The following is a 135979-nucleotide window of genomic DNA, read 5'->3' on the forward strand; positions in this document are numbered from 1 at the left end:
TATGTCTAAGATTTAAAAATATTTTGAAATGTGGTTCCCTTTTGATAACATTTGAATAACCCGAGTTGGTCATCAAAATCCTCTTGTTTCAGAGGAATATAGCATCACATCCAGCACGATAGGACATGATCCTTTATACTCTCGAAAACATGATAAATTTTAACTTCTAAAAATTTATAAGTTGAAAATTACAAAAGGATGCCTGATTATTTAGTTCAATGTAAAAGCGAAACCCAACACAGTAGGGCACGATTCCTAGAATTTCTAAACATGAGTGAAATTCTAAAGGGGATATTCGATTATTTTGAACCAACAGGAAATCGCAAGCCAGCACGATAGGGCACGATTCCCCGAATTGCCAAACATCAAACATCACATTCGTTTTATAGAATCTTTAAAGACATGGGTGAAATTCTAAAAGAATATTCGATTATTTTGAACGAACGGGAAATCGCAACCCAGCACGATAGGGCACGATTCCCGAATTGCCAAACATCGAGTATTACCTTCGTTTTAAAGAGTTTTTAGAAAACATGAATGAAATTCCAAAAGGACATTCGATTATTTTGAGCAAACGAGAAATTGCAACCCAGCACCTTAGGGCACGATTCCGCGAATTGCCAAATATCGAACATCGCCTTCGTTTTAAAGGATTTTTAGAAAACATGAATGATTAAAAAACTAGCTTAAAGCGCATTAATGCGTTTTGAAATAAGACGAAATTAATCATAAAAATTTGGATTTTATAAAACCATATTTCATATACCAAATGGAAAACAATGATAGGGGATAATGTACACACATAAGATACAATCAATTAACGAACTAACAATTAAGTATAACTAACCTAAAAATATAATCCGATTACAATCATGCACGGGAAATAATTGATATCATAATACAATGACGAAAATAATAATATAACAATTCAACACAACCAAAACAATACACACAATAATATGCCACAATAATATACATAGCATGATATAAAATAATCAATGCAAGATGTAGAAAAACAACGTAGCAATTAGAAGCTAATGTGCCATAACGATTTTAAAATAATAACGAATAAATGGACACATAATATATAGGTTGACAAATTTGTATAAAAAACTAGGAATAGATATATAATTTTTGAAATGGATATTATAGAATAAAAGTTTGAATCAAATTGCGTGTAAAATATTTTAGACACAAATTCATTTAAAAGTTGACAAAGTACATGCTAATTTAAATAATATATAATACAAAAGAATAATAAAGATATATGACAAGACATAATACACAAAATAGATTTATAAAACATATGTACATGCAAATTTATTGTAAAAAAATGAGATTAATAATAATACATATATAAATTTTAAGTTAGTCTAAAAATTATACATACCCTTATATCAAAACATTTAAATAATAGGCTATATAAAACACAAGAAGCAATATAATATAAAGATATATTCAAGAATAATAATTTTATAATTACAAAAAAATGAAGTTTCTAAAATTATTTCATATATACATAAAGAAAATACTTGACAAATCATAAAGTAAAAAATGTTTTTAAAATAGAAAAATCTATTAAAGTAATAAATGTATTAATATATATACATATAAATCTAAAAGTAAGTATATGTAAATTAACATAGAAATGATAATATGTATAGGTTTAATGATGTATGTAAATCAAATATATATACTAATATAAGTAAGTATAAAAATAATTTAAATTTTATGCAGAACATGTATACAAAACATGTTAGAATAATAAAAATATATGCTAAAATACATGGATAGAGTCAAAAGGAATTATATGTATGAATATAATATATATGTATATGTATAATAATATAAAGGAAATAAACATTTAAAGTATACATAATGTGATAATAACGTTACAAAAAAACAGACTTACAATAATGAAGAAACAATTACCAAAGTTATTTGAAATGTACAAATAAATAAATAAGAATAAAAAGGGCTATAAAATAAAAAGACTTAATTAAAATTAAACTAAAACAAAAGGGGTAATTTGAAAATAAATCAATAATGGTAAAAGGGACAATAGGTAATACACGTAGCTGTGTAGGGACTCAAACTGGAAATATTCCAGGCCTTCAAAACGCAACACACAAGCGCAGACTAAAATGCAAACGCGCGCAAATTATGGGGGAAATTTAAAAGAAAAAGAAATGCCAATATAAACTGATTTGAAAATGGGGCGAAAAGGGAAAGACTGATATTGCAAATAAACCCTCCCCGCGAAAACGCGCGGGTCCTAGGGGCAGCAAACCGGATCAGGTCGGGGCTCCACCAGAGGACGTCGTTTTTGAGCCATTGAAACAGGCTTAAAACGGTGTCGTATTTGACCCTTTAAAAGGGATAAAAATCAAATCATTCAGCCAAACCCTAGCCTCTCCCCCTTTTTTGTTGCCCAGTCGAGCCCCAAGTGCTCCTCTCGGCGCTAATGCGCTACCACGAACGGCGATTAGTGCTCTCAGACTCCAAAGGGGTGGTTTTTGGCCTTGAGACCCCGTTCAGACTTTGATTTCGACGAAGTGAGAGGAAAACGATGGCCGGCTCGCTAGGTAAACTCTTCTTTTCGTTTTTATTTTCTTATGCTCAAAGGTATATGCACAAAAACTAGGAAGAACGGAGCAGATTCAAAAAGAAGATAAATGAAGCCCTCGAAAATCACTTTTCTTTGCTTTTTTCTTTGTATTCAATGTGCGAATGGTCTGTTTGTGTGCGTATATCGCGTAAAAAAAAGAAGAATACATTTCTTTTAGCTTTATAGCATAAATCTCAAAAAATCAAAATAAAAAATACAGTTTTTCTCCTTCGTATTTGCTGTTGTGGTTTGTCTGTTTCTCTTGCAGGTACGGAGTACATGGCGCGCGTACGGAGGCTTGGGCGTGGCGTGGCTGCTGAGGCGCTGGCAACGTACGGAGGCGTTGTCTGGTTGCGGCGCAAGCATTAGGCTAGGGTTTTTCGCCTATTTGAAATTTTGGGCCACTTGGGCCTATTGCATTTGGGCTCGGGTTTGTTTATAAATGGGCTGATGGACTGTTAAAGGCTGGACTATTATAATGTTTTTTATTGCAATAATTTTGGTATTATGCTTGTACGGGCCCGGGCTAAATTGGCCTATTACAATACGAATGCTTGCTTCTCGAAATCCTGGGTAGAATCGTGCCCAAGAAAACCTGCGTGACAGAAAAAAATTAAAAATAACAGAATTAAAGATTTGATTTGGGAAAAAAACAGAATCTAAAGTTGACTGAAATTGTGATTATGGAAATAATAAAAATAATAAAGAGAGTTGAAGGAAAAGAAATTCTTATTGGTAGATTCCAGCCTCCAGTTATCTCATTTCGCCTTGGGTTCAATCCTCGGCTTTTAAATAACCCTTCTCAACTCAAGTAAGCCAGTTATAGTGGAAGAGGACGCCTGCGACCACCAGCTCCAAAGATTAGACTTACGATTTTTAGGGAACCTGACTCTAGCCAGTAACCTATGCTAGATCAACGCTTCTCAATGGCGAATCCCACGCCATTTTGTCTCTTTGGCTCGCCAACCTCTAACGCAGTAAGTTAACGATCGACTGTGCAATACAAAGCGGCCGCCTTTGCATATGCTGAAAAGCTTACTTCTTAAGGGTCATGGAAGGAAGCTTTAGCCCGTAGTGCGGAGAAACGATGAATACTTGGCGAGAAGGCTAAGTACGGATTCTAGGCCTCAAGAATCCTTTTTGGGGAATATTGACAACTTTCGGCTAGATAGGTTTTAGTGGCTCATGATAATAGTGGAAAAGGAAATAAATATAAAAATGGAAAAGGGAATTTTATGGAAAGAAAATATAAAGAAACAAAAGCCTAGACTTTTAGGGGGAGAGTGTTTACAGAAAAAGATGAACCCCCCAAATAGAGTCACTTCACCCTTTATTTATAGTGCTAGGGAGATAGTCTAATTGAACTTAAATTTTAAAAAGATAAATACATTTAATTAAAGATAATTAAAGATAATTAAAATAAAATCCTAAAATTTAAATAATCCTAATAATTATCTTAATATTAATAATCCTAATAAAAATAAAATGGAGTCTTATAAATAAAATATCTTCTTTTTGCGTTTTTAGTCCTTGTGTCTTCCATGCTCGCACTTTTGGCACAATCTTTTTCCTGTGTCACATATCAGCCTATTCTGTCTCCAAATTCGCGCTTTTGTCCCTTAATCTTACTTTTGCCTCCAAATCAGTCCCTAAAAGATAAAAAGACATAAATAGCTCAAATTAGTAGGATCAAGCTCAGAATAAACACATGATTAATAGATAAAAATACGTTATTCTAGAGCATTATCAATAGCCAATACAAGTGATCTCCCAAATTGGATTTATAAATGATATAATAATCCTAATATGGGTCATTTGCTCAATCTGACCCTATAGGCTATAAACCATTTAAATTATTTACTAATACACGATTTTTTCACATTACAATTCAACCAATAATACAACTTAATATTAATTAACTCTTAGATAATCAATAAATTAATATTTATTTATTCATTTTATTTTATATGTAAAAACTGTTAAAAACATCCATACAAAAAATATTAAAGTAATCATGTGAAAATTTTTATACAATTAACTTCAAAATTACAAGTAGCTAACGACGAAATATTTGCACCAAGGACATTGTTAGTGCACAAGTTACAATGTATCATGAGTGTGGAAACCAATGTCGGCACATCTCATGCCACATCAATGGATAGATTGTGCTATATGCAATTTCCGACAAAATTTTTTATTGATAATCCTTAAATCAGATACATAATATTTGAGATAAATAAAAATATTTTAGTGTAATTATTTAGAGGCGTTTAGTGTAAGGTTAATCAGGAGGTCCTTTGATTTTTTAGTGTAAAGAAAAATTTTGCTTATATGATTGTTTTTATGATGGATTTTATTATTGTGGAAGGATGATGGTACGAGTTTTGATTTTGGGTTCTCTAAATTTATTCTGTAAAATTACAGCATCTTTGGGGAAATGGAAAATTATTTGGGTTAAAGAGCTTAGAGTGTACAATAGAGTTAGATTTTTGAGGAATATCTTTTTATGTTTTTATTTCACCTTTGAATGATTTTTTTCTACTTTAAATTGGAATGATTATTTTTATTCGGGAAGAGCTCATATTATTTGTACTTGAGTTAGATTATAATTATTTAACTGTTAAATTAGATTGAGTTTAAATTATTTTTTTATTATGAAATATAGTAGTGAAATTCTTCTTTAGACAAAGCTTCGAAAACGTAAATTAAATCCAAGTTGCGTTAACATTTTCATGTATTTAATCTTTTTTTTTTATATTTGTTCATCAATGTATCATTTCGATATACCCACATTTCTTAGCACACCTCATTACCATTTCCAAATTTACAAACCCAAATCTTAACAGGATTAACCTGTATGTTTCTCTTAACCCAACTTAGGCAACAACAATCTAGCTGTTCAATATCCCTTTCGGGAATTAGCTCCATCTCCGTACACCACTTGGAAGATGAACGAATACTCAATGTTCAGAGTTACATTTCTCATCCTTCTTGTTTGAACTCTCTTTATTGCCTCCAAAGCTTCTTCATATGTTCTATTATCTCAAACATATTTGTTCTATTAAAAAAATTATAATTCAATTTTTGTAACATCATCCCTATATATATATATATAATAAATTATAGGTTTAATTCAAATATAATTTCAGTTTATTGAATTGTGTTTGATAGTCATTTGATAAAAATGGATCATCTTTGCTTTTGAAAAATATATTTTTGGGTGTGAATAGAAAGAGGCGTAAATGTATATCTCTTGTTTTTTTATTATAGGGATATGATCAAATTAGTTTTTTTTATTTAATAGATTAATTTAATCTTGTATTGTTTAAAATAATTAAATAAAGTCAACTAAGAACAGAGTTAACCTTTACTCTTTAAAAAATATAATTTATTGTTATATAATGTTAATATTTTTAAAGTTTTTATGGTTTATAAATGAAAATTTCTGTTTAGAATTAAACTGCAGTTGAAAAAAATAATTTCAAGCCTTTTTTATATAATAAATGTTAATTATGTTACAATTTAAACTTATTTAATTCTTTTTACAAGTATAAAAATTAAATTAATTCATTTAATAATAGAGGGACTAATTTAATATAATCCCTATAGCACAAGGACCTCCCTATTTAACCTATATATGTGTGTTAATTGACAACTTACTTTGTTTTGCCATGCATCCTACAAGCCCTTTTCGGCCTTTATTTCCTTTCATCACATTTGAGGATGCGTCTAACTTTTGATCATCTATATACATATAATACAATCAAGCCATGCCCATTATTAAGCCTTTAGTTTTTGTTGGTATTGTGTTTTCCTCATCTTTTTCGTACACTTATTCAAACTCTTCTTTTTCCTTTTTCTATCGTTTACCAATGACAATTAAAAGAAAAACAATAATGTATTAGAAATGTCTTAAAATCATTTTTCAAAATCTGCTTAATGTCTATATGTTTTGACTTTGATGTGCACATATTGGTATTGGAATAAAATACTATAGATTTATTTTCATAAAATAAATTATTTGGTCTTTCTATTCTATTCTCAATTCGTAGCCTAGTGATAAATTTATGTAGCCATATTCCAACTAAATAGGAATGTTGTGCGGAAGCGTGTAAAAGAGTAAAATTATTGTACTAAAAAATCACACTAAGTTCAATTCCCAGGAATGAGAGGTGGATCGCAAGGATCGCTTAAGTACCAGGTCTTTCCTAGTCAGAATATCCCTCAATCGTAATTTAATAGCACAATAAATCACTACAATCACACACACAATTCATGCAGAATAATACAATAAAGAACACAAGAATTTAACGAGGTTCAGCAAATTTTGCCTACGTCCTCGGGCACTACCAAATATATTTCACTCCAAAATACAAGTGAGAATTTACAAAGAGAGAGAGGGAGAAAACAATGCCTTAAGTAGAGAATGGCAAGTTTGAGATACAGAATGAGAGATGGTTATGCCTATTTATAGTTGAGGTTCAGGGATCAACTTGCAAAGTCACTTTACAATTAGGGACCATATATTGCAAATATCTCAGATTTTATTATGCCAATATCTCGATACCCATATCTTTGACTTTCCAATATTTGATACCCATATCTTTGACTTTCTATTATTTGATACCCATATCTTTGATTTTCCATAAATATGGATAATTCCCAATAATCTCCACCTTGAAGATTTGATTCGAGTAATCTTATCTTCACACAATTTTCTCTGCCTTTGTCAACAACACTTGATAGTGCCTTCTTCAACTGTTAAACATGCAGAATATTGATCAAGTTCAAACAATGTTCGAACTTGATTGTTGTTACCACATTGGTCATCATATCTGCGGGATTATCTGCAGTCTTAATCTTCTGAAGGTGAATTTTCCCCTCATCAATAATTTCCCGCACAAAGTGGAAACATACATCGATATGCTTTGTACGTGCATGATAGACTTGATTCTTTGCTAAATGAATAGCACTTTGACTATCACAATACACATTAATATGCTCCTGGACCAATCCCAAGGTTTTAACCATACCTTGTAACCAAATAGCTTCCTTTACAGCCTCTGTTACAGCCATGTATTCAGCTTCTGTGGTTGACAACGCAACTGTAGACTGCAGTGTAGACTTCCAACTTATTGGTCCTCCAGCAAGAGTAAACACATAACCAGTGGTTGATCTTCGTTTGTCCAAATCACCGGCATAATCAGAATCAACGTACCCAACAACACCTTTACCAAGTGTAGTATCCTGCTTGAATAGTAATCCAATATCCATGGTCTTATGAATATACCGTAGAATCCATTTCACAGCTTGCCAATGTCCTTTTCCAGGATTATGCATATACCTGCTCACTATACTAACTGCCTGTGAAATGTCGGGTCTTGTACACACCATTGCATACATCAAGCTACCTACTGCATTAGAATACGGAACTTGTAACATGTATTCTTGTTCCGTATTTGTCGAAGGAGATAGTTGTGCAGAAAGCTTGAAATGAGAAGCCAACGGGGTACTTACAGCTTTAGTCTGCTCGTTCATGCCAAACTTCTGTAGTATCTTCTTTAAATATTGCTTCTGAGATAAACTAACTCTGCCATGAGCTCTATCCCTACATATTTTCATGCCAAGGATCTTCTTAGCTTCACCTAGATCTTTCATCTCAAACTCAAGGTTGAGTTGAGTCTTCAATCTCTCAATTTCAACTTTACTCTTAGATGCTATCAACATATCATCAACTTATAAGAGCAAGTATACGAAAAATCCTTCTTGTAGCTTCTAAAATACACGCAATGATCAAATTTACTTCTTGTATACCTTTGCCCTTTCATGAACTGATCAAATCGCTTGTACCACTGCCTTGGAGATTGTTTCAATCCATAAAGCGACTTTGTCAGTTTGCAAACCCAATTTTCTTTATCAGCAACCTTGAATCCATCTGGCTGAGTCATATAGATTTCCTCTTCCAAATCACCATGTAAAAATGCGGTCTTCACATCGAGCTGAACTAGTTCAAGATCATATTGCGCAACCAAGGCTAGCAAAATCCGAATAGACGAATGCTTCACAACTGGAGAAAATACTTCATTGTAGTCTATTCCTTCTTTCTGAGCGTAACCCTTTGCTACCAATCTAGCCTTGTATCGAACTTCATTTTTATTAGGAAATCCTTCCTTCTTTGCATATACCCATTTGCATCCAATTGCCTTCTTTCCTTTAGGTAGTGTCACCAACTCCCAAGTCCTATTTTTATGAAGAGACTGCATTTCTTCATTCATAGCTTGCTTCCACTTTACACTATCAGAGTTACTTCTTGCTTCTGTGTAAGTAGAAGGAACATCATCATCTGCAATTGGAAGTGCATAGGCCACCATATCATCAAAGCGAGCAGGCATACGAATCTCTCTTCTTGGCCTTCTATATGCAATTGAATCATGTTGTTGTAGAAGTTCTTGGGTCGAAACTTCTTCATCATTTGTTCCTTCAATATTAGCTGGATCATCATTAACCTTTTCAAGCTCCACCTCCTGCAAAGTGCCACTGGTTGTGTTATCCTTTTGTGAATCATTGTTCTTCATCATGGTTGATTCATCAAAAGTCACATCTCTACTGAAAATTATTTTCCTTGTATCAGGACACCAGAGACAATATCCTTTTACTCCACCAGTTATACCCATGAATAATGCTTTCTTTGCTCTTGGGTCTAACTTAGATTCTTTTACATGATAATATGCAGTGGAACCAAAAATATGTAAAGAATCATAATCAATAGCAGGTTTACCAGCCCACCTCTCCATAGGAGTTTTTCCATTTATTGCAGCTGATGGCAACCGATTAATTAGATGGCACGCATATGTAACTGCCTCAGCCCAAAATTCTTTGCCCAATCCAGCATTAGACAACATACATCGAACTTTCTCCAGTATAGTCCGATTCATACGTTCTGCCACCCCATTCAATACCTTCATCGTGACATACTTGTAGAAATGGATCATTCTTGTACTCAGTACCATTGTCTGATCGAAGTCGTTTGACTTTTCGACCAGCCTGGGTCTCCACCATCTTCTTCCATTTCAGAAATACATCCAAAACTTCATTTTTCCTTTTCATTAGATACACCCATACTTTTCTTGAATAATCATCAACAAAAGTAACAAAATATGCATACCTCCCAAAGAAGCCACTTTAGTAGGTCCCCACACATCACTGTGAACGTAGTCCAGAATTTCTTTTGTATTGTGAATTGCTGAACCAAATTTTATCCTCGTCTGCTTGCCCAGAACACAATGTTCACAGAATTCCAATTTGCAAGAATTTGCACCTTTCAACAAGCCTTGCTTCGCCAAACTCTGCAAAGCTTTTTCACCAGCTTGTCCCAATCGCATATGCCATAACCTGGTAGCCTCTGAATCTGCATCTTTCGTAAAAGCTGTTGATGTTGATCCAATAACTGTACTTCCATTTAAATAGTACAGATTATTCCTTTTTGTGCCTTTCATCACCGTCAATACCCCAGCTACTACCTTTAGTAATCCATCTCTCAAAGTGATTGTGAGCCCTTTAGATTCTAGGACCCCTAATGAGATAAGATTTTTCTTCAACCTAGGTATGTAGCGAACATCTGTCAAGACTTGAATTGAGCCGTCGTGATTCTTCAATTGGATTGTACCTACTCCCATTGTCTTGCAAGCGCTATCATTGCCCATAAAAACAACTCCACCTTCTAGTTCTTTAAGACTAGAAAACCAGTCCTTATTAGGACACATATGGTAAGTACATCCCGAATCCAAAATCCACTCATCTGTATGACATGCCATTGCCATGCCAACCAAGCTAAAGTCTGACTCCTCATCATGCTCCGCTACACATGCATCAGAAATATCTTTACCCTTTTGTAACTTAGGACAATTCTTTTTCCAATGCCCTTTCTCACGACAAAAAGCACATTCATCTTTGGCAGGTCTCCCTTTGGACTTACTCCTTCTACCAGATTTGTTGCTGCGCGAACGACTTCTTATTGTTAAGACTTCTGTAGTTGTATCTCTGTGATCTTTCTTATCTTTCTTTCGAGTCTCAGATCTATACAACGCACTACAGACTGCATCAAATGTGATTGTATCCTTCCCATGAAGCAATGTGGTGGTAAGATGATCATATTCATCAGGAAGAGAATTCAACAACAGTAATGCCTTGTCTTCATCTTCAAATTTCTCATCCAAATTTAGCAAGTCTGCTAAAATTTTATTGAATGAGTTCACATGGTTATTCATCGACATACCGGGTGCATACGTGAATCGATAAAGTTTCTTTTTCATATAAAGCCTATTTTCAAGACTTTTTGTTAGAAACTTTTCTTCCAGTGTATCCCACAACTTCTTCGCTGATGTCTCCCTCATGACAGAGTACTTCTGCTCTTTGGCCAAACATAGGCAAATTGTTCCACATGCCTGTCTATTGATCTTGGCCCACTCCTTGTCATCCATCTTGTCAGGTTTTTCTTCAAGGGCTATATCCAGCTCTTGCTGACATAAGACATCCAGGATCTCACATTGCCACATACCAAAATTATTGGTACAATCAAATTTCTCTACTTCAAATTTCGCATTGGTCACAGTAGTCTTTGACGATGACTTTTCCATTTTTTTCTCCTCAATCCCAACTACAGTACGTGAACAGTGCTGTGAACGATCGTATTCCCCAAGTACGAATCTAGCTCTGATATCAATTGTTGTGCGGAAGCGTGTAAAAGAGTAAAATTATTGTACTAAAAAATCACACTAAGTTCAATTCCCAGGAATGAGAGGTGGATCGCAAGGATCGCTTAAGTACCAGGTCTTTCCTAGTCAGAATATCCCTCAATCGTAATTTAATAGCACAATAAATCACTACAATCACACACACAATTCATGCAGAATAATACAATAAAGAACACAAGAATTTAACGAGGTTCAGCAAATTTTGCCTACGTCCTCGGGCACTACCAAATATATTTCACTCCAAAATACAAGTGAGAATTTACAAAGAGAGAGAGAGAAAACAATGCCTTAAGTAGAGAATGGCAAGTTTGAGATACAGAATGAGAGATGGTTATGCCTATTTATAGTTGAGGTTCAGGGATCAACTTGCAAAGTCACTTTACAATTAGGGACCATATATTGCAAATATCTCAGATTTTATTATGCCAATATCTCGATACCCATATCTTTGACTTTCCAATATTTGATACCCATATCTTTGACTTTCCAATATTTGATACCCATATCTTTGACTTTCTATTATTTGATACCCATATCTTTGATTTTCCATAAATATGGATAATTCCCAATAAGGAATCTGTATACTCAACGACATTTAACTTATCAAACCTTTAATATGTGAGCATATAATGCTTTATCTTCTAAAGATGCCGCATGAATTGTTTGGCTACTTCCAATTGTCCATACCCAAATTATGCAAGTATCTATGGCCATACTTGAATTATGCAAGTATCTATATAACATCCCAACAATGTATGCAATATCTAAATACGTAGTCTTGAGCATACATCAAACTCTCCACTATTGTTGCATTGGATTCTTTTGCATTTTCTTGATCTCAAAATCATTTTTGAGGCATTGATCAAGATTGAATTTGTATCCTTTAGAAACAAGAGTGTCATGCAGTTTACAAACTTGCATGCCCAATTTCTTTAATACATTTTTTATATAGGCTCTTTGTGATAATCCTAGGATACCTCAAGAGTGATCCTAATGTATTTGAATAGTTCAGGACCATGATCTTAATGAGTAGCTTTTGCACATTTAACTTAATTTCTAATTAGCTTGTCATCAATTAGAAATAAAAGAGTTAATGGGCCGGAAAAAGTCTAGTTTCAAAAAAATTTCTAGGCTTGAACTCGTCCTGTCCAAACATTTTCAAATGGCACATTTTAGTGTTAAAAATAAAGAATTATTTTTTAAAAATTTAATTATAAATATATAAAAATTAATTTAAAATTATTTATATATTTGTATTAATTCTAAATAGTAAAACAGATCGGACCAGACAAGTCGTCCAACCCATAAACACCTTTAATTAGAAATTAGCTACTTACACATATTCAACCTACTTTATTTGATTACTAAATCTGAGTTAAAATTTTCTGATTAAAAATAATAGTATATATTTATTTTTATTTTATACACTTTATCCTTGAATTAGTGAAAATAATGCATTAAAAACAAAACGTTTTTTTCTAGATCTTGTGCTCTTTTTTCTCCTTTTGATGTGTGGAGGATATGACATGATCCATGAAAGATTGCATCATATTGAGAGAAACCAAAACATAAAACTTTGATCAAAGTGGTCTGGTCCAATATAGAAACTCAAATATGTGTAAGCAAATTAAAGTGTTTGAATCATTGGGCTATCTATTATCTTGCATTAATTGAACAATTTTTTTTAAAAAAAAGAGTTTTAAATAGATTAAAAGAGGAAGAAAAAAATAAGAAAAATATTTGAAATAGATAGGGTTAAGATGAGGTGATAGAATGTAAAGGCAATGGTCAATGGCCCCTTGTGTTTGATTTTTCATGGCGGTCTAAGCTTGAGAAAAAGCATATATTCTGCTTTTATAATACCTTTGTCTTCTTCTTAAGACACTCCTTTAAATCTTTCAAAAACTTTAGACACACTTTCAAGGGCTTTGTGAAAGTTTTTTTTGACTAAAAAAGTTTCAATAATGTTTAATTGTTGAAAGTGATTCTAATTGATTTCTTTGTATTTGCTAGTCAATTTTGTGTAGTCAATTCTTTTCTTATAGGGTCTTTAGAAAGTTTAAATCAAATCATAAATATATCAAAGGTTACGAGGTTTATATTGAAAATAAGAATGCAATGGAGAATATAGAATTAAAAAATATACATTTCTCAACTAATGAATTGATTCGCGTAATTATTTTTAATATTAAATACGTTATAAGTTCAAATTTTAATATCTAACGGTTACCTCTTAAATATGAATTTGAGATTGATAAATATGTTACGAAATATATATATATATATATAAAGAGAGAAAAGAATATTTGAATAAATTAATTTTATTAAAGATAATTTGTTGAAACAAAGTATACTTGTAAATAATAAATTTACTTATTGAGGATAGAGTTGAAAAATAGAAATTTTGAGGTGAAATTGTTGTCTATTGATGTAAAAATTTCAATTCAATTATTCATCGAGATTTCAATACTACTTAAAAAGTTAAATAATTTGTAAAGATGTCAATTAAAATTTTCTCCACAATTAAAGAGTTGTAAATTATAGAACCTCGTGTGTTGGCTTGATAGTCGGAATGTTTATCGCATTAAGTGTGATCTGGGTTCAAATCGCGCTAGTCACGTTGTGCTCCTTTTATAATTCATAAAAAAAAATTTATGTTATAAAGTGAAAAAGAATGATTAAACAAAAAAGACTTTAAAATCAAACAAAGAAGAAAGAAAACTTTAGTAACTTAAATTGTATGAATTGTGTGATCAGCTCCTTTTTCCATCCCATAAAGCAACTATTTATAGGACCTAGGGTCTCTAAACATTTCCTACCCATGCTTGAATATACATAATATATAAATATTCATTAATGCATGAATGAATGCAGATTTTAACAATCAGGAAAGTACATACAATCATTAATGCATTATATAATGTACTGCGACTACTCAACCGAGATTAAACAGCAAAAAGTATTCCACTTAACTCACGAGTTCATAGTTCAAATTACAACACAAGTTTGTAATTTGAGTTTAAAAATTTGTCATTAAAAAGAAATTTGAGATAAATTTCTCATTTATTTATTGATGAATGCATGGATGAGATAAAATCAGGAGCCAATTTTCCTTATTGGTTGATGAAAGAATCTTGTCAAGGATGTATTCAATTTTGGTTTTAGCAAATGTATACAATGTTTAATCAACTAGCTAGGAGAAAAAAAATGATAATCTTGATGATGCTCGTTCATTGGAGGCCTATAAAATTTGCGCATGAAATTTAAGAGCCTATAAAATCGACTTTGAAGTCGACATTTTGATTAAAGAAATAAGTGCAAATTTAGGAATACTTTTAAGAGTGTATTTGGGACAAAAAATATTTTTGTAACAAAAGTATTCCTAAACAAGTTACTTTTTGAGAGAAAAAGTGATTCTCTCAAGTTAAAAATTGACTCAAAAGCACTTTTTTCAGAAGTTGAAAATTTTAGCTTTTTCCTAAAAATAGGCCTAAGAAGAAATTCTTAACAGTTTCCGTATATAAGCCTCCAAGCCATGTTTTCTAAGACATCTTCAAAGTGGAATAACTTAGGAATCCTTCTAATCCCTTAAATTCATGTTTCTATACTTAGGAGAGCATTTGGGCGAAAAAGGGGCCAAAATCAGAGTTTTCAAGATCCATACGGCCTGAGCATTTTTCATACGAGCTGGTGATAAACCGTAATATATACATATTTTTACCTCATGCTTGGCATATTTATGAATTATTTTCCTTGGTTTTAGTGAATTTGATGCTCCTAATCCTTTAATTTCATGTTTTATACTCAGGAGAGCTTAGAATAATAAAAAGAGCAAGAAACGGGCCAAAAACGGACAAATTAAGCTTAAAACAGTGTTTCACACCGCCTAGGCACGCCCACACGGGTAAACCACAAGCCCGTGTGGGGCACACGAGCAGACCACACACCCGTGTGTCATTGCTGTGTCGATTAGAAACCAATTCAGAATTACACACGGCTTGAGCACTTGCACACGGGCAGGGCACACGGCCGTGTCCCTGTCGAGCCCAAGTCTAGTTCTACTCGGAAAAGGCCACTTTTGAGGGGTTTGAAGCATTTTAAAGCCTATACAAACACTCTAGAAGAGGATTAAAGGGGAGACAGAGAGTTGGAGGTAGAAAATATTCGAGAATAGCCATCGGAATCACCTAGGAGACAGGATTTACATCAAGACTGAAGATTTCCATCCAATTTCCTAGAAGTTCTTTGGGTTTTTTATGTTTTGTTATTTTCTAAACTTTGAGATGTTTTCCTTTATTATTATGAACTAAACTTCCTAAATACCTAAGGGAGATGAAACCTAAGACGAATCTTATTACTCTTTGATTTATATGATAAATATTTGTTCTTATTCTTAATTGTGAGTTTTAATCCTTGTTTTAATATTCCAGGATATTAATTCAAGTTTTTGGTGTGCTTATTCAGTGGAGGAAAAGTCCATGTTTAAGAGTAGATCATTCATAATTAAGTAGAGTTGCATGCAATCCTAGAGATAGGACGACATAAATCTGTCGGATTAGAGTCAAATCTAATAAGGGAATCCATAGATTGAGTTAATGCGACAATAGGGGTTTTAATTAGAAAGAGATTTCAATTAATCAACCTAGAGTCAGTTGTTTTTAGTATCGAAAGGAATATTAACATAAATCAGGGATTTCTACGGAATAAGTCAAGTGAATAAATTGTCTAAATCAAAGGTAATAAGTGAAGTCTAGGTGGATTCTTTCTTGGGTATTGTCTTCTCCATTGGTTTTTCTAAAGTATTTTCCAACTTTCATCTCTTTCGTAATCTTAGAAAATTAGTTTAATTTAAAAACACCCTTTAATTCTTAGGCTAGATAATAAAAAGATAGTAATTACTAGTACTTTTAGTCCTCGTGGATACGATATTTTCGGTCTTACCATAACTATACTACTGTTCGATAGGTGCGCTTGCCTTAAGTTAGATTTTTAGTCAGTTTAGCGATAATCAAGTTTTTGGTGCTGTTGTCGGGGGCTAAGATATTAGGAACGCTTAATTTTTATTACTTTAGTCATTTTTTTATTTTTATCGCAATTTTATCTTATTTTTAATTTTGCTTAAATTACTAAATTTTCTTTTATTTACTTCTGGAAGGTTTTTATAGTTTATTACTAGAAGAAACCTGTAAGGACCTCTACTTTTTGATAGTGAGATCGAAAGCACAGCTCGCAGAAACCGAAGAGAAATAAGGCGGAGCCTACGATACATAGAGGAAGGGCAAGAAGACGATATTCAAACCGCAACCGAGGAGATGACTGATAATCAAAATAATCTGTTACCTCATGTGGTTACTACAAACCCAGTAAATCAGGATCCTGCTCCTCGTACTATGTATGATTATGCTAAACCTACTTTAACAGGAACTGAATTGAGTATAGTTAGGCCTGCTGTTGCTGCAAATAATTTTGAACTGAAACCTAACACAATTCAAATGATACAATAGTTTGTTCAGTTTGATGGTTTGTAGGACGAGGATCCAAACACTTATTTAGTAAATTTTCTGGAATTCTGCGACACTTTTAAGATCAAAGGGCATTTTTGACAATGCCATTTGCCTTCGGTTGTTCCTATTCTCATTGAGGAACAAAGCTAAACAGTGGTTAAACTCATTACCACGAGGGTCAATCACTACTTGGGAACAAATAACCGAAAAAGTTTTACTTAAATATTTTCCGCCGGCTAAAATGGCTAAATTAAGGAATGATATCTTTTCTTTTGTGTAGATGGATTTAAAAACTCTTTATGATGCATGAGAGAGATACAATAACCTATTAAGAAGGTGCCCTCACCATGGGTTACCTCTATTGTTGCAGGTTCAGACTTTTTACAATGGTGTAAACCCCTCAACAAGGCAACTTATTGACGCAGCCGCCGGTAGAACGTTAAACAATAAAACACCTGAAGAGGCTAAAGAATTTATTGAAGAGATGTCACTAAATAACTATCAGTGGCAAGTCATTAGAATGAAGCCAACAAAAACTGTTGGTGTTTTCAACCTCGACGCGGTTACTATGCTATCTATCCAGGTAGAACTTTTAAATAAAAAGATAGACGGTTTGTATAGTTCTACTCAGGTACATCCAGTGATGAGCCGTGATTCAAGTGGATGAGGAGTACACAACACAGATTATTCATCCTTCAACCCCAGCACCAAGGAGGAACAAAGTCCACTATATGGGTAATAATAATTCTAGACCTCAAATTAACCCGTATAGTAACACTTACAATGCAGGTTGGAGGAACCATCCCAATTTCTCTTGGGGTGGTCCAGGAAATCAAAGACCACAACATCCTCCAGGTTTTCAACAACCACCTTACTAGCAGGAAAAGAAGCCGAACCTTGAAGAGATGCTAACGAAATTCATCGCGGTATCCAAAACATGTTTCCAAAACACCGAGACAACTCTTAAAAATCAGCAAGCATCAATTCAAAGGCTTGAGAATCAAATAGGCCAGTTGGCAAAGATGATTTCTGAACAACCACAAGGTAACTTGTCGAGTAATACTGAAACTAACCCAAGGGAGTAACTTAAGGCGATTACTGTTCGAGATGAAGAAGGGTTAGTTGAACCTGAACCAGAACCGAGGTAAGGATTTGTGGTAAATAAACGTAAAGATGAGGTGGACCATAGTAAGCAAAAACCGACAGATAGAGAATATAAACCTCGTGTGCCATAACCTAGTGTGACAAGGAAATATCACTTGGACGAGCAATTTGGTAAATTTCTTAAATTATTAAAGAAATTACATATTAACTTACCGTTTATTGAAGCTCTTTCGGGAATGCCAAACGTAGTTAAATTTTTAAAAGAGCTTTTAGCAAATAAGTGGAAGTTGGATGATGCGTCGCATGTGGAGTTGAACGTAGTTTGCTCAGCCATTCTACAGAATAAACTACCCAACAAGTTGAAGGATCCAGAGAGTTTTATGATTCATTGCTTAATTGGTAGTTTAAACGTTAACAATGCTTTGGCTAATTTAGGGGCAAGTATTAATGTCATGCCCTATAAAATGTTTAAACAACTCGGTCTTAGGAAACCCAAACAAACTAGGATAAGCATTCAATTAGCAAATAAAACAATTAGATTTATTAGAGGTATTATTGAAGACGTACTTGTCAAAATTGATAAATTTATATTCCCAATTGATTTTGTTATTCTAGACATAGAAGAGGATAGTAACATGCTTTTAATTTTAAGAAGACCCTTTTTAGCAACTGCTAGAACTATCATTGATGTTGGCACAGGTGAATTGATACTTCGTGTAGGTGATGATACGATTAAGCTTCATGCTCGTGATTCTGCAAAAATATCTAGTAATCGAGACAATTGTTTAAGTTCTATTCACTTGAATAATATTACAACTCAAACTTCTTTGCAGGACTCCCCTAGGAAGAATGTGATGGAGCCTCATTCTAACCCATACAACAAAAACAGAGCGAATCACGAAGAACGAAGGCTTCAGATCGATGAACTAGACTAATGGCGAACCTATGTCAAGGAGAAACCAAAAGCACACGATGAATCAAAGCGACACCTCGATGAGCGTGATGATGAAACGACGAAATTTAAGGTTGGGGATAAAGTATTGTTAGATGATAAGGACCCCCGAATTGCTACTTCAGAGCTTAATACAAACGGAGCAACTCCCTTCACGATACTGAATATTTTCTCATACGGTACAGTCGAGGTAAATCATTCTAAATTCGACACCTTTAAGGTAAATATTACTCGAATTAAACGTTATGTGGATAATAGAATTGATAGTGAGAAAGAGGAGTCTCGACTCCGTGATCCGCCGTAATCACACGAAATTGAGGTAAGTCGAGCTTAGACTCTAAATAAGTGCTTCTCGGGAGGCAACCCGAGCACTAACACCACTAATTAGTTTATTTTAGTTATTTTTACTGTTTTTTGTGCAGGTACAGTGGCCCACATGCCTGGACACATGGGCGTGCCCTTGGCCGTGTAGAAACAGAGTTAAAAATTCCCCAAATATCGAGCCACATGACCATGAATTCGATCTACACGGCCTGGACACACGGGCGTGTCCTAGGCATTGTGAAAACTGGAGCTAAATTTTCAAATTTTAAATAATTCAGGGAGCCACACGGGCAAGGCACACGGCCGTGTGTTCGAACACACGGGCATGTGAAGCACTACACGGGCGTGGGAGAAGCAAAGGACATGACACACGGCTGTGCGACGAGGCCGTGTGATGATTAGACATTCAACTTTCGCAACAAGCACGGGCTAAACTCGAGCCACACGGGCATGTGACACGACCGTGTGGCCTAACAAGGGTCTCACATAGTCATGCCCCTTTTAAACCCTCCAAACCATAATTTTTATTTTCTTCTTCTTCTTCCCCAAAATATCCCAACCCTAGCCGCTGACTATCACCAGCACTCCCATCGACAGCTACTGTCACTCGCATCAAGACCCAAACTAACCCTATCTTCACCCTCAACCCCGTCCGTCCCCTATCCGGCGCGCATACCCTTTCCCCTTTCTTTCTTTTTCCCTTTCACCCTCAACTTTTTTCGTGTCGTATGGCCCGGCCCCCACGCCCGTGTTCCCTCTTCTAACCGACCTAACCTCACCCTCCTTCACGCTGCACGACCTAGCGCCCATGCCCGTGCCCTCCCGTTTACCACCGTTGACCACCATACACCCTATCGATTAGCCATTCCACCATTGTTTTTCCTTTATTTATTTCATTTATTTTTATTCTTAAATTTTATTTTTCACTTTATTTCTATTCCGATCTTTATTTATTTTTGTTTATTTTCTTTCATTTCTGCTTATTATTTTGATTTGGAGTTGGTTTTGGTAATTTCTATGTTGATGAATACTAGTTTAGGTTAGTTATTCTTATTATTTTAACTCTATTGCTACTATTATTCCCTTTTATTTCATTATTAAAACTCCATGTTTAGTTCATTATTTTAGTCATATCTGTCTCTTGCTAATGCGTTTAGTATATTGGCTTATTACTCATATTTTAATGTTCGTTGCATCGTCCTTTTAGATCTTTTGTCATTTGATTTTTCACTTTTGAATTTTGCACATTTTTAATACGGATATATGGTTTTAGGAATGGATTACTATAATGAATTCTTTGGATTCTATGTCAATGCTGAAATTTTTTTCTTATTAATCCTTTCTTCTAATTTTGTAGGCTTATAATGACAAACACAAGAGGCAAGAAAATTGTTGTTCCCGCTTCGAAAAAGCGAAAGGGTCCTGGCACAACCTCCTCGAGCACCTTGACTAAAGCCCGTCACCCGCTACTTCGGTTCTCCTCCAGCCTACAGAATGACCTGTTTCAGCTTCTACAAGTACGACTATTGGAAGTGGGCCGATGTATTGACTGGGTCGCTTTGGAGCAGGTCCAACTTGCTCACCTTGTTCATTTCCATCTCGATACTGCCTCGTGGGATCGGTTTTTTTCAATTATCGAGCCTATCTATTCAGATCTAACATTGGAGTTCTGCACTACTTTCCACCTACAGCACATGATGAATACACATGACGAGGCTGGTACTATTGTTTTTAGACTTGGTAGACTTGTTAGGCATATGAGTGTACCCGAGTTTAAAGCTACTTTGGGCTTCTACACGGAGGAGTTTATAGCTTCAGAGAATTTTCTACAGCTTCACCATCACATATACTATTCGTCATCTTGCTGTTGGATAGACCTTATGGCAAGCACGGTTCCCTATGACACAAGTCGCTCGAATGTGACTTCTCTCCCTCCAGCCCTACACTACATTCATGCCATCTTGGTTCACACTTTGACTGGGAGGAGAGAGAGCACCGGAGTAGTTAGCACCACCGACGCGTACTTCCTGTAGAGCATGGCGACTGACCATGTATCTGACTTGGCATATTTTATCGCCCTTGCCTTTCGCCACTAGACGGATCGCCATAGGAGGGGCTCCATCTGTCTTGGCCCTTATGTAACTCGCCTCGCTCGACACTTCGGCCTCTTCGACACTCCAGAGATGTCATCGACACTCACATTAGTCAGCCAGATGTCTCCTCAAGGAATTTCCAGCATGATCCACATGAGGATGATAGAGCGGCGTCGTGGAGTCGACCTCCCTCAGTACAGACTCGTCCACCTTGCTGACCAAGATGAGCCAAAAGACATTATCGACGATGTCCCTCCCCCTCACGAGGACCCACCCCCACCACCACCATCGTGTCACCGACCTCCTGTTGCCATTTTGACAGATTTATCCGAGCGATTTACTCGCTCTGAGCAGCAGTGCTTTGATCGATTCGACAGCATCGATGCCACTCGTAGACAAATTTGCCAACACCTCAACATCTTTCTTTCGACACCGTCGACCCACGAGGCATCTGATGATAAGGACCTTTGAGTCCTTATATTTTACTATTATTTTTATTTTATTTTGTCTCTTATTTATTTTTGAAGACTTATGTTTTATATTTTAAACTCTACTTATCTTTATGATTATTATCGACTTATCCCTTAATTCTCTTCCAAAATGGTGTTTATTTTATTATTAGTAACTCAGAATCATGCCTTTCATTTACCTTATCTACAATTCTCACTCTCGCTACTCCAAGGATCTCATCCAAATATTCAGGGCAGTTTCGCTTCTCTCCCTTTCTTCTGATATTATACTTATATTCTTATTATTTATTTTTTTACATTGAGGACAATGTACATCTTAAGTGTGGGGAGGTTATTTATATGATTATTAGAAATCCCTGAATTTTTATCTTGTTCTCAAATAATTTTCTCATATCATTATTAGAGTAAAATTTTGATTGATTTATGATTTTTATTAATGTCTTTTTAAATTAAATCATAGGTAACTATGCATTAATTGTTTAAACTTTAAGACATTAGAGAATCAAGTATGATAAGTTGAAATTTTTAAGAAGTAAAATTACTAGGTTGTTTCCCTCAATTGAAGTATTATCTTGAAGTTTTGAATTTACAGGATTGACATCAAATACCCATAATTTTCGTGAGATTTTGAGCCTTTTAGAGCATATATCTTTCTTGCTCATTGATTTTATTGGTTATGAGTGTGTCAACATTGATTTGTTATTTTAGAACTTGCATCAATTATACATGTCGAGACCACACCTTTGATTTGATATACTAAAATGATAAAGGCACTTAGGTTTTAACCCATTTACCCCATAAAAAGCCTACCCTCATAATTAACCCTTAATGAACCCATTTGAGCTTAACAAATAATTTTTTTTAAAAAAATTTACCCTAAATTTTAACCCCTATATCATACTTTTTGATTCGTTGAGAATTTTTCCTATATTATTAATTTCCTTTTTGTCGAGATTTGATTTGATTAATTGCCTAACTATGTTCTTTCATTCGAATTGTATACTTCTCTCTCATATTTGTTCTTATTCTTAAAAAAAACCATACATACATACATATTAGTATTAATTCTTTGTTTTTGAGCTTAAGTATTTAATTTCATATTCTGAGAAGAAGTTCATGTTTATTCAATTGATGTTAGTTACTTTTCCAGTTAGGTAATTTATCAATTTAATCTTGATTCTAACTGTCTTTTTCAGCCTGTATCCACACCTTTAACCCAAAGCCACGTTACAACCCTTCAAAGACCTTTTGATTTGTGTATCATCTCATTTATAGTGGCGGAGATTTGATTTTCATGCAAGCCTATGGTAATAACTTTTCATGTTTGACTAATGAGTGCTTAATCATTGAACCTTAAACATATTGAGTGATTTGAGTGAACCTCTAGTGAGGATGTCAACCATTGTCAATTTGGAATTAAAGATAATTATTTAGATAAAGGGGGATGCCTATAATTTTATGATTAAAATGCTCAATTTTGACTATTTGAAACTTTAATGTTCTTTTAGTTAAATTTTTAATATATGATTGCTTGTGGATTATTTTGAAACATTGTAAATGAGAATTATAAGTTGAGAAGAATTTATTTTAATTGTGAGTTGAGAATTTTGCTTGAGGACAAGCAAATGCTTAAGTGTGGGGATATTTGATAAATCGTAATATATACATATTTTTACGCCATGCTTAGCATATTTATGAATGATTTTTTCTTGGTTTTAGTGAATTTGATGCTCCTAATCTTTTAATTTCATATTTTATACTCAGGAGAGCTTAGAATGGCAAAAAGAGCAAGAAACGGGCCAAAAACGGACAAATTGAGCTTAAAATAGTGTTTCACACGGCCTAGGCACGTCCACACGGGTAAACCACACGCTCGTGTGAGGCACACAGGTAAACTACACGCCCGTGTGTCACGGCCGTGTCGACTAGAAACCAATTCAGAATTACACACGGCTTGAGCACTTGCACACGGGCGGGGCACACGGCCGTGTCCCTATCGAGCCCAAGTCTAGTTCTACTCAGAAAATGCCACTTTTGAGGGTTTTGAAGCATTCTAAAGACTATATAAACACCTTAGAAGAGGATTAAATGGGAGACAGAGAGTTGGAGGAAGAAAATATTCGAGAATAGCCATCAGAATCACCTCGGAGACAGGATTTACATCAAAACTGAATATTTCCATCCAATTTCCTAGAAGTTCTTTGGGTTTCTTTATGTTTTGTTTTTTTTCTAAACTTTGAGATGTTTACCTTTATTATTATGGACTAAACTCCCTAAATACCTAAAAAAGATGAAACCTAAGACGAATCTTATTACTCTTTGATTTATGTGATAAATATTTGTTATTATTCTTAATTGTGAGTTTTAATCCTTGTTTTAACATTCCAAGATATTAATTCAGGTTTTTGATGTGCTTATTCAGTGGAGGAAAAGTCCTTGTTTAGTAGTAGATCATTCATAATTAAGCGGAGTTGCATGCAATCCTAGAGATAGGACGAAATAAATCTACCGGATTAGAGTCAAATCTAATAAGAGAATCCATAAATCGAGTTAATGCGACAATAGGGGTTTTAATTAGAAAGAGATTTCAATTAATCAACCTAGAGTCAGTTGTTTTTAGTCTCAAAAGGGATATTAACATAAATCAGTGATTTCTACGGAATAAGTCAAGTGAATAAATCGTCTAAGTCAAAACTAATAGGTGAAGTCTATGTGGATTCTTTCTTGGGTATTGTCTTCTCCATTGGTTTTTCTAAAGTATTTTCCAACTTTCATCTTTGTCGTAATCTTAGAAAATTAGTTTAGTTTTAAAACATCTTTTAATTCTTAGGCTAGATAATAAAAAGATAGTAATTACTAGTACTTTTAGTCCTCGTGGATACGATATTTTCGGTCTTACCATAACTATACTACTGTTCGATAGGTGCACTTGCCTTAAGTCGGATTTTTAGTCAGTTTAGCGACCATCAGCTGGGCATAAGCCCATGTGATCCACACGGGCAGGCCACACGCCTATGTGCCAGCCCGTGTCGATATCACTCCCTATTTCCCAAACACGCGAAAAAAGCTAATTTTTAGGGTTTCTGAACATTTATAAATACATACTAGAAGAAGATCAAAGGGGCACACAGAGTAGAAAGCAGAAATTACTAAAAAAGTCGTTGGAATCATCTCGGAAGAAGATCCACTTCAAGATTGAAAATCTCCATTCAAATTTCTCTCGAAATTTATTTGGGTTTTTTGTCTTGTTTTTTTTTTTCTAAATTTGAGATGTTTTCCTTTTACATTATGAACTAAACTCCCTAAATACCTAAGGGGGATGAAACCTACGATGGATTTTATTATTTAATTATCTGAATTACATGATAAATACTTGTTCTTGTTCTTAATTATGTGTTCTTAATCCTTGCCTTAATATTTTCAAGATATTAATCCAAGTTTGATGTGCTTATTCAATGGATAAAAAGTCCCTGTTTAAGAGTAGATCTAGCATAATTGAGTGGAGTTGATTGCAATCCTAGAAATAGGACGACATAAATCTGCCAAATTAGAGTCAAATCTAATAGGGAAATTCATAGATCGAGTTAATGCGACGATAGGGGTTTTAATTAGAAAGAGATTTTAATTAATTAACCTAGAGTCAGTTGTTCGTAGTCTCGAAAGAGATATTAACATAATTTAGGGATTTCTACGGATCAAGACAAGTGAATAAATCATTTGTTTCAGAGTCAGAATAATAAATGAAGTCTAGGTAGATTCTTTCCAGGGTATTATCTCTCTCATTGGTTTTCTTAAGTATTTTCCCAATTTGATCTCTGTCGTGTTCATAGTTAATTAGTTTAATTTTAGATTAAAACACCTCCTTTAATTATTAGGCTAAATAATAGAAAGATGGTTATTACTAGTACTTTTAGTCCTTGTGGATACGATATTTCGAATTCACCGTAGCTATACTACTATTCGATAGGTGTGCTTGCCTTCGTCGAAAGTTTCGTGAACCAGTACCTACCTTCAAGGTTATTATAAAAAAGTTATTCCCAAAAAAAGTTGTTCCCAAAGGTGCTCATGTAAGGAACAATATTCCCCAAAACTACTATTGATTGGACAATTAGTAACCAAAAATAAGTATCTAAGCCCCTCCCAAAAATTATAATTCAACTTAAGTCATTTTAACCCAATAATTTTAGCCTTTGGTTCCATTAGTTAAATGGTAAAGTCCATGTTTAGCCTAATTCAATTTAGTTTCTTTTAAACCCTTAGTTAAAGGAAGATTGCCTTTTTGGCTCCTCAAATTAATAATTCAATTTATGTTATTTTAACACAATTTTTAGCTTTGACACTCCAAAATTTTCTAATTATCTCTTAGCCACCCAATACAAATTTTTCTCCATTGACCAATAATTGTTCAACCCAGACTTGAAAATGATTTGAATAAAAAATTACTCAACCCAAAATAATTTGAATTTAAATTATCCAAACTTAAAATGACCCTACTAAAAAAAATTCGACTAATAAACCTAGATGACATGAACCTAAAATATTTCAAGCTTGAAATGACCTAAAATCGAAACAACCTCAAATTCAAAGCAACTCAAACTCAAAATAATATAAACTCAACTAACCAGAATATGTTAAATCTTGAAATAATTGGACTTACATTGTCCCAACTTAAAATCAACCTAAACAGCCAAATAGAAGAAAACAATCCCAAGAGTTCTAATTATAAATATGGAAAGTTTGGAGCACAAATATAGCAATGAGGAAGTTTGTAATTACCCATAGGGACTTAAAAAGGAATGAGAGTTCATTTTTAACACCTTTACTATATCTATTTTTTCTTTTGATTTCTGTTTTATTCTCACTTACGGAAAGAGACATCTGCGTATGATTCATCCTTTCAAAAAATAAAATAAAATTCTAAAGCTATAAATATCTCTATGGGCACAACAATGGTCACCCATGCTCAATTTATTCTCAATAATGTTGACCTATATTAACTCAAGGTAATTAAAGGTTTAATTATTAACTAAGTGACCACCTTTTAAAAAAAAGATTCATCATGAAAACGAGAAGCAGCTTTTATGAAATAATTCTTGGAAGATAGTGAAACTATGAAGTAAGCAAAAGCTAAAAAGTATCACAAAAGAAAAGAAAGAAAAGGAAGCCCTAAAAGAAAGGGTTTTGTTTTATCAAAGAAAGTAGGGATAAATAAATAAAGGTGCAAGATGGGGTGGGCGTGCTCCAAGAGAGAGTTAAAAAGGAAAAAGATAAAGCAAAAAAATAAAAATAAAAAAAGAGAAAGAGGAAAGCAAAGTGAAGCTTAGGTCAATAAGGTAATGCCCATACTCTCTGTCTCATCACACATTCTCTCCCATTATACATATACATCTAACATTTTTTTTTTTGGAAATCAGGTTATTCACCATAAGTAATAGTGGTTAATCCCCTTGTCTTTAGTGCTCTTCGAAAAAATAAATAATTGACTATAAAATATATTCTATTTACATGAGTGGAGACCAAAGCCTCAACCACATGATTAAGGGATAATATGAACAACCACCACGCCACATATTATGATTTACACCAACATTTAAATACTAAATAAACAAGATTGCTTATAGTTTATTTTTTGAAGTTACAATCGTTCCAATAGAATTAATTATTACATGTATTAAACAAAATATATAACCAACTTAGCAGCTAACTAAATTCAAACTAATTAATTAAACAGAATAAATTTAAAAAGAACCCATGCATCTACATATAATGTGATTCAAACATGAGACGTCAAAATTTTCTAACATCTTAATTTTCTTTCCCAAACAACAAAAGTCTTTTATTAAAGAAAAAAAGATAAACATACCTATCACATTATTAAAGGCAGCGTTTGGTCATCAATTATCGCATTACATAAAGCCTTAATTTTGCTATTGAATCAAAACCTCATTGATGATTACTTATCATTTCTAACACTTTTACCATACATATAAAAAATAATACAAGTCCACATATATATATACATACATACATACATATTGGTGTCGTAGAATCATAAGATGGTGTCCATTGTTAAGTAATTACTTTAATGAATACATGTACAAAAAAGAGAGAGAAGAGGAGGGGATTCAAATGATTTAAAAGACAGCTGAAAAAGAAAAATTGGAATGGTGTGGAAAAAGAAGGTTATAGCATAAATATTGTGTATCACATAGGGGTTAAAATTGTTCGGAATCTAGGGTTATTGGGATTGTTTTTGTTTGCCGCCGTCGCCTATGTATGGGAAGAAAAAAGAGATGATTAAAATGAACTAAAAACTTATTCTCAAACAAAAATGAGCTAAAAACTAAAATACATATTTGTATGTGTATGCTTGTAATCTATGGAAACATTTTTTTTTTGGAGTGAATGCCATTATTTTCGGAAATAATTAGACAATTATTGGTGTACGTTAGTCTTTGTACTTTTTGAATTTTAAAGTTTAATTTTTTATTTTTATTTTTAAAAATTTAACTTATCTATTTATTTATTTTGAAAATTAAATTCCAATTGATAATATCATGAATGGATTTCAATAAATTTGAATACTCAATGTTTTTGTTTAAAAATTAAAGTCAAATTGATTACACATTTAAATTTAAAAGAAATTAGTTAAAAATACTATAATTGTATTTTAATTTTTAAATAAATAAATAGGAGAATTAAATTCTTGAAATTAGAAATAAAGAAATTAAATTTCAAATTCCAAAAGGTACAACAATTGTGAGGATAATAAATTTTTTTGGTCGAAACCAATGTATTTATTATCGATAGCAATAATTAATTCTCACCGTAAGTGCTATCCGAAGAGGTAAATAGTTCGCCATAAAATATGGCCTATTTTGATAAGTGAGGATTAAACCTTTAACCATATGATTGAGAGACAAGGTAAATAATCATCACCCCACACCTCAATATTTGAATAACAAATATATCAATATGTATATATCATAAATATGAATGATATAAAATTAAATATTATATATTAATGAATGCATTAATATATGATATATTATGAGTGAAAAATTTTAATATTATAAATATGATTCAAATACTGCACATATCATTTTTTTAAATATTTAAGGGTGATTTGAATAGACGGTGCGTTTATTTACAGTTAATGTAAAAATAACGGTGGTAGTGAGATTAGATTCTGTAATGATATTATAGCGTAAAATAAAAAATAAGCTAAATGCACCACATTACATCTCACCATCTCACCATTCATCCAAACTCATCTTTAAAATTTTCATTATTTTAAAGAAGTATATATACCTTATTTAACCCTATTTATGAAGTGTTTAAACTCCATGAAATAATTTTAATTAATTTAAATATATCAATATGTATATACAATACAATATAGCCCATATCTCCCATATCGATGTATAATTAAATTATAAAAAAGACAGCTTTCATTAGGAGAGAAGGCACTACAAAGAGATTGCTGATCAAATTGGACTTGAAGTACCACAAAAAAAACACCATGAATTAATGGTAGTGAGAAATAAAAATGTTAAAACCCACCACCAACATCGGGGCTACCAAAGTTCAAACCATAACTTGATGTTTAATATTTAATTATATTTTTAGGTGACCAATCCCAATGCAAAGAAGCACAAGATATGAGTTAAAAGTGTCTCCATCATAATCTATAATATAAGGTTAATTCCATAAGGGGTTATGAGATTTTAAATTATTTCTTAATTAATCTAATATCAATTTGGATTTGGGTTTTAAATGATAGTTGGAATCTAATTTGAAGTTTATTTAAAATATATACACCAAATTTTAAATATATGTATGCTTACAATATATAGACAATTTAATTCTAATATGTTCAGAAAAAAAATGGTGTCATTTAAATTTAGAATGAGTATTTCTTTTATTTTTAATACGTTAAATGTAATATATATATATGTTTAAATTTTGATTCATGTGCTTTTTATACATTTTATATTAAGTCGGAGCTAATATTTAACATCTTAAGCTGGTGATTAGACTAATGAATAAACCTAGTTAATTTAATATTGATATTTTTAAGATTTAATAAAATAATTTTCAAGTTTATAGAATAATTTAAAATTTAGTATAATGAAATTAACCTAGAAACGAAACCAAGAGGGCAAGGCCTTGGCCCCCTGGTCAAAAGGGAAAATATTATTAATACTCCCTCTCAAGTATTAATTGTTCACTTTAATTATTTAAACAAATGGAAAATTTTATAATTTTGACTTCTCTTAAAAATTAATTATATGATCTAAGCTCTTTTAGAATATATATTTTTAATTTCAACGCCTCAATTTTAAAACTTTATCTCGACACCTCTAAATAAAATTTCTGACTTCATCCTTGATTAACCCTATACATAGAAATATTTTAGAGTCTGGGTAGAGGCTAGTAGAGGCCACATCCCCTAAAATAGAAATTTAACTTTTAGCCATTTATAATTTATAAAATTTAAATTAATATACAGTAAATTTATACTTTAACACCCAAAAATGAAAAAAGTTGATTTAATCCTTTAAAAATTATAAAAATATACAACTTAATTCCGACCTCTCCAGAATTTGCCCGAGTCTATTGCTGATTTATAAATAGTTAAGAATAGAAGCTATATACATATATATACATATATATATATATAAACACACACATAAGAGGGTCTTTAAAAGTCTTGGGATCAAAGGCAGTGTAGAGGAAGTATTAATCATCTTCCTGCTTTGTAATTGCAGCGAGTAGTACTGCAATAAAAGCATTCAGTCATAGCTGCAAAAAGAGTTAGTTAGCCTGAAAAAAAAAAGAAAAAAGAAAATCAAATAATTAAAGTTAGAGAGAGATAGTGATAAAGGTGAGGAGAATGGATTATTCATCGTTCTTTTGAAGAAAACCAAATATGCGGGTGTCACCTCATGTGTGTTCCTTTGATTATAGCTGAGAATTCAACAAAGCTCTTTTGTTTGAGTATATTTTCTTTTAATTACTCAACATTGGGATTTTCAAGCCTTTAATCATGGAATCTGAAAATGTCCATCATCAACATCAGCTTCACCATTATAATCAGCTTCTCGTTGGGTCTTCTTCATCTTCTTTACCTTGCTATGGAGTTTCAAGCAGTCCCCATTCTTGGACCCCTACTAATACTTTGTAAGTCCCCTCCCCTCCATTTATTTATTTTTAATTAAGCTTCTTAATTAACCTTTTTTTTTTTTGCAGTAATACCAGTGAGTTCAATAATAATGGAGCTCTGTTGCAACCATGGACTAACCATGAAGGAACCTTCAACAACCCGTCTCAGCACAAACTAATGCTCAAAACAGTATCTTCTAGTTTCCCAATGTTATCACAAAGCTCTGAATTTTACCCCAATACCCATAATTTACCTCCTTTACCTACTAAAGGGAGTTTCAGCCATATATACCCTAGTATAAACATTTCAAACTTGAACCAAGCTAGTTCCATGGAAGCCTTTGATCTCTTAAGCCCTTCAAGACTTACCAAAAACAGTAGCTTTAAGCATTATTCTTCAGATGATCACCATCTTAATCTTGCTTCTTTTGGTCATTCTCACCAACAATTTCAGTTGTCTAATCAAAGGCTAGCTTGTAATAATAGCCCTAGTAAAGTAAGTGCTCTTGCTCTTAAGCAATCACTTCATGCAATTTTTTTTGTAGGTATAGTTGAACAAATCTTGATTACAGATATAATGATAAGCATGAATATATGATTTAATCAAATACTTTTGATAAAGTTGAAGACCTTTTTATTATTGTTGTTATTGTTCTTTATTGAAATTGCTTTTTCATGAATTTTTTTTTTTTTTTACTCTTTGGATTTCAAAGATATCATCTTCCTTCAACACTGAAACACTAGAGGCAAAAAGATCAGGCAATATATTAAAGGAAGCAAAGGCATCAACAGCAACCAAGAAATCTCGTTTGGAGTCACGTGCATGTCCTCTCTTTAAGGTGAGACCATGCATAATGGAAGCCAGAAAATTGCTTATGACGGTCAGATATGAATCATAAATTTTTGAAGAGTTAAAAATGTAATTTTATAATTATATTAACTTATAATTTTATAAATTTATTGGCTAATCATTTGCCTTTTTGCATCAAATCAGGTTAGGAAAGAGAAATTGGGAGATAGAATTGCAGCTCTCCAACATTTGGTTGCTCCCTATGGCAAGGTAAAAATTTTTGGGTGCTTAAAAGATTAATTACTAATTAAGTTCTAATTATAGTTTTAGTCCTTCTATTATGTTAAAATTGTGGTGTGGGAAATTTATAACAGACAGATACAGCGTCCGTACTAATGGAGGCTATTGGATACATCAAATTCCTTCAGAATCAAGTTGAGGTACTCCCATTTTCCCAAACATTCTCCTTGAATCTTTCATATATTTTTTAATAATAAATATTCTATAACATATTTATTAAAATATTTCCTCAAAAAGAGACCCATGCCCCTATTGGACTGTTATGGGTGCAAAGCTAAGCTAGCCTCAACTAATTGATACTTTAAATTAAACCCTAATCACTCTAGTCTAGCAAACAAAACTAGGGTTTCTCCCTAGTGTTCTTTAATTAGATGATTTATATATAGGGTTAATTAAATTAACTCCAAAGTCCCCAAATCATTATCAATATTGTATCAATCAAGTCACTTTTATTATTTAGTCATTAGCTTGGGAGTTAAGTTCTAGTTCAGATACGATGTAGAGCAAATCAAAATGGATGAATTCAATTTTAAATACGTTTGTACCTAATGTATGAACCAATTTATATCTAAAATGATTTTAAAGGAAAAAAATAGTATCATTCAAATTTATTAGGACTATTTTTTTAAGATTCCTATGCAATAGGTACATGCGTTAAAATTTGATCCTCACATGTTTTAAATATATTCAATGTTTGAGATCATATTTGAGTTCATATTTAGCACCTAAATTAGCAGCTGGACTGACTAAAAAACCTGATGATGTAATATTAATATTTCGATGGCTGAATAGTATATTTTGAAGTTGTAGCCCCTAATAACTCTAGTATAGCAAACAAAATAAGGTTTCTTCCAAGGGTTCATTTATTAGATGTTTTATCTAAAGGATTATAAATTGATTCCAAATTTAAAAAAAAATTATTTGAGTCTTGAATATCAATATTGTAATTAATAAATGTTGAGTATAGAGGTAAGAGACAATACACTTCTAAGAAGAGAATTTAGATTTGTATCCTAGAGACAATATTATTAGGAGAAACAGTCACAAACCTTGAAAGGATTAGTTTTCATAAACCATAAAAATGGAGATGAAAGATACTTTTGGTTATACCAAAAATAAATATATCAACATTGTATCAATAAAGTCTTTTTGTTCACCTAGTTTGTAACTTGGGAATTAAATTCTAACTTGAATATGACATGGAGCATGTTTAGAACACGTGAATCAAATTTATATACCTAATATATGAAAACTTTGTATCTAACGTGTTTTTTAAAGAAAAAAATAGTATCATTAAAATTTATGAATGCCATTTATTAACGCATTAGATCCAAGATGCCTATGCAATCATATACGTTAAAATTTGATCCACGAGTTCAAAATATGCTCAACATCATATTCGAGTTGACATTTAATGTCTAAGCTAGTAATTGGATGATAGAAAGACTTTGGTTTATACGATATTTTGAGAATTTAATTAGAACATTTTAAAATTTGGACAATTTAAAATTTGATTCATAATTTAGAGCATCTAGTGTAATTAACCCTATATTTTGTGTTACTCTTATATACAAAGTCTTTTCACCATTGTTTTTTTTAACAACAATCCCATAAGAGTTGTAATGTAGGAGCTGTATAGCTATTAGCTTTAACCACATGGAAGTTTTGTTTCTTTGGATTCTTATATTCTCTAGTTTTTATAGTTTTCTTTTTATCTTTTGGAACAACATAAAAATGAAAAAGAAAAAAAAACCATTAAAGTTAACTTTCCATGAACTAAGAGAATTTTGTAAGAAATTCAGTATTATTCGATTATAAATAATTTTGTAAGAATTCAGTGAAAAATATATATATTTTTTTGCAGACATTAAGTGTTCCATATATGAAGTCGTCTCGTAATAGAACATCTAGATCCAAACATGGGGTAAGAGAAAAAAAAATTCAATCTAATTGCCAAAGGAAAATAGCCCTTTGGAATAACTTATTTTCTTACCTTGAAAATGTTTGTAATGATCATGTTTATAGGGTTCAATGATGGAGATGGGAAACGAAGAAGAAACAAGGCAAGATCTTAAAAGCCGAGGTCTATGTCTAGTACCATTGTCATGCATGTCTTATTTGACCACCGACAACGGCGGAGGCGGCAGCAGTGGTAGCTTTTGGCCACCGCCCAACTTTAGTAGAGGAATTTAACGAACAATTAAGAGACATTAAAACCTTGGGATAGATGATAAAATACTAATTTATTTTTGTAAGCCCATATGCCGACTTTACTAGTTAGGAGGGATAATTCATAAAAGCTTACCTTTTTTTTTCTATACAATATTTAAAATTACCGATATTTCTTTCTCAATCTTTAAATAAGAAAATAAATACGTTTTAACATACTTCTGATAACAATGTCGATGCCAATTAAACTAAGACTCAATCAACAAACCTACCTTAATTTTAAATCTACTTTAATTTTAAATGAAAATTTTTTATCAAATCTTATAAGTACAAAATCTCCAAGATGGGCCATGCTCAATCCATTAACAATATTAATTCTTGTAATTTTTTTTAAAATTTAGGTGTTAAAGTTATATAGTTTGTACTTTGAAAAACATTTTTAACTGTTTAAATCAGTGAAACAATACCACACAACTTTCAAGATAAATTTCAATTCAAACTCATGTTTGTATAACAATATAGTGAATTTTGTGTATCCAATGTTAGGACTGTAAAACTCTAATATAAAATTGTAAATTGTAAATTAGGATCTGTAATGTCAGACTGTTAAGAACAAAAATTAGATGCAGAAGTATACTTGAATTAATCTATTTCTTGAAATCTTAGAATCTTATGATTTCGATATTCTAAATTAGAAGAGGTGGCTCTCTCTTTTCTAAAGATGAGATGTCAAAAAAGTTAGTATGTGTAATTTGGGGATCATAACCCTAATATAAAACTTTTGCACATTAGCCTTAATTTCTAATCAGCCCCCATCAATCAGAAATTAGTTATTAGAGTATCTATACATATTTGACTAATACTTTATTTAATAACTAAAGTACAATAAGCATTAACCAAATTAGATTAATTTTAATTTGGGCTAACATTTTATAATAGTAAATAATAACATGTAATTATTCTTATTATATATGTGATGTCCATGTTTTTTCCAACAATCTCCTACTTGAGCCACATATATATAATAATTGCTCTATCATTACATGCCATTATATAATCTTATGAGATCAAAACTTTACTATCATATCTAAAAGGTATTCTAAACAATCTTGTCCATTAATTATGTCAATATAGAACCAAGACGACTTTCGCTACATATATCGTAACTAAATCTATCTCTGATCATGTATATTAATACAACCAAATGACGTAGATCAAGTATGGATGTGTAGCATAGAAATTGCATGCAATGTGATCTAAACATATATATTTTCAATTGGTCCTCCTTAACCTTAGCGAGATCAAACTTTACCAAAATCAGAGTGTGAATAAACTAAATAAGTCTTATTTTTGTATAAAATAACTCATAAAAAAGTTTAAAATTACAAACTCCCACTAAAATTGAATATCCTGAAATGACATTAGACCAATATGAGTAGCGTGCTCATAAAAACCTTGGGTGGTAGCCCCTTAGTAAGCAGATCCACAATCATGGAGTTTGTTTCAATATTCTTTATAGACACCTGACCACTCTAAACTCTTACTTTGACAACCAGGAATTTAAAGTATATGTGCTTAAACTTTAATGTGCTCCTACAGTTATTGGAATAAAGGACTACAATTTGTTCTCACAATTTGCACCTTAGTAGCAAAATTTTGCATCCATATTCCATAAAATCATATTCTTTTTTTTTTGTGCTTCACTCGATATGTTCTGTTGTAAAAAAAAAACAGAACAGGATTCAAAAGTTTAACATTACAACATTCCAAAAGAAAACACATTCAATCACTAATAGACCTACGTTTACATCAAAGCAATAGCTCACCACCAAGCTTTAAACATTTCCTCACGATTTATACCTACAATCTCCAAGGAATATGCCATTTTGTTTCCATTCTTTTCTGCCATCGAAAAAGCAACATTTCCTACCTTCTCAATGTCTCTTTCATTACCTGCGAAAGTTGCTTGAAGAGACCATGGTCTCATCGACTTATTTGCACACTAATAAAACACCACTACTTGCTTGAAGATACCATAAAATCAGATTCTGTACATCTTACGATCTCTAATTCATCAGACCTCCAATATGTGAGCATGTAATATTTTTTGAAGAAAATGTATAAATCGTTTGGTTGATTTCCAACGATCCATACCCAAATTGCTCAAATATTTGCACAACATCCCAACAATGTACGCAATATCTGAATGCGTACAAACTTGAATATACTTTAGACTTCTCACTATTAAAATATAGGGAATCTTATGCGTTTCCGTAATCTAAAAATTAATGTTTTTTGCAAATTTTTTTACATTTTTTTTGTAATAATATTATTAATTTATCTAATTTCATTCCAATTATTGTATTTTTTTAAAAAATTAGTTTTATAATTTATATATTTTTTCTAGATTTTATATATATTTCTAAATTTTAATATAATTATTTCCATTATTTGTATTTTTAAATGTGTACGTACATATAATAAAAGAAAATATTTATTTTTTTACATAAAGCCACCATGTGGTACTTTGTGATTGACTGTTAAATATTTTTTTAACATCTGTAAAAAATAGACTTAAAAAATATAACAGAAACATACTTTAGATATTAATTGAGAAATAATTGATACTTCAAATATTAAATTGAGAAAAAAAAATTAAATACTAAAGTGAAAAAATAAATATACTTCAATGAACAAATCGTAAATTAAGCCTTACTAAAAAAACATAAGACTGATTTAACATCTAATCAAAGGAATCAACACTTAAAGAACATCCAACGAAAAAGATTCCCACGTTTCATATTAACTTTGTCCCTTTTCCTAAAAACCAAATATATAAACAAATCCAAATATTCACATCATCAAACAAAATTGATAAAAAGAATAATAATAAAAAACTCATATCCATTAAAAAACAGAATTAGCATATTGGCCCCAATGTTTTAGCAACATTAGCATATTAGCCCCAATGTTTTTAGCAACTTTATGAGCATTTAAAATAATAATAATAATAAAGTTCAAGCTAATTTATGCAATTTTCCAGAAATAAAGAACTTAAGGATTTTTAATTAACAACTCAATCGCATGAAGATATTTTTAATCAAATATCAAGAAACAAAACTTTTATTAATAGGAATACTAAATCAATATTTTAAATTCATAAAACTGTAAAGCATAATAGAAAATCAATTCGTCCTCAAAGATTGGACATGAGAAGGTTTGGATGCCATTTGTTAGAATCGTAAAACTCTGATATAAAACTTAAAACTGTAAAGCAGGATCTATAATGTCGAATCACCAATAACAAAAACTAGATGTAGAAGCATACCTAAATCCATCAATTTCTTGAAATCTTTGAATCTTGTGGTTTTGATATTCTAAATTAGCACACAAGTAATTTAGAGAATGTGACTCTCTCTTTTCTGAAGATAGGATATCCGGAGAATTACATATGTGTAATTTGAGAACCATAACTCTAATATACAACTTTTGCATATTGACCTTAATTTATAATCAATCCATCTCCGAATAGGAAATAGTTATTAGAGCATCTACACATATTTGACTCGTACTTTATTTAATAACTTAAGCCCAATAAACATAAAATCAAATTAGATCACTTTTAATTTGGACTAACATCTTATGATAATAAAAAAATAACATGTAATTATTCTTATTATATATGTGATGTCCATATTTTTTCCAACACTGAATAGATTGACTAGGCCATTCATTTGACAATATTAATCTATGTTTTCTAATTATTATTTGTCTCATATGTGATTGTCTTTAATAGTAAATTTTTATTCTCGCATTTTTCTTGCAGTTGTATTTGAATCTAAATACATTGCGAATTAGTGGTTTTAATCTCTCATGTATGGTGCTTAATTTCACTGCTATGATAATTAATTTCATCATCATTACTATTTTTAATCTCATTAAAATCAATCTCACTATTTTTACAAGTAGATTTTTTTCTCCTTCTTAATTTTTCATTTTTTTGAAAGGTTTTTAGAATTAAATTAGTGGTTGAACCAATCAAGTTGCCGGTTATACGGTCCGACCAGTTCGATTAATTTTTTTTTGCTCAGTCGATATAAAAAACAAAGAAAGAAAGACGATGGAAAACACCAACCTCTCTCAAAGACCGAAAGGATAGAAAAACTCCTAAGAGTAATCTTTCACTCTAAAAAACACTCAACCTGAAACAATCAACATCCATTCAAACAAAAACTAATGTACGCAGCAAACAATAATCACCTCCAGACTTTAAAAAAACAAAGGACTCCTTATCCTGCTTTTGCCAGAGCATCAACCAAGGATTCTGCAATATCCACGGTTTATCATTTCTTTCCAACTACCACTTCAAAGCAACACACAAACTATATTAATTAACTAGCGGGACTTTCACCTGCTAATCATACCACTAAACAGCGCCAAAGCTGTTATATTAGCTATTAGCTCAGCCATATCCGGTCTTGTAGCCACAATCTATACAAATAACAAAGCACAAGCCACTTTTTTCCATTTCTCAATGCCCCTCAAACAAAATACATGTTTTATGAAAAAATGCAGATTTGGATTCGTCTTCTTGTAATCAGGACCTCTGTATATTTTGACACCAAACCGATTCACGGAACTTGAAAACTTCCCACAGCACCATATTCAACCCTACTAAACAAAGACCTTGACACGAACCAGCCATTATACTACCAGTAAAAACCAATCCCTTCTACTCCTCTCAATGTTTGGCCCAACCTAGTGAACTTCATTCCCATCAGAAGAACTCCACCAGCATCCATTCCTCGATGAAGATATTGAACACCCTTGATCCATTCACCAACCCCGCGCCACTACTCCTTTCACTCTAGTTTCTTACTGTACTAGTCACCTAACCACTTACCATCCACAACATCGCGTCTCTTAAAAATGGGATAATTACCTACATGAAAACCACCCCAATCCCATATTATAATTACACCTCCAAACTCCCTTCCGCAGCCGAAAAACAAAATTAAAAGAATTATCACTCCGTACATTCCTAAAAACAACTCGATTAAATAATTCATTAAATTTGTTTAAAAAATAAAAATAAAAATCTGGTTTGATCGGTTTTTAATCCTATCCAATTAATCTGTACCAATTTTTAAATTAATTAATCTAATATCTTAGTTCGAATCAATATTCCATCCGATTCTCAATTTAACTTGTTGAACTAACCGATATGGTCCAGACAACAATCACTTTCCCCTAATCGTTATTGATTGAGGGTCTACGTTGTTTTTTGTGATTTGGGCTGTTTTGGGAGTTGGGGTTAAGGTGTGTTTTAGGACCCAACAATGTTTTTGGTTCAATACTTGCAAAAATCTAAAAGAAACATCATATCAAATTTAAAAGAAAAAAAGTCCTAATAATCATGAACAAAATTAAAATGTAAAAGCTACAAAATTTACACGGACAAAAAATTTGATATCTATTAAATAAAATCTTTAATTGAAAAGGTAAACTATTTAGTTGGTCAATTAATTTTTAGGGTATTTTTATTTGTCATTTAAAATGAATTTTTTTCAATTTCGTCCTTTAATTTTTAGAAAATTATCCAATCATTAAATTAAAAATATGTTTCAATAGAATACATTAAAAACTAGAAGAATAATATTTTTTTTATATTGATTAAAACAACTCATAAGGAATCCATTGTATATTGTGTTAAGATTATAATTAGATCCAAAAAATAATTATAATTAGAAGAAAGTTGGTGCATCATATATGCTATTTTAAAATTTCACTCAAATCACCAATTAAGTCTTAATTTGGTTAGTATTGATATTGTTGCTAGTCTAAGAGGACGTGGGTTTGAGTATGCTGGAGAGCGTTTATCCTCTTATTCAAGGGTTGAGATGAGTTATGCTTATTTCTAAGCATTCTATCAACTTAAAAACTCTAAACTTTGATATTAATGTTAGAATTTAAATTCAAACCATATTTTAAATGAGATTCGAGCTCATTTGTTAAACATAAAATATTTATCTAAATTATAAATTCTCTCAAATATATGATCGGACTTTAAATTAAGACAAATAACTCAAATCTTACATAATTATAATAAAATAAAAATATTTTAGTATACAATGGAATGATTTGACATTATATGAATTGTGAGATATTTTGAAGCAAAGGCTGCCAGTTAGATATTTTCATTTTTGCAAGTATGATGAGTTGCCTTATCCGGTTCGTATGAGAAAAACAGTATGCACGTGGCGCTCATCTGAAATCTAAGATATTTTCGACCGCCGGCATCGTTATCGGTTGGAAATAAGACGGCTAGAGTTGATGTTAAGATTATCTAATTCTTTTTTGTACAATTTATATAATATTATATGATTTTAAAAACCAAAAAATTAATTTATAAATATTATATTTAGAATGGTATTCATCGTTTTAGGTATGGCCTGAATTTGAGTCGCACTAATTGTGTTTGTTATTCGAGTTTTACCCTGTTATTATAATTCACCAAAAAAACACTAAACTTAATTTATGATCATATATTTCTTTTTTGTAAAACTTAAATATCTTATTTTTATGAACAACAAAAATCATTTAAAAATCAATCATGTCAAAATCAAAATGAATTGGTTGATGGAGTCATCAATTTAATCGATGATATATAATTAAAAATAATACAAATCATGACAAAAATAAAAATTGAAACTAGTGGTTTAATTGATTGAGGGAATTTTTGGATGGCCATTTATTTTCAGTGCGGTATACTTAATTTTATTTTTATCTTACGTTATAATATCTAATCTTATTGTTATTACTGTTTTTAAACTAACTGCAAATATACACACTATCCATTTAAAGATACCCTAACTCAATTATATTTTTTTAAGAGCTAATTTTGAAGTTATATGGAAAATGGCTTTAAAACTTTTTATAATGATTAGATCAAGTATGCATGTTTGAGAAATCATGATTTGGAACTGTTTTAATTTTATGGTTGCAGTATCAATTTCAAAAGGATCTCCTATATATTGCATACCAAAAGTATCTATTTTACCAAATTCAAATTTCCTACTTCTCACTTGTTTCATATATGCTTTTAATTTCTTTTTCTTTGAAAAATGATAAGAATATATATATATGAAGAATAATTCACTTATATTGGTATAAAATTTAATGAGTTTTACACTATTTCGTAATTTTTTATATGATTAATATTTTAACAATTCAACAGTTAAATTTATCAATATACTTGTATTTGTTATAAATGTAAAATTTTGAATTGATCTAATATCTCTATCGTATCAATTTGAAATATTATTTATATTAATAAATATTTAAAGATTGGAATTTTTTTATTTTACATAAAATGAATAGTTCTAAATTTTTAATTTATATCAAACTTGACGTGCATGATCTATATAAATAGCGCATAAAATATAACGATTAAAATATTATATTGTTAGCTGTATAAAAAATTATGAAAAAGTGTAAAATCAATTAAATATTACATTGATATAAGTGTATCTCTCATACGTAAAATTTATTATTATTATTTAATTTGGATTTTTAGAATATAGTATAGATCATAATTGAAGCATTGATTGTGCTAGTCCTAATGCTTAAATTTAAGTTCCATCATGTAGCATTGATTGTGTTAGTCCTAATGCTTTAATTTAAGTTCCATCATGATTGAAAGCTTTCATCAATCTGGTCTCAATTTAATTAAAAATTTATTAGAAATTTCATTCATTTTATAAATAATAAACATTATTATGAGAGTATTCTTGTCGTTTTATAATTTATGTAAAATTTAAAAAAATGTATATGATGAAATTTGATCCTAAAATACTATGATTTTTAATATATTAACTTTACAATTTGAACAAACCTCGATTATTTGTATATTATATTTTTATAAATATATTTATTATATAATTTCTTCTCACAAGGAGTTGTACCATAAGTTTTCTAAATTTTTTCTGATTATGCCTTACCTCAATTTGCACCGTTGTTATTGCAATTACTAAACGAACATAGATTCAAATACATTTAAACACGTATTTTCTTCTAATTTAGTATAAAAAATCCTTTAAATTTTCCTTTAATTTTATTTGAAAAAATTAAATAATATAAATCTATCAACATCCACTAAAATATCTTTTCTTTTACACAGCAAAATATTACTAGATATTTTTTGCTTTTCTTTTTTATTATGTAAATCATGTTCATTAACAAAAATATTAGAGGAAAATATTTTTGCATTTTTTTGGGTCTTAATCAAGTGATATTTAATCTATTATTTTATTTTAAAAATATTTTTTTTCGATAAACACTAGTTGAGTTAAATTAAAGCTCGATCTATTTTAAGTAAGATCTCGAATTTAAATCTTATAAATAAAAAAATAATATTAAAATTTTTTTATCACTATTTAAATATTCAACCAAACTCGAATTTAATTTTAAAAAATCCAATATAATTACTGAATCCTGAGAAAAAAAAATATGTTTATTCACATTCATGCCGAAATTATGAGATTCAATTTTTCATTGATCGCAACCAAAAGCTAAATTATTGCTGAACCTATGGCTATGGACCAGCTTGAAAGGTTGGCAAAGCATGTTTAGAGAAAATAAATATAAATAAATAGTGCTTAAAAATATATATATATAAATAGTGACATTTGGAGAACACTATTCATGATGAAGCAATTTGCCATCTAAAAGTCAAAAAGTTAAATTTTGGTCCTAATTTTAGTGATGCAATATCTGAGACCCTAACTCAAGTCCTCCAACCACGTAAGCTTAAAATTTTCTTTATACTTCTTTAATGGTTTAATTTTACTCTCAAACCCTCTACTTTCGAATTTTTAAAATTTAACCATACTTTTTTATCATAATCAAGAGTATCCACTATTTGTAGCAGTAACTAATTCTCTTGTCCCAGGTGCTCCTCGAAGAGGTAAATGGTTGACCATGAAATGTACTCTATTCTCATGAGCAATGATAGAACCTTCGACCACATGATTAATAGATAAATCGTGTAACTTTTAACTCTAAAAATTTTATCCCTCTATCTTATTTGATTTAAAAATTGAAGTCCAATTAATAATAACTTTATTAAATTTGAATGTGTGAAATTAATTGGATTTTAATTTTTAAATCAATACGTGGAATATTAAAATGCCTCATATTTGATTTTAACAAAAATCCACTAAAATTGTGCTGAATTGAACTTTAATTTTTAACCCAAAGTGATTAAATTTTTTAAAATAAAAGAAGAAATAAATTAAAAAGAGAGAGAGTATATATTAGTTTAATAAAATATTAATATATATATTTTAAACTTTTGATATACAATAATCATATTGAATCTCGATTAAATCTAAAGTCAAGATAAACTATAATCTTATAAAAAGGAAAAGCTCTATTATATATATATATATATATAAACTCGAATCCAAAACTTTATTAGATTATCATAGCTATATCTATATAATAATTTAGGGTTAATCCATTTTTTGGGGTTGAACTTGGCGGTAGTTCCTACATTGGGACTTAAATTTTTCTTTTTTCAAAGTTATTCTCCGAACTTGATAATTATTCTCATATTAAGACATGAAGTAAGCAGTTGTTCACACTGGGACTTGAATTTTTTTTTGTCCAAGTTAATCTCTAAACTTAGATAAATAAAATTCAAATCTCAATATGGGTAGAGATGAATTTAAGGGGACAAGCAGAGGCCTTGCCCCCCAAAAATGAAAATTATTTAATTTAATCCATCTTAAATAATGAAATTTTAAGTTAATATATGGTAAAATTGAACTTTGACTCCTAAAAATGAAAAATTAATATTTAATCCTTTTAGAAATAATGAAATCATAAATTAATAAATGATAAAATTATATTTTTACTTCTCAAAAATTTATAATTTTATTCTGGCCCTCACTAAAAAATTTCTAGATTCGTCCCTAAATATGAAAATAATTGACAAGTTCAAGGAGTAACACGAATGAAAAAAATTTAAACGAACAATCACAAGATTCAGGGACTAATATAGAAATAAAAAATTTCAAGCCTCTATGAAAAGTATCTGTTATCTTCTGCCTATCTCTCGTTCCTTCGTCTGATCCTTAACTTGTCGGTTTATTTACTTACTTTCCATTTTTCTAGATTTTCTCTTTTATTTTCCTTCTTTTTTCCCTTCGTTTGTTTTTCTTTGATTTTGATCATCAAAAAAGGCTTCTTTCATAACACAAGCTTTCCTTCAACTTCCAAAGATTCGTAATTCTCTAAAAACTTTGCTCTGATCGCTGATCAAAATCGACCCTTTTGATAATTTCATCTCTATACTAACACTTAAAGAGTCTTGATTTTTATCTATAATTTTTTCATTTAAAAAAATAATTTATGCTTTAATTATTGTAATTGAGTGTTGATCTTTGATGGGTTTTTATTTTTCCCTTTAAAGATATGATCTTTACACAAAAAATATCTGATATTTGATATTTTTATTTGTTTCAAATTGTGGGGTAGGTTCTAAAAGAGGGACCAAAAAGAAAGATGGTTTGTTTGCAAGGACCGGTGATTTGCCCCGCCGTTGATAGCAAGCAAGTTGGGGTTTATACGCTGCCGTTTAATGGGCCTTTTCCGAGGTCTAGATTGCATCAGAGTGATATATGGGGATATAGAGGGATAGTTGATGGAAAAGGTAAGCCACGTGGCATTTCCGGTCACCTGAAACGGCGGAGGAGGTTTAACACCACGGTGCAGTGTATTTTTAGTTCATCTTCCGATGGGAATGGAAGTATGGCTGAGAATTTCAATGAAAACAATGAAGATTATGTTAATTCTAGTGTGGTTGAAGCTGGTATGTGGTTTTTAAGCTAATGAATTACTTCGTATTTGATGTTATTGTCATATTCGAATTCGATATGGACTCGGGTTTTATATGTAGAGAATTGTTGATGTGTTGTTGTTGCTGCTGTCAGTCATGGAATTCGATATAGACTTGGGTTTTGTATGTAGAGAATTGTTGATATGTTGTTGTCGTTGCTATCTTTGAATTCGATATAGATTCAGGTTTTATATGTAGAGAATAGTTGATATGTTGTTCTTCGAATTCGATATAGATTCGGGTTTTATATGTAGAGAATTGTTGATATGTTGTTCTATGAATTCAGATATAGAATCGGTTTTTTGTATGTGGATAATTGTTGATATGATATGATATGTATGTCTGTTTCATATGTAGTTGAGGTGAGGAGCGGAGCTGATGGATTTATGATCAAAATGAGGGATGGTAAGCATTTAAGATGTGTCCATAACAATCCTCAAGGTGGTCATCTTCCGGATTATGCACCACATCCTGCTATTGTTCTGAAGATGGAAGATGGGACCGGTCTTCTTCTCCCGATCATTGTTTGTATGTGATCATGAAACTTGATCCTTCTATCTTTTGGCTCTGTTTATTAGCTTTTATTGTTGACGTTTGATTTCAATTTCAGTGGAGATGCCGAGTGCGTTGCTCATGGCAGCATTACGTAATGTCCAAATTGTATGTTATTGCTTTCTCTCCCATTAAGTTAGGATTGGAATCGGTTTTGTATTGAATATGAATGCTAACATATGTTTTGACTATCATTTCCAGGCTAGACCTACTATGTATCAAGTAGTGAAGAACATGATTGACAAGATGGGCTACACGGTACAGTTCATTTCCGCCACCATATTCGGACTTATCTTCATTCATTTGAGATCTGATTGTGAATTCATGATGTTTATGTCGGGTTTTTGCAGGTAAAGCTTGTTCGAGTTACTAAAAGAGTACACGAGGCCTATTTTGCACAGCTTTATCTGACCAAGGTATACATGTACTTCAATGTTGAACTTCTGGTTCCACTATTAGCACATTCGTGTGACATTTAACTTGGGGATATTCTTGTATAGTCTTCATCGACTCATGTTGGATGATGTTCTTACAGGTCGGTGATGAGACAGAGTCTGTCTGTTTTGACCTTCGGCCTTCTGATGCCATCAACATTGCCGTGAGGTGCAAGGTACTCGTTACGCGTTATTTTTTAGTATAGTTTCTTTTTGGTAAAAGTATCATGGAGGCCTCTGTAGTAGGAGTCGGATTGCGTTTTGCCCCCTCTAGTCATAAAATGGGTAAATTAGTCCCTATATGTTAGAACAAAGAGCAAATTGGTTTTTCTGTTAAAAATTAGTCCCTGTTTGTCACGCTGACGTACATTGTCTGGTTATTCCATCAAACACAACAGCTTTTAACAGTACAAATAGATGAATTTTTAATAGAAAGGACTAATTTGCTCTTTGATCTAAATATATAGGGATTAATTTGCTCGTTTTTAAGAGGGGAAAAATGCAATTTAACTTCTAGTACAAGAGCTTCTATGGTACTTTTACCATTCCCTTTCTTTTTTCTTTCTTACCAAATGCTTGTGTTATGCAGGTACCTATACAAGTTAATAAGTACTTGGCATACAGTGACGGTATGCGCGTAATCGAATCAGGGAAGCTGTCAACACAGTCCCCAGCTTCAGACGGCTTATTATTCACCGAACTTGATCAGTTAGATTGCTTTTGCTCTTTTATCGAGATAATAGAACACACTTACACTTGCAGTTTCCAAACAGTTAGAATGTAACATGCTTTAATTTACATTTCCAGGCCAAGCGGTCAGCATTGTCTCGACACAGAGGAGTTCAACATTGTCTGTGACTTAAACCAGGCTATCAATCAGGAGCGCTACAAGGATGCCGGTAACATCCTCTCACTCGCTCTCCCTTATCTATTCAGTTGTAGCTTGTCTCTTTTAACATATTTATCATTGTGATACTCTTCGACAGCCGACTTGAGAGACAAGCTAGGTCAGTTTCGAGCTCAAAGGAACTTGAAGAAATATACGTGACAGGTGGTGTTAATAAACCCAATTTAGGTTGAATCTTTTAAGGTGTAATTGTGTTTCATATATCAGTCTCCGGCTCCAGTCAATAGACCATTGACGAGTTCTTATTGATGTCTCAGTCGTTCCATTGGCGACTCCGATTGTAAATAGGAATTATTGTTGGAAGCCGATAGACTCAGCTGGGCAGTGGCAACATACGGTAGCGAAGCAATCAGTTCGGTTATATATATGTTATCTTCTACCATATATGTAAGGGGGGAAGTATGTAAATATATGTATAGATACATACATTTAAGAAAAATGGGATGTAATATGCTAGATTAAGCTCGTTGGTTTATGCTTTATCAATTTATAATGCTGTTTTTAATGCTGAAAATGGATAAAATTTACTCTTTGAGATTAATTGGACTTTTTTTTAATAAGGAAATAAAATGTAATTTAACTCTTAATACAATGACAGATTAATTTGACTATTTTTTTAACAAAATATAATTTGACTCTTAATGATTTGAAATTGAGACGATTGAGCTCGAAATGATTCAAATCTGCAATGACCTAACCTTGTAAACTTTGAAATCGAAATTATTCAAACTTGAAATTAACTTAAATAAAATTATCTTAATTTTTTAAAACTCAAATTAAACCGATCCATAAAAAAAAAATTTAAAATTATCAATTTGTTATTCCAAAGAAAGATCATTCATATCAACTTACATTCATTTTCCTTCCATAAAAGAAGTAACCTTAAAACATGCTAAAATTTGTCGAAAGAATTGGCAGCTTAAGATAATACTAAGAACAAGCCATATATGCTTATCAGCTACTAAAAAGAAATGGAGCTTCTTTTAAACGTACAAGAAGTAATACATCTGGAATATGTGAGATTTATAAAGATCATCATTCTCCATAACATACAAAAACATCTCTGGCATGTCTTTTCCTGAGTTCAAAATCGTAACGTCTTTCCAGTCCATGATTGATTCTGCTCGTCCTTACGAATCATGCATGTGTTGTCTGAAATTTGGATGTAGTAGCTCTATTACTCGAGTTTTTTGTTTTTCTCACTATTACAAATACATTAGATTTCACAAGTACAATACAAGTAGTATAGATATATATCTGACCAATTATAATGTAGAATCAAATCAATACAAAGTATAACAGACAAAAAACTGGACTAAACCCTCACATGGCATACACACATGGTGGGATGATCCCACATCGCAATTGTGCATGATGGGACTCAAACCTGGGTACTCAAGGACTCAGGGTCTCCCTTTTTTTCACTATTACAAATACAATACAAGTTGTATAGATATAATGTCCGACCAACTATTAATGTAGAATTAAACTCGTAGACAAACTCACTCATGGCATATGCACATGGTGGGACGAAGACCCACACATCACAATTGTGCTTGATGGGGACTTGAACCTAGGTACTCAAGGACTCGTCTCAGCCTTAACCAACAAGCCAAGGCCTCATTGGCATTACTCGAGCTTTTAAGTACAACTTAACAAGGTTCTCTATGGTTATCCACATTTATTCCTCCTCTTAAGGAGACTATGGTAGAATGAGTTAGTATATAAACTCGGTGGTGGTTCGGAGTTGAATGGACAAAACTTAAAGACTTAAACCATTCATTTAGGTCCTTTTCACTCAAGCCTTCAACTTTAAAATATACATTTACATACAAGCAAGACTTCACAACAATCAAAAACAAAGCTGATTATCGAGTATAATAGGCTTTGGTAGAGATGGACATTTGGCAACTAATGCAAAAGTTTAATGTTTCTAAGCTAATGAATCTAGCTCCCTGAATTAGTAGTAGTTTATCCAGAAAAAGTATCATGGAGGCCCTTGTACTAGGAGTCAAATTGCATTTTGCTACCTTTACTCAAAAAATGGGCAAATTGGCCCCTATACATAGATTACAGAGCACAATGGTCCTTCTGTTAAAAAATCCATCCATTTTTATTGTTAAAAATAAGACCCTGTATGTCAAAATAACTGTTTCATTATTTTATCAACCATGCTATTTTTTAACAGTAGAAATTGATAAAATTTTTAACAAAAAGAACCGGTTTACTCTTTGATCTAATGTACAATGATTAATTTGCTCATTTTTTGAGTAAAGGAGGCAAAATACAATCTGACTCCTAGTACAAGAGCCGCCATGATACTTTTACCCAGTTTATCCTACTCAAACATTAGCAGAAATGAAAACATGTGGTTGTTACCCACAATGCCAAGTTAGGTAGTATATGATTTTACTCGAATCAATAAGAGCAGATAAAGCTAAGAAATGATCTCCCAAGAATTGAAATATCTTTCTCATAAGTGTGGAATCAACTGAACTATAACAAATAAAAATAACATTGAAGCATTGAACAAATACCTGGCAAGCCAGAAATATGTGTGAAATTGCAGACATAGAACTCTAGGACGACAATGGACCTCGCTCAACCGTCCAAGCTTTCTAGACCTGGCATCTCCATTTCTGTCTGGACAAAAGGTCTACAAAATTCCAATATAGACTACCCAGAGGTGAATAATTTCAGTAAGCATAAACTTCAAATCAAGAGTTAAACAATCTACCATGTTGATTTCGCACATATCCCAAAACATGGTAGAGCTTTTCATGAAGAGATCATATCTTCAAATCAAATGCATTTTAAGTTACAGGCTTATGGCCGAGGAGACCATGGACCATGCTAACCACGCACAGAAGATATCAGTCAAAAACAAAAGGACAGCAGAGCTTCTACAGAAAGAAACATGATGAAAAATGAAAATGCACATTAATGTAAACCGAAAATCAAACCCCTGTTAGGCATGCTTTTAGTGTCTGTTCCAATCATAACTCAAGCTGTTTTCTATAATAAGTTTATTATGCTAATTATTTCACATGCAAGCATTACATGAATTGATCAGGTTTAAGAAGGAAAAAGAACATTCACAATTAGACTTTCACAAAAAATATTCTGCTTTGATAAGCTTCAAAGGAAGAGTGCATTTAAGAAAGTCTGCTAATAACTTCAATTTTCATCACCATAAAATACCATCAAAGCTTCCACTAAAAACAGTAATTTCAATATCCAGCTGTATGAATTAATTGGCTGTGCGGGCTCATGATATAATGGCGGTAAGTGGTTGATAGTTGATACATCATTTTCCCTGTTAGCCCAAACCCTTGCAGTCTTATCATTTTCTCTTTTTCTCTCTTGTGAAGCTCCCGCTGGTCATGGAATGAATCCACACTCCTGAAACCAGATGACATGCACGTATTGTAAGCATTACAACTACATAATGTTTTGAGTGCAAATGCATTAACTCTTTCAAGCATGAAGAATCATCTTTCTACATGATACTAGCAAAACTGAAAACAGAAGCGATATAAACAGGAAAAGTTCAATGGCAAACTGGTCTAGCAAAACCCCAGTAAAAAACGAATTTTCCTTCAAGGGTTGAAAAATAGTGTAGTTCTATAAAAAATGATAAATTATTTATAGGCTAGAAAGAACAAAGTATAGGAGTAACATTTCTGGTAAATTATCAGCTATCCTATGGTAAGAGTAAGACAAACTGGATAGCAAATTTCAGAGTTATGCATAGCATATCTGATTTCGAGAAAGTCCATGTTATGCTGGGCATTATACAACAAATTGGACAAGCATTCCAACCAAGTAGCCCCTCTCATAGGCAAATCTGACCATAAATCAATACGCAACTGCTGTGAAAGTAGAGGACCATTTCATTTCCACACAAGAAGAAAGAAAATAATAATAAAAAAATAAACAAGAATAAATCTCTAAGCAAAATATACAGCAATAAATTAGTTTCTCAAAGGGAAATCCAAAAGTTGCAAAATGAGGTGAAGGAAGAACTTGAGCCCAAGTAATTCTCATATTCATAACTTTACTTCTACGAAACATATAAGAACTAATTGCACTTACCAGTACAAATCTTCAGGAAAAGAAAATGTCTTTTAAAGCACATCGTTTATGTCAATACTTCTTCATATGTGTCCCTTCTAGCAGCTTTATCACCTTTTATGCTCAGTTTTTGCCATCTGACAATAACAGTTGACAATCTTCTTATCTAACTTGTAATAGTCCTCCATTTTCTTCAAAGGTTTCAAATCCAGATCAATGAAATACACCTAGAAATTTGCAACTTAGATAAGATATACAGTAACACGAGAAGAAAGTAGCAAACCTTGTGATAAAGGACTTCAATTTCTGCCCAAAACAATTTCCTTACTATATTAAACCAGAGAGCTATATGATGGTTTCTCTGGATTTGTTACAAAGATTGAGCAAATTACTAAATCCACAGCAAAAATATATTTGCAAACCATAAAACGGTTGACTTTAGAACCTCAAACGGTTTTGAACAAGAAGTCCAAAGCGTATCAAAAAAAGCATTTCAAGAGATTCCTTTTCAAATGCCATGAAAATACTAAATAAAATATTTTAGCTTTAATAATGGACAGAAGATGCAACTGAGAATGGCAAGAAAGTCTACCTTGTACTCAAAAACTTGCTTAGTTGATCCTAGATATACAGTACTGTGAGAAGATTCAGATAGCACATCTCCATCAACCATTGGTCTAAAACTAATCATCAAACTACAGTCCTTTACAGTAGCAGATATCAAATAATCCTTCACAATCTTCAAGCTTTCTTCCAAAGGAATGGAGTGCAAAGAAGTATGACGGTTTGATAATTTGTCTTTACTCAGTTCTCTACAAACCATACAAGGTTGAGAAATTATGTTATAATATGCATGAATTGCCCCTTCAATGTCATAAGCATCGAGCTTCTGAACTTCAAGAAGTTGATCTAATACTCCCGAACTGTAAACTGTCTCAGCAACAAGCTGTATAAAGCTAGTTTTGCACATGCCATCATCTGCCTTAATGACATCCTTGAGTGAATCTTCAAAGGCCTCACCGACCAGAACAGTAGTACTGCCTGCACCACCACCCAAGCCCCCGAATACGATAGAGCCATTCAGAAATACACGGAAATTATTCTGAGGGGTGGCGTATAGAGCTTCAATAGCCTTGCATATCCTGTCTAGCGATCCAGAGAACAAATCCAGTGGATTATATTCACTATATTCTGAAATCTGTAAATATTTTTGAAATGTCAGAAAAATTAAGGAAGTGAGAATAAACATAAATATTAACAAAAAATGACCATATTAGCTATCAGGGGAAGAAAGGGGCCAGAATAGACACTCTTCTCTTGCATGTGGACATAATAGTGACTTAGCACACACACAAATTAATAATTAAATAACTAAGTAAACGATAAAATATAAAGAAACAAAAGTTACCTCTTGATTATGCAACTTCAGTTCTTGGTGCATTTTAAATCGACTTAGAGTTCTTTTAACAGCATTTTCTTCAGCTATGAATCTTGAAATTGGGAGAAATCCACATTTGGGCTACTTCACCGAAACAAATGGAAAGTAAAACTTTAGTAGAGCGAATGAAAATGCATAACAGACACAAACGTAGTTGATAACACAGATGTTGAGGGAAAAAAGACACAAAAAGGTATCCACCTTTATCTCAACTGTTATACATGGTCCACCTTTAACAGAACCTGAAATAAAGAAAGTGCAATGATATGAAATCCTAATGAAGGCTTTGCCATATTGCATAACTTAAATATTATTTTTTAATGGAACCCAGTTTCATATTTGGTTATATTCAAGTACTTGCATTTGACATCAGAGCTAAGTTCTAGGAAAATGAAATTGAGGAAGACCACATACATGTCTATAAGCTCTTCTCAAACTGTTGGATTTTCGCACATAAACACATTGCGCAGGTACAAGTTACCATTTACCAATCTAGTTAAAAAAATCACATTAAGAAAAAAGAATCTTCATCTGGCTACTTTGCTCAAAGTAATTTTAGATGTACAAAATTCCATATAGAAAACATATAGAAAGCTAGTTCCTAGTCCTTTCCTTGCCATCAAACTCTATCAGGAAAATATTTTGGCACCAGCATTCTAGATTGGAAGGTAGCTATGAACCCATCTAACTAAACTTAGCTGAACAAGATTAAGAAGTCCTATTTTCCACTGTCTGTAAGAGTGAGAAAAAAATATATCCTCCCTTAACATTTCTAAAAACATGAGACAAAGCATCAAAATTTATAAGGAAAAGATTGAAATTTACCATTCATAAAGACTGAATGATCCGATATGATCAGAACAGAATCACGATTCACATCAACCTGTGATGAATCAATTCGACAAGCAGGCCGACGACAAGTCACATTCTTCTCAACTGACAAGAGGAATTCCTTAGTTACACGAACACGCATCTGGCAAGCTCAGAACCAAACACATTAAGTATCAATCAATATGCAAATTATAAAAAGCTCATAAAAACTGAAATCAGAATTATGATAAGTAGTACATATATCTATTTGACAATACCCCGGCATCGACATGTTGTGGTCCTAACAATGGGCTCATTACATGCTTGACATAAAGCTGCTGTACAATCTCTCTGTTTGGCCACACCATTAGCTCCTTATATTCTCGCCAAAGAAGCCGTTCATGCGCTGTTAGAACTTCATTTTCGTTCACTCTACTTTTCCCCTTACGTTGTGACTTTTGTATTCTCATCACTTTCCCAATCTTTTTTCATCATTATATCAACAAAATCCCAAACCAAAAATAAAATAAGCAAACATGATACTAACATTTCCAATATCAAATTTTTTGAATAAAATTCAAAATTACTTACAAATGAGGGAGATGATCCAGTGTAAGCGAGAACAAGATTAGCAGCTCCTTCACCTCTATAAACCCAATCAACCGCATCCTCTTTGTCTAAAATCACCATCTCCATTTTAATCTACGACGGGTGCGATTCATAAACTAATCAACAAAATCACAATAGCTAAAAATTCAAAAAAAAATTGAAACGAATCAAATACCTGATCGGGAAATTTCTACAATGTAGAGTAAATTAAAAGCTGTAAAAAATCGATAAAATCGAGAATGAGTTAATAAGTGAAAACAAAGCGTTGTAGCTTATCATCATCATCATCATCATCTTCGTCTTGAAAATTACTAATTAGAGAAAAAAATTTGACAGGACGGCTTTACTTTTTAATTTTAATTTTCTTTTAATGGAAAATGGCGAGACTGTAATCAGTATTAGCTCAGCTTTTAGTTGACTGTAAAACAAAATTGAAAATTGAAATTGAAATTGAAAATTCTTTTTGGCTGCACAGCTCAAATAGGTTTTTATTAATTTTAGGATTTCCATTCCAGTTTAAGATTATAATTTAATAGTGTTTATTCTATTGCTTCTTTAATTTTAAAATATTTTAATTAAATACTCAAAATATTAATATTCTATCAATTAAGTCCTTCGGCCAACTTAATCAATTTGGGCATTAAATATTAATTTAAATATGACTTGAATTATTAACAGGTTTGTACTTATTATATGGACAACTTCGATATAACATATTAAAAAATTCCTTCTAAATTTTATTTTTTAATTTATTAGATCCAAGTTATCCATGTAATAGTGCGTGCGTTTTCACAATTTGATTTAAGTGTATTAAACATGGTTGACATTAGATCTAAATTAACAAGTAGGCTGATAAAAGGACTTGATTAATAAATATTGATTTCTCTTTACCCTTGGTTCCACCACATCCCTTGTAAAAATTGAAGGTCTATAATGACATTAAATCGTAAAAAAAATAAAAAAAAATAGAACATACATAATTTTATATAGAAACCCTTTCGGGAAAAAAATACAAGATCAAAGTTTAATAAAAAAAATACAATAAGGTTAAAACACCTTATTCTAATTAAATATCAAATAAAGGAAGTAAACTTCTATATAGATTCCACTTGTGCAGCTCGCAAATCTCCTATATTGCTACTTATATTTTATTTTAACAAAAATTTGAGTCACGCAACTCTAACACATTTTATCTTCACAAAACACATATAATAACACAAATCAATCACATTTCATAAAGTAGATAACATGTAATATAATTCTAATACATATCTTTAAACATGAATGCAACTTAACCATACTTTCTCACCCTTCACTTTTAACACCTCAACTTTAAAACCTAGCTTCTCCTTCGCATTCTCCTTCAAATCAACACTTCCTTTGATGAGTAATAATCTTCCAGTGACATAGTTGGTGAGGTCTATCTATGGTATCATGAAAACCTAATAGATTGATGCAAGGAAAGGATGGGATGACAAGTTTTTCTGTACAATTTCCTCTTGGTCAAATGATAAAAGAAGGGTCTTCTAAAATGCTTGTTGTCACTCTATCCTCTCTCTTGTCATGTGAATGTAAATGCATAAAATAGTTTATTACTACTTCCCCCTTACACCATCGTTCTCATACATGCATTGTGGACTACATGTCAATCTAACCTATTGCCACCACATGTTTTTGACACATTTTACTCCACTTGAACCAGCTATATGCATGAGATCGTGAGAAAGTTCCTTATTCTTCCTTTCATTTTCATATTGCTTTCTCCATGTTATTCCACTAACCTAATCTAGTGGCTAATATTACTTCTAACAAAGTTAATGGCAATTTAATGGTTGGAATTAAACCTCACTTTAATCTAATTTCCATTAATCACAAATTCTAATATGATGTCCATTTTACCTCCTCACCACAATTCATTCATAAAATTAAGTTTAAAGTTAATATGTGATTTCCCATTTCTCATGGTTTATTAACCCAAAAAGTCCTCCAACATAATATTAAAACAAAGGTCTAATTTTACATTTAATCCTTCATATTTCATTTCCATTCCAATCTAGTCCATAATGAAATTCTAAATTCCAATTTCCCTCCAATTTAATGATCTATCTGGGTTCAATTAAATATTGTTGATAATATACAAAATACATCATCCTCAAGGAACGAGAATATGTTTCTTACCCATAAATTATACATGTTTCATAAATAAGTTTCAAAACAATGGATGAAATTTTGTAATCAAACTTTTTAAAGATTCTTATTTTTCACTTTATGAATGCCTTTTGTTTGCTTTTCTTTTTCTACTAAATAGTCAAAGATGAAGGAAAGAGACACCTTATCAACCCTTTTATCTTCATCACTTGAGCATAAGAGGAAGTAAAAGAAAATATGTCGCAAATCCTTATATTTTATTAGATTTTGAGATTTAGTCTATGTACTTAAAATTTTGAAAATTAAATTCTCTTTTTCGATTACAAAATCTTAGTTCAACTATTAAGACAGATAGTATTTTTGTCAAAATTTTCTAACCTACCTTGTTGATTAGGTTGCTCTCGTATTATTTGACATATAACCGTTTTGATGATTGTACTAGAGCTTTTAAATTGAAAAAGTTCAGTTTTTTTTAACTTTTAAACTATAGGAATTAAATTTCAAAATTTATCACAATACAAACACTAACAACATATTTTGACAAAAAGAACTCGAAAGATTCTTTGGAGATTTCTTTCTTAATTATTGATGGATGGTAAATCACACCTCTATGTATTGTCAAGCCGATAGATTTTAAGAGTTTGTCAATGGCATATATGCTATTTGAGTTAGTATTGAAGAGAGTTATAAAAGTGTCACCTATTAATATTGAAAAAGAACTAAAATAGATATTAGATGACCTTATTGGATACGAGAGGGAAATTAAACGAATTTTGGGATTTTTTTTTCTCTTTTTTCTTTGCATCACTCAAGCAAGAATATTTTCCTAAATTAAGACTATGCATATTTAATTAAAATTAATGGTCCTAATTTATTAGAATTACTCATGGAAAAATTATTGCACAATTTGGAGAAGAATAGCTTAAAACATTTCAAAAGCTTAAATCCTGTTTATGGGTCGAACCGAATTGAGTTCCGCCTGGCATAATTAAAATATCAGATCCATTTATTAGGCTCAGGTTTGGGTTCGGGCTGACCTTGAAAAATAGGTTTAAAATTTTGTTCAAAATTGACCTAGATAAAAATGATAAAACCCGAACCTGATCTGCCCTTATTAATTTTATATATATATTTAAAAAAATAATACATTAGAAATACTAAAAATATTAAAATAAATGTTTCCCTGAAAATTAAAAATAAATTAAAAAAATATGTATATTTAAATAATACCAAGATAGGTGCAATTTAACAAACAAATGCCTCTAAAATGTAACAAAATTAATAATAAAATAAGAGTTATACAATATCCAAACAATAATAATAAAATAATAGCAACATAGTGGTAAAATTGTAGCAAAATAGTGAGAAAACAATAAGAAAATAGCAACAAAACAATAAAAAAGAAACAACAAGAAAACAACAAATTTTTCTTTTTGCAAATTTAGGCCAGACTCGAGCTCTGGCCAAAAAAGCCTTACTCGAGGCTCGACCTATTTTTTAGAAAAATCTTATTTTTTTGCCCAAGCCCATTTTTTAAACCTATACTTTTACCAAAATCCTCCACTTTTCAAAGCCTTCGGTTGAACCCATGAACAAACCTACCTACAACTAGAATTTAATAATCCATTCATTTTTTTTTAACATTTTTTAATGAAAAGTTTATATATATAAAATATAGAATTATCAAGAGATCAAATTTGAGATTAATGTAAATTAAAGACTTGAATGTAAATATTTAATCAAACACACGCAGTTCAGTAAAATTTTATGAAAAAAAAAATTATGTATGCATATAAATGGTGACATGGTAATAATTGTTGTATGAAAAAATTTGATTGGATCCAAAATAAAAAAAAATTATAAATTATACAGATAACTTGTTTCGAATTTTTTTAAAAAAAATAAATATTTCTTATTTTTATACAAAATAAACAAGAAATATTGTTCTCAGAATATAATGTCTTTATTCAAACAAAACAATTCGTACTGCATTTTTGAATTGTTTTTCAACCAAAAATAAATTCAGATGAAAACACTCGAAAATGAAATAATAATTCTGTATAGAATATTTCACTCAGAATTGAAGAACTCAAGTCATCTCTCAATTCTGATTATTAGTGTCTATATATAAAGTATCAAGAGGTATCTTAAGGTTTTCAAGATTGGATCAGTGGTCAAACTGATCAAGTCATCAATTTATTAATCTAATTGATTCGTTCCGTTCGATTAAATAAACCACTAAAAATCCGGTACAACTAATTTTTTTTTGTCCAATTCAATGCTCTTCTTCGTACTGATATTCCAATCTTTCAATCGCCCAATTGAATGCTATTCAAATAACCTTATTGTACCTATATAGCTCTTTTAAAGCATACAACCTTTCCGACTCCTACTCAAACAGCACCATTATTTGGTTTGAAAAGAAAGATTTTTAATATCAAAATTTATCCTTTAGGCATTAATGGTAATATACTTCATGATTTGTGTTTCACAATTCAAATTGATGATCATCTCATACTTAGTGCATGTCTTTATCTTCTTTCTTTCTTTCATGTAATAAACATTATGAAATTGTTGCAAATATGTATATACTGTATATCTATATTATATACAACAATAATCTATATTAGATTAAGTTTTACATAATTGATACATATTTATCATGTTTAGAGGTGTATATGGGTCGGATCGAGTCGAATTTAGGCTGAGCCTAAATATGATATTAACATACTTTGTGTTTACTCAAACTCAGTCTGGCCTGAAATATGAGCTTAAAATTTTGTCAAAACCTTCCCATATTTGCAAAAAATTAACCTAAGATCATTTTAGACCTGCCCGTATTATTTTTTAAATTTTTAAAAAAATATTTATATTATATTATTTTAATATCTAATAATTTTATACATTTTTTATTTATTGAAATTTTTTACATAATCATATTAACATTATTTAATTTTTGCATAAAAGTAACATTATAAACTAAAAAATAGATCAGGCTCGAACAGCTTTGAATATTCAAACCTAACCTTGACTTATATTTTAAATCAACATAATGTTTTTTTTAAAAATTATATTTTTAACAACCTGCAAATATAAACGAAAAATCGAACGTCTGTCATGCTTTCTATTGCCCAATCGTTTCAATCATTGGAAAAGTGCATCCATTTATGAACAAACAAATTACGACAGTTTTAAAAGTACTGCACATTAAATTGCTTTGGAAAGTGAACAATGCAGAGAAATTTTAATTACATGTGTGAGAGCACCAGTCCCTTCTGCCTGCACATTAAATTGCTTCGAAAAGTGAACTATGCAGAGAAATTTTAATTACATGTGAGTGGACCATTCCCTCCTGCCTGTAATTCTTTTTCTTACCTAGAAATTCAATAAAAAAAATTCAAATTTGCATGTAGATATTACTTTTATTATATTTTTACAAAATATTTTTAAAATTAAATGTGGTATTTACAAAATTAATAATCGAGTTTTAACTCAAATTCGAGTGAAAGCTGGATTTAAGCAAATTTTAATGTTTTCAAAATTGAATTATTTTAAATTTATATCATCTAGACTTAGATATAAAAAAGATTAAAATTTGACATGATTTAAACTTAAAATGTAACTAAATTCGAAACATTGCTAAATAATTAAATACTCTTAAAATTATTTGTACACTTTCACATTGTTGTAAATTGTTTAATACTCTTAAAATCATTTGTATATCATCAAATTGTATATAAATGGATTCAATTAACCACAAGAGTTAAGTGAGATGGCAATGGCCTTTCTTACTTTAACTAAGGATCGAGAGTTTAATCCTCATCTTGAGTATAGAATAACTTTAAAACTCGTGATCAACATAATGATAATTGAATTACAAAATGCGAAAGAACTAATTTACAACAAAATATATAAGTTCATGTATACTATTTCAATTTAAAATTTTTAAAATTCAATAATCGAAATTATCAAAGTTTTCGATTTGAAAATCTTAATTTGATGAGTTGTAGTGTGGCATTAAATCGTTTGTTTGTCCACGTAGACAATATTATGACACTTCATTAATTAATATCAAGTGAATAAATTTCCAAGTGGTATTCAATGATAGACTTATTTGTCTACATAGACAAGGAAAGTTGTTTCGAAGATTATCTATCTCCTTTATTTAACTTTAATTTTTAAATATAAATTAAAATTTAATATATTATTTGATATCCGGTTTTGATATTTTTTCAATGTGGTACTTGTGTTATTTTTGGTCAAGTCTATTATTTATATTTGACAAAAGTTATATATTTAACGGTGTTTTTTTTAATGTTTAATTCTAATTTTAGAGTTGATTTGATGAAAGTTAATTGCTAATACTATTAGGTTTGAATCTTTCATAATTTTGTTAATAGAATAAACTTAGTGTTGATTATGAATTCGCTTAATTTTACGTTTAACTTGTCAAATACAGTTCCATGAATTTAATTTAATTCGGGTTTTAAAATTGATTTGATTAAAGTTAATTTATAATATTATTAATTAATTACAAATTTTCTTTAAATCAATTCTAAAATCTGAATTAAACATTTTTATCTTCCAAAATGTATAACTTTTATAGTATCACATTGGACCAAAAAATAACAAAAATATCAAAAAAAAAATCTCAAACTCATATACGAATTAAATAATTATCCTTCTTCCCTGTAGAGAAAACAACTGCAAATTGGTTCCAACAAGCAAAGGGCATGCAATGTTTGAAATAAATGTGTTGATAGTAATTGAAGAATGTTTTGATCTAATTTTCTTAGCATATGCTTTTTTGATTAGGTTCCCGATTTTTATGTTTACTTCATCTATGGATTCGGTCCCCCATTGTTACTAAAGCTTTCAAAACATGAGGATAAATTCACCAATTCTTTTTCGACATGTGCTTTTAAAGAAAAAACTAAGTAACCTCATTTAGTACATTTAGAGGCGAGTATAAGAGGTAGGCAGAGATCTTAGTACAATGTCGTTATTAAGTTGCATAGCTATGTTAATCATGTTCAATTAATAATAAATTTACATTATAAACGAATGCTTAATTTTTTTTTAAATTCTGTCATAACTTTAAGGAAGACTAACAACGTTATTTACAAGTCCTTCATTATTTTTTTAAATTTCATTAGCGATGATATGTCATATTATTATTCATTGATGTTACATGCGATTCATGTACTGATAGTGCATCAAATATTTACTCGTATTAATACAAAATGTTGAATTTGGTATAACACAAAGGTTGAATATTTTTTTTGGTCGAAGGTGCTCCCCAAAGAGGTAAAAGACTAGCCATGAAATTCTCATGGGTGGGATTAAACTCTCAACCTAGTAGTAAAAAAAATAGTGAAGGAGTTATGAATAAATACTAATAACTATATCTAAAAAAAAACTTGAAAATCCTAAAATCTAAACCATAAACTCCAAACTCCAAACTCCAAACTCAAATATAAAAAATATAATAATTATAATTAATATTTAATTACACTTAAATAAATTTATTGATATTTATTCATAAATTCTGAATTTTTTTTATTCTCATTTGCATGTTTCATGCATGGACAATATATTCAATGTTCAATTTTTCCTATCAAATTGAAGGAAATATATAAAAAGAAATCATGAAATCTTTTGAAATATTTTATTAATATTCCAACAAATGGACCTACCAGACTTGACCTACCACATTCATAACTTTATTTCTTTTCAATATTTGCCATTCTATATAAAGGGTGCTCTTCATTTTGCCTTGGAAATAGAACAAAAAGTAGCGAGGCAAAAGCAATTAAGTAGCTAACAATGCAAGTACTTCACATGAACAAAGGCAATGGGGACACTAGCTATGCAAAGAACTCCACTGTTCAGGTTTTTTTTTTTAAATATTTGGATTTCTTTTTTTCGAAACCAATGCATTATTTATGTATGTTTTACTGCTCATAAAATTTTCTTTTTTCAAAATTTTCATGTTTTTTCAGAGCAAAATCATATCTGTTGGTAAACCAATCATGAAAGAAGCAGTGCTAGAAATGTTATGCAACAATGTGATAGAAAGCATGGGAATTGCGGACTTAGGTTGCTCGTCGGGACCGAACTCTTTATCAGTAATCTCCGAGATCATGGACACGGTGGAAGCTGCGAATCGTCTTCTCGGTCGTCGGATGGTATCGGAGTACAGGGTATTCTTGAATGATCTTTATAGCAATGATTTCAACAACATATTCATGTCGTTACCAGCATTCTACGATAGACTTAAGGAAGAGAAAGGTCTCGAGTGCGAGTCTTGTTTCATATTGGGTGCCCCGGGGTCTTTCTATGGTAGATTGTTCCCTACTAACAGCTTGCATTTCGTGCATTCTTCTTCTAGTCTTCATTGGCTCTCACAGGTTAGTGCTTATAATACTTAACCCGAATTTAATTTTTTCTCAAAACTGTAAAACCAACATAAAAGATATTTACTCGTTGAATATTACAGGTTCCGGCCGGGTTGGAGAGCAATGATCTTAAACGATTGAATAAGGGAAAGCTGTATATTTCAAAGAGCAGCCCACAGAGCGTGGTGGATGCTTACTTGCTGCAGTTTCGAAATGACTTTTCACTGTTTATAAAGTCACGTTCCCGGGAACTGGTTGCAGGCGGCCGCATGGTCCTTTCTTTCATGGGCCGGAGCTCCACCGATCCCACCACCGAAAATAGCTGCTACCAATGGGAGCTGTTGGCCCAAGCAATCATGAGCTTGGCTAGAGAGGTATATATATTGCTTTTTCTTTTCAATGTTTTGATTTAATTACATGCATGCAGTGTTCAGCTGCGTACCGTAAAATGAAAATTTTTCATTTAAACCCTTCTAAAAATAAAAAGATAATAATGATAATAATTTAATTTAATCTTTTAAAAATTATAAAAATATAAATTATTAAAACAGTGAAATTATATTTTTATTATGGTAACTTTTACCCCTAATTTTTTTTTTAATTCACCCCGATAGTGGTATTCATCACTAGATAGGCATGCTCAGCTGGATTGACCTAGTCTGCTTTAGGTTAGACTTTGAGTTTATATTTTTCAATTCTGCTTTTGTTTAGTCTCATAAATTTACAACTAGATTATTTCATTCTCACAATGTGAGTATCACGTCATGTGACTCGATTAAAAGGTCGCGAGATTAGGCCAAACTCGAAGGATTTAAATGCAAGATGAGAATCGATCAAAGCCATGCAACGTTTTGCATGTGGACTTCAAGGTTTAAAATTTCTCCATTTTATTCTCATTTAAAATTCCACAACCTTTTAATTTTTTTTACATATTTAGACGATGGAGATAATTAAATTGTGAAACAACTCGTAACCGAGTTCAGGTCATGCTACAATACTTTTTACCGCAAAAGAGAACAAAAATGTTAAAATATGTTGTTAGTCTTTCTACTTTAACAAAATTTAAGATTTAATCCTTATAATTAAAAAATAAAATTTAAATCAGAGGAAAAAGATGTTCGTATCCATGTCCTATTTATTGTTGATTGATTAATTTCTATAAAAAAATTTAACTTACTATATTTATTTTCAGTCAATTATATACTACCATGTCATGTTGACAAATTTTGACATGAAATATTGACCGTTTTAAAATTAAACTAAAATTCTTAAATTAAAAAAAATGATTTAAAATTTTTTTACACTTTTTTAGGGATAAGGAATAAATCTCAAACTTTACCAAAAATTTTGGGATTTTTCATGTTATTATTAGCTCTTTTCTTTTTATCACTTATGAAAAGAATCACCTCAAGAATTAGAGAAGAATAAAATTCTTGAATGGTATAAATCAGTAAAAGGTGGAAGTATATATATGGACTGAGCTTTCTAGGTTGATTTAACTTATATTTTGAATTTCTATATATGTATATATATTAGATATTTTATATTTTCCTTTTGAATTTTGAATATTATTGTAACGGATATCACGTCACCAATTGTTGTGTAAAGGAACATTACATGGTGCGTCACGTGTAATTGATAGTGTAGGTATTAATATGAGATAAAAAAATTAGATACTAAAATAAAAAAAATTAATATAATTTAAGGACCAAATCATACTATATTTAACTTATTAATTTATTGAACTTTTTCCAAATATCTATATGACTAATATATCTTATTGAACTTTTTCTAGGGTCGAATTGAAGAGGAAAAACTTGATTCTTTCAATGCCCCATACTATGCTCCATGCACTGAGGAAATAAAAGATGAGATACAAAAAGAAGGGTCCTTCACCATTGGTCGCCTTGAAGCTTTCGAAATCGATTGGGATGGTGGTGCTGTGACCGATATCCATACCCCTCATGGGAAGCTATCGGTCGGACGACGAGTGGCCAAAGCCATCCGAGCTGTTGTTGAATCGATGCTCGAATCTCACTTCGGAATCGAACCTGATGTCATGGATGATTTGTTCATTAGATATGGAGACATTGTTGGGACTCACTTGTCCAAGTCTAGAACCAAGTACATCAATTTGGTGATGGCCCTCACTAAGAAGTGGTAAAACCATAATCAAATTGGAAATCGCAATAAGTTCCATCACAGTAGAAACCAGCCATTGTAATGGGATTGTATTTTGATACACATATTCTCAATATCCCATCACGATTCATATTGGCTTCGTATAATTTAGTTAATTGATGGCTGAATTTCGATAATTTTCGTTAGGCGTGTTATGTTTTTTTGTGTGTATTTTTTCTTGCTAAATTTATGTTGTTGGAATTGAATTGGATTGATTAATCAAACCGATTGAATTAATTGGTATATTGGTCCAAATAAAAGAATTGAATCGACTTTCAAGCAAACCAAAAAGTTAAGATAAAAATCGACAATTGAGTCCGTTTATAATTTTTTTAAATATTTTAAATTTAAATATTGTTAGGCCGATAATCGAAACAGAGACCCATGATTTGAACGATTAAATCACCAATCCGATTTTAAAACATTATAATTATCCATTCAAGTTCAAAGGTCCGCTTAAATTTTAAGATAATTTATTAAACTCAAAGCTTAGCGAGTTCAATTTCAAAATATGTTAAATTTCTTTTATTTATATATATTATATAATATATATCATATGAAAACTAGATATATAAGAATATAACCTAAATATTAAAAAATATGTGAGGTTGTTTATGGCATGAAAATTTAATTAAAGATATAAAATTACTAAATATTAAATAAAAATTAATGTATTTTTATTAAATTCATATAAATTGACCTAAATAAATTTTAACCAATCATTTATAAATATGGATACATTTTAAAAAAATTCAAACTTCTTTTTGGAATAAAAAAATATAAAGTTACTAAATATCATATTTTTTTTCCTTTTCTTAAGAAATATTTTTTTCTTAAATTAATGGTGTCCAAGGGGCCAACATTTTTGGAAAATTTCATTTCTCCCTTGAAATTTTTTGAAAATTTTAATTAGTCCTTATCCTAAACTTTTGAAAATTTTCATTATGTCTTCTTAAAAAAATTAAGCTCTTTTAAATTTTTTGAAAATTCTCATTAATCTCACAAAATTTTTAAAAATTTTAATTAAACCCTAATTCTTTTAAAAAATAATCTCATTAAACTCCCAAAGTTTTTGAAAATTTTAATTAAACCCCCTAAAATTATTCCCAAAATCTGCCATTGATTGTACATTAACACGGTCTAAACCCAACCGGATCAGAAACTTCCTAGTGCCACTACTCTAGAGTGTACTAACATCCACTCGAAGTGCACTCAGCATTGAAAATAGAGGAAAACCAATGATTTCAAGCACCATAGGCAAAATCATTGTAGGCCAATACACCAACATATCATTCTTTTTAAACCGTAAACGTGCTTAATTTTTTCCGATTCAATGATTCAATATGAAATTTTCAAAGGCTTTTCAGATAAGCATATAATGAAATCTTGAAGTTGTTGATCATCAATATCATCCCCTCTCAAATGAGAGTATAGTAGAAAAAAGGAACAAAAATGTTTGAGGTTTTGGTGGAAGTAGGTCCTTATGGCCTTTGTTTATACGCAATTTTGGGTGTTGGTGCCTTTGTTTTTGTTGCGAGCGAGCTGTGGAAGAAGATGGTGCTGCGGCAGCTTAACGGGGAATATTCCGGGACCAGTAATATTCCTCCGGGGAGTCTAGGGTTGCCGTTTATCGGGGAAACTATCCAGTTTATGGCAGCCATTAATGGTGACAAAGGTTTTTATGACTTCGTACGTGTACGAAGTGAAAGGTATGTACGACTATGGTGCCTTTGTTTTCAAAGGGTTAATATCATATTTGATACTTGAATTTTGGTTTCAATAACTTTCAGTTTTTTTTCTCAATTAGGTACGTAAGTTTATCTTCAATGTTTATTTTGGTACCTGATTTTTTTTCAATTTAATACCTAAGTTTTTTTTGTCCCAATTACATTCCTGAGTTTGATTTTAATATTCAATTTAGTACACGACCTTTTTTTTTTCCTAATTAAGTACCATTACTTTTTTTTACTAGAGCACAAATATCAAATATTAATTAGGTCACATGATGTCAATTGGTCTAGATATTAAATTGAACATTGAAGCTAAGATCAAGTAACAAATTGAGCATTAAAGTCAAACGCAGATACCAAATTGAACAACCATTGGTTTTTTTTTATTAAATCCTTTAAATTTTATAAAATTTTAATTTAATAAATAGTAAAATCACATTTTAACCCTTCAAAGAAGATACAATTTTAGTTTAATCATTTAAAATTATAAATATGAGTTATTAAAATTGTAAAATTACATTTTAATTCATAATATAACTAAATTCAGACCCCATAAAAATTTTGTGGCTTCCCACTTATACTAAACTAAATTGTTTGAGATTCCTCAACTATGTTTCCAAAGCACAGCTTTCATGAAAAAGTCTAAAAAAGCCTTGTTTTTAAGACCCACACTTCTTTGGGGAATAAGCATCGACTTCGGGGGTTTCGCACATTTTTTTCAATAACCCAAATTTTCAAAGCATCCAATCGAGTTGATAAAAAGAATATAATTTTCTTCAACAATTTGCAAATGAATGTGTTGTTGTTTTCAATGGGGTCACTATCAAATTTTGCTGAAAGAGTCATTTTGTAAAACAGATACGGGAATTGCTTCAAAACCAACATATTTGGCGAGACGCATGTGTTTGTAAAGAGCACCGAATCAGCCAAAACATTACTAAACAATGAGCAGGGTCGATTCACAAAGAGGTACATAAAGTCAATTGCTGAGCTAGTGGGGAATCAAAGCTTGCTTTGTGCTTCGCCCCACCATCATAAGCTACTTCGTGCGAGGCTAATCAACTTGTTCTCCTCGAATTCCATATCGTTGTTGGTAAAACAGTTCGACCAACTCGTTGCTGATGCTCTTAATGGGTGGGAACATGGTGGCACTATCATAGTACTTGATGAAGCTTTAAAGGTTTGCCAATGAAATATCCTTTTCTTGGATCAAGATTTAGGTGTATACATGATTTGGCATGATGGGTTGCTCTTTTAATTTTGTTGATATAAAGTTGGGATTGTTGTGGTTCATGACAGTACATCTGTCAGGTGGAGAGTTATAGGCAATTAAAGAATTAAAGATGATTGAAATTTGAGTCTCTCAAGACAACTAGAGTTCGAGAAAAGGGAGGGAGAGATTGCTGAGAGTGTGTGATGAAAGAGAGTTGTCTTATTCTGAAGTCTGTGGACCTTAAAAGAGGTGCCCCTAGTCATTCCTTAGACACCACGTGTCATTCTCATATTAATTCAATAATTTCTACAACTTAACTGACCTATTGATATCCTATTCTCGTAAGTATGATTGTAATGTCAAACCAATAAATATATGAGATGTACAAGTGATAGGTATTCTGTCCACGTTAAGAGTCCCCATTGTGTAATTTCTCGAGGACTTGGGCTCATAGAGTTTTGAATTTGCAGGGTCTTGGGCTTGTAGGTTTTCTTAGCTTGCAAGATGATCCTTATTTGTGACGTTAGCTAATAAAGTAATTAGGACATGAGGTGAACTTGCTAGGTGTAAGTATAACAAATTTTATTTGGGTTTCATCCAAGCTGAATTCTCTTGAATGCTTTGTGACCTTTTACAATGTTAAGCCCCAACAACAAGTAGCAAATATTGGGGTATTATGTTAATAAACAATGTTGATGTAAAATTTAGTACGATGAGTAAAGGGAGAGGTTCGCATAATGATGATGAGAGCCCTGAGGGTCGAACAATAGCGAGATAAGTGTTTAGGGCAAGCCAAGTACAATAATGAAGATTGTATGGATGAGATGTTTATAGACTAGACCTTGCTATATGGGTACCTTATGTGAGAGAGTAGCTCAGTTATGAAAGACTCTCAACACATGCTTTGTGATGTGTGATTGAAAAATGTGTTATCCTGATGCGCTCAAGTGTTCTTGCCTGTAATACTTCAGTAGTCTTTGGTTCCAAGACTAAAGAATACAGTATTTCTAAAAGAAATTAACATAAATAAAAAATATATAGAGATTATTATTTGATAGATTGGAAATTGAATTGGGTGCAGATAACATTCAAGGCAATGTGCAAAATGTTGCTAAGTTTGGAAAGTGAAGTAGAGCTAGAGTTATTGCAAGAAGATGTAAGTCAAGTTTGTAAAGCGATGCTTGCATTCCCTTTGAGGTTTCCTCGGACAGGATTCTACAAAGGCCTTCAGGTAATCAGAATAATAATTTAAAAAAGAACCCTTTGAGGTTTCCTTTTTCTAAAATTGACCCCATGAATCCCATAATTTAGCACTAGAGCTTTGAAATTCCAATTACAAAACCAGGCTAGAAAAAGAATCATGAGCACATTGGAGAAGATCATTAGTAGAAGAAGAACGGGTTTAGACCGTAATTCCAAAGATTTCCTTCAATGTCTATTGGCAAAGGATGACAATTCTAGCTTTGATGGAATGCATAGACTAACAGATGCAGAGATTCAAGATAATATATTGACCATGATTATTGCAGGTGACCCCCCCTTTTTTTTTTTTGCTTTCATTACAATGTTCATCATTCATAATCTTCAATTAGCCTTTGTTCATCAAATTTCAGGCCAAGATACAACAGCAAGTGCAATCACATGGATGATCAAGTATCTAGGGGAAAATGAAGAGGCCCTTGAGGCAATCAAGGCAAGTAGAAAAATCCAAATGGGTTAATATACTATTTGGTACTCGAGTTTAGTTTCAATATTCAATTTGGTACATCTGTTTTCTTAATTGATACTTGAGTTTTTCTTTGTTCTATATAAGTAATTGAGTTTGGCTTCAATGGTAAATTTGTGGTATTGAAATTTTCTTTTGTCTCAATTACATACCTATATTTTTTATACTACAGTACTCAAATATTTATTGTACCACATGATGCCAAATAGAATATAGAAGTCAAACTTAGATACCAAATTGGGACAAAAAAGTCTATCAATTTAAACATTTAAGTCAAATTTAAGTACCAAATGATATATCAACTCAAGCCAAATTTATGGTAGTTGATGATTTCAGTTAGATTTAAGTAATTTAAATAATATATTATTTGGTAATTGAGTTTGCCATTCAATTTGATACTTAAGTTTGCTTCAATGTTTAATTTGGTATCTGAGTTTGACTTTAATATTTTATTTGGTACCTGAGTGTTTTTGTTTAATTATTTCTTGAGTTTTTCTTTGTTTCATACAAGTATCTGAGTTTGACTTTAACGTTTAATTTGGTACCTGAATTTTTCTTTTGTCCCAATTAAATACTTATGTTTTTCTACTAAAGCTGAATATTGAAGCCGAATTCAAGTATTAAATGGTATATTAACTCAATCCTACTTAATAATTTCAGTTAGATTTAAGTAACTTATTCTACTTTTTGGTTTTTAATGACTAGAGCAGGCTGAGCAACGTCAACTTGCGGAAAAAACTTCAAAAAAGTCATTTCTTACTTTGGACGATCTCAATGAAATGCCCTATGCTTCTAAGGTTAAGCAAAATGAAAATGGTGCATTTTTTTAAAATTCTTCAAGGTTTTAAATTTTCTCAACTTCAAGCAATAGCTTAACATATTAATGAAGTAAAAGGTGATGATCTCAGGTGATTAAAGAGTCACTGAGAATGGCATCTGTCGTACCATGGTTCCCAAGACTTGTACTCGAAGACTGTGAGATTGAAGGTTTGATTTCTACCACCAAGATTAAATTTAATGTTATTTTTCTTATATTAGGTAATAATGAAATGTGAATTGAGCAAGTTGAATTTCGATTGGATTAACTTAAATTTTAAAATTTTCATAGGATTTGAATCGTTTTGGATTCAATTAATCTTGAATTTGACGGGTGGAGGCAAGGATTCTTGTCCTCTTTTCTCAATGATAAATTTATAACCCTCCCAAAGTTTATAATTAAGTTATGTACCTATAAAAAAAAACTTCCGACTTTGCTCCTAAGCTTAGGTTATTTCAAGTTTAACTCAATTTTAATTAGGGTCATTCGAGTTTCTTAATCAAGTTTTTCAAGTTCAGGTTATTTTGAGTTTTTTATTTGGGATTTAACACTTGAATTCAAGTCATTTTCGAGTTTAGATTAACCTTGATCAAATTATTAAATGTTTATATAATCAAATTGAATTAAATTAAACTCAAATCAGAATTCATAGATCTATCTTATATTTTTTATTGTTTTGCCAATAGGATACAAGATAAAGAAAGGGTGGAATGTGAACATTGATGCTAGATCAATACATCTTGATCCAATACTCTACAATGAACCCAACAACTTCAATCCTTCAAGGTTTGATGTAAGTATCTTTGCTTATGCTAAAAAAAAACAACCATTTTGATTTATAAAATCGTGGAAGAATGATGAATGTGTGTGTGTGTGTGTTTTTTTTTGCACCACATAGGATGAACATTTTTGTAAGCCATACAGCTTCTTAGCATTTGGAATGGGAGCAAGGACTTGCTTGGGAATAAACATGGCTAAAGCTATGATGCTCGTCTTTCTCCACCGTCTACTAACCACATACAAGCAAGTTTTCATTATTTATTTATAGTACTTCATTGGGTTATATATTATCTTTATCTATTGACAACTATTTAAATAACCCTAAAGTCCCCAAAAATGTTGATAACTATTTAGGATTGGATTAGGTCTAAACGATGGCATATAATTAAAATAATTTGAACTACTTTTAACATTGTTTTCAGAACCGGACTAGATTGATTGGTTATTGGTTAGACCAATAATTAATTAGAATATCGGTTTGAAATAAGGGATTGGACCGGTTGAGTCGCGAACCGGTTAAACGGATTAATCAAACTGATTTTTCTATTTTTCTTTTGCTTTTTTTTATATTTTTAACAATTTATTCAATTTAATTGTACAAACCGGTCGAATCAAAAACTAATGTTCTAACCAATTGGACCACCCGTCTAATTCTAAAACTTTGGTTTTGAACTAGTTGAAAATTGGATATAATAAAAAAAATCGAGTATTTTTTTATTTATAATAATTTTTTGGATTTTTTCATGTTTTCGTTTATTTTATCAATTTTGAATAATGTTAAAAATTTTAAAATATTTTTAAAAAGAAAAATTATTATTTATTAATTCTTGTTATTTTTTAAGTGATTGAATTGATGAATTGAATCAAAAGTTGAACCTCTAATCTCTTCAACCTCCTAATTTAATTAATTATGTTTTGCTTTGTTTTTCAGGTGGAAGGTAATGGATTCGGATTTAAGTATTGAGAAATGGGCATTGTTTTCAAGGCTAAGGAGTGGTTGTCCTGTGCAATTGTCACATATTAGTAACACAGAATAATATTGGATTATGTTACATCCGTAAAGTAAATGAAAATAAAAATTATATAGAAGAATTGTATAAAAATCAAATAAGGTATTAGTTGAAATGCTAAAATTAATAGTGTTAATTTTAAGTTTAAATTCAACTCTGTGTAAACATTTTATAAATTTTATAAATATAAAACGATAAAAACACCTTTAAATTAATATTTATTATTTTAGTAAAAAAGTAATTTTTATTTATTTTTAAATTGATATGATATTTAATTAACTCGTGACACTATTTCAACTAGAGATTTCAAATATGGTAAGTGTGGAGGTTAATACCAATATAAATTAAGTATTCACTATTGAAGGGCTATAAATAATCAATTAATTACTTAAAATGTTAAATTTAATTCATGTACTTTAACAAATATTTTATTGAGATATTTGATTTTTGCATCTGATCTTTAATTCCATTTATTAAAATGATATTTGTCTTTAAAATCATTAATGACGTGATGTCAAATCAATAAATAGATAACACGTCGTAATTTTACTACATCATTTAATATGTTAGATAAAATTTAAATTTAAGGACTAATCTAAACGAAAAAAATTAAAATATATCAAATTTATAGATTAAATATTACTTTATCCTGACCAAATTTCGAAGATGGTTCCTACATGATGATATATTTTTTTCCATTTTTGTACAAAGAGATAAAAGCAAGGTTAAAATGAGCAAATAAAAAAAAGCAATTAACGCAAACAAAAAGAATTCGTTCTAGTTGTTGTTGATGTGGTACAACGAGATTATGTCATATCATTACCTAAACCTTTTAAAAATTATTTTTTAATTTTCAAGTGATGATGTGACACAATCTCAAAGTTTCATGCCATTAATTTTTTTATATTTATCAAGTTCAAAGATTAAAATAAACTTAGTTATCAAATTCAAGTATCAAAATAGAAAAAAAAAATAGTACATATACCAAAATAGACTTAATTGCTAAGTCCAGGGACTAAAAGTAATATTAACCCATATATTAATTGTTAAACACCACCAAATCAACTTAATATAATATTCACGCTTTAGACCACCAATCAATAAGAAGCAAGCTTGGGGACCAAACACAAGGACAAGAGGTATTATCCCTTACAGGATCATCTTTGTATTTGCTCATATTACTTTCTTTCTCGATCACCAAATCTTCTCATTGACTAAAGCATTCAGAAAATATATTGAAGTAGAAGCTATGGTGCCCCCCACAATTTACCTTCATCTCGAGAGCACCCGAATCCGTCTCCAAATCTAATAGAGGCATCGAATTTCATCCAACATAAATGATCTTTTGTTGATAAGAAATTTCCTTAATTGAACTAAATTGGATTTTGAGCAGTGTTTGAGTCAAGACCATTTACTGAGCATCTACATTTGGGTCTTTAATGTTGGATAAACCCATTTGTTATGGATTTTCATTTTGGCTTTTTAATTTCAATTTTATTTTTGTTTTGGATTGGATAAGATCTTTTTTATGTCTTAACTTGATTTTAGGCTCATTAATTTCTAGTCCTATTATTCACTTGAATAAAAAAATATAAAAATATATATATATAAATTATAACATTTTCTGCTTTAAGATATAGGAAAATATTTTTTTATAAATTTTATAAAATTTTGTGATTTTAATTATAAATTTTAATTTTTAATGATTTTTTTATAATTCTAGAATGTATCTAAACAACTAGGTGTCCATATTCAAATGAATCCGGACAACCTTTTATCCAGATTCATTGTGTACTTATTTTAAATTTTAAATTTTTATTTTTTGCTAATGTAGTATTGCCACATCAACAAAAACAATGCTAACATGACATCTTTTAACAGCCACTCCAACATTGTTATTAAATACTAGAGATCAACATCAGTCAAAGGGCCTATTTGATTAGTTTTGTCAGGGGTTCAATTGGGTGCAAAAAGTTGAAAGAATCTTAATTGATTTCTTTGAAAAAATTTGAGAGCTTATAACACCATTAAACGAATGTTTTATTTTATGTGAATGAATAAAAATTAAAGATATTGAATCTTATCAAATTAAAAAAAATGTACTAAATATATATATTTATAAATTTAAAACATATGCTATTAAATATGTTTTATTAATTTGATTTGGTCTTTATTGTTTAAATTCATGATGAAAATACTCAAAACAACACTCACTAAATTCAATACTCAAAAACATGAAACGTTATTTTTTCCATCAATCTGATCTCGTATCAATTTCATTATAGATTCTGATTATATCTGTTTTTTTTAACATAATGATTAGAACTAACTATAACTCTTTCTTAACCCATAAATAGGAAGATAATGTGTTTAACGCACTCGAATCCATGTCTTCCTGTATTGACGAAAATGCACGTGCCAATCAAACTAAAACTCAATTGACATGTATGAAATATATTTTTTTTTTAATCCTTCGATCTGTCTCATAATTCTAAAATAGCCACACCACAAAGAAATCTTCAATCTATGGAATTATACAATGTCATAAGAATTGCCAATTAAAATTTGGGTCAATATTTGACGGATAATTTTGCTCCCAATCATCGTCGGAGTTGTTCGAACTAAATGCATCCATATCCCCAATATTATCCTCCACTAAGATGATATGCTTGTCCACTATGATCTCCTCCGAACTACAACAACTTTCCATTTCCTCGTCAAAAAGTGAAGGAGCAGATTCAAAATTGTCGACGTCGACGGCGAAGTCGCCTCGATAAGATTCAACATCGTCGACGTCAACGAGGACGTCGCCTTGAAAAGATTCAACATCGTCGACGTCGACGGGGAAGTCGCCGAGATAAGATTCAACATCGTCGACGTCGACGGGGAAGTCGCCTCGATAAGATCGAACATTGTCATCGCGGACAACGTAAGGCGATCTGAGCGGTGTGTGGCTAGATAGAAAGCAAAGAGCAAAGATGATGAAGATGATGAAGATGAAAACAGGCAGTAGCTTGTTTGAAAGACCTTTAGCAGAATCTACATGGATGAAGAACCAAAACAAAAATGACAAAACAAACATTATCCCATGCGGAGGAGAGTTGTATGGCTGTTCTTCCATTTTTTTTTCTAAAAAAAAAAAACCAAAATTTAGAAATTTCTTTTTCACTAACTGAGATCGACCAAAAGTCGATTTTGGATGCCTTATCTGGTGAATAGTTATGCAAAGCTAATTTATATGGTCGGAAGTAAGATTACTAGATCTTTCTCTTTCTTGTTGAATTCTGTCGCTCGATCTTTAACTAAGGTCAATGGTCAAGAAACTCGATAAAAGTTGGCGTTCTGATGATGACAGAATATAATAAATAATTTTTTATTTTAATAACAATCTAAAGGGTCAATTGCACCAAAGGTCCCCAAATTATCACCAGATTCTAAATTGATGCTTAGGCTTCAATATGTTTTCATTAAATGCTCTAAGTTTCGATATTATCCATTAATTTAGACATTAATGTCAATTCCACTATATAACATATTCAAAACACGTATCGACAACATGTACAACTTGGATTTGAGTCTTAAAAAAAAAGAAGCAAACAATGTCACTAAATTTTGGGAGGATTATTTCTTTCTTCTAACACATAAATCTAAGTAACTACACACGTGTTTTTGAATGTGTTTAACCCCAAGCTAATGAGAAAGCTAACATAAAGACCTATTTTATACTATATTTATATTTAAAAATTCAATTAAAATATTTAAAGTCTGAGGACCAATTTATAATCTAAATCATAATTTGGGAATGCTTGATAAAATTAACCCTAAATAACTCTCGATAGAGGCGTAACAAGGCAAGTGGTTAATAAGATATTTGTCTGATTAAGGAACACCTAATAATCAGATATTAATAACGTTACAGAATAGCGTTTGTTGACTTTTAATTTATTTATGAAAATAAATATTGAAGGCTTGGAATCATTGTATAATCTTGCAAGAAAATGAAAACATACGTAAACGTGGGCTGAAGATATTGAAGCTAAACAGGTGCCACCTGGACGTTTTCGTGGCCAGATCGAACTAAGGTTAACCTTTTGTTTAAATCTGATCCAAGTTCATATTTATAAATACTTAATTCAAATACATTGTAAGGTCCTCCATATTATTTTTAAGAATATTTATATTATTTTCAATTTATTGATTTTTTTATATTTTTCATTTATTAAAAGGTTAAAATATTCGTAAGTTCCTATACTTTTTAGAAATTTTGAAATTTAGTCATTATACTTCATTTTTTTCAGATTTTAAAATTTTGGTCTAACTATTAATATTGTTAAATTTGTTAGTGTGGCATCTTGAAATAAAAAAAATAATTTATTCACTTAATAGCCATGTAATTAAAAAATAATTTTGTAATTAATCTGAATCTAACAAAAAAAATTAACGATGATAACAGTTGAACTTGAAATTTGAAATTTGAAAATTGAAAAGCAGAGGGACTAAATTCCAAATTTTTGAAGAGTATAGGAAATTATGGCATATTTTAACTTTATTAAAATCATTTTTATACAATGCCTATAACAACCCATAATCCTTTTTTAACCCTTAAATAGGAGGATAAACATGCTTTAACGTGCTTGAACTTATGTCCTCCTACACTGGCAACAATACTGATGCTAACCGAGTTGAGACTCAATCCACACCTTATTAAAATCATATTGTAACGCCCTGGACCTGACTTGATTCATCGGGTCCGAATCTCAGGTGTTACTTCACATACTACTTAACAAAATTCCGAAATAGTTGACATAAACTTCTTACTTGAGGCATTTTTCCTCGTTGTTTTTAAATAAAGACTCTCCTTTAGAGAATCAAAAGAAAATATTTAGAAACAAAATATTAAATCATATTTATTACAACTCCTTACAATACAAACATTTACAAATGACAAACTCTTAGGCATAATCCTACAATGCACCTCATTTACAAATAGCCTATTGTATACATAATAATCCACTTTGTCACTTCCTTTGCATATTTTTAACGTTGTCCCTCCTGAATTTACAAGTGTTTCAGGTGGCGTGGTAAGGGAACGCGTTAGAAATACTCTAAGAAAGTGACGGAATAGATTATTATGCATACAATGGAATCTCATCCTTAAGCATTGGAATCTTCATAATCTCTAGCAGTTGCCCAAACTTCTTGACCTGGTTGTAGGGGTGAAGGTATAGATTTCGTTTGAGGGAAGTTAAGTGTCTTAGCTCTAAAAAAATAGAAAATTGGCTTTTTAGTCCCTTAATATTTAAAAATTAAAATTTGATATATAATAAAATTATGTTTTGACTTTCTCAAAAACGAAAAAAAAAATTTATTAATCCTTTCAAAGATGATAAAATCATAAGTTTGTACATGATAAAATTACACTTTAATTTTTTTTAAAATTTATAATTTAATTTTAAGTGTTTGGATTGATTAATTGAATCAAGACTTGAAGCTCCAATCTCTTCACTCTCTTAATTTAATTAATTATGTTTTGCTTTGTTTTTCAGGTGGAAGGTAATTGTTTTGGATTTAAGAATTGAAAAATGGGCATTGTTTTCAAGGCTAAAGAGTGGTTGTCCTGTACAAGTGTCATGTATTAGTAACATAGAATAATTTTGGAATATAGTACATCTATAATATAAATGAAAAAAAATTATATAAAAATCAAATAAGGTATTAGTTAAAATGATAAAATTAATAGTGTTTTAAGTTTAAATTCAATTATGTGTAAATATTTTATAAATTTTTATATAAAAATATAAAACGATAAAAACACCTTAAAAAAATTTTTAACATAATATCTAGAACTACCCATAGCCTCTCCTTAACCCATAAATAGGAGGATAATCATGGGTGTATCTAGTAGGGCTTGATAGGGGTCCTACCCCCTAAAATGGAGATTTCCATTTAGATCGTTTAGAATTTTTTAAATTTTAAGTTAAAAAAATAAAATTACACTTTGGCCTCCTAAAAATGATAAAAATTTAATTTAATCCTTTAAAAATTATAAAGATATAAGCTATTAAAATGATAATTACAATTTAATTTTGGTCCCCCTAAAAAAAATTTCTACATCGCCCCTAAGGATAATGCGCCTCAACACACTTAAACCCATATCCTCCTGCAATGGCAATAATGTTCGAAGATGGTTCCTACATTATGATTCTTTTTCCATTTTTGTACAAAGAGTCATATAAAAGCAAGGTTAAAATGAGCAAAAAAAAAAAAAAAGAAAAGCAATTAAGGCCAATAAAAACCAATGTTTTTATGAAATGGAATTAGAATTGTTATATCATAATGCGATTAGGGACAAATATATTGAAAGTGTTATCTTTGGTTCTCTTTGGTATCTAAACTTGACAGTTAGGTTTATTTTGGTCCCTGAATTTGAATTCCATCAAAATTTGATGATGTGGTACAACGAGATTATGCCACATCATCACCTTTTTTTAAAAATTATTTTTTGATTTTTAAGTGACGATGTGGCACAATCTCAAACTGTCATGTCTTTAATTTTTTTACATTTGTCAAGTTCAGGGATCAAAATAGACCTAGTTGCCAAATTCAAATACCAAAGTGGATAAGAAATAGTACATGTACCAAAACGACTTAATTGCTAAGTTTAGGAACTAAAAGTAATACTAACCCAAATATTAATTGTTAAACACCACCAAATCAACTTAATATAATACGAGATCACTCTTTAGACCAACAATCAATAAGAAACAAGCTTGGGACCAAGCACAAGGACAAGAGGTAGTATTCCTTACATGATCATCTTTGTCTTTACTCATATTGCTTTCTCAATCACCAAATCTCCTGATTGACTAAAGCATTCAGAAAACATGTTGAAGTAGAAGCTCTGGTGCCCCCCACAATTTCCCTTCGTCTCGAGAACACCCGAATCCGTCTCCAAATCTAATAGAGGCATCGAATTTCATCCAACATAAATGATTTTTTGTTGATGTAAAATCGTTTTAATCACCAAAGAAATTTCTTTAATTGAACTAAATTGGATTTTGAGCTAAGAGTTTGATTCAAGACCATTTACTTAGTATCTACATTTGGGTCTTTAATGTTGGATAACCCATTTATTATGGATTTTCATTTGGGCTTTCTAATTTCAATTTTGTTTTGTTTTGGATTGATAAGATCTTTTTTATATTTTAACTTGATTTTAGGGTTAGAAATTAATGAGCTTGATTTTTTTATAATTTCTGATTTAAAATATAGAAATTTTTTTTATAAATTTTATAAAATGTTATGATTTTAATTATAAATTTTAATTTTTAATAATTTTTTATAATTCCAAAATGTATCTGGATAAGTGGGTGTCCATATTCAAATGAATCTGGACACTTGTTTATCCAGATTTATTGTGTACTTATTTAAATTTTTTTTATTTTTTTGTTGACGTGGTATTGCCGTATCAACAAAAACAATGTTAACATGGCATCTTTTAATAGCCATGCCAACATTGTTATCAAATACTAACTATCAATGTCAGTCAAATGGCCTATTTGATTAGTTTGATTAGTTTGATTAGTTCAGGGGCATAATTGAGTGCAAAAAGTTCGAAGAGTCTTAAATGATTTTTTTGAAAATATTTAAGAGCTTATAATACCATTAAAACAATGTTTTATTTTATGCGAATGAATAAAAAATTAAATCAAAGATATTGAATCTTATAAAATTTAAAAAATGTACTAAATATATATTTATAAATTTAAAACATATGCTATTAAATATGTTTTATTAATTTGATTTCGTCTCCGTTACTTAAATTCATGGTGAAAATATTCAAAACAACACTCACTAAGCAAGCACTAAACTAATACTCAAAAACATGAAATGCTATTTTTTCAATCAATCTAATCTTGTATCAATCTAATTATAGATTTTGATTATATCTATTCTTTTTGGCATTATGCTTAGAACTAGCCATAGCTACTCCCCAACCCATAAACAGGAAAATAATATATTTTAACGCACTTAAACCTACATCCAACAATGCACATACCAATCAAACTAAAACACAATCGGCACATATCACACTATTTTTAATCCTTTAGAGATTCATCTGTCTCATAATTCTAAAATATCCGCACCACAAAGAAATCTTCAATCTATATAATTATGCAATAAGTCATAAGAATTGCCAATTAAAATTTGGATCACTATTTGACGGATAATTTTGCTCCCAATCTTCGTCGGAGTTGTTTGTGTTGAATATTGGCAATATCCCACATTAGGAAAAGATAGAAAGGGAGGGGGTTTGGTTTGTTATATATAGAACCCCTCCCCCTTTGGTTGTATTAGCCCAAAATCTTCTCCTTTGTAATATTTCTAGAGGAAATATTAATTTGGTAGTGTCCGAGGACGTAAGCTAAATTGGCCGAACCTCGTTAAAACTCTGGTATTTTATTTCTTATTTGTTTGCTTTTATTTAATAGCTTTATGTTGGTTATATTTATTTAGTTATTATTGCTATAAATATCTAAGTGAGTTCTGTCTAGTTGTTGGGTTTTAAGCGGGACCATTGTGACCCCTCCAATTTAACTGGGAATTTTCTTAGTATAATTGTTGGCATAATAATTATCTAAATATTTCTGATAATATTGTTATTAATATTATCGTCGCTTCCGCAACAATTGGTATCCGAGCCAAGGTTTTGTAGTATGCTCTGTGTTTGCAGCTTAGTCTGATCTTACACATCAGAAACATTTCCTAAAGCTTGTGGGTATTCTACATTTGGTGGCTATTAAGTAGAAGCTATGGCAAAAATGACAGAAGAAAAACCATCCATATCAACAACTTCCACTTCGTACATTTTGCCGAGGATTGGAACTGCAAATACGAGATTTGTAGTGGAAATTTTTGATGGAACAGGTCATTTCGGCATGTGGCAAAGTGAGCTTCTAGATGCCCTCTTTCAACAGGGTCTAGATATTGCCATTGAGGAAGAAAAACCAGAAGGGGTTGATGATAAAGAATGGAAGACCATCAACCGATTGGCATGTGGTACAATTCGATCATGTCTTTCCAGAGAGCAGAAGTATACATTCAGTAAAGAGACTTCTGCAAGTAAATTGTGGAAAGCATTGGAGGAGAAATTTCTGAAGAAGAACAGTCAAAATAAGTTACATATGAAGAAAAGACTGTTTCGTTTCAGTTATGTTCCTGGTACCACGATGAACGAGCACATTACCAATTTTAATCAGCTGGTGGCTGATTTGTTGAATTTGGATGTGACTTTTGAAGACGAAGACTTGGCGTTAATGTTGTTGGGATCGCTTCCTGAGGAGTTTGAGTACCTTGAAACTACTCTACTTCATGGAAAATCGGAAGTAACTTTCAATGAAGTAACTGCTGCATTGTATAGCTATGAACTACGCCGAAAGGATAAGTTGAAAGGTTCAGGTGAAGCAGCAGTGGAAGCATTGGTAACAAGAGGTCGTCAGCAAAGTCAGTCTAAGGGGAAGAGAAGAAAGTCCAAAGGTCGAGCTGTTGCCAAAGATGAATGTTCTTTTTGCAAAGAAAAAGGACATTGGAAGAAAGATTGTCCAAAATTGAAGAAAAAAGGGAAGACTCCGCAAGATGCAAATGTTGCAGAATGCAATAGTGAAGCAGAGTCAGACTTTTCTCTTAGTATGACATCTTCAACATTATATGCAGATGAGTGGATCATGGATTCTGGTTGTTCCTATCATATGTGTCCCATTCGGGAATGGTTCTTTGAATTTCAAAAACTAGATGAAGGGGTTGTTTACATGGGTAATGATAACACATGTAAAATAGCCGGGATAGGTTCAATTAAACTGAAGAGTCATGATGGATCTACTAGAATTTTGCGGGATGTACGATATGTCCCAAAGTTGAAGAAGAATCTCATCTCTTTGGGGTCGTTAGAATCTAAAGGCCTAGTTGTGACAATACGAGATGGAGTTCTTAAAGCAACTTCAGGAGCATTGGTGATGTTGAAAGGCATAAGAAAGAACAATCTGTATTACTACCAAGGTAGTACAGTGGTCGGGACAACAGCAGCAGCAATTACGAGTACCAAGAAGGACGCTGAGGCAACACAGCTGTGGCATATGCGTTTGGGCCATGCTGGTGAAAAATCCTTGCAAACTCTAGCCAAGCAAGGATTATTGAAAGGTACAAAGACTTGCAAACTTGAATTTTGCGAGCATTGTGTTCTGGGAAAACAACGAAGGGTGAAATTTGGCACTGGGATTCACAATACTAAAGGTATTCTGGATTATGTGCATTCTGATGTATGGGGACCGTCCAAGACTCCATCACTTGGAGGAAGACGTTATTTTGTCACCTTTATTGATGATTTTTCCAGACGAGTTTGGGTGTTCCCTATGAAGAACAAAGATGAGGTGCTTGAAGTTTTCCTTAAGTGGAAAACTAAAGTTGAAAATCAGACAGGAAGGAAGATTAAGGTTCTCCGATCAGACAACGGTGGAGAATATAAAAGCGATCCTTTCCTGAAGATATGCCAAGATTGTGGCATAGTAAGGCACTTCACCGTAGGTGGAACACCGCAACAGAATGGGGTGGCAGAGCGTATGAATCGAACGCTTGTGGAGAAAGTTCGATGTATGTTATCTAATGCTGGATTAGATAGAAAGTTTTGGACTGAGGCTGTGACGTACGCTCAACATCTCATCAATCATTTGCCATCATCTGCTATAAATGGCAAGACTCCTTTGGAGAAATGGTATGGAAAACCTGCTACTGATTATGACACCTTGCGCATTTTTGGTTCTATTGCATATTATCATGTGAAAGAATCAAAGTTAGATCCAAGAGCAAAGAAGGCTCTATTCATGGGCTTCAATGCTGGTGTTAAGGGATATCGTTTGTGGTGTCTAGAGGCAAAGAAGACGATAATCAGTAGGGATGTTACCTTTCATGAATCTGCCATGTTGAATAAGGTAAATCCAGAAGGAGTGAGTAGTACTTCACAGCAGGTGGAGTGTACTCCGCAGCAGGTGGAGTTTGAGCAGAGTGTGGTAATTCCAGCAAAAGGTACCACTAGTGATTCTTCATTGGCAGATGCAGAGTCAGATGAGGAAGAGGTTTCTACCCAAGAACCTCAACAGCAATCAGAGCCAATTGCAGTCAGAAGGCAGAGACGAGAAATTCAGAAACCTGCTCGTTTCACTGACATGGTAGCTTATGCACTTCCAGTTGTTGATAATATTCCATCCACTTACACCGAAGCCATTCAGAGTTTAGAGAATAATAGATGGTTAGGTGCAATGGAAGAGGAAATGCAATCTCTAGAGAAAAACAAGACGTGGAAGCTGGCACAACTACCAAAAGGGAAGAAGGCGATTGGTTGCAAATTTGAAGACACTATTGAAGTTTGTGTTATGAGAAGATGTTCGAAGATGTGGAATATCGCCAAGGTGGAGATTTGTTGAATATTGGCAATATCCCACATTAGGAAAAGATAGAAAGGGAGGGGGTTTGGTTTGTTATATATAGAACCCCTCCCCCTTTGGTTGTATTAGCCCAAAATCTTCTCCTTTGTAATATTTCTAGAGGAAATATTAATTTGGTAGTGTCCGAGGACGTAAGCTAAATTGGCCGAACCTCGTTAAAACTCTGGTATTTTATTTCTTATTTGTTTGCTTTTATTTAATAGCTTTATGTTGGTTATATTTATTTAGTTATTATTGCTATAAATATCTAAGTGAGTTCTGTCTAGTTGTTGGGTTTTAAGCGGGACCATTGTGACCCCTCCAATTTAACTGGGAATTTTCTTAGTATAATTGTTGGCATAATAATTATCTAAATATTTCTGATAATATTGTTATTAATATTATCGTCGCTTCCGCAACAGTTTGAACTAAACGCATCCATATCCCCAGCATCATCCTCCACTAGGATGATATGCTTGTCCACCATGATCTCCTCCGAACTACAACAACTATCCATTTCCTCCTCACGAAGTGAAGGAACAGATTCAACATCGTCGACGGGGAAGTCGCCTCGATAAGATTCAACATCGTCGATGTCGACGGAGAAGTCGCCTCGATAAGATTCAACATCATCGACGGGGAAGTCTCCTCGATAAGATTCAACGTCATCGACGGGGAAGTCGCCTGGATAAGATTCAACATCGTCGACGGGGAAGTCGCCTCGATAAGATTCAACATCATCGACTGGGAAGTAGCCTCGATAAGATCGAACATTGTCATCGCGGACAACATAAGGAGATCTGAGCCGTGTGTGGTTAGATAGAAAGCAAAGAGCAAAGATGATGAAGATGATGAAGATGAAAATAGGCAGTAGCTTGTTTGAAATACCTTTAGCAATATCTACATAGATGAATAACCAAAACAAAAATGACAAAGCAAACATTACCCCATGCGGAGGAGCGTTGTCTGAGTGTTCTTCCATATATTTCTAAAAAAAAAAAAAACAAACCAAAACAAAACAAAACAAAAAGAACCCAAAATTGAAAATTTTCTTTTTCACTACCTGAGATCGACCAAAATTGGATTTTCGATTTTGGTGAACAGTCTGCATTCTTCTATTTATATATGGTCGGAAATAAGGTGGCTCGATCTATCTCTTTTCTGGTGAATTCTGTTCCTCGATCTGTAAGTAAGATCGATGGCCAGGAAACTCGATAAAAGTTGGTGTTCTGAGGAAGACAGAATATAAAACTAAGTTTTGACTTGACTGACAATTTAAAGGGTCAATTTCACCAAAGGTCCCCAAATTATCACCAGATTCTAAATTGATTCTTTAGCTTCAAAATGTTTTAATTAAATGCTCAAAGTATCAATATTATAAAAATCAAATCATACTATCATCCACCTATCTATTAATTTAAGCATTAAATATCAATTCTAATATAATATGTAACATATTCAATACGCGTATCAACAACATGTACAACTTGGATTCGAGTCTGAAAAAAAAAACAAACAATGTCAATAAATTTTGGCAGGATGATAAATCTATGTAACTAGACACGTGTTTTTTAATGTGTTCAACCCCCAGGTAATGACAAAGCTAAACAAAGACCTATTTGATACGATATTTATATTTAAAAATTTAATTAAAATATTTAAAGCCTGAGGACCAAATTATAATCTAAGTTATAATTTGAGAATGCCTGACAAAATTAACCCTAAATAACTCTCGATAAAGGCGGAACGTTTTGGCATCGTTTGTTGACTTTTTAATTTATTTATGAAAATAAATATTGAGGAATTGGAACCATTGTATAATCTTGCAAGAAAACGAAAACATATGTACACGTGGACTGAAGGTATTGAAGCTAAACAGGTGCCACCTGGAGGTTTTCACGGCCAGATCCAACTAAGGTTAACCTTTTGTTTAAATCTAATCATATTTGTAAATATTTAATCCAAATTATTTTTGTGAATATTTATATTATTTTCGATTTATTGAGTTTTTTATATTTTTCATTTATTAAAAGGTTAAAATATTCATAAGTTGTTACATTTTTTATAAATTTTGAAATTTAGTTATTATATTTCACTTTTTTAAATTTTAAAATTTTGATTCAACTATTAATGCTGTTAGTTTTTTTTGTTAAATTTGTTGGTATGGCATTTTGAAAAAAAAATTATTCACTTGACAGCCATATAATTAAAAAATGATTTTATAATTAACCTGAATTTAACAAAAAAAATGATAACAGTTGAATTTGAAATTTGAAATTTGGAAATTGAAAAGTAGAGGAACTAAATTTCAAATTTTTGAAGAGTATAGGGGGAATTATGGCATATTTTAACTTTATTAAAATCAATTTTATATAATGCTTATAACTACCCATAACCCTTCCTCAACCCTTAAATAGGAGGATAAAACACGCTTTTCAACGTGTTTGAACCCATGTCCTCTTGCACTGGCAACAATGTCGATGTTAACCGAGTGAGACTCAATCCGCACCTTATTAAAATCATATTGTAACACCCTAAACTCGACTTGTTTCGCCCAGTCCGAATCTCGAGTATTACTTCACAAGGACAAGAGGTATTATCCTTTATAGGGTCATCTTTCTGTGATCTTCTTTTTATATCTTTTATTATCTTCAGCCCCATATTCAGGGACGAAAGCAAAAGGGACAAGTAGTGACATTGGCCTCTCAAAAATAGTAAATTTTTCATTTAATTCTCTTAAGTTTTTATAAAATTACATATTAATATAATAATAAAATTATACTTTGACCCCAAAACTTTATAATTCATCTCTTGCCTCCAAAGCAATTTTCTACCTTTGTCTTTGCTAATGTTACTTTCTTTCTCGATCACCAAATCTCCTCATTGACTAAAGCATTTAGAAAACATCTTGAAGTAGAAGCTGTGGTGCCCCCCACAATTTACCTTCATCTCGAGAACACCCGAATCCGTCTCCAAATCTAATAGAGGCATCGAATTTCATCCAACATAAATGATTTTTTGTTTATGTAAAATCGTTTTAATCACCAAAGAAATTTCTTTAATTGAACTAAATTGGATTTTGAGCCAAGTGTTTGATTCAAGACCATTTACTTAGCATCTACATTTGGGTCTTTAATGTTGGATAAACCCATTTACTATGCATTTTCATTTGGGCTTTCTAATTTCAATTTTGTCTTTGTTTCGGATTGATAAGATCTTTTTTATGTTTTAACTTGATTTTAGGCTCATTAATTTCTAGTCCCATTTTATAAATATAAAATATAAAAATAACTTTCTATAACATTTTCTGATTTAAAATATAAAAAAATTATAAATTTTATAACATGTTATGATTTTAATTAATTTCTAATAAATTTTATAATTTTTTTTATAATTTCAAAATGTATCTAGACAAATGGATGTCCATATTCAAATGAATCTGGACAAGTTTTTATCCAGTTTCATTATGTACTTATTTTAGAATTTTTATTTTTATTTTATTTTTTGCTGGTGTGGTATTGCCACGTCAACAAACAATGTTGACATGGCATCTTTTAACAGCCACATCAGCGTTGTTATTAAATACTAACTATCAACATCAATCAAAGGGCTTATTTGATTAGTTTTGTTAATTTAAGGGCTCAATTGGGTGCAAAAAGTTTGAAGAATCTTAACTGATTTTTTTGCAAAAATTTGAGTGCTTATAATACCATTAAGCCAATATTTTATTTTATGTTATGAATAAAAATTTAAATCAAAGATATATTGAATCTTATAAAATTAAAAAAATGTACTAAATATATATTTATAAATTTAAAACCTATAATGGAAAATATGTTTTATTAATTTAATTTGATCTCGAATGCTTAAATTCATGATGAAAATATTCAAAACAATACTTACAACATTAAATTCAATACTCAAAACAAAACTCAATTCCTATCCTCTACATGCAATGCTATTTTTTCAATTAATCCAATCTCGTATCGAACTATTTCTAATCCTTTAGAGATTACATACTTCTCATCATTCTAAATTGCTACACCACAAAGAAATCTTCAATCTATAGAATTATACAATAAGTCAAAAGAATTGCCAATTAAAATTTGGGTCAATATTTGACGGATAAACATGCTCCCAATCTTCGTCGGAGTTGTTCGAACTAAATGCACCCATATCCCCAACATCATCCTCCACTAGGATGATATGCTTGTCCACTATGATCTCCTCCGAATTACAACAACGTTCCATTTCCTCCTCAGAAAGTGAAGAAACAGATTCAACGTCGTCGATGGGGAAGTCATCTCGATAAGATCCAACATCGTCATCATGGCTAGATAGAAAGCAAAGAGCAAAGATGATGAAGTTGATGAAGATGAAAATAGGCAATAGTGTTGAATATTGGCAATATCCCACATTAGGAAAAGATAGAAATGGAGGGGGTTTGGTTTGTTATATATAGAACCCCTCCCCCTTTGGTTGTATTATCCCAAAATCTTCTCCTTTGTAATATTTCTAGAGGAAATATTGATTTGGTAGTGTCCGAGGACGTAAGCTAAATTGGCCGAACCTCGTTAAAACTCTGGTATTTTATTTCTTATTTGTTTGCTTTTATTTAATAGCTTTATGTTGGTTATATTTATTTAGTTATTATTGCTATAAATATCTAAGTGAGTTCTGTCTAGTTGTTGGGTTTTAAGCGGGACCATTGTGACCCCTCCAATTTAACTGGGAATTTTCTTAGTATAATTGTTGGCATAATAATTATCTAAATATTTCTGATAATATTGTTATTAATATTATCGTCGCTTCCGCAACAATTGGTATCCGAGCCAAGGTTTTGTAGTATGCTCTGTGTTTGCAGCTTAGTCTGATCTTACACATCAGAAACATTTCCTAAAGCTTGTGGGTATTCTGCATTTGGTGGCTATTAAGTAGAAGCTATGGCAAAAATGACAGAAGAAAAACCATCGATATCAACAACTTCCACTTCGTACATTTTGCCGAGGATTGGAACTGCAAATACGAGATTTGTAGTGGAAATTTTTGATGGAACAGGTCATTTCGGCATGTGGCAAAGTGAGCTTCTAGATGCCCTCTTTCAACAGGGTCTAGATATTGCCATTGAGGAAGAAAAACCAGAAGGGGTTGATGATAAAGAATGGAAGACCATCAACCGATTGGCATGTGGTACAATTCGATCATGTCTTTCCAGAGAGCAGAAGTATACATTCAGTAAAGAGACTTCTGCAAGTAAATTGTGGAAAGCATTGGAGGAGAAATTTCTGAAGAAGAACAGTCAAAATAAGTTACATATGAAGAAAAGACTGTTTCGTTTCAGTTATGTTCCTGGTACCACGATGAACGAGCACATTACCAATTTTAATCAGCTGGTGGCTGATTTGTTGAATTTGGATGTGACTTTTGAAGACGAAGACTTGGCGTTAATGTTGTTGGGATCGCTTCTTGAGGAGTTTGAGTACCTTGAAACTACTCTACTTCATGGAAAATCGGAAGTAACTTTCAATGAAGTAACTGCTGCATTGTATAGCTATGAACTACGCCGAAAGGATAAGTTGAAAGGTTCAGGTGAAGCAGCAGTGGAAGCATTGGTAACAAGAGGTCGTCAGCAAAGTCAGTCTAAGGGGAAGAGAAGAAAGTCCAAAGGTCGAGCTGTTGCCAAAGATGAATGTTCTTTTTGCAAAGAAAAAGGACATTGGAAGAAAGATTGTCCAAAATTGAAGAAAAAAGGGAAGACTCCGCAAGATGCAAATGTTGCAGAATGCAATAGTGAAGCAGAGTCAGACTTTTCTCTTAGTATGACATCTTCAACATTATATGCAGATGAGTGGATCATGGATTCTGGTTGTTCCTATCATATGTGTCCCATTCGGGAATGGTTCTTTGAATTTCAAAAACTAGATGAAGGGGTTGTTTACATGGGTAATGATAACACATGTAAAATAGCCGGGATAGGTTCAATTAAACTGAGGAGTCATGATGGATCTACTAGAATTTTGCGGGATGTACGATATGTCCCAAAGTTGAAAAAGAATCTCATCTCTTTGGGGTCGTTAGAATCTAAAGGCCTAGTTGTGACAATACGAGATGGAGTTCTTAAAGCAACTTCAGGAGCATTGGTGATGTTGAAAGGCATAAGAAAGAACAATCTGTATTACTACCAAGGTAGTACAGTGGTCGGGACAACAGCAGCAGCAATTACGAGTACCAAGAAGGACGCTGAGGCAACACAGCTGTGGCATATGCGTTTGGGCCATGCTGGTGAAAAATCCTTGCAAACTCTAGCCAAGCAAGGATTATTGAAAGGTACAAAGACTTGCAAACTTGAATTTTGCGAGCATTGTGTTCTGGGAAAACAACGAAGGGTGAAATTTGGCACTGGGATTCACAATACTAAAGGTATTCTGGATTATGTGCATTCTGATGTATGGGGACCGTCCAAGACTCCATCACTTGGAGGAAGACGTTATTTTGTCACCTTTATTGATGATTTTTCCAGACGAGTTTGGGTGTTTCCTATGAAGAACAAAGATGAGGTGCTTGAAGTTTTCCTTAAGTGGAAAACTAAAGTTGAAAATCAGACAGGAAGGAAGATTAAGGTTCTCCGATCAGACAACGGTGGAGAATATAAAAGCGATCCTTTCCTGAAGATATGCCAAGATTGTGGCATAGTAAGGCACTTCACCGTAGGTGGAACACCGCAACAGAATGGGGTGGCAGAGCGTATGAATCGAACGCTTGTGGAGAAAGTTCGATGTATGTTATCTAATGCTGGATTAGATAGAAAGTTTTGGACTGAGGCTGTGACGTACGCTCAACATCTCATCAATCATTTGCCATCATCTGCTATAAATGGCAAGACTCCTTTGGAGAAATGGTATGGAAAACCTGCTACTGATTATGACACATTGCGCATTTTTGGTTCTATTGCATATTATCATGTGAAAGAATCAAAGTTAGATCCAAGAGCAAAGAAGGCTCTATTCATGGGCTTCAATGCTGGTGTTAAGGGATATCGTTTGTGGTGTCTAGAGGCAAAGAAGACGATAATCAGTAGGGATGTTACCTTTCATGAATCTGCCATGTTGAATAAGGTAAATCCAGAAGGAGTGAGTAGTACTTCGCAGCAGGTGGAGTGTACTCCGCAGCAGGTGGAGTTTGAGCAGAGTGTGGTAATTCCAGCAAAAGGTACCACTAGTGATTCTTCATTGGCAGATGCAGAGTCAGATGAGGAAGAGGTTTCTACCCAAGAACCTCAACAGCAATCAGAGCCAATTGCAGTCAGAAGGCAGAGACGAGAAATTCAGAAACCTGCTCGTTTCACTGACATGGTAGCTTATGCACTTCCAGTTGTTGATAATATTCCATCCACTTACACCGAAGCCATTCAGAGTTTAGAGAATTATAGATGGTTAGGTGCAATGGAAGAGGAAATGCAATCTCTAGAGAAAAACAAGATGTGGAAGCTGGCACAACTACCAAAAGGGAAGAAGGCGATTGGTTGCAAAATTGAAGACACTATTGAAGTTTGTGTTATGAGAAGATGTTCGAAGATGTGGAATATCGCCAAGGTGGAGATTTGTTGAATATTGGCAATATCCCACATTAGGAAAAGATAGAAATGGAGGGGGTTTGGTTTGTTATATATAGAACCCCTCCCCCTTTGGTTGTATTATCCCAAAATCTTCTCCTTTGTAATATTTCTAGAGGAAATATTGATTTGGTAGTGTCCGAGGACGTAAGCTAAATTGGCCGAACCTCGTTAAATCTCTGGTATTTTATTTCTTATTTGTTTGCTTTTATTTAATAGCTTTATGTTGGTTATATTTATTTAGTTATTATTGCTATAAATATCTAAGTGAGTTCTGTCTAGTTGTTGGGTTTTAAGCGGGACCATTGTGACCCCTCCAATTTAACTGGGAATTTTCTTAGTATAATTGTTGGCATAATAATTATCTAAATATTTCTGATAATATTGTTATTAATATTATCGTCGCTTCCGCAACAAATAGCTCGTTTGAAAGAGCTTTAGCAATATCTACATGGATGAATAACCAAAACAAAAATGCCAAAGCCAACATCATCCTACGCAAAGGAACATTATTATTGTTGTACGAGTGTTCTTCCATATATTTCTAAAAAAAAAAAGAACAAGAAAGAAAAACCCAAAATTTAAAAATTTCTTTTTCTCTAGCTAAATTCGAACAAAATTGGATTTTGGATGCCTTATTTGGTCAGCAGTATGGGTTGCATTTATATGAAAAACTTGGAAGTTAAGTTAGAAGATTTGTTACTAAGGTCAATGGTCAAGAAAATCAATGAAAGATGGTGTTTTGATGAGGATAGAATATAATAATAAGTTTTGATTTCAATGACAATCTAAAGGGTCAATTGCACCAAAGGTTACCAAATTATCACCCAGATTTTAAATTGGTTCTTAGACTTCAAAATGTTCTAATTGAATCCTCAAAATATTAATATTATAGTAATCAGACCATACTATCAATCTGTCTATTAATTTAGGCATTAAATGTCAATTCTAATATAATGTGTAACATATTCAAAACATATAGATCAAATCATAAATATACGTGTATCTACAGCATGTACAACTTGGATTATTTCTTTCTTCTAACACATAAATCTAAATTGTTCATACAGTAACTACACATGTTTTTGAATGTGTTTAACCCTAAGCTAATGACAAAGCTAACATAAAGACCTATTTGATACAATATATATATAATTAAAGACTCAATTAGAACGCTTGAAGTCTAAAGACCAATTTATAATCTAAATTATAGTTTGAGGATGCCTGATAAAATTAACCATAAATAACTCTAGACCTTAATTCTTTCTCGAATCTTCATAAATCATAAGGGAAAGAACAAGGAAAGTGATTAATAAGATATGAGTTTGATTAAGAAACGCCTAATATTTGTATAATCTAGCAAGAAAACGAAAATATATGTACACGTGGAAAGAAAATATTCAAGCTAAACAGGTGGTATTTCAAGCTAACAGGTGCAACCAGGGTTTCCAAGCACTTGTAGGGTCAAATTCCTCTTAAAATAAAAATTTTCATTTAACTCCCTTTAGAATTTATAAAAATTTAAATTAATAAAAATAAAATTATACCTTGACTACTTGAAAATGATAAAAATTTGATTTAATCATTTAAAAATTATAAAAATATAGATATTAAAATAGTGAAATTATATTTTTATTATAGTAGAAGTATACAATTTAATTCCGGGCTCCCTAAAAAAGATTTTTGGCTTCACCCCTAGGTGCCACTTAGAGATCTTCATTGTTGGTTGATGGAATGTGTTACTACGGTGAGAGCAGCTATCCTGGTTAATGGGTCGGCTACAAAAGAATTTAAATTTGGTCGTGGATTACGCCAAGGAGACCCTTTATCTCCATTCGTGTTCATTCTGATCACGGAAGTGCTTCACTTATTGATGGAAAAAACGGAGGTATTGGGATTTATTGAAGGGATTCATGGAGTTCTTCCGGGTCAAACGATTTCACACTTACAGTTAGCGGACGACATTATTTTATTTTTAAAGGCAGAGGAAATGGTAGTGGAAAATATGAAATTTATTCTCCGTTGCTTCGAGACTTTTTCGGGGTTGAGTATTAACTTCAAAAAATCGTGTATTGTGGGGTTTGGAGTTAATGAGGAATTTCTATACCATTTGGCAGCTTTATGTAAATGTAAGGTTGGAGTGTTACCTATTTGTTATTTGGGTATTCCTTTACGAGCAGATTCAAGAAGGGTGGCTACTTGGGACGTGGTGGTTGTGAAATTTAGAAAGAAATTGGCGGGATGGAAATGTAGAAGTATGTCATGGGCAGCTAGGATAGTGTTGGTAAACGCAGTGTTATCGTCTCTTCCAATTTATTTTATGTCGTTATTTCAGGCCCCGGTGTTTGTAATTAAAAGAATTGATAAAATTAGGAGAAATTTTTTGTGGGGTGGGTTGGATGGAAAACGGAAAATGGCGAAAGTCAATTGGAAGCAGATTTGCAGACCAAAAGAAAATGGAGGAGCCAGAGTGGTTAACCTTGAGATTAAGAACAAAGCATTATTAGCAAAATGGAGGTGGCGAGTGATGGTGGATAAAAATGCGCTATGGAGCAAGGTGATTTTAGCAAAGTATGGTTCTAACGCTAAACAATGGCGATTTGGTGTGAATAATTTGAAAGACATGTCGACGGTTTGGAGAGGGATTGTGGAAAACTCTTTTGATGCTAGAGTGAATATGTGGATGGGAGATAAAGATTTCAAATGGAAGGTAGGGAATGGAAAATATACGTTGTTCTGGGGGGATCATTGGTGTGGTAATTGTCCATTAAAATTTGAATTCCCTAGACTTTTTCATCTAGCTAAATTCAAAAATGGTTCAGTTTTTTATTACTCTTTGGAAGGCGGATTTTGTAATGTTAATTGGGAAGGGTTTTTCGTCAGAGCTTTGCTGGATAGGGAGTGGGGGATGATAAGTCGTCTCTTGGATTGGGTGGGTGGTGTGGTATTGATCCCGGAGGTGGAGGACCGGATATTATGGAAACACGATAAAAATGGTGAGTTCTCTGTGAAGCAGTTAACTAAATTAATGGTGGATGGAGTGGGGGTTGATTTTAGTTTTGCATTTGATAGAATATGGAAGTTGAAAGTTCCTCCTAGAGTACGCTATTTTCTTTGGTTAATAGCAATTGACAGAGTTCCCACGAAGGATTTTTTAATTAAGAAAGAGGTGAAAATTCTTGATACTGTTAATGTATGACCTTGGTGTAATAGGGAGCGGGAGAAGACGGACCATTTGTTTTTTAACTGCATTTTTATTAATGGTTTTTGGAAGAGGATTTTTAATTGGTAGGACATCGGATGGAAAAGGGTGAATAATTTTGAAGAATTTTATTCATGTTGTTTCAAAGTGAAAATTCTAGGATCTTGTAAAAGTCAGTGGTTGATTGCAATTGCGGCTGCTGTTTGGTCAAATTGGCTCGCGAGAAATGAAATGGTGTTTGACAATAAAGTGTTGACAATGGATACCTTGGTCTTCCATGCAAAGATGAGGGCTTTATTGTGGAGCAGGGCTGCTTTTGATGAGTGTAGGTTTCATGAAAGATTATGGTGGCTTTGTCCGTATAAGTGTCGTTTATCTAAGTTTGATCCTGGGGGTTGGTGTTTTCCACTTCATGGTTGGTTTAAATTTAACGTTAGCGGTATTGTTTTTGAAGGTGTTCAGGGTGGTGGAGGAGTGTTGAGAGGTGAGGATGGAATTGTTAGAGCCTTATTTTCAGGTCCAATTGATGCTGGTGATGCTGAGTCAACTGAATTGGGAGCTATAATCATTGCTCTTGATATTATTATTGAAATCGGCTGGAAGAGGACTGGTTCTTTTATTATTGAAATAGGTTCAAGGGAGGTTCTTAGTTGGATTCTGGAGAAAACAAGGAGACGTTGGTCGCATCAAGTTATATTTGCTAAACTGGAAAGGAGGTGGAGCAGGGTGGGAGACTTATCTTTTTCAGCCGCTGTGGCGAATGGAAATGAAATGGCAGATTCTCTAGCTATTGCAGGGGCTAATAGAACTAGTATGTTTAAGGCTTGGTGGTGAGTTGATTTATAATGTCAGATTTCATGTGTATGCTATGTGGTTTTGAGTATGTTTTGTAGTACTTTATGGGTGGTCATTTCTGCAGTGTTGTTTGTTAACTTTGGTCTTGGGAGGTCGGTTTTATATTGTTGATGTGTGGCCTCAGTAAGTAGGATTCGTTAATCTTGTTTATGTTTCCCATATTTGCTTTTACAAGTTGTAAAGGCAGTAATGAGCAAAAAAAAAAAAAAGCTTAACTATTATATTAACACATCTTATATTTGTCAAAATCTGGCCCAATTCGAGATATGAGCTTAAAATTTTACCCGATTTCATTCATATTTGTAAATACTTAATCCAAATCCATTGTAAGTTCATCCAAATTATTTTTAAAATTTTAAGAATATTTACATTATTTTCAATTTAATATTTATTGATTTTTTTATATTTTTCATTCATTAAAAGGTTAAAATATGTCATAAGTTCCTATACTTTTTAGAAAATTTGAAATTTAGTCATTGTACTTTTATTTTCAAGAATTTAGTCCCTCCACTTTTTCAGATTTAAAAATTTTGGTCCAACTATTAACACTATTAATTTTTTGTTAAATTTGCTAGTGTGAGATTTTGAAAAAAAATATATTCACGTGGTAGCCATGCTATTAAAAAATATTTTGCAATTAACCTAAATTTAACAAAAAAATTAACAATGATAACAGTTGGACTTGAAATTTAAAAATTGAAATCTCAAAAAAAATATAGGGGCTAAATTTCAAAATTTTAAAGCGTATAGGAATTATGACATATTTTAACTTTATTAAAATCATTTTTACACAATGCTTAGAACTACCCATAATCCCTTCCCAACCCTTAAATAGGAGGATAAACATGCTTCAACGCGCTCGAACCCATGTCCTTCTGCACTGGCAACAATGTTGATGCCAATCGAGTTAAGACTCAATCCACACCTTATTAAAATCATATTGTAACGCCCTGAACCTGACCTGATTCACCGGATCCGAATCTAGGGTGTTACTTCACGTACCACTTAACAAAATTTCAAACCAATTGACATAAACTCCTTACTTTAGGCATTTTTCCTCATTGTTTTAAAATAATGACTCCACTCCATAGAATTAAAAGAAAATATTTAGAAACAAAATATTACATCAAATTTATTACAACTCATTACAATACAAACATTTACAAAAGATAGATTCTTAGGTGTAATCCTACAATACGCCTCATTTACAAATAGCCCACTGTATGCATAATAGTCCACTTCGTCACTTTCTTAGCGTATTCCTTACATCGTCCCTCCTGAACTTACAAGTGTATTATTTATGTTTTAGGTAGTGTGGTAAAGGAACATGCCAAAAGAGACGATGACAAGGAAAGTGACGAATTGAATTATTATACCTACAGTGGGCTATTTGTAAATAAGCCTTAATATAGGATTACACCCTAAGAGTATGTTTAAACAAATTTCTGTGTTGCTAGAGTGATGCAATAAACTTGATGAAATAATTTATATATAAATATTTTCTTTTATTTTCTTGAAATTGTGTCCTTAAATAAATGATAAGAAAATTGTTTTAAGTAATGAGTACTCGCCAAGTGTTTCGAAATTTAGTTAAGTGATTTGTGTAGTAACACTCAAAAATTAGGATTCCGTATAATAGGTCAGGTTGAGGGTGTTAAACATATTCATAAGCAACTTAACATATTTTTTAATATGTTTATGTATAGTATTATATATTACTATACACATTATTTTTATATGTTATAATTTATGTAATATATAAAAATAACATAGTATAAACTTATAATAATATATTACAAGCTTAGAAAATAGGTTAGTCAAGTCAAAAATCGGCCTTGAATGCTTGAATCAATCTCAGCTAATATTTTAAATGGGCCTAAGTTTTTTGTCCAAACTCATTTTTCAAACTTAATATTTTTGTCCAAACTCTCTTAAATTTTGAGTGAGCCTTCGAGCTTGAACAAAGGGCCCGACCTATGAACAAGTCTAAATTGTCATCACCTCGAAGTTTCTGAAAGAGTACAAAATTTGGTCTAATTTTAGTTTTGTTATAGGCCAATTTTGGCCCATTTACATTAAACCCCATGACCCATTTACATTTTTACAAACCCAACAAATTGAACCCAAACTAAACCTACCCAATACACATCAGCCAACCCTTACCCATTAACCTTACAAAACCATTAACCCACTTAAACCTCAGCCCGTTTCATAACCCCAAAACCCATTTACAACCATAACCCAACACCCAATACAAATTATGTAACACCCCTAGCCCGAGTCTGATCGCCGGTTTAGGCTATGAGGTATTATCGAGCCAAACAATTAAATTTTTTTTCTTTTTTTTTGTCCATATAATCAATCAACAAAGACAGAAATTAAGCTGAGTACATACTGATCTTTAAGTTATATAAATGCCATTTTCATATGGCTAAAATATTTACAATACAAAACATAACCGTCACCGGCCTAACCTATACATGCCATACCAAGGCCAAAATATAACTGTACCAAAAAGATCGATAGTATGATGAACTGCTGATGATCCCCGAGTCGGTGGCCAAAATTGACAATCTATAAAACAAAGAAATAAAATAAAACAGAGTAAGCTTTCGAGGCTTAGTATGTTTTAAGTGTTTCAAACAATTAAAACGTATCATTTAAAATCTAACATTAAGTATCACAAGAACCCAAATTTAATTTGTAAATTACTTGGCCAAAAACTCACAAGTACATTAATTATAACCTATTGGCCGAATATATATATATACATGAATACACAAGAAAATTCTCAGTACATATTTCACTATACTATATGGTTCATAAAATTTCTTTAAGACACATGCTTTTACAATGACATACATTGACCAAATAAGTCATTCTCTTATTCTTAAATACGATATTCATTCACATACATATACACACACTCACATATATATATTCCATTCTTTGATACTAATAATTCGTTTTGAAGTCAATTCACTTATGAGTACGTAATACGTACCTTAGCAGGTATAACATATATAATACTTACTCGCACGGATATTCAATGTCGTAATCATACTTAACTTACTGACACCGGTCCTGTCAAGTCTTAGGACTCGAAACACATATCTAGCACAGCCTGCAGGTTTTTAACTCGGATGTTATTCCAGCACGAAGCCTGCGGGTCTTTAAGTCCGGATACAATTCCAGCACGAAGCCTGTGGGTCTTTAAGCCCGGATACAGGTCTTTAAGCTCGGATGCAATTCCAGCACGAAGCCTGCGGGTCTTTAAGCCCGGATACAATTCCACATCAAATAACATGTCTTTTGTTTTTTTTAATCGTATTCTAACAAATTTTATAGAACATTTCATATTATTAGTAGCCATTGGCTACATTCGGACATGAGCTTCTTATGAACACCATTATTTCATTTCAGCTTAAAATCATGCATGAATATCACACGTACCTTTCATCAATCAAGCTTAACCCTAATTTACCATTCAACTATAGGTCATACACTTAGATTCTTTACCATTCAACTTAATTCAAATAGAACCAAAAGATCAAAATTCATGTAGTATATATATGTCAAGGCATTATAAATTTTATACTAAAGGCGATTACTCAAAACTTACCTTGTATCTTTCTGAACAAATTTCGGGTTGGGTATTCCGCGACTTTAGCTTTTCCCTTATCCGAGGTTGCCCCTCTATGCTCTTGAGCTTTAATTCAATAAATTTTAAACTAATCATTAATCAATTATTCAAGTATTACTTTCAGAATATAATATATATATATATTCGACTTTCACACATACAGATTATAGTAAGCTTATAAGAAATCAATAAGCAATTCATTAGCAAATTTTTTTTTATCAGTGTTTACTATATAATCACAATTTCACTATAAGCTGAATTCCTGAGCAACAGTCATTAAATTACTTATAACTAGAGCTATGAAACTCCAAATCAATTGCCGTAAATTTTCCTTGAAAATAGACTCATTTATCTTTATCCATAAAATTTTCATAATTTTTAGTCTAGCCAATCAATACCAGATTTTTCCTAAAGTTTCCCTTATTTCACTGTTTGATAAATCTGACCATTCTTCACTACGAAATAAATTTCTCATTTTACAGAAATAAAAATATGTTTTCGTTTATTTCATTTGAAACTAGACTCACTAAGGAGTTTAAGCATATAAAATTTATTCTATGACCATTTTTATACATTTTATAATGATTTTATAAAAACAGAACAGGGGATCTAGAAGTCATTTTGACTCTGTCCCACATTACTTCAAATTTTTCATGATCGGTAATTCTTTTACTTTTAGGTTTCTATTATAGAAAACTAGACTCATCAAGCTTTAATTACATAATTTATTCAGCTTCTAATTCAACTCCTACAATTTATGGTGATTTTCGAAAATCACCTTACTGCTGCTGTCCCAAGTAGATTATTACCAAGTCACTCTTTCACACATTCTTTGCATACATATTATTTAAGCATGTATCTCACCAATCAATTTCATCATATATATATCTATAAATTTACTTATACATAATATCAATACCACATTGTGCTCAAATCATTTTTCAAGTTCAATTTCACCAAGCTTCAACCTAACTTAACCTATAATAGTTCATAACACATTTAAAGCACATACCTTACTAAATTTTATCATAGTCCACAATCAGCCATAGTACATTCGGCCATGGCATGGACACAATTACATTTAACTTGATTTCTTCATGAAAAATTAAGGCTATAACCGAATAGTCTTTAACCATTTAAACTACAAAACACAATTTATAACTTCAATTTTACAAGCTTATATCATAAGAGTTTCTCCATTAAAATTTTCAATGTATATTCGGCTATAACACAAACACTTAATCTTTACAATTACAAATTCAAAAACTTAACATACTTTTATAATCTCAACCAAATAGAGTACTTTTATTGATTCACAACAAAACATCAACATAACATTTCTAAATGAAAAATCCTCTTATGACCGATTGCTCCTATAGCTACCAAAATGAAAATTTGCACATAGGTTATGGAGGAATTAAGAAACTATCCTAAAACACACAAGAAATTTCTATCAAAACACTTCAAACATACCCTAATCAAGGCTAGGAAGGGGTAGCCGAATGTTTGTTTTTCCCCCCTTCTCTTCTTGAAATTTTCGGCCAAAAAAATCAAAGGATGAACCAACTTTGGTTTCTCCTCCCCACTAAGCCATTATTCTTTTATTTTTATTCTTTAATTCATTTAGTTTAAATTAATGTTAATATAATATACATATAATATATATGAATCAACTACATGGCCGGCCACTAAAGAAAAATGGATAATTTGACATGCAAGTCCATTTTTTTTAACATGCATTAGTAGACCATATTTAAAATTACCTATCACATTTCACAATTGTCTCACATAAGTCCTATTTAATAAATTTTACATACAATTGACAAAATTAAAGCAAGAAACTTTCACACATGCAGGTTCACATACAATAAGCATAAGATATAACGGTTAATTATTTTTGTGACTCGGTTTTGTGGTCCCGAAACTACTTTCCGACTAGGGTCAAAAATAGGGCTGTCACAAATTAAACCCAAAATATACCCCAAGCCCAAAACTAACCCAAACAAAAAACCCAAATAGCCTAACATTTGGAAACCCTAATCCTTGCCCCGACTATCAGTCGCCGTACCTAGGCCAGCATGCCCATCCTTCTGTCTACTGCCACCACCTAACCCCGTCCCATCGCCCGTATCACCTGCAAAATGAAAGGAAACACGCAAAGCAGAAAAGAAGCAGCAGACAACACGAAACAGTAGAAAAAATGTTGTATTTCATTCGGCTATAAAGCCAACAAAAAAACGAATGTAAAAAATTGGGGGGAGGATTCAACAAAAAAGGATAACACATATACTAAATTTTCGAACACAAAAACAAGTGATTTCATATCACCAAAGCAGAGAATAAGACCAAAACAGAAGCAAGAATAAAAATAAAGAAACAACACAAGGTGATTGGCATCATTTTCTTTTTTTTTCTTCTTTCGATTTTTTTTTATTTCTTTCTTTTTTCGTTTTTCGTTTTTTATTTCTTTCTTTTTATACACATAAATATATATATTATTAAAAAAAAGGGGTTACCCTGCGCGGTGGCCGGCGTCGGTCGTCGGCGGCGAAGGAGGGCGCCGGAATCCCACCTGAAATCGCAAGAGCTGGGGGAGGGGAGAGCTCTCAATTTGTTTTTTTAGAAATGCAGAAAAAATGAAATTTTTGAAACTTTTTTTGGGTTTTATAAACCCATGAAACGACGCCGTTTTAGTTCAAAGGCCCAGGGCACAAAACGATGTCGTTTTGCCCTGGGCCAATCTGATTCAACTCGACCCGCTAGGAGGATCCGCGTGTTTTTGCGGAAGGGTCTAATTGCGTGAATGACCCTTCTGCTTTTCCAAACTTTTGCAATCAGATTTTCATTTCTTTTAAATTGGCCTAAAATTTAAGCACGTTTTTAATTTGATCCCGCACAAAACGCTGCGTTTTGAGAGGACGGGATATTTTCACTTTTAATCCCTCCCTTGTTTTGGCGTGTTCCAATTAGTCCTTTTCTTTTATATATTTGTTTTCGAATTTGCCCCTCATTTCTGTTCTGTTTCAGTTGTGCCCTTTCTTTTATATTTCACTACTATATTTATTATTATTATTATTATTATTATGTATTAGTGTATACTTTATGTACGTATATATATATGTAGTAAAGTTTTATTACTTTATTTTTATATTTTTATTATTATAGTAACTTTTGTATCTCAATATTATTATTATTATTACTATTTCTTTCATGTTTTTTTATAATACTATTATTATAATCTTATTTTATTATTATCATTCTTATTAATACATTATTATTATTTTACCATATTATTATTTTATATATTATTGCTGTTATTAACATACTATTATTATTATTATACTTATTAATAATATTATTAGTACTAGTATTGATTTTCACTTAATATTTATATATGTATATACATGTACGTATTTATGTATTGTATTAATTTTTTTATTATTATTATCATTTCTAATATATATATATCGTATATGTTTATGTATATATCATGTATATATTTCTTTTTTTTTATATTACTAGTTTTATTTTTTATATTACTTCATGTATATATTTTTATATTATCCTTGTTATTATTATTAATCTTAGTATATGTTTTATTATATATGTATATATCTTTAATGTATATATAGGTATATCTTTATGTAATATTAGTATTGTTATTAATATTAAGTATGTTTTTTTAACATTATAATTATGTGTGTATATATTATGTAAATGTTTTAATATTATACCTACGTTTTTATATATTACGAATGTATATACCTTTTTAACCTTGTATTTGTATGTGTTATGCATATATTTTTCAATATTGTTGTTTAAATTATTGTATATATTTTCAATATTCTTAGTTATATTTTATATACTATTTCCATGTATATATTTTAATACCATATTAGTTATGTTTTTTGTACTATCTTATGCATACATCTTAAGGACTATATCATGCATGTATTTTAAACACCTTATTTATATATATGTTGTGTACATTTTCTAATATTTTACCACATATGCGTATATACATCTTTATTGTATTATGTACATGTTATTATTATATCTATTTTACCCTATTATACTTATTATTAATATTAGTACATATATTTTACTATACGTGTATATATATTGTTATATAGCGTTATTTTATTATGTTCATTAATATATTTATTATTTTCCATATTGCACTTATTATTGTTAGGTGTTATTTGGTATACATATATCTTTCTATTATTACTATTATTACTATTATTAGTGTGTGTCTATTATATATGTATATCGTATGTGTTCATTTTAAATATGTCATGCATATATATATTATGTACCTCTATTTAGTATTATTATGTAAATATTTTTCACTCTCATATTACGTACATACTCCTAACATCATCATTATGTATATGCATTCATTGTTTCTATTTCGTGTTCAATTCTAGTATTATGTTTAATATCGCCTATATCTTTGTTATTTTTAAGATTATTGTCACACTTGTACCATAAATTTCATACACAATAGAAGGATATGGTAGATCTAGCTTTTTTAGATAGTGAACGGACGAACCCCATTCTATTCACTGGTACGGATCGTTGATACTGAAAAAGTTGTTTCTTTTTTCTTAGCCCATGATCTGAACAAGTCGCACATACACCCTAGTACATGTTCCTCGGTGCTGAGGACATCCCCCAAGAGCAGGGGATTTCGTGACATTTCTAATTGGCTGTCTTGCATTTCTAATAAGTTGTTTAATAGTTGGCATACTGAATTATATACATAATAGACTGGTGTCATTTATTTATTTGCTTTGCATTAGTTCGAAATCTTATTCTTGTTTTCTAATTAATTTCAATACATGAGGCAACGTGTCAGTTAATACTAAGTCGTCGATTTCATCGCTATGTTGGGTGAACATCAATCGACTTGTGTTAAAATGGTATGCCCTTCTAAAAAAGAAAAAAGAAAAAATAAAATTTCTCGTCTTTTCAACCGGATCACGATTTAATCTTACATTGAATCCGTATTTTTGAAAATCAAGACAACGCGTGTTTTACAATATACCGATTTTGGGTGTCGCGAGGGTGCTAATACCTTCTTCGCGCGTAACCGACTCCCCAACCCTATTTTTTCTCTGGATTTTGACGTAGACCTAAACTCCGCCTTCTTTTTTGTTTTAAGAATAAATTTATTAGGTGTCCAATCACACCTATAAAAAGGATCGGTGGCGACTCCCCTTTTATTTCAAAATCAAACTTCAGTTTTCAAGTTTTCACTAAATCGCCACAATTAGCGACCGAAAGTAAAATTTTTACGTCGCTACAAGTTTTAATCCTTTCTTTATAATAAAACATGATATTAGTATATCCAAGTTTATAAAATTGTTAATCCCTCTTGTTAAAATAATGATGTGGATTTTTTGTCAATAACTTTTTCTTGTAGTAAATATAGTATGTACAATTTTTTTACATTAAAAATCGACCTCATCACTCTATCTGCAATAATTAATAAGGTTATTAATTTGAAATTATTAATAAGGATTAAATTATTTTTTAGAGGGATCAAATTTTAACTAAATTAAGCAGTGAACCTAGTGCCATGCTCAACAGCCCAAGGTTCAAAAGGAGAAGAGGATTTAAGATTGGAAATAACATTAATACAATCATATTATTGCTAATTTTTCCATTACCAAAGGTTATTTGTTACTAAGATTACTTTCACAGCCTTTTTAATATAAAAAATTGTTCTGTAGAAGTGATCTTGCTATGATTGTTAATTTCATTAAAATTTGATATTATTTAATTATTTAATAGTGTTAGAATTAAGTGACCCAAATTCTTATTTAAATAAAATACGATGGAAAATAAAATAAAAGTAAAATCCATATAGAACTAGACTTCTTTTATTTTTTTTTTAGAATAAGGTTTTTAAACCTTATTAAACTCCATCTATTTTATATTGATTAGGATAAGGTGTTTCAATCCTACTAGAATATGGCTTTGCAAGCCTATAAATAGACATAGTCTATTCCTCTTGTATTTGATTCAAATTTTTCGACATAGTGAATTTTCTTCTCCTCTGCCCGTGGTTTTTTCCCGAAAGGGTTTCCACGTAAAATTTGTGTGTTCTTTATTTTCTTTATTTTATTTTATTTTTGTCGTAACCATTTTTTTTGAAAAAAACGGGGATCGACTTTGGTTTGAAAATGAAAACGAAAAAACGGGAGTCGCCACCAATCCTTTTTGATGACGTGTGATCGGGTCACCTCAAATTAATCATTTTAATAAGAGTTGAGATTTACTAAAACGATAATATCTGGTCTACGAAAATCAGAAAATGAGTTCGGGAGTCGATTACGCACGAGGAAGGATTAGCCCCCTCGATACGCCCAAAAATTGGTACCTAGTTGATTAATTAGTGTCTTAGTGTCGAAAAATAAAAAACTTGAAAGATTTTGAAATACGGTCCTTCTTTGTAAAACATTAAAATGTTAAAGACATTCTTGTCTCGAGGCAACGGTACGCCATATCCAGTGAGTTAGGATACGGCATCTCGAACTTTTGAGAATGAGCTCGCCTTTTATTTAAAATTGATGTATTTTAACCTCTTTTAAAAGGATATTCGGTTAGTTAGGGTGGACGAGGAAAATCGAAACCCAGTAAGTTAGGGCACGTTTCCTCGAATTTCCGAACCCCGAACATTGCCTTTATTTGCAAAAGATCTTATTTCGAGATATCAAAATGTCATACCCGGTAAGTTAGGGCACCACACCTCGAAGCTCCGAAAATAAGCATTTTTAGACTCGTATAGCAATTTAAAAGAGTATTCCGTTATTTAAATTAAATGAGAAAAATCGAAACCCAGTAAGTTAGGGCACGATTATCTCGAATTACCAAATACGGAATATCATTTTTATGAAAGAATTATTTTAAAGTATTGAGTAAAAACATAATGTGATTCATAGTAATATATAAAAACAGATCATGATATTAATAATAACGTGTAATAATGAATGACAATAACAAGCAATTATAAAAAGATGACATAAAAGCAAGGTTAGTAATACGTAAATATAGACTAATGCGTGAGGGAAGTGAAATGGTCGAATACGCAAGCAAATAGATAAATAAATAAATAATGGCAAAATGAAATGACAATTATGGCGATGATAACGATATAAAAGTATATACAAATGTGTATTAAGGTACATACATAGTAATGAGAAATATATAAAGGAAATATATATACATAATAATGGTACAATATTAAAAGATACATATGTATAGCATAAAAATGTATACGTAATAAATTTACATAGTATATATATGTTAGTAATAATAATTATGATGATACAAATAATGAATGATTTAAGGTTTGAAAGAATTTACAAAGGTATAAATAAATAGGTGACGAAACGATAATAATGGGAATAATGATGTATAAATGGCATAAGTATGCTAAAATACGTATATATATTTTAAATTAGCTAGTATAAAAACAATAGCATATAGGTAATTACATATAAAAAGTTATAGTAATAAAAATAATAATGCAATAATGATAACAATGAGAGGCATAATAGTAATTATAGTAAAAATGCAAAAATAATGATAATAATAAAAACATTATATAAATATATGGAAAATAAATATATGATAAAATCAAATGTATATACATGAAATATTCATTGGGAATAATAATAATATATAAAAACTATAAACATATACATAAAATATATATAAGTGTTAAATGGAAAATAAAAAGATTACTAAATAATATTATAAACATGCTAATAGTAACAATGGGAATAATAGCTAAAATGATAAATAATATTAAAAATAAAAAGAAAGAAAAAAATACAAAAAATCGTATTAAATATGAAAAAGGGACTGAATTCGAAACAAAACGAAGTTTCGGGGCCGATTTAAAAAATAATAAAGGAAAAATGGACTAATTTGAAAACGCACGCGACTGCGGGGGGCCAGAAGGGAAATTTTCCCGAGTCCTTAAAACGACGTCGCAGAAGGGGGGACCGAATCACAAAGCTATGAATTCCAGGGCCAATTTAAAAGAAATTAAAACCTGATTGCAAAACATATAAAAAACGGAAGGACCGGGCATGCAATTAGCCCTTAAGAGCAAAAACACGCGAATCCCAGGGTAAGATGGGTCGGGTCTTCGGGTCGCGCCTAAACAGCGTCGTTTTTAGGGATGAGGGTTGATGCCCAAAACGGCGCCGTATGCAAGCCCTATAAAAATCAAAAAAAAATTTGTTTCTCATTCCTGCTGAGATTTAAGAAAAAAGAAGAGAGAGAGAGGGATTTTCTCTCTGGAGAAAATCGAAACTGGTCAGGGGGTCCGGCCAGGAGAGCCTCCACGCGCCACCGTCGTCGTCGGCGCCGGCCACCGCGCACGGTGGCCGGAAAAGGTAAAGTTCGTCTCTTTTTTTATATATTATCTACGTTATATATATCTATAATATGTATATGTGCATTAGTCTGTCAATATATTCGAAAAGAGAAAAAAATAAAATAAAATAAATAAAAAAGTGAAAATAATAACACGATCACCTTAGGTTATTAACATTTTTCCTTGATTTGGACTGTTTATGCTTTCTGATATTGCTAGGATTCCTATTCTTGCTTTGGATTTTTAAGATCCAATATTGTTTTTCATTTCCAAACCAAAATACCGAATCCCCCCTTTTTTTCTTACATGGTTCTCTGATTTGGCTTTAAATAGCCACTACATTTCTTTTTCTAATATTTGTCTATTCTCCTTTTAAATGTTGCAGGCGAACGATGGTGGAGCAGAGGCCACTTGCAGGCGTCGGTGGTGGATGGGGAGCATGTGCTGACGGCTAGGGTTTCCTTAGCTTCTTCTTTTGTTTTTCATTAATGTAATAGGCTAGGGTTTCCTTTGAAATTGGGTTTTGGTTTTTAGGCTTAGTAGGCTCAGTGGGTTTTGGGCCCAAAATTGGGCTTGTACAATTTTATTTTTCACAAATTGGTATCCGAGCTTCCGGGTTATTCATCTCGATCACGGTAATGGCGTCTTCGAAGTATGAAATTCCACTGTTGGATCACAACACCAGATTTGCGTTGTGGCAAATTAAAATGCAAGCAGTTCTTGCACAGATGGATCTGGAGGATGCTTTGCTAGGGATAGATAAGATGCCTTCGACATTAACAGATGAAGAGAAGAAGCGTAAGGATCGAAAGGCATTAACACAATTACATCTGCATTTGTCCAACGAAATTTTGCAAGATGTGATGAAAGAGAAAACTGCCGCTGCATTATGGAAGAGGCTAGAATAAATATGTATGTCAAAAACTCTAACAAGCAAGTTGCATATGAAGCAGCATCTTTATGCTCATCGTTTGGAGGAAGGTGCGTCTGTACACGAACACTTAACAGTGTTTAAAGAAATTCTCTCAAACTTGGAGGCCATGGAGGTTCAGTATGATAAGGAAGATCTAGGGTTGATTCTACTTTGTTCGTTGCCCCCGTCTTATTCAACCTTTAGAGACACGATTTTATATAGCCGCGAGTCTCTCACAGTTGATGAGGTTTATGATTCTTTAACCTCGTATGATAAGATGAAGCATCTTGTGGTTAAACCCGACTCTCAGGAAAAGGGTCTCATTGTTCATGGGAGACAAGATCGGAATGCTGATGATGATCGTAGTAGGACACAGGAACGGAATCCTCGTGGTAAATCTAAGGGTAGATCGAAGTCTTCAAACAGAGGTAAAACTTGCAACTTCTGCAAGAAGAAAAGGCACATTAAATCTGAGTGCTATAAGCTACAAAATAAGATTAAAAGGGAGGCTGCGAATCAAAAGGGAAAACAACCAGAAAATTTCGGTGAAGCTGATGTTGTAGAAGACTACAACGATGGTGAACTTCTAGTCGCTTCTGTCAATGATTCTAAAGTAAGCGAGGAGTGGATACTTAATTCAGGCTGCACCTTCCACATGAGTCCCAATCGGGATTATTTTACAACTTACAAAACAGTATCTGAAGGTGTTGTTTTGATGGGAAATAATGCTTCATGTAAAATCGCAGGTGTTGGAACAATTAAAGTTAAGATGTTTGATGGAGTTGTCAGAACACTTAGTGACGTGCGGCATGTTCCAGAATTGAAAAGAAATTTAATTTCGTTGAGTACTCTTAATTCAAAAGGGTACAGATACACAGTTGAAAGTGGGGTTTTAAAAATTTCCAAAGGGTCCCTTGTTGTGATGAAAGGGCAAAGAAAGATTGCCAAGTTATATGTTTTACAGGGTTCTACTGTTACTGGTGATGCAGCTGTCGCTTCCTCTTCCTTGTTAGATGATGATATTACTAAACTTTGGCATATGCGCCTAGGGCATATGAGTGAGAATGGCATGACAGAATTAAGCAAAAGAGGACTTCTTAATAAGCAAGGAATTTGCAAACTGAATTTCTGTGAGCACTGTGTTTTTGGGAAGCAAAAGAGAGTTCGATTCACTAGAGGAATCCATAACACGAAGGGAACGTTGGAGTATATTCATTCTGATCTGTGGGGGCCATCCAGAGTGCCTTCGAGAGGTGGAGCTAATTATATGCTAACCTTTATTGATGATTTTTCCAGAAAAGTTTGGGCGTTTTTCCTAAAGCAAAAAAGCGATGTGTTTTTCGCATTTAAGTCTTGGAAAATTATGATTGAAAAACAAAAGGGAAAACAGATAAAATACCTCCGCATAGACAATAGCTTAGAGTTTTGTTCTGATGAGTTTAATAAATTGTCCAAGTCAGAAGGGATCATGAGACACTTGACAGTTCGTCATACTCCACAGTAAAACGGCGTTGCAGAACGAATGAATAAAACGATCATGGAGAAGGTTCGATGTATGTTGTCAAATGCCAACTTACCGAAGGCATTTTGGGCAGAAGCGGCCTCTACTGCATGTTTTTTGATCAACCGATCTCCATCCGTTGCCATTGAGAAAAAGACTCCACAAGAGGTATGGTCTGCTAATCCTGCTAATTATTCTAATTTAAAGATTTTTGGGTGTCCTGCATATGCTCATGTTGATAATGGAAAATTAGAACCGAGATCTATTAAATGCATTTTTCTTGGTTATAAAGCTGGTGTAAAAGGGTATAAGTTATGGTGTCCTGAAAATAGAAAAGTTGTGATTAGCAGAGATGTTGTTTTTGATGAAACTGCTATGCTACCTAACTTATCTCTTAAAGACTCTTCCAATAAAGAAAATCAAAAGCAGGTGGAGCATCAGATTAATACAGAGTCAACTCCTCAAGCCAGAACAAAAATTGAGAATAGAGTTGCTTCTTCACCACAATATTCTATCGCCAAAAACAGAACTAGAAGAGAAATTAAACCTCTAAAGAAGTATGCCGAGGTTGATCTAGTTGCTTATGCTTTAAATGTGGCTGAAGATATAGATGCGAATCAAGAGCCATCTAATTATTCTGATGCGGTTAGCTGTGAAGACTCAGAAAAGTGGATGTTTGCTATGCAGGAAGAGATGGAATCACTCCACAAAAACAGAACATGGGACCTTGTGAAACTCCCTAAAGGTAAAAAGGTTGTTCGTTGTAAATGGGTGTTTAAAAAGAAAGAAGGGACTCTAGGAGTTAAAGAACCTAGATATAAAGCAAGGCTTGTTGCAAAGGTTTACAGTCAAATTCCAGGAGTGGACTTCACAGATGTGTTCTCTCCAGTTGTTAAGCATAGTTCGATTCAAGCTTTGCTTGGTATTGTGGCCATGCATGATTTGGAGCTTGAGCAGTTAGATGTAAAAACTGAATTTCTACATGGAGAACTTGAGGAAGATATTTACATGCAACAACCAGAGGGTTTTATAGTCTCGAAAAAAGAGGACTATATTTGCTTGCTGAGAAAGTCCCTTTACGGTTTGAAACAGTCACCAAGACAGTGGTACAAGAGGTTTGATTCATTTATGACTTCTCATGATTTCAAAAGAAGTAGTTTAGACAGTTGTGTTTACTTTAAGAAAAACAGTGATGGTTCTTTTGTGTATCTACTTCTTTATGTTGATGACATGTTGATAGCAGCACAAGATAAAGTAGAGATAAGAAAGGTTAAAGCCCAACTAAGTGAAGAATTTGATATGAAAGATTTAGGACCAGCAAAGAAGATACTTGGTATGGAGATTCTCAAAGATAGAAAAGCAAGTAAATTTTACCTAAGTCAGAAGGGGTACATTGCGAAAGTTCTTTGCAGGTTCAATATGCAGAGTGCTAAGCCTGTTAGTACTCCTTTAGCAGCGCATTTCAGACTTTCATCGGCCTTGGCTCCTCAATCAGATGATAAGATTGAGTACATGTCACATGTTCCATACTCTAGTGCAGTGGGATCTCTCATGTATGCTATGGTTTGTTCATGTCCAGATTTATCATATGCAGTCAGTGCAGTTAGCAGATATATGGCAAATCCCGGTAAAGAACATTGGAAAGTAGTTCAGTGGATTTTAAGATACTTACGAGGCACTACTGATGTTTGCTTACAGTTTGGAAGAATTAAAGATGGAGTTATAGGGTATGTTGATGCTGATTTTGCTGAAGACCTTGATAGAAGAAGATCTCTCACAGGTTACATCTTTACAATCGGAGGTTGTGCAATTAGTTGGAAAGCCACTTTGCAAACTAAAGTCGCTTTGTCTACCACTGAAGCTGAGTACATGGCGATTACTGAGGCTTGTAAAGAAGCTATTTGGTTGAAGGGACTATTTAGTGAACTCAATGAAGACCTTCAAATCAGCACAGTATTTTGTGACTGTCAGAGTGCCATTTTTCTTACAAAAGATCAAATGTTTCATGAGAGAACAAAACACATTGATATTCGGTATCATTTTGTTCGTGATATTATTGCTCGTGGTGATATTGTTGTGAGAAAAATTAGTACTCATGAAAATCCTGCAGATATGATGACTAAGTCACTTCTTATAACCAAGTTTAAGCATTGCTTAGACTTGGTTGGTGTTCATTGTTGAAGTTAAACCCTTAAAGGGTTTTATGGAAGAGGTGGAGAATTTGTTTATTGAAAGTTCGCGATGAAGAACTTGTTAATTGAGAATTTGTGTCAAGGTGGAGATTGCTAGAATTAAGTGACCCAAATTCTTATTTAAATAAAATACGATGGAAAATAAAATAAAAGTAAAATCCATATAGAACTAGACTTCTTTTATTTTATTTTAGAATAAGGTTTTTAAACCTTATTAAACTCCATCTATTTTATATTGATTAGGATAAGGTGTTTCAATCCTACTAGAATATGGCTTTGCAAGCCTATAAATAGACATAGTCTATTCCTCTTGTATTTGATTCAAATTTTTCGACATAGTGAATTTTCTTCTCCTCTGCCCGTGATTTTTTCCCGAAAAGGTTTCCACGTAAAATTTGTGTGTTCTTTATTTTATTTTATTTATTTTATTTTATTTTTCACAAATAATATAAAAATTAAATTGATCCATTTAATAAAAGAACTTAGATATTTTTATTGTTATAGAATTTATCTCTTCTCACTTTTATTGATCAACTTTCATTTTGTGGGTGAAATGGGTTTGGATACTGTCCAAGACATTTTCACCCATTGCTTTCTAATACATTAATCATCATTATTTAAATGTGTAGAGTCCATCAATGAATTGTCAAAATCATACTTTTAAATGGTAATTAAAATTGTATTGAATAAAAATGGACACAAAAGTAATGGATTATGATAGCTTAAATATTGCATGGTCATTGGGGACTAAAAATCCGATTCTTGAGACGGACAGCTTGACAACTATTAATCTCCTTGGTAAGGAGACCAGGACCTTTCATCAAATGCAATGGTCCGTGCAATACGGCGTATGTTAAAGTGGAGATGAATTGTTCATATTAAACATGTGTATCGTGAGGTAAATGGTGTGGCAAATTCCTTAACAACTCGTGCAAAAATAAGGGCAATAAGATACTATGTTCTCAATGATCCCCTGAAGAATCTAAGTTGGCTTTGCTTGCTGATTGAGAGGGAATGATGTCCATAAGTATTGGATTCTCACCCTTAAGTATTGGATTCTCCATAATCTCTAGCTGTAGGGGTGATGGTAGAGATTTTGTTTGAGGGAAGGCAAGTGCCTTGGCTCTAAAAAATAGAAAATTGACTTTTTAGTCCCTTAATATTTAAAAATTAAAAATTAATATACAATAAAATTATACTTTAGCTTTCTCAAAGATGAAAAAAAAAACAAATTTCATTAATCATTTCAAACATGATAAAATTATAAATTCATACATGATAAAATTATAATTTAACTTAGCTTAAAATATTTTCTAATTTCACCCTATCAGCAATCCCATTAACCTCTTTATTTTTAATATTTTAGAAGTTAAAATTTGAATAAGATTATCATGTTGATATTTCCTTCTTCTTTTTTAATTCAAAATTAAATTATTGTTTTTGGACAAATTGATCAGGTTTGTATGTCCTTTGCGCAGTGAAGGGCAATGGCACAGAATTTCAAGAACCTCAAACTTTCACATAATATTAAAATAAATTATTTAATAATATTTAATTAAATATTATTTCTTTTTGATTAAACACAAAGAGTGGGGCAAAGTGTTATGATGCTCTCATCAATTGTGTCACCAAATTTAAAGTAGCTTATTTTAGAATTTGTGTGATTAAAATTTTGTCACTTATTAAGAAAGTAAATATAGTGGCAAATTAAGGAAATCTGTAAGGATGAGAAGTTAAGGGTCGTAGGCTGGGTTGCGGGGTAGACAAGTCAAGTCTGTATAGAACTATATTTCTACTATTTAATTTTAATTAAAATAGGGTTTTTTAACCCTTAGTCAAAACTCTTCTTGTATTATTCATTTTTTAATATTAGTAAACTTTTTTTTCTCTACCCGTGTTTTTTTTGCAAGGGTATTCATGTAGAATTTGTGTGCTCTTTTTTTTTCTTATTATTTTACGATTGTTCTACCGCCATTATCCACGTTTATTATAATAATTTAAATATTTAATCTTGTTATTATAATTTATAAAATAAATATTTATCCTCGCATTATTAGTTATTTATGCTTATTCACTTTTATAATTAAAAAATTAATTTATGATAATTAAATAAAAAATTAACAATCTACTCAATTCAATTGTTATAACGTTCTTTGTACCTACTTTATCTTGAGGAATGGTTCATTTCCCGCATTGTCACCTAGTTTACTATTTGATCATAAAATCCAACGTTTACAATTAAATTTTTTGTTGGCCACCATCAAAATTTATCTTTCTTGATTTGACAGAGACATAGATTCTAAGAAGGTGACAGCTACATGGCATCTATCAGCCCATCTGTGTCTCTTACTCTGGCTCCTGACCACCGATCTGTCACCCACATCGCTTTCAGCTTGATGACTTGCCAATTTCTATCTAATGACCTGAAATAGTCTCAAGTTTATAATTTATTCAATTTAGTACATTTCTAATTATGTAGGATAGGACTCTGGATTTTGGATTTTTGCTATATCTTTAGCTGAAACATTAAATAATCTCTTAGTTAGAAGAATTTACAAGTTGATACAATTTTTGGTATTATCTATAATTTTTTAAAATTTTAAATCGAGAGATAATACATATTTAAATACATTTGAACTTCGTATGAAAATATCATCTGCTTACTTAACCTTTAAATATCTTAATATATTATAATATCAAATTAAAATTAAAAAAAATCTTAAAATTTAAAATATACATAACTGATTTCCTTTGAAATTTGAAATTTATCTTTTACTTATCTAAAATTTATACTATCAAATTTAAAGTTTGAAAAAAAAAATCTTAACAATGAACTTACATTAATTATTTTAAAATTACACTATTCATTTTACATTTCGCTGAATATACCATTTATAAGTTTTAACTTTTTTTAATTTTGAAATAGTACTCATATTATTCATAAAATTTATATATAAAATTATAAAAATAATTTTTAAAGACTTATAAAATGATTTAGCATGTTTAATTTATACATATAATCAACCTATGTATCATGTCAATGTTTGCCCATGAATAAGTCAGCCAACTGATGAAACAAACCCATTTTAATGTTGGCAAATGCCCCAGATGGGGATAGAGGGGCCACTAAGAGTGTAGACAACGACTAACAAAGGCTTAAGAGGGCCTCCTCAAGTGTAGCAGGAGCAAGAATGGTGCATATGCGAGAATAATGAGTCCAAGGGTTCTTTGAATGTCTCGAAATGTTCTAAAATATGTGAGAGCACTTTAGAAGTTCTAGAAATCTGAAAATCTAAAGTAGGAATCGAACCCTTGTAAACTCATGTAGAATTGTTCGAAAGGTCTAGAAGAGTCTAGCATTATAAATACTTATATAGACTTGTATAAATTGTCCATAGATAAATGATCTTTAACTGTTCATTATATTCAATCTCAAACGATTAGATCAAAGGGACTTGGCCTATATAAAGGAGACAACCTTCTCTCATTGTAAAATAAGCTAGCTTAAGAGTAATAACACTTTCCGCATTCTCTCAACTCTCGTGTTATTTAGTGTGCTCTTTTTGGTGTGCTTATTTAGACCTAAAGGCTTGTTAGGATACTCTTTGAGTGGTTTGAAGGTTATACTTAGGAATACATTGGCATAAGACTTGAGTAAAGTGGTATCAATTAGTTTCTTTCATTAATTTCCTATAAATATTGCCAACTCAACTTACCTATCAATACAAATATTAAATGTCAACTCAAATTTAATATGGAGTATTTTGTTATGACAATTCAGACCCAAGCTCTTCTCATAATAAATGTGCATTGCAAGCTTTAAACATGTTTCACATCATGTTCAAATTAGCATATAACACCTAAATTAACTAATACACCCACAAAAGAGCCTATTTAATATAATTATGATATTTAATAGAATATTCTAATTTATAAAGATTAATTTAAAACTCTACAAATTCAAATACTTAATCATAATTTAGAAAGTAAAAATAACTTAATTATACTCTTATGCACTATTATAAAAATGAAAATTAAACAAATTTAGATGCTTCATCACTATTCTTACTTCAACAAAATTATTTATTTATTTATTTAGATTTTAAGGTTTTGAGATATTCTCGGATCTGGGTGTTTCGAATTTAGTATTTTGTTGACTAAGACACAGTCTACAGCCTTTTAATATCTTTTTATCTATATTAAAGAAAAATAGTTTTTTTTTCTTTTTCTTTTTAGTATCTTGAGAGAATCCTCTGGTTATTTTTGTTTTATTGATTAAAATTTGTTCAGCAATGGCTTCTCACTTCATATCACTCAACGCCAATGTCAATCCCTATAACCTTATCAAAGGTCGTAGTTATGGTGGTTCTGTTTTTTGGGGTGAGAGAATCAGTTGGTCTATTAAAAGTAGGGATTATGGAAGAGTTGTATGGAGGAGTTTGAGAATTGAAAATGATGTTAGAAAAGCAAAGTCTGGTGTTGTTCACTGTGTTCAAACCCCAACCAATGAAAATGATGATCCTACGGTAAGAGTTTTTTATTTTTCTGTTAAAATTTTTATTATTATTTTCAATGTGGGTATTTTGATCATCACTAAGTATTTGAATTTTAAGTTCCTAGATGTTTGAGAGTCCACAAGCAGATCCAAAGGAAGTGGCTTCTATCATATTGGGTGGTGGTGCTGGTACTCGCCTGTTTCCTCTTACTAGCATGAGAGCCAAGCCAGCCGTAAGGAATTCAATTTTTTTCTCTTTTATGAATAAAATTAGAATCCAAATGACTAGATTTAGAGGTTTTGATGGTTTTTTATTGGTTTGCAGGTTCCTATTGGTGGTTGTTACAGGCTGATCGATGTTCCAATGAGCAATTGTATCAACAGTGGCATCAAAAAGATCTTTATTTTAACTCAATTTAATTCTTTTTCACTAAATCGTCACTTGGCTAGGACATACAATTTTGGTAATGGTGTAAATTTTGGAGATGGATTTATGGAGGTAAGCCAATTTTAATTTAACATTATAGCTTATTTTTGTGAAGCTTTTGATGAAGCTATATTGGCTCTGTAACAGGTTCTTGCTGCCACTCAAACATCAGGAGAAGCAGGGAAGAAATGGTTTCAAGGAACGGCTGATGCCGTGAGGCAATTCATTTGGGTCTTTGAGGTTAGTTACAAGTTTTATTCAAGCTGAAATCATTCGATGTTCACCGGCTATGATTTTATTTTCTAACAGGATGCCAAAGTTAAGGATGTCCAGCATGTACTGATATTGTCTGGTGATCATCTTTACCGCGCAGATTATATGGATTTTGTGCAGGTAACTAGTTCAATTTCTAGGAGCCGTGGTGTAGCTCAGAAAATCATTATGGCTAATCTACAGTTATTGTTCTTGCAGAAGCATATTGATTCAAATGCTGATATCACAGTATCATGTCTACCAATGGATAATAGGTACTTAATCAATGTTATTTTGTTATGATGATTATAGTGGCTATCATAGTTATTAATATCGAGTTTTGTGCAGCCGTGCATCGGATTTTGGATTGATGAAGATAGATGAAACAGGACGGATTATTCAATTTGCTGAGAAACCGAAGGGCAAGGATCTTAACGCTATGGTACATGCTTTTACTACTCCATTACTTCTTAATCCCATTAACATAATTGTGTATATATTTACATATACTATGGCTTGTTTCACATTTGTATGGCAGCAAGTTGATACCTCGATATTAGGGCTATCAACGGAAGATGCTGCAAAATATTCTTACATTGCATCAATGGGTGTGTATGTGTTCAAAAAGGATATCTTGTTAAAGCTTTTGACACAAAGCTATCCTTCATGCAATGACTTTGGCTCGGAGATTATTCCATCCGCGGTAAAGGAACATAACGTACAGGCAAGAAAACTTTTACAAGGGACTTTTACCTATAGTTTTCTCTTTGGAATTTTCACTAGTAATCAAATGCTAATAAGTACTCGTTTGCAGGCATATTTATTCAATGATTATTGGGAAGACATTGGGACAATAAAGTCTTTCTTTGATGCTAATTTAGCCCTCACAGATCAGGTTTGCATATAGATATGTGAATTGTTTGCACTATTATGTTATTCGGCATGGGATATGGTATTCGTTCTCTGAAAATTGATCTCTTTGTATGCTCTATGCAGCCACCAAAGTTCGAATTTTATGATCCAAAGACACCTTTTTATACATCTCCGAGATTCTTGCCTCCTAGCAAAATTGATCAATGCAGGGTATTTACTTCAAGCCTTTTGTTTATATTATGATTAATAAATCTAGTCGTCTTATCCCACGGTAAATTGATTGTTGCAGATTGTTAATGCCATAATTTCACACGGTTGTTTCTTGAGGAACTGTAGTGTAAAACGCTCTGTAGTTGGGGTGCGGTCGCGTTTGGAGTCCGGTGTTGAGCTTGAGGTGATCCACAACATCTAAAAGCTCTGCAAATTCCAGTACCACATATTTATTCATCTTATATGTTCCTTTCTTTGTAGGATACCATGATGATGGGAGCAGACTTCTACCAAACGGAGATGGAAATAATGTCTCTCCTGAAAGAAGGAAAGGTTCCGATCGGTGTCGGACAAAATACCAAGATCAAGTAAGATTTAGATTGAAAAACCAAATGTAAGATTTAGATGGAAATTATTGTTTTGAAAAATATTTCCTTACTGTTGCAACTTGTGTGTTTTGGAAGGAATTGCATAATAGACAAGAATGCCAAGATAGGAAAAAATGTGATCATATCGAACAGTGATGTAAGTATTGCTTTCCTTTCATGAATGTTTAGTATAATTAGATTTTTTTTCAAATAATTTTCATTTACGTTGGTATTCAGGGTGTTGAAGAAGCTGAGAGACCAGAACAAGGCTTTTACATTAGGTCCGGAATTACAGTCATAATGAAGAATGCAACAATTAAAGATGGATCCGTAATATGAAATTTCAAGTTGATTTCAAGTGGTTTAGAGGTTGTCATATTCGATCGAGCACGTCATCGAAAAGCTTAGAGCCCTAGTTTGCTAGGTTTTTGCTCGGCTATTTTTGCAGCGAAAAATATATAGCAGTAATGCTTTGTACATGTAAAGTACAAATTCCTCTGCGGATTTTACAAAGGAAATTTAATTGCCATTTTGTAGTGGCTTGTGCTTAAATTTAATAATTTGGTTATGTTTTTTTAGGAAGTGTCAATCAAATGCTTAAAAGTAATTTAAAATTTTCACATTACCAACTGTAAGATTCAAAATATCTATGCCCTAGGTTTAAACACAATTACAATTTGATCTACATGTTTTAAATATGTATATATTATATTTGAGCATACTTTTAACTCCAAAGCTAACGGTGGTTAGGTTGATGGAAAGACATTATTGACACAATATTGATATGTTGAAGACTCAATTAGAATGTTCTAATGTTTGAGGATGTCTAATGCAATTAACTAACAAGTGTTGCGTGTAATGACAAGATATATTACACTCTCAAAAAAGAGAACTCATCTTGGAGACGATAGTGTAGAAAGATGCAACCACAAATCTTGAAAGGATTATTTTATATTAGATCTTAAAATGAACTTTCTTCCTAGAAAAAAAAAGGGTAAATTACACTCAAGATCACTAAACTATTAGTAAGTTTATGTTTTGATCACTCAACTTTAAGTCTCTAGGCTATTATGGTTTTTTTTTTTAAAGTTCGGCTAGTGAGTTTCAAGCGACAATTCAATGATCAATATGGTGGATACGTACCCATCGATGAGTAGAAGAATATACCTTAGATCCAAGCCGATTTAACAGTCAGTGTTAGAAAACGAAAAATAAAATTGTTTGGATTCTGGTTCGTAGTTTCATGAAATTCAAAGATATTTCATGAAAAAATTGAACAATGGAAGAGAAGAAGAAAAAGAGCTTTCAATTAGTGTGGGTGATACAAACAGAGAATGTCATACAATAGCGATTTTAACAATCTAGTAACTTAAATGAAAGCTTTTGAATAGTTCAATGACCATTTTGTAACTTTTTAATGTTAAACGACCAAAACATAAATTTACTAATAACTTAGTGATCTTGGGTACAATTTACCAAAAAAAAGTCTTTAGTGGTTTCCAACGTGTTGAGAATTAGTAGACCACGTGATTGTTAGATGGGAAATAGAACATCAATAAATAGTAAGTAAACTATTCTTATGTAAGTATCTTCTTAATTTTCAGTCCTTTTAATTTTCTATTTTTTATTTTTTCATCCTTCAAATTTCTTTTTTTACTCTACCAAGTCCTAATATCTCACCTCAAAGACAATTATGGCATGTTTGGGTAAACATTATAATTAATGAATCCCACTGAATTAGGTGTAATTGAAGCACTCGGATTACACTTTTCAATTCTTAAGGGATAAGATGAGACTCAAATTTAATTTTTTTAAAAAATTAAAATAATTATGGTAAAAATTTTCTTCTATTATAAATCACAAAATATATTATTTAAATATATATTATTCAATATAATTTATTTGGATATCATACGTTTTTACGGTACTTGCCTTTGAAGATATAAGTTGACAACTATTGTTGCTCATTAAAGCTGCATTATTTGCATGTGTTGGATGGAAAGCAACTCAAATTTTGGATTATAAAGTAGAAAACTTATTTAATAATATTGAGTTGTATTACTAATAACAAATTTTAATAAATTATTTAATATATTTCTTTAATTTAACAAATTTATTTGTATAAAAAATATATGATGAATGATTGAGATGCCAAAGATGAAAATGATTTCGAATTTTAGCTTAATGATTATCATTGAGAGTAAAAATTCTCCATAAAGTATGAATTTAAGGTATGAGATAATACTTATGAAGATGTGTCGGAAAGTAATGATTCATTATATTCTAAGAATATTCATAATAAAGTTGTCAACCATATGACTAAATGTTATATTTTCGAAATTTAGCTTAATGATCATCACTGAGAGTAAAAGGCTCATTGTTATACTTCTACATTAAGGGTGGATTTGGATAGGCGGTATGTTTATTTGCTGTTAGTGTAAAAATAACGATGATGGTAATATTAGAAATTGTAGCAATACTATAATATGAAACAAAAAGTAAGATAAACGCACCTCACTATTCATTCAAACCCATCCTAAATATGAATTTAAAGTATGAGATAAAACTGTTACATGTTGAATTTTTCTTTCTCCTTATATAGGTCTTGGTCCATTTCCATTTCTAAATTCAAAGCTTTAATGGAAAGTTTACAACCACTAGTGAAGAAAAAGAAAATTGGTATGGACTTGGTAGTTGATATTCGTTGTACTTTTTTATTTTTCTAAACTTGTTTAATAAGTTGTTAATGAATTTTTTAGTTAGTTACTTCTTTAAGTAATTTTATAATACTCTTACATTTAATATTATCCATGATTTAAATGAACTTTTACAAATTTGGCCGATGCCTGTCTTATCACTAATTTCGAGATCTGGCATAATGGTGTCCATGCACAGATCGATGCACCTAAAATCAATAAATAAATTAAAGGCCAAACCCTTGCTAGCTATCAGCAATGGCTTTCATTCCTAGCCCTATAATCTACAACATCCTCAGTAAACTACCAGTAAAATCTCTAGCCAGATTCAAGTCCTTAAACAAGCTTTATTGCTCTCTCATCAATGATCCACATTTCATCAATGCCCATTTCAAGAACCATATTGTTGTTCATGGTGATCTTTGCTTAATCCTTTCATGCATAGAGCATCAAAATCTCAACAATACCAACAAGATTCACTTCTTCACCATCAAAGACAACGAGCATGCAATGATTGAATACTCAATCACCGTAAGTTTCGACACTTACCATATCTTACCATCTTGTAATGGTTTAATTTGCTTTTATGGTCTTCACGGTAGTGTTCATGTATGTAACCCCACCACTAAAACCATCGTCAATTTGCCAAATATTGATGATGATCTTCAAAGCTTTCAATCATGTGGATTTGGGTTTGATGGAATCAACGGTACATATAAAGTGATTAAATTTTTCGACCCTCATAAGATTGAAATATTCACAACGGTGAATGGTTCTTGGAACAAAATAAGGTACACTTACTCTCCTTGTTTTGGTTTTCAACACCATCAACCACCAGTGTTTGCTAATGGGTTTTTTTATTGGTTTTCAATTTCATCCTCCCTTGTTTCATTTGATATTGGGAAAGAAACCTTTGAAACCATTTCTTTACCACAAAGTGTTTTAAACAAGGACAAGTTCAAGCTTTACTTAGTGGAATTGAAAGGGGAACTATGCATGGTGGATAAGGACTTTGAAGATAAGAAAAGAGTTGATATTTGGATGTTCAAAGGCAACGAAGAGCATTGGGTGAAGCTTGGAACCATTGTTCATAGATCAGAACCTATTGATACTACTCGTCCAGTGGGGATTAAAGCTAATAAGAAAGAGATTTTACTGCATGGATTTATCAAAGGATTGGGGCATTTGAGCTGCTATAATATGGAAACTGGTGGGTTTAGGCCAATTAATATCGAAGGCTTTACTTCACACTATTTTCATGTAAGCCAACATGTGGAAACCCTTTTCCATGTTGGTCATTAAACAAATGCAAAATCATGGATTTTATCCCCAAAAGTTTTACTTTTGAGAATTAATTTATGTTTTAAAGTTATGGGAATTCGACTATTGACCGAATTGATTAAATTATTAATTTCAACGCCATCAATTTAACCTTTGATTCCATCGTTTTCTAAAGTAATAAATCTATTTTTAAATATTACATATGTTTCCTTTGTAGACCTTGAATCGGGTAAATTTCTTATCTTAGTCTCGGAATTTGACTTCTTTTTTTTAAATTTAAACTCTAAATTTTGATTTTTGATTTCTTTACATTAACACTTAAATTCTTTTTTAAAAAATTTAATTTTTCTTTTAATTTTTTGTATTTTTTTAGATTTATTTGGCAATTTTTTTCACCATTGTACTTGAATTTTTTTTTGTTCACATGAGTCACAGAATTTGGCAGCTTTTTTCAATCAAATCTCTCGACTCGATTCCACTAAGATATAATGATAACATTCACAATTTTCAACACTAAATTTAAAATTTATTAAGTTGGTCCCTAAAACTTGTCACCGTCCATATTAATGTAGTAGTAGGATAATTGCCTTCTAAGTCCCATATGCTATATCTAATTAAATATTCTTTAACCATTAAACTTTTATCACTTTTACGATTTAGTCTCTGTACCTTAATTAAACACTAATTCGATAAAATTATTCGATTGATATTCAATTCAATTCTGATATAACACCATATATATTTAATAAAAATATTTACAATTTCGGTTTACAAAAACGAGGTCTCAATACCTCAATTTTCTAAAACTATTGACTTTAGAACGTATACACTTACACCTTGTCTAACTTTCCAAATAACCAAAATTATTAGACCAAACTTCAATATAATTCTATAATATCTATAATCGGAAAACAGAATTCCAAAACCATCGTTTTTTACTCCACTGACTTTAGGGTCGTTCTAGCGAGACCTTAGGGATTCCGAGCAAAAATTCAATAATCTAAAATTATACAAGTGAGGGGAATCAAACTCAAGTTCTCAAGGGAAGAAAGAAAGCTTTTGACCATTGAGCTTAACATAGTTCTACAAATTTAAAACTAAAAATTCAAGATGTTACAAGTATTGTACTCATCATCACCTAATTTGTTGAAAATTATTTACTTTTGATCACCTAATTTGTTGAAAATTATTTACTTTTGTATTTTTAGATTATATATATATATATTTAAAAATTCAAGTATTGATTTATGATAATGTTAAGATGTCATATCATCACGTTTTAACATATGCCAAATTCATGGAGGAAACTAAGAAAAATTGCTATCCAACTTCAATGAACAAACAAAAATTGTTGCCAAGTCAAATAATCTTTGTTTGCAAGCTGGTTTGGATTTTAGTTGGAGGAACCACGTGATGTGTGGGTTGAAGGGATGTGGAAAGTATGACTGAAGCATATTCACTAGAGTGTGCTCACAATTGATTTTGTTTTGGGCATTTTTTGGGTTTATAGAAGCTTATGTTATCTCATTTTAGGTAACCCTGGGGTCAGTTTTTAACCCTTTGAGTTCTAATAATAATTTTACACTGCCTGAGAAGAAAAAAAATTCAAATTCTTCTCCATGTATTGCCAAAATACCTAGGGAATCTTTTTTGTTTGTTGTTCTCTATTCAAGCAAGTTTGAACTCTTTATCAAAAGAAGTTTCTCATACTCTTTTTCTTCTTCATTTTAGATTTATTCTATCTAATATTTTTGGAATAAGAACGAGGATTGAATTGGTTAAATTATCATTTCTTAATTTGATCGGTCCAGATAATAAGTAAATAAATTATTAAAAATAAAAATATTACAAACTATAAAAAAAATGTTCACTAGTTTTTCAATTTGATTTAATCGATTTGTTGCGCAACTGGTTTTATATCTCTAATCGAACTGATCTTCTTAACCGATTCCCAATCCAACTGATCCGACCGATAGATCCACTTAAGACGATATTGATCTTATCTATTTTATCACTTATAATAATATATATTCCACTATTTTAATTCAGGCCCCAATATAAGAACAATTGTCAAATTCAAGTTTCAAATAGTGCATTAACCCTTTTTTGAAAAAAAAATTTAGCTATTGTAATTTTTTTTTAGCTCAATTGAGTATTTAAACCATGAAAATGTATCAATTAAGCCATTTGACCAATGTTGACTATTAAGTTTTAATATTGACTAGCGTTGATCATTAATATATAGGGTTTTTATTTACTTTTGCAATGTGTTACTCCACGATTGTGCCATGTGGTATTTATGTTTTTTTACTTAGAAATGTTTAAAAATATTTTAAAATTATAAAATTTGAGAAAAAAAATATTTTTTAATAAAAAATCAAAATATTATTAGTAAGGAAAATGAAAGAAACAAGAAGCGGACTAAACTAAATCCCAAGCCGATGCTTACCCAAGACACATGTTCCTATTGCCATCTTCTTCATTAGTTTCAACAATACGAGTTTGCAAATTAATGTTAATAGATAAACAATCAAGGACATAGGTTTACTCAACGTAATCCACATAAAATAAAATTATCATCGCAAGCATACAAGATGTCTTATTAGCGTTTCTACGAATGTATTCGAAGGATAAATCATTAAAGTAAGACTTTTTTTTTTTGTTTCATTCGAATTACTCTGTTATCAAAGACAAAGTAAAGCAGTAATAAAAATAGAAAATTACAACAGTCAAGTTAAGAGTACAGTCCCAACCACAAGAAAGCAACTAACGAAACAAGATCTCACCACTAAGCTTTAAACACTTGCGACCGATTAACAGCAGCCAACGCCAATGAGAAAGCCATGTCATTGCCATTCCAATCCGCCAAAGAGAAGACGACAGATCCAACCTTAAACTTAACAGTTTCAATATCTGAAAAAATTGCATGAAGCGACGTCTCAAAAACTTGTTAATACACCAAGAAAACACCAAAAAAACACCAAAGATCCTAATTCAATAAATAAAGAACCTAACTAAAGTGAGACTTGACAAAAATACAATGCTTGCACAATTATATAGGTGAGAATACGGTTAGAGTAAAACCAAAAACACATTTGATTATTTTGAGATGGAAAAACCCCACCATGGAGTGTCACTTTCTCTCCTTATTCTTTTATTAATTTTCAACAATGTTAGCTGTAATAAAAGAACATACAGGCAAAAAGACAAACAAGTAGCCTTCAACATCAACCATGAAAACCAAGATGACCAATAAGTTCGGCTGAAATTGTAGTCTATAATGTTGATCTTAGGATCCCAGTAATTTAAAAGATTGAAAAGAATACCATCAATTAGTAGGACTCAATATCTATCAAACATTATTAAACTATTAATAAATTTACGTTTTACTTATTAAATTTAAAAAAAATTATAAATAGTTATGAAATATTCGAAAGTTTTCATATAAGTCACTAGGATCTTAAAATTGTTGTCGTATGACACCAATTGAAAGCTCTCCTCCTCCTCTTCAATAGTTTGGTTTTTCATTAAACTTTAAATATCATAGATCTGCAAACCAAACAACTTTCTTCTCCAATCTCTTACACTGACCATCAAATCGATTTGAATCTAATGTATGTTGTTCTACTCGTCGAATTTTTTTAAAAAAATAAACTTAACAGCCCAGTGACTTAAATAATTCTTTCGAATAGTTTAGTGACTTAAATGAAAACTTTTGAATAATTTAATGATCATTTTATAATTTTTTTAAAATTAAGTGACCAAAATGTATACTTAATAATAATTTAGTGACCTTAACTGTATTTTATCCTAATTTAAAAGAAAGAAAAGGATGTGATCAATAAGTTTGGTGGAAATTGTATTTTAGTATGTTGATCTTCGGATCCCAATAATTTAAAAGAATGGAAAGCATACAATGAATAATGGATACCATACAATGAAAAAGTTTGGTGGAAATTGTACGGAAGTATGTTGGTTTTACGTTGGTCTTACGACTTCAATAATTTAAAGGGTAAATTACATCTAAGGTCATTAAACTATTAATATGTTTATGATTTGGTTACTAAATTTTAAAAAGTTACAAAATGGTTATTGATCTATTCGAAAGTTTTTATTTAAGTCACGGGTTGTTAAAATTGTTACCGTATAACATCCTCTGTTCGCACCACTTACATCAATTGAAAGCCCTCCTCCCTCTTCTTTTCTACATTTCAGTTTTTTCATGAAACAACTTTGAACGTCACGAACCTGTAAACCAAAGTTCAAACATCTTTCTTTTTCGATCTCTGATACTGATTGTCAAATTGATTTGAATCTAAGGTACTATATTCTACTCGTTGATGGGTACTAATCCACTATACCGATCCCTGATCGTCAAATCGTCACTTGGACCTCGCTAGATTTTTTTTTTTAAAAATGAACTTAACAGCCCAGTGACGTAAATAAAAACTTTTGAATAGTTCAATGACTATTTTATAGCATTTTAAAATTAACTAACCAAAACGTAAACTTAATAATAGTTTAGTGACATTAAATGTAGTTTACACTATTTTAAAAGAAAGATAAGGATACAATCAATAAGTTTGGTGGGATTTGTATTTTAGTATGTTGATCTTAGGATCCCAATAATATTGTTTTCCTACACTCATTGGTAATAATACTAATGGTTTCCTATCATGTTTCACGTTTGGATAATTATGCTTTGGAGTTAAATTATAAAGTAAAAATTTAAAGGTTAAAATATGTTTTAAGTTCCTATATTTTTCGTAAATTTAAAATTTAGTTCACATACATTTATTTTGAGAAATTTAGTCAATCTACTCTTTAGATTTAAAAACTTGAGTCTAGTTGTTAACATAATTAAAATTTTATTAAATTTCCCGATATGACATTTTGGAATTAAAAAAAAATACTCAATAACCATATAACAAAAAATAACATTATAATGGACTTGAATCAGCTATAAAATCAGATTAACCGGTTATTATATGTTTTTTTTAATCTAAAAATCTTAAAGTTTCAAGATCATAAAAGGACTAAAATCATAATCAAGGTTTTCTTTGGATACCATGGAATAAAAAAAAAGTATGTTCCTTTGAAATGATATTATACGTTATTTGGATTACCACGATGACTTGCAGTTGAGTGATTGAATCATATTTAACCTTTTGATTTACCTAGATTTTTTTTTTGTGGTGACAAGGAAAAATAAGTAGATTAACTACATAAATTAAACCATTCCCCCTAACAGGGATACCTCGAACAATCTCAATCTGTAGCTAGAGGTGTGCATGGGCCGAGCCGGCCTGGGTTTGGGCCAGGCCCAGAAAAATTTTAGGCCTGCTTTGTAGGCCCGGGCCCGGCCCAGCCTGAAATATGGGCCTAAAAATTTATCTAAGCCCGGCACGAGCCCGAGCCCGGCCAAGCCCATATTAATTTTTTTAGCTTATTTCATTAAATAAAAAAATTTTAAAATATAATAAATCAAATACATTTAAAACAAATATTAAAACAAGAAACAAATAAAAAATGATACTAAAACAATTCTTAAAACAATATACACATTGAAAATATAATAAAAAGTGATTATATTAAAATTGAAAATAAAATGTAAATATGATTAAAAATAAAAATATATATATTTAGTATATAATTCGGGCAGGGCCGAGCCCGGGCCAAAAAAATTACCCGAGCCCGACCCATTTTCTAAACGGGCCTCGTTTTTTTACCCAAACTCATATTTCAGGCCTATACTTTTACCCGAACCCTCCCATTTTTCGACCGGGCCGGGTAGCCGGGCCCATGCACACCTCTATTTGTAACTTCCTTCATGCACTCTATATGTTAGTGAGAGTAAAGTCACTCCAGTAAAAGGATTATTTTACAAAAATATATATAAATACTTATCTCATTTATTAATTTCATAAATATTAAATAAACTATAACTTTTAACTTATATTTATAAATTTTAAAATAATGTCTTTAATGATTGCTATACCTCCACCCATGTTAGGACACATGGCAAGTCTAGAGGATATCTGAACAATAAACTTGCCAACAAGCCGAGAAATCACCTATGAAATCATCCTCTCAAGAAGACTACCACTCAAACAACGAATGGTCTGGTCTTCATTGGGAACATGATTTCATAGGTGATTTCATTCAAATAATTGTGGTTCATTCCCAAAGAAGACAACTGTCATTCAGACAACTGCTTTATCCTATCATAGCCAGAATGAATCACAGGATCTGTCCTATCACAGACATCCTTATCCCATTGAAGACATCCCTCCTCCGCGCTCCCTAATAATGGCTAGATGACAAGTCCAACACGTTAACATCATATTACATGAGACCCTTGCCTATAAATACCCCTAAGAACGATGAAAAAAGGATCGACCTTTCAAGGATACTAAGCCTATTCTCTCTCGATACTTCTCCAACCCTCAGTCTTCAAACTCTCTCCACCTCCATTCTCCATAACTTCCAGCTCTCTGTCCCAACTAGGTGAACTTACCTTCTCAGCAACTGTTGTACTCTCCCCTTGTAGAACACTGTATCAACAATGATCATGTTCCCTTCTCACTAAAATTCACTTCATTATCATCACTATAATTGAATTCAAATATACATTTCTCACAATTGATTTTAATCTTATTAGTATAATATCAAATATTATCATTATAATAACTAATTTCACCGTAATCTTATGGGTACTAACTTCACAGCTCATCTAAATATATCTTAAACCGAATTTTATTCATAGCCATATAGATGCATTCTGTGTCCAACACTGTCACAGAACCAAGTTTCATCTCGAGTCGTGAAATAAACACTAAAGAAAATTAGCTTCCTAGTATTTGTAAGTTGGGATCCACATCTAACATCTTTACTTAAGCACCGATCTCTTATTTGATATTAGACCTCCACTGGCTACCTTTTTTTATATTTAAAAAAATTGGGTATGACTACCCAACTTTCAAACTATCAAGGTCAATGGATTTTCAGTCTGTTAATGGTTTTGAATATCAATAAAATATCAATGCTATCGAGTGAAACATGAAGTTGTAACTCACATAGATTATATTGAAGATATATCGAACATCAGACATATTTCATCTAGAATTCGTGAAAAAGATCCATGTTGTTTCACCCTTAAGTTGATGATGTAACATTCGGTCCCATCCTGGCTAAACAACGTAGTAGGAGGAGTAATTTTGTTGAATTGGTGTTGGTGGTGAATCATATATATATCCATAAAAAAAACTACCACCCACCACCCAACTTTCTTACTAACAAGTTTAATGGGTTTTGAATATTTGTTGAAGAAATAGTAAAATATTTAAATGGTAGTTGATTAAGGGGTTTACTATAGTTTCCACCCTTCAAATTATAGTTAATTTAGTATACCAAATACTATGGTCTACAAAGAGTGGGGTCTACAAAGGGTGTCTGCCTGCCTATAATTATTACCAAACATTCAAAGATATAGTGATAGCACTAAAATCTTAGAGAAAAGAAGAATCTAAGTTTTCCGTTGGATAAAAACAAAAAAAGGCACCTTTTTATTGAATCGAAAAATAGTAAGGGTCATTTCATGTAATTAAAGCATTTTTTTTTGTTTAAATTATAGTCAACATGTGATTTCCTTTATTTGGTTAACTTGCCCTCATTAAATTAGTCAGATTATAGGTAGATATGTATATGTTTTATGTTTAATGCATTATTGATATGTTACTAAGTTTAATTAGTTATCTATGTTTTTTTTTTATTATGGCATGCATCAAATGCAAGCCTAATTAAGGTATAATCAAAGGTATATTTACTTATTGGATACCTACAATCTTTGACTTTTCAAAGATGAATAGTGGCAGAAAGTTGGCACCGAAAGGCACCGAAAGTAGAAAGTAAGATTAGTTGGCATGGGATAATTGCAATTTTGGTCCCTAATTGTATAGGGACATTGCAAGTTGATCCTTAAACCTCAACTATAAATAGGCCTAACCATTTCTTACTTTCTTCATCCCACACTTGCCATTCTCTACTTAAGGCAATTGTTCTCTCTCCCTATTTGTAAACTTTCACTTGTATTTTTGGAGTGAAATATATTTGGTAGTGCCCGAGGACGTAGGCAAAATTTGCTGAACCTCGTTAAAATTCTAGTGTTCTTTATTTTTTTGTTCTGCATATTTTGCAAGTGTCATTGTAGTGATTTATTGTGCTATTAAATTACGATAGAGGGATATTCTGGCTAGGAAAGATCTGGTATGTAAGCGATCCTCGTGATCCACCTCTCTTTCCTGGGAATTGAACTTAGTGTGATTTTTTAGTACAATAATTTTACTCTTTCACACGCTTCCGCGCAACAATTGGTACCAGAGCCAGGTTCGTACTTGGGGAATACGACCGTTTACGGTACTATTCACGTATACGGCACTATTCACGTATATGGTACTATTTACATATACGGCACTATTCACGTATACGGTACTGTTCACGTATACAGTAGTTGGGATTGAGGAGAAAAATGGCAGCAGCATCGTCATCAGCAAGGACTACTGTGACAAATGCAAAATTTGAAGTAGAGAAATTTGACGGTACCAATAATTTTGGTATGTGGCAGTGTGAGATCCTGGATGTCTTATGTCAGCAAGAGCTGGATATAGCCCTTGAAGAAAAACCTGACAAGATGGATGACAAGAAGTGGGCCAAGATCAATAGACAGGCGTGTGGTACAATCCGCCTATGTTTGGCCAAAGAGCAGAAGTACTCCGTCATGAGGGAGACATCAGCGAAGAAGCTGTGGGATACATTGGAAGAAAAGTTTCTAACGAAAAGTCTTGAAAATAGGCTTTATATGAAAAAGAAACTTTTTCGGTTCACGTATGCACCCGGTATGTCGATGAATGACCATGTGAACTCATTCAATAAAATTTTAGCAGACTTGCTAAATTTGGATGAGAAATTTGAAGATGAAGACAAGGCATTATTGTTGTTGAATTCCCTTCCTGATGAATATGATCATCTTACCACCACATTGCTTCATGGGAAAGATTCAATCACATTTGATACAGTCTGTAGTGCGTTGTATAGATCTGAGACTCGAAAGAAAGATAAAAGAGATCACAGAGATACAACTGCAGAAGTCTTAACAGTAAGAGGTCGTTCACACAGCAGCAAACCTGGTAGAAGGGGTAAGTCCAAAGGGAGACCCGCCAAAGATGAATGTGCCTTTTGTCGTGAGAAAGGGCATTGGAAAAAGAATTGTCCTAAGTTACAAAAGGGCAAGTCTATTTCTAATGCATGTGTAGCGGAGCATGATGAGGAGTCAGACTTTAGCTTGGTTGGCATGGCAATGGCATGTCAAACGGATGAGTGGATATTGGATTCGGGATGTACTTACCATATGTGTCCTAATAAGGACTGGTTTTCTAGTCTTGAAGAACTAGAAGGTGGAGTTGTTTTTATGGGCAATGATAGTGCCTGTAAGACAATGGGTGTAGGTACAATCAAATTGAAGAACCATGACGGCTCAATCCAAGTTCTGACAGATGTTCGCTATGTACCCAGCTTGAAGAAAAATCTCATCTCATTAGGGGCCCTAGAATCTAAAGGGCTCACAATCACTTTGAGAGATGGATTACTAAAGGTAGTAGTTGGGGTATTGACGGTGATGAAAGGCACTAGAAGAAATAACTTGTACTATTTAAATGGAAGTACAGTTATTGGATCAACATCAACAGCTTCTGCGAAAGATGCAGATTCAGAGGCTACCAGGTTATGGCATAGGCGATTGGGACATGCTGGTGAAAAAGCTTTGCAGACTTTGGCGAAGCAAGGCTTGTTGAAAGGTGCAAATTCTTGCAAATTGCAATTCTGTGAACATTGTGTTCTGGGCAAGCAGACGAGGGTAAAATTTGGTTCAGCAATTCACAATACGAAAGGAATTCTGGACTATGTTCACAGTGATGTGTGGGGACCTACCAAAGTGGCTTCTTTGGGAGGTATGCACTATTTTGTCACTTTTCTTGATGATTATTCAAGAAAAGTATGGGTGTATCTAATGAAAAGAAAAAATGAAGTTTTGGATGCATTTCTGAAGTGGAAGAAGATGGTGGAGACTCAGACAGGTCGAAAGGTCAAACGACTTCGATCAGATAATGGTACTGAGTACAAAAATGATCCATTTCTACAAGTATGTCAAGATGAGAGCATTGTGCGACACTTCACTGTTCGAGATACACCACAGCAGAATGGGGTGGCAGAACGCATGAATCGGACTATACTGGAGAAAGTTCGATGTATGTTGTCCAATGCTGGATTGGGCAAGGAATTTTGGGCTGAGGCAGTTACATATGCGTGCCATCTAATTAACCGATTGCCATCAGCTGCAATAAATGGAAAAACTCCTATGGAGATGTGGACTGGTAAACCTGCTACTGATTATGATTCTTTACATGTTTTTGGTTCCACTGCATATTATCATGTAAAAGAATCTAAGTTAGACCCAAGAGCAAAGAAAGCATTATTCATGGATATAACTGGTGGTGTAAAAGGATACCGTCTCTGGTGTCCTGATACAAGGAAGATTGTTTTCAGTAGAGATGTAACTTTTGATGAATCAACCATGATGAAGAACGAGGATTCACAAAAGGATGACAAAACCAGTAGTACTTTGCAGCAGGTGGAGTTTGAAAAGGTTAATGATGGTCCAGCTAATATTGAAAGAACAAATGATGAAGAAGTTTCGACCCAAGAACTTCTACAGCAACAAGATTCAATTGCATATAGGAGGCCAAGAAGAGAGATTCGTAAGCCTGCTCGCTTTGATGATATGGTGGCCTATGCACTTCCAATTGCAGATGATGATGTTCCTTCCACTTACACAGAAGCAATAAGTAACTCTGATGGTGTAAAGTGGAAGCAAGCTATGAATGAAGAAATGCAGTCTCTTCATAAAAATAGGACTTGGGAGTTGGTGAGACTGCCCAAGGGAAAGAAGGCAATTGGATGCAAATGGGTATATGCAAAGAAGGAAGGATTTCCTGGTAAAAATGAAATTCGATACAAGGCCAGATTGGTAGCAAAGGGTTACGCTCAGAAAGAAGGAATAGACTACAATGAAGTGTTTTCTCCAGTTGTGAAGCATTCGTCTATTCGGATTTTGCTAGCCTTGGTTGCGCAATATGATCTTGAACTAGTTCAGCTTGATGTGAAGACCGCGTTTTTACACGGTGATTTGGAAGAGGAAATCTATATGACTCAGCCAGATGGATTCAAGGTTGCTGGAAAAGAAAATTGGGTTTGCAAACTGACAAAGTCGCTTTATGGATTGAAGCAATCTCCGAGGCAGTGGTACAAGCGATTTGATCAGTTCATGAAAGGGCAAAGGTACACAAGAAGTAAATTTGATCATTGCGTGTATTTTCAGAAGCTACAAGAAGGAACTTTCATATACTTGCTCTTATATGTTGATGATATGCTAATAGCATCTAAGAGCAAAGTTGAGATTGAAAGATTGAAGACTCAACTCAATCTCGAGTTTGAGATGAAAGATCTAGAAGAAGCTAAAAAGATTCTCGGCATGGAAATATGTAGAGATAGAGCTCATGGCAGAGTTAGCTTGTCTCAGAAGCAGTATTTGAAGAAAGTACTACAGCAGTTTGGCATGAACGAGCAGACCAAACCTGTAAGTACCCCGTTGGCTTCTCATTTCAAGCTTTCTGCACAACTATCTCCTTCGACGAATACGGAACGAGAATACATGTTGCAAGTTCCGTATTCTAATGCAGTGGGTAGCTTGATGTATGCAATGGTGTGTACAAGACCCGACATTTCACAGGCAGTTAGTATAGTGAGCAGGTATATGCATAATCCTGGAAAAGGACATTGGCAAGCTGTGAAATGGATTCTACGGTATATTCAGAAGACCGTGGATGTTGGATTACTGTTCAAGCAGGATAATACACTTGGTAAAGGTGTTATTGGGTACGTTGATTCTGACTATGCCGGTGATTTGGACAAGCGAAGATCAACCACCGGTTATGTGTTTACACTTGCTGGAGGACCAATAAGTTGGAAGTCTACACTACAGTCTACAGTTGCATTGTCAACCACAGAAGCCGAATACATGGCTGTAACAGAGGCTGTAAAGGAGGCTATTTGGTTACAAGGTATGGCTAAAACCTTGAGGTTGGTTCAGGAGCATATTAACGTGTATTGTGATAGTCAAAGTGCTATTCATTTAGCAAAGAATCAAGTCTATCATGCACGTACAAAACATATCGACGTACGATTCCATTTTGTGCGGGAAATTATTGAAGAGGGGAAAATTTGTCTTCAGAAGATCAAGACTGCAGATAATCCCGCAGATATGATGACCAAGGTGGTAACAACAACCAAGTTCGAACATTGTTTGAACTTGATCAATATCCTGCAAGTTTAACAGTTGAAGAAGGCACTATCAAGTATTGTTGTCAAAGGTAGAAAGAATTGTGTGAAGATAAGATTATCCTAATCAAATCTTCAAGGTGGAGATTATTGGATACCTACAATCTTTGACTTTTCAAAGATGAATAGTGGCAGAAAGTTGGCACCGAAAGGCACCGAAAGTAGAAAGTAAGATTAGTTGGCATGGGATAATTGCAATTTTGGTCCCTAATTGTATAGGGACATTGCAAGTTGATCCTTAAACCTCAACTATAAATAGGCCTAACCATTTCTTACTTTCTTCATCCCACACTTGCCATTCTCTACTTAAGGCAATTGTTCTCTCTCCCTATTTGTAAACTTTCACTTGTATTTTTGGAGTGAAATATATTTGGTAGTGCCCGAGGACGTAGGCAAAATTTGCTGAACCTCGTTAAAATTCTAGTGTTCTTTATTTTTTTGTTCTGCATATTTTGCAAGTGTCATTGTAGTGATTTATTGTGCTATTAAATTACGATAGAGGGATATTCTGGCTAGGAAAGATCTGGTATGTAAGCGATCCTCGTGATCCACCTCTCTTTCCTGGGAATTGAACTTAGTGTGATTTTTCAGTACAATAATTTTACTCTTTCACACGCTTCCGCGCAACATTACTTAACAAGTAGTAAATATTATTGTCTATTTCTGTTTTAAGGTGTCTATTTTTCCAATAACTTGAGTTTATATTTGTTATACCTATACCTCACGAGTCAACACCTTTAATTAAGGAGAATTATTTTACGAACTGAAACATTTTCAAACCCGAACTATCGGTACCACGTACTTGACATGAATATAGGACATTTATCACTCACGCGTCATGTATATTCAATCCTCATACATAACAACCCAAACACTAAAAAATACTCATCAAGAGCAAAGCTAAAAAATTGTTTTAAGAGAGGTCAGAGATGAATCATATATTTTGATCGTGACAACGTGCAATTTTTTTTATTTTTTTTTATTTTTGCTTCATTCAAACTATTCTGTTTAAAAGCAACAGAACAGTAGTTCCAGTTAAACAATTCAATTGTCACAAAAGTTATTATAACAAAAATTAGGCATTCCAATCACCAATCTAACATTTATCGCCACGCCTTAAACATAATCCTGCGATTAATACATGTTGTCGCTAATGTTTCTGCCATTTCATTGTCATG

General features: G+C 31.9%; 7 protein-coding genes and 1 non-coding gene across 14 annotated transcripts; 6 read left to right on the top strand and 2 right to left on the bottom strand.

The window, feature by feature from the left end:
• Nucleotides 1-17112: 17112 nt before the first annotated feature.
• On the bottom strand, nucleotides 17113-17219 carry LOC121231206 (small nucleolar RNA R71). Its single transcript, XR_005929272.1, has one exon. It is a non-coding gene; the product is annotated as a small nucleolar RNA R71 (small nucleolar RNA).
• A 13247-nt stretch (nucleotides 17220-30466) lies between these two features.
• LOC107943430 (transcription factor bHLH110) lies at nucleotides 30467-34404 on the top strand. 4 transcript variants are annotated; one of them, XM_041114741.1, is made up of 7 exons: nucleotides 30467-30991; nucleotides 31061-31469; nucleotides 31687-31854; nucleotides 31968-32033; nucleotides 32138-32203; nucleotides 33928-33987; nucleotides 34089-34404. In XM_041114741.1, the coding sequence occupies exons 1-7, from the start codon at nucleotides 30858-30860 to the stop codon at nucleotides 34254-34256; spliced, it is 1071 nt and encodes a 356-aa protein (XP_040970675.1). In that variant the 5' UTR covers nucleotides 30467-30857; the 3' UTR covers nucleotides 34257-34404. The 4 variants fall into 4 exon arrangements, with proteins under 4 accessions (XP_040970675.1, XP_040970676.1, XP_040970677.1 ...); XM_041114742.1 differs by having other exon boundaries at nucleotides 31687-31812; XM_041114743.1 differs by lacking the exon at nucleotides 33928-33987 and having other exon boundaries at nucleotides 30494-30991.
• Nucleotides 34405-44276: 9872 nt separating this feature from the next.
• On the top strand, nucleotides 44277-47500 carry LOC107943432 (bifunctional nuclease 1). 2 transcript variants are annotated; one of them, XM_016877188.2, is made up of 11 exons: nucleotides 44277-44375; nucleotides 44772-45105; nucleotides 45490-45660; nucleotides 45743-45792; nucleotides 45886-45942; nucleotides 46035-46100; nucleotides 46220-46294; nucleotides 46708-46826; nucleotides 46926-47017; nucleotides 47105-47169; nucleotides 47283-47500. In XM_016877188.2, exons 2-10 carry the CDS (start codon nucleotides 44799-44801, stop codon nucleotides 47164-47166), a joined length of 999 nt encoding a protein of 332 aa, XP_016732677.1. In that variant the 5' UTR covers nucleotides 44277-44375; nucleotides 44772-44798; the 3' UTR covers nucleotides 47167-47169; nucleotides 47283-47500. The 2 variants fall into 2 exon arrangements, with proteins under 2 accessions (XP_016732677.1, XP_016732676.1); XM_016877187.2 differs by having other exon boundaries at nucleotides 44295-44519.
• A 368-nt stretch (nucleotides 47501-47868) lies between these two features.
• Nucleotides 47869-54452, bottom strand: LOC107943428 (inositol-pentakisphosphate 2-kinase). Its single transcript, XM_016877183.2, has 10 exons — nucleotides 54132-54452; nucleotides 53939-54049; nucleotides 53626-53829; nucleotides 53363-53510; nucleotides 52739-52779; nucleotides 52508-52618; nucleotides 51692-52297; nucleotides 51121-51326; nucleotides 49563-50427; nucleotides 47869-48177 (listed from the first exon to the last, which is right to left on the bottom strand). The coding sequence occupies exons 2-8, from the start codon at nucleotides 54041-54043 to the stop codon at nucleotides 51210-51212; spliced, it is 1332 nt and encodes a 443-aa protein (XP_016732672.1). The 5' UTR covers nucleotides 54044-54049; nucleotides 54132-54452; the 3' UTR covers nucleotides 47869-48177; nucleotides 49563-50427; nucleotides 51121-51209.
• A 7430-nt stretch (nucleotides 54453-61882) lies between these two features.
• LOC107943429 (probable jasmonic acid carboxyl methyltransferase 2) lies at nucleotides 61883-64842 on the top strand. Its single transcript, XM_016877185.2, has 4 exons — nucleotides 61883-61996; nucleotides 62107-62514; nucleotides 62604-62876; nucleotides 64298-64842. Exons 1-4 carry the CDS (start codon nucleotides 61931-61933, stop codon nucleotides 64664-64666), a joined length of 1116 nt encoding a protein of 371 aa, XP_016732674.1. The 5' UTR covers nucleotides 61883-61930; the 3' UTR covers nucleotides 64667-64842.
• Nucleotides 64843-66030: 1188 nt separating this feature from the next.
• On the top strand, nucleotides 66031-72164 carry LOC107943431 (cytochrome P450 90A1). Of its 2 annotated transcripts, XM_016877186.2 has the most exons (10): nucleotides 66031-66392; nucleotides 67272-67593; nucleotides 68708-68857; nucleotides 68972-69155; nucleotides 69240-69319; nucleotides 70063-70149; nucleotides 70261-70339; nucleotides 70856-70962; nucleotides 71068-71192; nucleotides 71881-72164. In XM_016877186.2, the coding sequence occupies exons 1-10, from the start codon at nucleotides 66136-66138 to the stop codon at nucleotides 71984-71986; spliced, it is 1497 nt and encodes a 498-aa protein (XP_016732675.2). In that variant the 5' UTR covers nucleotides 66031-66135; the 3' UTR covers nucleotides 71987-72164. The 2 variants fall into 2 exon arrangements, with proteins under 2 accessions (XP_016732675.2, XP_040970679.1); XM_041114745.1 differs by lacking the exon at nucleotides 71068-71192.
• A 43778-nt stretch (nucleotides 72165-115942) lies between these two features.
• LOC107944132 (glucose-1-phosphate adenylyltransferase large subunit 2, chloroplastic) lies at nucleotides 115943-118931 on the top strand. Of its 2 annotated transcripts, none has more exons than XM_016877957.2 (14): nucleotides 115943-116275; nucleotides 116370-116477; nucleotides 116570-116743; nucleotides 116819-116911; nucleotides 116981-117064; nucleotides 117143-117198; nucleotides 117272-117365; nucleotides 117462-117647; nucleotides 117738-117818; nucleotides 117920-118006; nucleotides 118086-118190; nucleotides 118268-118374; nucleotides 118471-118531; nucleotides 118612-118931. In XM_016877957.2, the coding sequence occupies exons 1-14, from the start codon at nucleotides 116042-116044 to the stop codon at nucleotides 118711-118713; spliced, it is 1572 nt and encodes a 523-aa protein (XP_016733446.1). In that variant the 5' UTR covers nucleotides 115943-116041; the 3' UTR covers nucleotides 118714-118931. The 2 variants fall into 2 exon arrangements, with proteins under 2 accessions (XP_016733446.1, XP_040970680.1); XM_041114746.1 differs by having other exon boundaries at nucleotides 116134-116275; nucleotides 116363-116477.
• Nucleotides 118932-121271: 2340 nt separating this feature from the next.
• On the top strand, nucleotides 121272-122525 carry LOC107944131 (F-box/kelch-repeat protein At3g06240). Its single transcript, XM_016877956.2, has one exon. The coding sequence runs from the start codon at nucleotides 121329-121331 to the stop codon at nucleotides 122370-122372; it is 1044 nt and encodes a 347-aa protein (XP_016733445.1). The 5' UTR covers nucleotides 121272-121328; the 3' UTR covers nucleotides 122373-122525.
• The last annotated feature ends 13454 nt before the right edge of the window (nucleotides 122526-135979 follow it).

This window comes from Gossypium hirsutum, chromosome A06, assembly GCF_007990345.1.
Source record: "Gossypium hirsutum isolate 1008001.06 chromosome A06, Gossypium_hirsutum_v2.1, whole genome shotgun sequence".
Lineage (NCBI taxonomy): Eukaryota > Viridiplantae > Streptophyta > Magnoliopsida > Malvales > Malvaceae > Gossypium > Gossypium hirsutum.

Bases quoted from the DNA above. Each gene is read 5' to 3' on its own strand.
- LOC107943432 (XM_016877188.2), top strand. From the start codon at position 44,799: ATGGTTTGTTTGCAAGGACCGGTGATTTGCCCCGCCGTTGATAGCAAG. The intron at 46,101-46,219 runs GTATACATGTAC...ATGTTCTTACAG, and splicing joins CACAGCTTTATCTGACCAAG to GTCGGTGATGAGACAGAGTC. The intron at 46,295-46,707 runs GTACTCGTTACG...TGTGTTATGCAG, and splicing joins ACATTGCCGTGAGGTGCAAG to GTACCTATACAAGTTAATAA.
- LOC107943430 (XM_041114741.1), top strand. From the start codon at position 30,858: ATGGAATCTGAAAATGTCCATCATCAACATCAGCTTCACCATTATAAT. The intron at 31,855-31,967 runs GTCAGATATGAA...GCATCAAATCAG, and splicing joins CCAGAAAATTGCTTATGACG to GTTAGGAAAGAGAAATTGGG. The intron at 32,034-32,137 runs GTAAAAATTTTT...AATTTATAACAG, and splicing joins TGGTTGCTCCCTATGGCAAG to ACAGATACAGCGTCCGTACT.
- LOC107944132 (XM_016877957.2), top strand. From the start codon at position 116,042: ATGGCTTCTCACTTCATATCACTCAACGCCAATGTCAATCCCTATAAC. The intron at 117,819-117,919 runs GTTTGCATATAG...TGCTCTATGCAG, and splicing joins ATTTAGCCCTCACAGATCAG to CCACCAAAGTTCGAATTTTA. The intron at 118,375-118,470 runs GTAAGATTTAGA...GTGTTTTGGAAG, and splicing joins GGACAAAATACCAAGATCAA to GAATTGCATAATAGACAAGA.
- LOC107944131 (XM_016877956.2), top strand. From the start codon at position 121,329: ATGGCTTTCATTCCTAGCCCTATAATCTACAACATCCTCAGTAAACTA.
- LOC107943428 (XM_016877183.2), bottom strand. From the start codon at position 54,043: ATGGAGATGGTGATTTTAGACAAAGAGGATGCGGTTGATTGGGTTTAT. The intron at 53,830-53,938 runs GTAAGTAATTTT...TGATGAAAAAAG, and splicing joins CTGGATCATCTCCCTCATTT to ATTGGGAAAGTGATGAGAAT. The intron at 52,298-52,507 runs GTAACTTTTGTT...AAATATTTACAG, and splicing joins TGAAGTTGCATAATCAAGAG to ATTTCAGAATATAGTGAATA.
- LOC107943429 (XM_016877185.2), top strand. From the start codon at position 61,931: ATGCAAGTACTTCACATGAACAAAGGCAATGGGGACACTAGCTATGCA. The intron at 61,997-62,106 runs GTTTTTTTTTTT...ATGTTTTTTCAG, and splicing joins CAAAGAACTCCACTGTTCAG to AGCAAAATCATATCTGTTGG. The intron at 62,877-64,297 runs GTATATATATTG...AACTTTTTCTAG, and splicing joins TCATGAGCTTGGCTAGAGAG to GGTCGAATTGAAGAGGAAAA.
- LOC107943431 (XM_016877186.2), top strand. From the start codon at position 66,136: ATGTTTGAGGTTTTGGTGGAAGTAGGTCCTTATGGCCTTTGTTTATAC. The intron at 69,156-69,239 runs GTGACCCCCCCT...ATCAAATTTCAG, and splicing joins ATTGACCATGATTATTGCAG to GCCAAGATACAACAGCAAGT. The intron at 70,340-70,855 runs GTTTGATTTCTA...TTTTGCCAATAG, and splicing joins CGAAGACTGTGAGATTGAAG to GATACAAGATAAAGAAAGGG.